The sequence below is a fragment of the Pleuronectes platessa genome, chromosome 23, assembly GCF_947347685.1.
Source record: "Pleuronectes platessa chromosome 23, fPlePla1.1, whole genome shotgun sequence".
NCBI classification, from domain to species: domain Eukaryota; kingdom Metazoa; phylum Chordata; class Actinopteri; order Pleuronectiformes; family Pleuronectidae; genus Pleuronectes; species Pleuronectes platessa.
The window spans coordinates 11,119,006-11,263,184 of NC_070648.1; the positions used below are offsets into that span (position 1 = coordinate 11,119,006).

The window sequence follows — 144,179 nt, forward strand, 5'->3', positions numbered from 1 at the left end:
AATGTTAAAGGTCACAAGGACCTGGAGAAAATGTTTGACTGATCTGCACTGGTTGGTGGAAGGGAACGACCACAGGGCAGAAATTCTTAATGTTGTTGGTGATGTAATGATTTTAATGTTGTGGCTGATCGGTATATATGAGTCTAAAAATACCTGGATGCAAACTGCAGGCTGGAGGCATACAATAGCCAGGTGGTGATCATTCTTTTACAATTTCATTGTTACTCAGCCAACTTGCCATCAGATTGTCCAAAAATACATCCAGCTTTTAGTGTAACATGACAGTTGTTAAGTACCCCAGCAATGAATGGGTTAAGCATGAAGCACTGAAAGCTGCAGCATTTGTCTGCTTTTATTGGAACCACTGGAGCCTTTCCTGTTAGCACAGTTTGAGACTGATGGAGAAACCAATAGTCCTTTGACATACTGGAATTGGGACTAGTTTGAAAATAGCTCTTCACTAAAAACTTCCCTCTAATGGAAATATACGTTAAAAGACCTGTTTTATAGGATTAGGTTTAATCCGTTCACTGTGAAAGCCTAGACCGTCTCCTCTCCAGCTCTACTCTCAGACTGTGTGTGTCTACAGGCATACGAGTTGGATTGTCTTCACGTGCACATCAATATGTGTGTGCGTGCTTGCTGGCCGATGCCCAGTTCGGCAGCATTAGACTGCTGATTTGGGCGTTTTGGATTAAAAAGTAGATTGTATTCCTTGGAACAACCTCAAACTTCCTGCGAGCCAGTGTGGAGATTGGAAGGTCCTCGCTAATTGATACAGTTTCCCCTCTGTCCTCCCGCTAACTGAAGGCCCTGCTGGAGAGATAAAATGCTCTTTATTCTCCTTTTTTCATCACTCTTTTCCTCCTCTTTGCCTAGTTGACCCAATTTATCAGTGGCAGATAAAACCAAACAAATCCGAGGAGTCACAGCTCCAAACTCACTGCCCTTTGGCTGGCGTATGATCCACGCTTCTTCTCTGGCACTGTCTTTTCCCCTCTCTTCTTCGCTTTGATCTTACCATCCGGCATTTCGCCCTCTTTAACAGTCTAACCGATATCAAGTTCTGATGTTCGATTGGCCGTAATTTGCTCCACACATTGCATGCACAAATACTCGGCTCAGACAGAGGAGAGACGAGTTAAATGTGATGCACTTGATGCAACCAAACCCTGCTTGGTTTCTACTTAGAACTCATTCTCACAAATTTTCACATCTTAAAAAATGTCTTTGCTCGCTCACTGACACATACCTCCACATGAAAACATCGCATGGCCTCCTACCAACAAGGTTAGATACCCATGTAATTGGGTGAGAGGAATCATGTTAGTAGCTTTGAACCCCCAGCCATGGCCTGCCGGGTTGGTCGGATGCCCCCGTTCCAGCCACTTAACTGCCCCAGAGGGGATAAACACTCAAGCTCAGGCTCTTACAATCTTTTCCCTGCAAAGTGTTTTGAAGTGCCAATGCTTTACTTCTGACCCACAGTAGCTAGCATTTACCTCTGGACCAGCACAGGCTTGGCTTTAGGATCAGGCCTCTCTCGAGTGCTTCTTTCAGCTGTCAAAACATAACACACTTGACTCCTGTGCTGCGTTTCCCATGGGCCCACAGCCTGGGAACTTTACAACATGGCTAAGTAGCCATAAAGGGATTTAGGGGGCAGCTTTCTTTCATATAAACTGTTCAGAGAGGAGTGCGAGGAAGGCTTTTTAGCACTTGGGAAAATGATGGTGCAGCCAGGCTTAAAATATTATAAGAGTATAATAAGATAATTGTCCGAGTGCTCGTATTTCTTGCCCCATCACACTTCCTTTTAGTGATATTGCTATGTTCCCAGAACTTGGATATTAACTAATAAAACTACAAAAGAGAGGGTATAGAAGCTGATATGAAGGCCTGGCTGGGAATGCGTGTTAAAGTATCATTAGAGTCTTACTCATTGGTCACTGGATGATTTCACTCTCAGTAGTCCCACAGCTCAAACTCGCAAATATATGTCTCTCAAAACAAATCAAGCCAGATATTTTGTAGGCTCACACGCTTGTGGACCTTTTGCTTTCTGTCCTAGTGCATTGAGCTTAAAAAATATATGAGAGCCAACAAAACCTTTCAAGTCATTGCGCCTTGCCACAGTTGTGCTGGCATTTCCACATATCACAACAGATCTAAATATAAAAGTTGATTTGTGAGCTTGATATTTTGGTATCTCTGTCTCATCCTCTAATCCAGGCTTAGTCCAGAAAGTGGATCAGCGGCTCCCAGTTGCCAACGAGTACCTGCTTCTGTCGGGCGGGGCCCGGGAGGGAGTCCTGGACCTCGACCCTGAGCACCTGGGCAACTACGCCAAAGGGGCCGATTTCGACCTGGACTTCACCCTACTGGTGCCTGCCCTGAAGCTCCATGACCGCAATCAGCCTGTCACCCTGGACATGAGACACTCCCCACCCTGCCACTCATGGCTCAGCCTCCGCCTCTGCGACTCCAACGTCTTATCCCGCTGGAGCATCTGCTGCCAGGAAGAGAACGGACTTCCCACCGAGGAGGATGAAGACGACGATGGCGAAATGGGTGAGGAGAAAAAGTGGGCTAATGAATGCAAGGACAGAGGAAGACCAGTGATAGAGAAATTGGTCAGGAGGACAAGGACAAGGGTGGACAAAAGGTGACAGGATTAAGTAAGAACTGAAATAAGAGCTAAAGGGATAGTAAGGGAAGTAAAGGACAAAGTGAAAGGTGGAAGGAGGATAAGGAAATGGTAAAATAGAAAGATGAAGAGATATGTGCAAAGAGGAAAGCGGAGTGGAGCAGACAGCATTGAGGTTACTGCAGCAGTGGAAGGTGGGGAACTGATTCAATTTTGTTCGTGTTTCACTCAGATAATTTGATGCATGATGTTGTGGTGCAATTTCCCCCGGAGCGCTGCAGTGGAGGACCCGCTCCTCAGATGGGGGGGGGGGGGGACACACTGGAACTGAACATTAAAGCATTTTCGAGATGAAGAATCAAAAGTTCACGATTACACGGCAGCTCCGCGACCACACCGCAACATCAATCCACCACATGCTCGCGGGCATGAAACTTGCAAGATGAGAAAAGTAATGACATTTATTGATACTAATCGTTTTAATTTTTAGCAATTGTTAAAATACATTTCCCACAGGATCTTATGTCGCTGTATTTGCGGGGAAGTGGTGGTTTAGTCAAGTTTAGTTGACAAGTGTACATCCAAATGTGATGGAAAGGTTGAAATAAGGGCAGAAATGTTATGAAATACATTTTTTTCCTTACCTCTCTTCAGCATTATTGGTAAACTGTATACTACAGGTGCCCCAATATCTACTTGAGGGCTGCAACCATTACTTTCATTAGTAGGTTGTTAATGATTGATCATTCTGAGCTATTTCTCAGCCGTTCCAAATCCTTTTCTGAGGTCCCTTTTAGCCATAATGTCTAAATATCCTAAATCCACATCCAAAATGGATAATGAGTGCAGATCCCAACAACAGCGGGGGAGTTGTCTGTAGAGTGGGAGCCACACAGCTAGTGTAGCAGGAGAGTGAACCATCAATCTGCACCAGTGCTGCCACATCGTCCAGGTACTATTATACAATCACACCCAGAACCTAGAGCTTAGTTTTCGGCGTAAATAATTGCGTGCCAATGCCAGCACAGGATTTACTCCCAGGTTGACTGCGATAGGCTCTGACCGAAAATCCATGTCACTGTAGCTGTTATTCACAATCTATGCTGTTACCTCCCTCTTCCCTCCCTTACCTCCTCCTGTTAGATAAAGGCTCCATCCCCTCCCTGGGCTCACAGTCTCTGGATGGATCCTACTTCTCTCCGTCCCTGGTGACCGACTGGTTCTGGGGGGTGGTGAGCGAAGCCATCGAGGAGCTCAGACGCAGCCCCCAGAGAGGCATCCCCTCTCCGGACCGACTGGAGAGGAACGGGCCCCTCACCACCATCATCCTCCAGGTACAGATGAACACTGAGAGGATGATAAAAGACCGATGGAGTATTATTGTTGCCAAAAGTTACAATAATTATTAACAATGTTAAAAAAGTTAAGGATGATGATTCAGGGTGTGATATTTCCCCCCCCACCATCTCCTCCCTGCAGGCGGGCTCGAGCCGGGTGCTGTACGACCTGCTGCCTGTGGTGTCGTTCCGGGGCTGGCCTGCTGTTGCCCAGGGCTGGCTGACTGCCAACCACTTCTGGGATGGTAAAATCACAGAGGAGGAGGCCATATCAGGCTTCTACCTGCTGCCCTGCTGCTCCCCGCTGGGTGGGCGGCCTGACAGGGAGTGGAGGCTGGCATTCTCCCGCAGCGAGGTGTGAACCTTCACTTTTTTCCTTGGAATAGCTTTTAAACCATCAGGATGTTTTGTCCATCTGGTTTTGTATGTGTTTTATTTTACAATTTTTTTTAACTCCTGTGAATACTTAACTATTTGGTTGTTTCTCTGTTATGACCAGGTCCAGTTGAAGAAGTGCATCCCCTACCCTATGGCCCAGGCTTACCAAGCAGCCAAGGCAGTACTGTCTCGTATCCTGGCTCGTCCTCGTGCAGGCCTAAGTCTCTACCACCTGCGTACCCTCCTTTTCTGGGCCTGTGACCGACTTCCTGGCGTCTACCTGTCCTGCTCCGATGCCGACACTCCTGCCCGCCTCCTCCTCGGTCTCCTGGACGACCTGGCTCATTGCATCCTTGGTAAAAATTGCCCAAACTACTTCCTGCCCCAGTGCAACATGTTGGAGCACCTGACTGACAGCCAGGCGCTGCTTGTCGCCAGAAAACTGGCGCACGTGCGCTCAGATCCCAGCGATAACCTCCGGGCGGCTCTTGACCAAGCCCAGCAGGCAGGCCAGCTGAAGAAGGACCTGACAGCGAGCACCAACGGGCACGGCTCCCCAGGGCACCACTCAACCAACGGTATCATCTCGCCCTCGGACAACAAGATGGCCCAGCGGCTGCAGCAGCTGGTCACAGAGAACCCTGGGAAATCCATATCCGTCTTCCTGAACCCGGACGATGTCACGCGGCCACACTTCCGCATCGATGACAAGTTCTACTGAGGCGCGCACGCCGCAGAGAAGGCGTGTCACAAAACGTGTGCGTTTGACTCGCAAACACACTCCGAGACGTCCCGTCAGAGGGGCGGGGCCTCGAACTGAGCACACTCCTCCTCCTCCTCACGTCCCCGAGGCCCGACAAAGCCTTGCTGCTCGACTCTTTAAACCAAAAAACAAAAACACACATGTCCTACTACTGACGGATGCTGTCCATCCGAGTGGGCATCGCACAACAGACATTATGTCACCGAGCTGTTGCCACGGAGACGGCCCTCTCCTAGCGAGCTGGCCTTAACAAGACTTATCGGCTGGTGCTACAGAGACGAGGGCCGGCTTGAGACATGTGAATGAAATCCTGAGATCAACACGTACATCAAGAAGACGTGCGAGCATCTGTGTGTGTGCGTGTGTGTGTGCGTGTGTGTATGCGCGTGTCTGTGTGTGTGTGTACATTTCTCATATTAACTTCTAAAGATTGCTGCATCTCTCTTCTTTTTTATTTCAGTTGAGATTGACGATGGCTGAATTAGAAAAGAAAAACCAAGGTGTGGCTGATGTAACTGAATGTAACGTTGTGAGGAGTCTTTGAACAAAGAGTCTTTACTCTTTCGACTACAGTGTAGCTGTTTCTTTGACCCCACGCCTCAATTAATGAGATATCTTTATTTTTTATTTTTCCTTTTTTTTTTGTCTTTCTCAGGTATTTTTAATACTAACCTTTTTTTTACATGTATGATTCAATTTTAAGGTCCTTCACTAGATTGCAATGCCGCATAAATTTCACCGGGAATTTGAATGTACCAAAATTGTATCAAATGTTTGAGCAGTTTTGCGAAGAGAAACGCGTCTTGCGTGATCACAAACCTCTTCATTCGGATTGATCTGTTGAATCATGGCCAGAATGTTAATTAGCCTTTTCGCCTGCAAAAGGCCCGGTCACACCAACTCAGATGAGTCAGGTCCAGTTCATCTTAGTGGTTGATAGACGACATTTGAGGGGGACAGAGAATTCGGTGACACCTTGTTTGCCGTCTTGCACCCTCCAGGTAGAAACCGCTCCACTAAAGCTCTTAAGACCGTCTAACACTAACCCTAATATGTCGATAAAGAAAAATATCATTACTTGCAGCCCACCCGACTACACCCCCAAGCTTCTAGAAACACACGTCCCACATACAGCCGCAGGTTTATGTCACGTTGCTACTTTCTGGTGCGACTGGGCCTTGGAAACAGGTCTTGTCTAAAAACATTTTTAAAAAATGAAAGAATTGCAGATGTAACTGAATAAAACCGGTTAATTATAAGACAACAGAATGATGTGCTGATACTGTACTAAGATGTAAGAGTTTTGTTTTCCTACCTGAGCAGACATTTTGTGTCATGGTGACCCTTTATAAAGGGATTTAGAACATTTCAACGCTTTGTATGGAGACGAGGAATCAAATTAGCGGTAGTGTGTTGTCTGGATTGGGCCACAAGACAGAAGTTAAAGAATATATATATTGAGCCACTGCTTTTTGGTCTATTTATCCATCATAGTCAAAGTTAAAACAACGCAAAGGTCGAGAAAGTCAAACATCTTGTTGGAAACCATGCGGCTATGTCTTGTCTGCTTTCTGTTGAAGTTTGTGTCTGGTTCTGACTGATAATTGTCCCTCATCTCCTCTGCTTGGTTGGTCTGTTTTAATGAGATTTCTCTGTGTGTGTGTTTGTGTGTGGATACACGCCCTTGTCGGCGAGAGACGAACCACGCAGCAGGACGCAGACAAGACGCCCACATGTTGCCCGTGGAATTATCCCCTCAGTGGGTGTGTGTTAGTCACTGGGCCCTATCGTTTCTCAGCAGACGGAGGCGACCCATGGGGGGATGGAGGGATGGATAAAGGGAGACGGGCGCCTCTGTTCTTTTTGAAGACTTTTGAAGTGGTAGACCGGGCCTGGACAGCTGCCTCTCTCGGGGACTGCTGCTGTTCCACTCCCCCTGGTTTCTCTCATTTTCTTTTTTCCGTTCTATTTCTCATAGTTCTTTTCTTCCTTATTTCCCCTCCTCTCATCATATCCACGTTTCACATCACAGGCGTTCTGTCCTTTAGTCGCCACAGAAAGCCTTATGTTTACACTACTAGTAATGATGTAGTGGCGACAACTAGTGTAAACAGACAAGTAGTCATTTTACTTGATGAATTTGAGATGTAAAGTTGTCTAAAAACACTGCGGACAAAATGTTGGGTTAAACTTGGATTTACCGAGCACTGAAACGCTGCTTCCACTATTGGTACTAGCACACAATCACTTAGACTTGAGGTTTACATACGTTTCAAGGGGATCTGGGTTTGTTCAGTTTATTTATTTTGAAGCTACTGGTGTAAGGTTTTTGTATGAATTCCTGTCACTCACAGTCTACAAATGCCCTGCTCTCACTACTGAATGGATTATTCCTGTTTTTTTAGAGCATCTGTCTGTACTGCTGTTCAATGGATGTGTGAGTGAATGGAATCTGAGGAGAAACCAAAGTGTGACGTTTCCAGCAAAGGGTTTCCAGCTGCCGGGTGTCAGAGGATCGAGTAGCATTCTCTGCACTTGTGTTCACAAGTCACAAGTGTTTGTTCGTCAGAGAGTATAGTTGTTAACGTGAAGGTACCTTTCGTGTTTGACTAAGAATGTGTCTCACTTCGTACCTTAACGGGCCTAGTTGGAGATTATTAGACACTGGAAACAATCAATGTTTTTGTCGGAACTGTGGCGAGGATCAAATCCTGTGTCGGTTTATGGATATGCAATCAGAGCCCCCTGTGGAGAGGCCTGTCCCTTGCAACGCCCCCTCCATTCGTGCATCAGTGTTGATTGACTTTAGATGTAATAAGGAGGGGTTGAAAAATCACTCAAGGGGACGGGGGGGTCGCAGGAAACATCAGCTTTCGCAGAGTTTCTAATTATGACATCTTTTCTGTTGTGCTGCAACTTCTGACGAATCGACTGACAGTTCATTGACCTGCTGGGGGGGAAATTTACGGACTAAATCCAATGAATGTACCCACTCCATCTCTAACACTCGTCCTTATCTCCACACAGGAACTCCAAGTGCTAAGATACACATCTGTAACTAAATCACTTTATAATCTGAGAAATCTCTTGTATGACTTGAGGTCCCTTTTTCAAGAAATATATAATTTGCTCTGTATCACTACTGATTTGCTGTATTTGTTACTGTCATGTTACTGAGGGTTTATATTGATCAAGCTTTAGCATGAAATAAATCACTGCATTTCAAATCATGTCGTGTGGTAGTCGTGTCTCTTTTAAATTTTACACTGTCCAAAAAAAGCTCTTGCTCTCTCTCCTGCACTTTCACAGTTGCCAACGGGCTGGATTCAATGTCAAAGTTTGCAAGACATGTTTGAGGCCAACAGAGGGCGCTCCAGGACAGTGTTTGCTGCACGTGAGTCAGCGCTACACTTGTGGGGTTCAGAGAGAAAGAGGAGGCTCCAGGCTGATGTTACACACGCGCTGTCAGTATGAAAATGAAATCTATGATAGTGACTGAACAGGAATTGGCTTGAAAGAGAGAGAGTTACAACAATTGCACAGCTTGTAGATTAGTTAATTCTTGAAATCATAAGATACCTTCTCTCGCTCATGGAAAGGTCATACTGTGTCCAGCTTGAGGACAACTGGAGTGGAGCTGCAGGACAACTCACTCGTCATCACATCGAGTCATCAGGATCCTCACCACAAGCTCCGCCCCTCCATCTCCAAAAGCCAATTGTCTGCTCACCTTTGAGCTCATGCGATGTTTGTTTATCGTATCCACATAATTGTGAATGACCACCATTCGGTGAAATGCATGCTGGGAGAAGCTGGCGCCGTCACTGTGCTCTGGATTGAGCTGCTCCTTACCTCTGGAAGTCTTTTACCATGGCACATCAAAATTAAAGAATCCATTTTATTGACACTTAGTGCAAGAACCCATTAACTTTAGGACCGATCGAGTCAGATAGCACAATTAAAACCAAGCTTACTGGGAAAATAGGCACTTGGATAAACATCAGTGTGATTAGATCTTCCTTAAATGACGATGATAAACTTTGATTTTCTCCAGTTGCCCTCGGGATAGATGCAAAGATGGCTGCCGAGTGCTGAGACTTGCCTAAGTGGACTTTGACCATGGCCATCTTTAAACTCAGCCTTCATTTTCTGTCTATTAAACATCAACTAATCCATAAGCAAAATCATTTTCCCCACTTGATCTTTTGTGACCCGTCATCACACTGTGATATTCTGCAGCATCAACCGGTATTTAGCTGCTGAGGAAGCCTCTCATCCGATCGACATTGTTCATCAGTTGTTTCTTTTAAAGTAGGGCCAGGCGGTCTCTGCTTCCGCATAATGGCTCAAGATGAAACACCAGGCTCATTATTCGGGGAGTTAAATCGCTGATGACGCGTAAACGAGTATAACACAGCCATGAGAAGCAAATATATGAAGTATTCATGCAAACGGGTAATTAGCTTGACCATTCAAAAAGCACAGATATCATTCTCAAGGAAGAAATCTGCACTTTGAAAAACTTGTTTCATCTTCTTCTTCCATGAATTCTTCTGAAGTCTCCACAAAGAGCTGTTGTCTTTTTTCTTTGTCAGAATAAGTGTCGGGGAGACGACGTGGTCCCATTTGGACAGAACTAGAATAATAACTATGACTAATTCCGTCGTGTCCCCGTGCGCGCAATGACATTTAGAAATATTCAGCCATTATCCGCCATTAGTTACGTGATGATGACACAGATGTTTTGTGGTTTCAAACGCACGTCGTATCGTTTCCCATCAATCCGAGCTGCGCGCTGCACGCCGCTGACAGCACCAATCTGTCGACGCCTATTAAGCCAATTATGAAACCAGGATATTTGCCGGATTGTTCGACTTACAGATGTTACGGGGGGCCGCGCTGTGACCTCATGAGCGAGTCACACCATCAAACAACATGTCACCGGAGTGGAGCTGACATTGGGCTTGGGCTAAACAAGTGTCTCCTCCATCTTTGTTCATAGTAAGAGCAGTGGGGCAAAACCCAGATGCTTTTTCAGGATGATTTATTTTTTAACCGCAAAAGGATGAATCCTGTTTACCTGCTGTTTCGAGCCGGACAGCTGTTTAAAAAGCCCAATCACAACAACAAAAGTGACACAACGATCTTAACAGATGGGAGCGACAAAGGACATTGGCGGCGAAACAAGTGGAGTTATTGTGAGAAAATTGGTTTAAATGGTCATTAAAAGTGGATTGCTTGTCTATGTGAGATGTTACAGTACAGGTGTTTTCTTCCTTTTCGGTTGAACCGTGCTAGCTACAAGCTCTTGTTTGTACGGAACTGTATAAAAGTCAGATTAGCATTTAAGACTGGGCTATTTGTTGTTGTGGAAAAAATGCCCCGCAGTGTATACTTTGCTTGTTGATTCCGATTTGTTTACATTTAAGAGAAGATGATTAGATAAATATAAATAACACAATTTTTGGTAACTTCATTGTTATATAAATGGAGTAATACACGTTCATTGTTAATTATAAAAAAAATGAATCTTTAGATCAATCGATAAACGCTAAAAACCAAATTGTTAGGTGCAGCCATCTTACGTTTGTCTCATTGTCCCTAATTCCCCCCCCCTGCATGTTGAGCGTGTCCTCACCATCGTCTCTTGCCTGTGATTGCGACCGAATCTCGATTGTAAATAGGCCACTGTAACCTCAGCCCTCGGGCGGCCTGTTGGTGTGTGTCTGTGGCCACGAAGTTGTGTGTGTGTGTGTGTTGGTGTAAATGAGGCCAGGCTGTAACCCCATAGCAGTGGACTGTCACCGAGAAACTGGGGCTGAACGGTGACATGTGTTCACCTGAGAGACACGCACGTACACGCACACGCACACACACACATACACACACACACACACACACAGTAACAGTATTCAGTGCCAGTGGGTCATTGTAAACTCACCCTGTCTCTTCCTAGTTACATCCTGCAAAGTTAATAGGTTTTGTGTGTGTGTTTGTGCGTCTTCCACTGTGTGTGTGTCCACCCCCCTGACAGTATTGTTAGAAAAACAATTGTCAGTGAAACTATCATAAATCCATAACCTTGACCTGGACATGTTTAAGCAGATGAGCTGGATGCTGCAACCTCTTTACCGCATCACTTAACCAACGGACTTCACACACACATTTGTGTGTGTGTGTGTGTGTGTGTGTGTGTGTGTGTGTGTGTGTGTGTGTGTGTGTGTGTGTGTGAGAGAGCCCTACTAGTTTCTGGTGACTGGTCAGTGCAGCTCTTTCCTGTCACTGAAATCTTTAAATCTTTCCGCTCAGGACAACCCCTCCAAACACACGCTATTGTGTGTGTGTGTGTGCGAGCACATGTTTGTCGAACTTGTTCCAATGCCAGTGTGCATTATTTCCATTACCACGTGTGTTATGGGTGGGGGATAGAGAGAGTGAGAGAGAGACAGAGCCGTGCATCTGTCTCTCTCTCACATTGACGTTGTCCCCCCCAGCTTTCACCCTTGTACCGTACAGTGTGAACCGGCCCCTGTAAAGCACCAACTCCTCCTCACGCCCCCCCTCGTCGCCCTCTTCGCAATGAATTCTGGGATAGGTTTGGTCCGCAAGGATCCACCAGATACTCTTTTAATAGCATAAGCATATTTACACAGTGTTATGACACTTTGAATTGTTTTATTACGAGGCCACAAACAATATAAATGGCTCCAAGCCCCACCGTTCCAGGCTAATGCTACACAAAGAGCACTTCACACAGTTGGACCCGATCACTACCAGGTAGCCACAGCTCCAGGTCCCATCCAAGGTCAGCTCGGCTTTAAGTGCCTCAGACGTTTGGGGCCCCGTCCAATGCTGTGACACATCTGAGTCGCTGCTCCTGATGGAGCGCTGTGAAATATCCGGTGGGTCCCATTTCACTTGACTGTCCGTGCTAAGCTAAAACTAATCGCCTTCATTGCGAGAAGTCGTGAGTGCCTTATCCAAATGAGGCCCCGCCATATGTTTGGCTCTGAGCTGAGGTGGAGACGCCAAAATGATTTTTTGTGCTTATTGATTTTCCACGCTGCTGTCGATACAGTTGACTTTGTGGCTGGGCCAGTGTAACGTAGAGCCAGTGGCCTCAAGTCTTTTCATGTTCACACTCGTGGGGAAAGAATCCCCATCACACACACACACACACACACACACACACACACACACACACACAGAGGTCTTCCTCACAGTGAATGTTCCCTTTAGGGGTTAGTCAGGGCCTGTTATCAAGTTTGCTGGTGTTGAAAGAAAGATCCACTACATCTGTGTGTGTGTGTGTGTGTGTGTGTGTGTGTGTGTGTGTGTGTGTGTGTACAGGCGTCTCTTGCAGAAGGTGCTTGATGACGTCACCGTTGTTTGCGATGCTGGTGGTCATGTCTGTCATTGGACACAATTACCTTTATTGATCAACATCTCTACCTCTACCTCCTCTCCTTCACTCTCCTTCTCTCAACTTTGCAGACGCTGCGGTTGTTGGCATCAGATGCAAAGTGTGTGTGTGTGTGTGTGCGAGAGAGAGAGAGAGAGAGAGAGAGCGAGAGAGAGAGAGAGAGAGAAGGAGATAAAGTCAGAGCATCACCGGGTGAAAACTGTTGCATGAAGCTGCAGGAAATGTCTCATTCCTTTACATACGCTTTAGTGGAGGGGCAGGAAAGACGTAAAATTGCTCAGGAGGGAGAGTGGGCTGACCATTAACCACGAGGTCGATGGTTCGATTCCCGGCTGGGATGACGGATGACAGAATTGTCAGGTTATCATACATTTATGGTCATTTATGGTTATTTTGGTCATCCCGGACAGATCCCTCACTGCTTGTGCAGTTCCAGCAAAGTGTTTTCACATTGTGGTCTCACCTGAACGACAGACCACCTGCAACCACCAACCGGCCTTCTCTTTCCATATCCCTCATTTCCCTCCATCCCTCATTAGCCTTTTGTCAGTGTTGGATTGTCCCGCCTCTTTATTATTCTCCTGAGGCCGCCGGTGCTGACGCAGCACCAAGGAGTTGTCTTGTGCCATCTGTTTTTTTTTATTATTTCCCCCTTTCTCCCCTTGCTTCTGGAGAAAATGGAAAGGAGGAGAGTGAGGGAAGCTATCGTCCCAGAGGGGCCTCGTAGAGAGAGTTAACGGCGGGCTAGCAAAGTCATGTGTGACGGAGAGGACGGCGCGCGGGACACATTCAACTCCCAACGAGGAAAATATTAGAGGGGACAGATGGATAAAGGCGACGACAGCAAAGAGACAGACGTATTACGGACCCCGCCAACGATTATTGGCTCTGACACACATTTGTGATCTCAAATACCCCCCCCCACCTTCCCTCGCTAATCTCCCGTTCTTTTTTTCCCCCGACTACTCCAAGCATACAGTTCAAAGACCCTCCCCGTTCCTCCCTCGCTGTTCCCACATTAATTAAATCCGTGTGTAGTCACTGTCGTTGGGAAGGGAATCTGAGGCGGGCGAAGGGAAATTGGTCACGGCCGCGGTATCTGTGAAGTAAAAATTACTTGTGCAAAGTTTATTGCCGCCGTAATGGCTCCGAGGGAAAAGTGAGGGCTCAAAATCTTAACATGGAAAATGCAAGAGTTTAAACTGAGCCTACCCGGGTTACACACCTGTTGATGGAGACGGCTGAGACGGCAGAGACGAGTGTCGCTGCTTCCGGGACAGGGAGGCACCTCCTCGGTATTCGAGGCTCTACAGTGACTCAAACCATGACTAAGCTGAAAAATTCCACATTGCATTGGACTGATTAGCTTCTGATGGATTGCTGTGACTTTAGCAGTGGATGTCTTGTGGGGACCAAACCACAGAGATTTATCAAAGTTCCATTCCTAGAGGATAACAATAAAATATCGGCTACAGAATGGAACTCGGAGGAGAAACTGGTCCACCAACAATAGTATCTGGCTCATTGCTCAATCCTTTTACTTCTCCTGTATTTGACCGACGGGTTCTGCGGCTGCTCAACTCCGTCATGCCAACACCATTCTCAAAATCACTTCCTCTCAGGTAATTTGCCTTCAAAGTAAAAGCACAACGTTAATTTCATTGCGGTGAAATTAGGCTATATCGTAGAGCTTTTATTTTTTACTGCAGTCTGTAGGATGACTGTCTGTGTCAGTCGTCACTTCACAGACCCCATTCCCTCACTCACAAGGGTCTAATATAAAGTGAACTAATATAAGTGTTGAGATGCTGCCTGCAAGCTTACCTGCTGTGGCCATCCCCTTTTCTTCACCCCCCCCCCCCCCCGGGCCCCTCTCCTCTGACAGGGACCACTCAGGCCAGGGGACAACAGACAACATGAATAATTCTACAACCGGACTGTATTTATTATTGCACTTAGTTTAATAGAAAATGTTGGATAATACCTGTCTGTGTGTGTGTGTGTGTCCATCCAATGGGACCTATGTGACCTGATTGAATAAATAATAAACTCTCTCTCTCTCTCATACACACACACACACACACACACACACACACACACACACACACACACACACACACACACACGAATGAAATACGACACATGGTGAAGTTAAATTGATTTCTAATACGATGTCCTCTCCCTTCACTTTCAGGGAAAGTGTGTGTGTGTGTGATAGAAAGAGAGTAAGATAGAGAATGATTGAATGATGCAGGACTTGGTCTGTGTGTGTGTGTGTGTGTTGTCCCATCATTTATTGACATTGTGCTACAGGAGAAAGATCATTTTTTTTGCATTTTTCAGTGAGGTTTTGCAAGATTGCTTGATTTTATATCCAAAAGTACATGTATCCTCTTTGCCCTTGTGTACATGTACATGTGCGTGTGCATGTACACAAGGGCACAGAGGATCTAAGCACACACAAAATCCCCTGCTCGCACACACACACACACACACACACACATGCACACACAGACAAAAATATTAGATTCAGTGGATTATTCCATTTCATATATACCTTCTTCTTCGTTGCCCTCATCTGTTTTCATTATCTCTCCCTGAACTACTCTACCTCTCCTCTGATCAGCCTGTTTTCACTTCCTTCCCTTCCTCGCTCTGCCCCTCCCTCCTCAAAACCTGCATGCAAAAATTGATTACCTGGCTTTTTAGATTATTTCTGAAACATATTTTTCTTTGTGACCAAATCGAAGCAGGAATGATTATAATAGAAATATGTGTGTGTGTGTGTGGGTATGTACGCACATACATATCTCCTTGTGTATTTTTTTGTTTGTGGGTAATCCATCATTTTAGAATCTTGTACTTACAATATAAAGCATTCCCACAACCTCAACATACACAGAAATTACAGTGTAAAACCGCAACAGCACTGATATAAGAAATTCACGATGTCTTGCACATATGAACACACACACACACACACACACACACACACACACACACACACACACACACACACACACACACACACACACACACACACACACACACACACACACACACACACACACACACACACACACACACACACACACCGTTCCAGTACCGCAGAGTTCAGGCGTCCTAAGTGCAGATCGCTGTTCACACCCACTGTCTTGTACTGTATGTTCTTGGGATTACACACTGAGCATGTGACATACACACTTTTGCGTCGACATTTTACAGAATGTACAAGTGTAGACGAAGAAAAAAACCCGTAGGTCCTTCCACGATTCATAAAAATGACTTTAGTGTGAGGGTTAATTAGAACAAATGGAATAAAATGTTAATCTACATACATTCTTCAAACATTGCGGAACTTTTAAACGTAACTACAACCTTACATTGTGTAAATCACGTATACACACCCACTCCGAAATGTTCGTCGATCAACTCAGATCATTTTGGATTTTTGAATCCGTCAAAAGGGCTCCAGTTGTCGTCCTTTAAACACTTGTGTGCATTTAGTTTCACAATTTAGTCTTTGCATATTCTTAACACAGTCACCTCAGAGCAAAAGGGTTCTTTGTTCATATCCCAGTTCTGCCGTGGACTGTTTGTGTATTTTTCATGTTCTACACATGTTTGTGTGGGGTTTCTCCAGGATTTCTGACATGCAGACTGGGGTTAGGTTAACTGAGACACTGTCGGTGTGAATGGTTTTGTCTCTTAGATTCAGAAGTAGACGCTGCTTTCTACACTCTTGTCTTTGTAGTAAAGCGTGATACATTGTGCGACCGAGTTCATCAAACACAAACATATCGGTGCGGAGATGGAGCTTTCATGCAAAAGAAAATCATACCCCATTATAAATAGAAAGGAACATGTATCCTACAAATTGAATATGAATGAGTGTGGGAGGGCACATGCACTCTTTGAAACCTATTAGACAAGACTGTGTGATATTGAATAATCTTTATTCTTTGACAGACACACACAGTGAACAAAGCAGGAATGTACCATCGCTACTATGTGTTGACTTCCTTTCCATAAAAGGATCTTGCTTAAATGTGGTTCCATTGAAAATATATTATGAATTATATATTCCCTTTATGCCACATTGTACCTTTAAATTATGAACCCATCATATTGTATCACAATGTGCCATTTAAACGTATTATTACAACCTACATCGTGATATGAGTCTAACACAGAAACAATTTAACAAATCAGTAATTTACTACTTTTTTGTGATGCTTCTTGACACAAAGTCATAGTTGAAGTTTTATTGTGGACAATTTCATCCTCCTTATCATTGGGGGATTCTATTAGGGAGATATTGTCTCAGACTGGACCCTGACTCTGGCGTCCGGTCTCCGATACTGTGGCTTCCCGTGATGTGAACAGTGACAGTCAGCTGCGGCGAGGTGACATGAGGCGACTGTCAGACAGCCCGAGCTGCATATATAACATGTGCTCCTTTGTCACAGCCACTTACTCCTCTTGTCCATCAACATCTGCATGTGAGGGAGCCGAGCTATGGAACGGTGCCTCATAGACCGAGGGAAGGGGGGGGGGGGTCGTGGACGGGAGAGCTGGGTAAGGACAGTTCTGGGTTGGTGAACAAAGAGAGCCATTCACGTCCTCTCACACCGTAGATGAGTCATCTCGCTCGGCACTGCGCTGTGAATGAAACGGAATGGGGAGGGACACCTGCAGAGTGTGTGTGTGTGTGTGTGTGTGTGTGTGTGTGTGTGTGTGTGTGTGTGTGTGTGTGTGTGAGAAAGAGAGGGAGAAAGAAAAGTACACACTCACTGAGAAAAAAATAAAAAAAGACCCAACCACATGACGCTTACCTCACGTTCTGTCAATGAAAGTGGGATGGGGGAGAGAGTTGCCGTCACGGGGAGGAGGGAGTGAACAGAACTTGCGTGGCGTCACCGAGGGCCACTCGTGTGCTGACGCAGTCATGCACAGTTGCCAGTTGCGAGGCACTAACACATTGATTGAAATTTACAATGGAAAATACGACTCTGTGAAAAGGGGTAGTGACCAACACACGGATAGCGTTGACTCTCTAAGTTGTGTTTTAGCATCTTTCAGCATCTTTCAGCTCGTTGTTTTGGTGTCTAAAGGCTTTTGTATTAGATAGATAGATAGATAGATAGATAGATAGATACATAGATGGATAGATCAACTTTATTGTCCACATCAGTGCATTTGCTTTTAGCTTTACCCCAAATTCTATCAAATTGAAGACATGACACAAACACCATGTACGATATACAACAGTGCAGCTCATTGACAGGTAGCAGCCGGTTACTTCTGTTAATGTGTGTCTTACACCCTGTTTCATGCTCTGACTCATAATTGATCTATGCATAACGTAATGGCTGTGAATCCTCCGCCTCCCTCCAAAAGCTCCACTACTCCTGGCATTCTGATGACTGTGCATTGTGCCTCACCGATGACGTCAGGCAGATCAGAGCAGGTGGGGGTGAAGAGGAGGGGCCTCAGAAGCTGGGGCCCAATTTTGGGGCCCTATCCTTCGTTGGCTGCATTCGTAGATTGATTGCCTGAAGACTAGACTGTCCCAATTCCAAGGCTCCTCCACATGTTCCAGACAAATGTGTCCTTCCACCCCCGAGCAATGGAGGCTCCACCAGGTGGATCCTTCCCGGCCGAACATACAGTATCCCATGATTCATTGGGCTTCAGTGACAGAAGCCTTTTTCTTTTTCAAGGAGATAATGGCGTCAAACAGCCGGGCAAAAATTTCACACTTTCATCTTGTGCTTTGTTGCTAGGCAGCGACTCACATCTTTACTGGATTCCAATGACCTTTTTCTACCGGTTTGTTTTTTTATGTCAAGGCGCTTAGCCTCCGGGTGTACACCAGTTTTAATTATAGGTTAATGACATGAGGTCAATCAACCCGTCAATCATTTTTTTTAACAAATCACTTCTTAAGTAATTTGTCACAGCTCAGCACCTCTCATTCATCGCAGAGGGGAAGAAAGAGCAAAGGAAAGTCAGATGAAAAAAACGTGGTGCTATTATGCATCCAAATAAATCAAAGCAAAAGTTGTCGATATCAGAATACCAATGGTAGCATCTGTCAGGGGGGGAAAAAGACAAAATCACAAACAATGGAGACGTCAATAGGGGTGATCGGCAGCTATTGCTGAGCCAGTGGTTTGGTTAACGACTTGAAGCTAGATTGAGATCTATGGATTTGATTTCTTTGAAGTTGGACCGACGGGCTGACGGCATTGGAGATTAAGCTTCGTCCAAGATCTGCTCACTCAGCGTTTTGTGACAACCCCTCTTGTGTTGCTGTGTGTCCCGTTCACCTTCGGCCTGATAACCTGGATGCATGATGCCTCCTGTGATAATTCCGGTTCGTGACAAACAGGCCAGACGATCAAACAAGTATTAACCAACCCAGCGGTTTGCGTATGTAAGCAGTTGTTTCATTTGACTTTCAACCAAAAGTCAAGATGTCCTCAATAATCCCTCATTGCTTCGGTAAACTGGGAGAAGGATTTGCCAAAGCTGAATTGCGATGGACTTTATTATTCTTTTTTCGCTTTCAGTCTAGGATCGAGTATTCGGGACTTTAAGAAGATTTCCACAAACTCGATAAAACCCAACCTTTAAGTAAGTAGCTGCAAATGCTGACGTTGGCTATGTAGCGATTTGAAGTTAAAATGAAATAAATTGGATTGAGAATTATGTTGTTTCGGATTTCATTTTAGATGTGAATTCAGGGGAATAGGCTATGGTGCTTACAAGGTCAAGATTTTTAAGGAGTGAGCTGCCAGACCTTGAAGAATATTGCACCGTGTTAGTGACTGAAGGTGTGTGTGTAAGTGTGTATGTGTGTGTGTGTGTGTGTGTGTGTGTGTGCGTGTGTGCGCATCATCTCCATAGTATGTTTGTTTTGTGGATGCACATGCCCCTGCTTTGTTTAATTACCCTGGTGTTAATCACACCATGCTGCCCTGATTAGTTCGGAGCTATAATCCCTGCGGGAACATTAGTACTAACATACATCCTCATACAGATGACTGCATGCAAACGCACACACACACACTCACACCCAGACACACACTCCTCTGCCTCTTCTCCACACGCTGCCTCTCTCTAATATAAAACCATTCATCAGTGAGTTTTTCTGCGTTGATCCTCAGGCAAGCTGGCACAGCTGATGAAGATTTAGGACGTCCTCCCCCAGGTATATATATATATGTGTGTGTGTGGGGGGGGGGGGGGGGGTGCCTCTCCCTGTGCTCTCTGTTGACACTTGCTTTACTGTATCTGTCTTTGTCTATCTCCCCCCACCAGTATAATGGATGGTCACACTGGGAAAGGCAGATGTCACACTCTTATAAAGTTATCTAACATCACGCACACGCCGACTGACCTTGGGGACGCTGGGTTACGTGCAGGCTGCCTCTTAGCCTATCACGCCTCTGCACACATGTACGTGCTCAAAGTGTGTGTGTGTGTGTGTTTGTGTGTGTCAACATGCGCAGGAACTAAAAAGAGGGGGGCAGTTTAATTTTGTGATGAAATTGTCTTTGCATATTTTCTAGTGTATTACTGACTATCTCCAAATGGTGCTTGTGTGTGTGTGTGTGTGTGTGTGTGTGTCCCAAGATGTATCAGAGTGATTGGGTTAGAATTATTACACAGAGGACATGCTCTGCTGTGATTGGCTAGTTTCAGAGGCATACATACAAGCAGGAGGGCGTGCGGTGCATTTTGGTTATCACTCCATTACCCAACACGGGAAGATAACGGGTGTTTTTGGTTTTGTGTGTATGTGTGTGTGTGTGTGTGTGTGTGTGTGTGTGTACTGGTGTTTAACTACCAGTGCATCAGGACATGTGCCCTAAATGTCCCGTGTGTTTTCCATACCGGAGAAGGTCACAGGAGGCATCTGGACCGTTCCTCCAGGTCGGCAGTCAGTCAGAGCAGGGAGCTGCTGATCCACTCCCCTCTGCAGAGGTCATATCTGTGGTCCCCAAAGCCCAGAGGCCTCTGAAGGAACATCAATCACCACAGACCTTGGACACGCCAACACACACCTCTCCTTTAACACTATAGGACTATAATGTGCTATAAGGACCGCCACCTTTCATGGCTAAACACTGCATGTGCTTATATCATGTGCGACGCGCTCCTATCGTTTCATGAGGTGCGCTTGAGCGTAAACACAGTGTCTTCGACGACAGGGCTGTTTGCATGTATGGCCACACATATGAGGTGATGGGCGAGTTATGCCACATTATTGGCGAGGAGAGAAAGTCATAGCATTTGACATGGAGATCAAGGTTTTGGTTTGACGTCCTCATCTGTCACCCTAACCTCTGCACACGCTTTTGTGATTTAAAGCACAATGACACAAAGGGCTTGTCATGATTTGTCATTGTGCATTGCTACTGCTGTCAAAATTAGAGAGGGTATTTATAATTACATTAAGCATATTATCATTATATATATATATATTGCTGTTTCTGAGTGCTGGCAGAAGTATTCATTATTAAGCTGTTCTCTTGTTTAGATCAATAGGCACATGGGGAAGATTTATGAACATCTACAGCCCTAATCTTAGGTTCAAACTTGAGATTATAGGTTTATTTTGAATTAGACAAGTGTTTAGCTGAGCCGAAAAGTCATTAAAAATGTGAAAATATTAAACATGAAAGCATATTATGCAGGGCCAATGGAATTAGGGGTGGGAAGAAAGGCAAAAAAAGTGCACTGAACAAAACAATACAAAATTAAACTTCAATTTCGTTTTATTTTCCACAGTTACATTTTTGCACAGATTTGAAGTAGGAAAATATGAATTCTTCCTTGACCCATACCTCATCCCTCCACTAGGTTTTATGGTCCAGTAGGTTTTGCGTAATCCTGCTAATTTACAGACAGAACAAAAACATACCCCCTCTTTGTGGTGGTAAAGATGGAGAAAAAGCATGCAAGAGAAATTCATTTCCCCAATTTAACTCAAAGGCAATTGGAATATAAATCAAAAGGTAAATACAGGATACACAGTGAGGACAAAACTTCTCTTTGAGGACGGGGCTCCGTGAGCTTTACATTTTTACACCAGTAATAAAAGCTTGGTTCTCTACTGTATAAGTTGTCTCTGTGCCTTTTCAGCTCAGCATCGGCAGTGTGGTTACTTATGCATTGGCTGGTCAGGGCTACACAGATGAGTTTGCCTCAGCTCAGCGGAAGCAGAAGCCATCTTCTCGTGATAAGGGCAAATACTCTTTTTATTATCCTAAAAATATGAAAATCCCCACCCTGACGCACAATCACTGCACTTTGAATGCAAAACCTCTCGGCGATGTGAGGGAAGTGTCCAGCTGAGCCCAAATGTTATTAAAAATATGATAATATTAAACATGAATTAATCTAGTGTCCAATACAACCAGCTGAACGTTGCATCTCATATCCAGCAGAGGCACAGAGAGGAGATGCAAGTGGAATATTATTTAGAAAGATATTTCTGTATTTCATAACATCGCCTCCTGATTCCAAAGCTTCCTCACTTTGAGTTTTTGGAATTAATGTTGGAAATTATGGATTTGATTGTTACCTGTAACTTGTTTCCAGTGTATTCAGTGCAATCATAAGCTTTGCCGAATGGATTCCTTTAAATTCAAATTCACACTTATGAGACTTCAGTAGGTTCTACAGAGGATTTTATTTTTATTAATTAAATTTAATAGTATTTATTTAATGCATTGAAGAACATTATTAAAGACTCAGCAGTCATTAGGTTGCACAAAGTCCACATCGCAGTGGGATTCCTCTGTCCCTTTCATCTCCTGCTGTAGTGCTCCCACCTTCATGCACAAGGTCCCATCGGCCTCCAGTCTGGCCGAGGGATGTGCCCTTAATCAGCATGTAGCAGAGTGCCTGCCTCCTTATCTCTGGAGACCTCTCTGTAGAAGCCCCTGTTCCATCTGAGGAGCTGCAGTGACGGGGATCTTGACCTGGCTGGAGCCTCAGCTCCCGGTGGTCCAGTGTCCTGGACACCAGAGCTTACAGTCGGTCTGTCCGGGACAAAAAAGCTTTCATCATCGTCCATCTGGTGCAAGGACTTGGACCGGCTGACAACACTCAGTTGCTCTACACCAAGCGAAAGACCTGATGCAAAGGCTGAGAGCGACTGAGCCACTTAGCCAAACTCTCCGCAGCCAGATTCGCTCTTCTTCTCCCCCTCCAGCTCTTCCAGGAAGCAGTCGCCACCATGTCTGATACATGCAGCCCATCTATTCGAGCAAAACCAATTCTGTGATTCTGCTAAGAGATATTTTAGAGGTAGTCAAATTAGCCATAATGTTAGTAATTTGGTATATTCCTAATTGACTTTAACGGCCCTCTGCTGGGGGTCTTCCCCACTCTCTCTCCCCATTTTGCACTCTCCCATCACTGACTGTGTTTACGTGCACTCTAATATTCTGATATATGTAGAAGTAACATGTAAACAGCCTTTTCTAAATAATATCCTACTCAGAATAATCAATAATCAAGTTAAGAAGTGTGGAGTATTCTGACCATAGACATGTTATGTAGACATGTATTCGTTTTATAACATCCTGTTTGAGTTATCACTGCAATTTGCGGCATCATCATTTAGCCAACCGCTTGACGACACATGCCCTCAGGGTTAACACGATGGAAAAGGTTTACTCTCAAAAAGCAGAATTATTTTTTAATGCTAAGCCTTAATAATCCTACAGTAGGCTGGCGGGTGTGTCTCGGCTTCGCGGCGCCCCGTCCCTGACACCAGACCAGCGTGAGGGAGCCGATCCCAACCTGTGATCTCCCAGCGCCCACAGACACATTAGCTCTCTTCATGTTAAACAGATGTTCCCCCAATTCCTCAGCGCTCGCTACAGCTGCTGCTCTCCGCCCGACGAATACAGAGCGGATTGGGCTCTCCAGGATATTTATCATTAAGTAATTGCATGGAACCCGAGCGAGGTTCATTACACTGGAAGTGTAAAATAATCCGGGTGAATTGACTCGACCCCTCCACACCTTCTTCAGCCTTTCCAACCGCTTCTCTCTCATCACCAACTCTTTTCCCTCCTCCACCTCTCCTCTCGCCTTCACCTCTCTCTTCCTCCTCCTCCTCTTCCTCCCCCCCCACCCAGAGTGACCAGATGCCAGCAATTTCACGACTGTTGACTTATTTACATTCCTGCAATCATGGGAATGTATGAATATTTATGATGCTGGTCACTTGCTGTGGGGCATCTGCCCATGCAGCCTGCTTATTTGCATGTGTGTGTGTGTGTGTGTGTGTGTTTGCATATTATCCATGATACTTCTTTGAATTGTGTGTTTATTCGCAGTTGGACTCCGTGTGTTCATCAGCCATGCATGTCATGTGTGTTTTTGTCAGAAAGTAGAGGAAATGTAACAGCTGGTCAGTGTGTGCGTGTTTGTGTGTGTGCGTGTGTGTGTGTGTGTGTGTGTGTGTGTGTGTGTGTGTGTGTGTGTGTGTGTGTGGCGTGGTACGGTACCACAGACCCCTCGGCCTCCGGACCAAATTTTTTCCTTCCTCCTCTCGGTGAAGACCCGCGCGGGGGAAAAGAGAAAGTCGATCAATGTTTTATGAGAGTTAAAACCTCCAGGCTCACACACACTTTATCCTCTTCTCTCCCCGAACACTTTTATAAATGGATTACGTTTGGCGAGCGGAAGGTTGTTCGAGGAATGAAATACAGTATGTTCGAGGCAGTGAGCATGTCTGTTTGATAGATGAGGGTGCGCCTGTGTGTGTGTGTGTGTGTGTGTGTGTGTGTGTTGCTATAGTCCTGTGTCATCTGAGCCTCTTTGAAAGTCTTCCAGCAGAGTACCTTGTCCCATGCTGTAATCGTATCAACACTTAGCTTTGGCAAACAAGCTGGATATAGAGGGTGTGTGCTGGAGGTTCGGTGGAAAGTGTAGCAGTGATTCTGAATATCAGGAAGGAGAAAGAACATTTGAAGCTTTGACTGCCTACATGTGATTGGCTGAAGGCGGGCACGTCAGGCTGTGATTGGATGCAAAGAGAAGATAAGCTGATAGGGCTTGTGCATGTTTGGGCACTCACATGTTTGTGAACCCCTAGTAGTGCATGTGACGTATGCAAGAAGACAGTCCTCCTGACTAAGATTTCACGAAATTGTCACTTGGTGATTGGTTTAATTCCCCGGTAGACACAGCCGAGGTGGATCCATGTGATTGGATGAGTCTTAAATTTGTGTAGAGTCTTGTGTGAGTTTTTTTTAATCTCTGCTGACTTGTAATGGACTTTACCGTGATGATTGTAATTTATTACAGCGACTCAATCTTGTCATCACCCTGCTGTTAAAACCTCTCAGTAAAAGGTTAAAGACTGTGTGTGTGTGTGTGCCACATAGTTAGAGACAACTATGCAAATAAAGGTGACAAACGGAAACCATTAATCATATTTATTCTCTCTTTCTTTTCCCTACACCCTTCCCATCAAAACTAAATGCCTATCCTAAAAGTCTTAACTCTAAAACAGTCCAATAGGGAAAGTGAGGACCTGTCAAAATGTCCTCTCTTTGCCAATGTCCTCACTCTGTAGGGTCTGTGCTTAAAATGCTCCTCAATAACATATAAGTACAGACATTTGTACTTTTATCTTTGTCTGGCAAAGCTATAGGGCTGCTTGATTTAAGACTCTGGTCACACCCAGTTGCGTGGATGTGTATTGAGGGCCCGGACACTCCCACTGGGTCACCTGTGTCCTCCCTATACGAAACCTTTGTCCCTGAAGCCCACGAGGGAGTAGCTCGACTGATTGTACCACATTATGGAGATCAAGTGAGTGGTAGTCAGAGAAGATTTGTGGAGACGAGACATCCGTCAGGCCAGACTGATGTGGAGGAAAAGCCTGAGGCGCTTCTAACAGCTGCTCTGTCACATACGATTGTGATATCATTGAGTCAGCCCCTTCTCCAGCGCGCCAGCAACTGTTTTCACACACGTATAAAATGATGTACGTGATAAAAACCCACTCACTGCTTCAGACCCAATCACACACTGACACCGGAGGAGATAACTCAGGGATCGCAGGAGTCGACCGAGGTTGACAGCTTGACCCCGCCCCGTAATCGCCCTGTCCCTAACAAGCAGCAGATTGACAGGGGTCACAGCGGCGCCTCATCTCCGGCCCTTTTATTACCTCCTTAACTGCCAGACATCTCCCAGCCCCTCCCCCAACTGCCGGTGAATTCCCACCACTCAACACAACAACCACAGCCGAGTGATGTCACAGCTTTATTGAACCATCCTCAGTCATGTTCAATAAACTGAGCAAATACGATCAAATCCAAAATGGTTCTATTTTTTTTATAAGAAAATTGATATTATTGGCTGGACTTAATCAGTTCTACGCCAAATAGGCATATAGAGCAATTACAGGCATGGATGGGCCATTATTACATTATTATATTATGATGAAAATGTCCATTTAATTCTTTTTATGTTGGAAATTAATTGTAATTATATCTTTTCACATCTTCAAAGCACTCAGTTATGTCAATTTTCTTTTCCAGTAATTAGTGTGAGTGAACGTGGAGTGACATGGACAGTGATACATTTCGGGGAATCTGCATGAAAAGAACCTTCATCTCAACACACACTGTATCTGTAGTGTGTATTCCTCCATAGACTTCCATTGGTCTTTGGTTGTTTTCCATGGTTACTTGTAGATTATTTATCTTTAACTATTAACTTTGTTTCCCTTTTGTCCGGGTATTTCTCTGATAGATACGCACCTGCCCTGAAAGTCATTATGATTATATATATACAAATATTAAGATTAAGACACATTTATTTATCCCAAATACATATACAAACATGCACAGGCCCACTCATGCAATTGTAGGGAAATTTAACCTCTGCTTTTAACCCATCTGGTGCAGGACACACAGAGCAGTGAGCAACCATGTACAGCGCCTTGGGAGCAGATGTTGGGGGAGTAAGGTGCCTTGCTCAGGGGCACTAGACAGGGTAGGGAGAATCCTCTTGGATTTTTGGACAGATCAATCCAGGTTCGTCTTTTTGTTTTTTCTCCGTGGAGTCGAACCAGAGACCTTTTCTGCCCATAGTCCAAGTTTCTGCCACTAGTCCACCGCCTCTCCGCCCTATATATGTATATGTATATGTACAAATACATAGACACGTATAGATTTAAATAAAATCTATGCATACAGCAAAGAGGCGAACACACTCATTCAGTAAACAGTAAAAACAAAAGCTTTGTATCTTTCTATCCTGCCCTGAATAATCACCACTCTCATCAGCCAGTAAATCAGCTGCAAGTGGCCTCAGGGCGCCGCCCACTCGGCGTGGGCCTTACGTGGCGGAGCTGATGAGCCGTCAGTCATGCCATATAGAGGACTGTCTCCTGGCTGCTGCCATCAGATTTGTAATCCTCTGTGATAATGGCTAATCCAATTTAACCAGTCCCCGCTGTCAGAGACTCCAACTATACAGCGCTCCATACAGTATGGAACATAAATATAGAATACACATAGGATATCACGCTGCGTGGGAAACTGACACACACTCGCAGGGCTAATACCATCAAAGTCCAGTGTGTGTCTCTTCATGTGCCAGGCAGGCTGGAGATCCGTCAAGCACCTCCTATAGGATGGGAGGGGAGCAGAGAGCAAAGAGAAGGAGACAAAAGTAGACGAGGTTTCACACCAGGAGACGTCATAATTGTTGGAATTAGAAAATGAAGACGCGCTGAGCAGCAGGGAGACACTTCCATATTTGCAATTAGGGCTAATTTACCCAGTGGGTCGACTGGGAGGCGTATCGTTATTGTCAAGGTAACGCAGGGGCGAGATTACCCAGACGCAGAGTATGAGGCAAAAGCCCAGAGGAAGACAAAGGACGGGGAGATAAGGAGAACAGGGTATGCTGGAGAGAGAGTTGAGAGAGATAGAGTTAGGAATACGTGCGCCGCAGCGATACAGTGGATATCATCCAACCATTGTGATGTTGGCAGCGCTGGGCCGCAACAAGAGTGTCATTGTGTTTGTGGAGAATGCGGGAAAAAAGAAAGAGAGGAAAAGATCTTTTCTCACGGTGTCTACTTCAGAGGATACCCCTCCGGAACGATGAAAGCCGCTCCACCGCTCTATCTCCCTCTCCCTCCCCATCCCTTGCTCTCCGGCTTGCGTCCCCTCTCTTTTCTCCTCTGTGGATCATGGCGGGCTAATCTCAATCTGTTTCGCCGCGATATCACACAACAGCTCTACAGCTGTGGCCGTGCCAGGCCGTTGGGCTCGCCGGGGCCCCCTGCGCCAGCTCTGGCTGTCTGCTATAGCCGGCACCGGCTCATGAGCCCTGGCACTCCACCCGCACACGCTACATCACAGTTCAGCCCAACGCTCGGCTCCTGCCATTTTTCCACACATTTTTGGTTTCTTTCAAGTGCATCTCAAGCTGAGGTGTCACGCTCCACTTCCCAAGGACAAGCCAGATCAATTAAGCAAAATAAGCAGACGTGTACACACAGGCCTCTGGCGGGAACGCACATTTGCCGGCACCGCACGTGATCAAGCGTCGGTAATGAAGACGCAGGCAGGAGTTGATGTGGTTTGATGGGCCACATTTGGAACGGACACATTTTCAAAATTACACCAGTTTTTTTGAGACAGCTTCAGTCTTTGCAGCTGCTGTTAATTCATCAGCAGTGAACCAGGTCTTGATGGGAGCTCCTCTGTGAACAATTGCCTAAACCCATTTAATTAGATGTTACAGTGTGTGTGTGTGTGTGTGTGTGTGTGTGTGTGTGTGTGTGTGTGTGTCTGTAAAGTGTGAGCACAGTCTGTAAAGCTGCCCCAGATGGATTTCCCACTTGTGCACACTCTTTAATGTTCTTTCAACTGTTGACCACTGCAGACTAATTACATTGAACCTTTGGAAAGGAAGAAATTACAGCTTTTTAAAGATAATTAGAACACGATCACATGATTATGATAAGCTCATTATATTAAAATCCCTTTTAACAACTGCACCAAGATTCTGCAATTTTATAATATTTAAAAGTCTTTGAATTTAAGTTGCATAATGCCACTGTATTGTTCTGTATTTAGAAAATGTTTGGTGCTAAGACAAGGGTTCACTTCCTTTTTTGCTTGTGGCCCTTAAATATTATGTTTACATGAACATTAATATTTACATATTAACCTGATTTATTATTTCTGTCCTGACCCCTGGATGAAGACATTGAAGACTGTAAAGACAATCTTGTTAAATTACATGTCATCCTTTGGTTGTTTCCATTCCCCCCTCACTTTATCTCTATAGTGTCTCGTAAAGTGGAAATTGCTCAGTAATCATGGTCAGGCGAAGGTAATATTATGGGGTGGAACTGTCACGGACTGGCTGGGGGGAGACTCAGTGGAGAAATAAACAGAGGCCTCCTCTCACACATTAAAGTGCATCTGGGCCACAAAGAGGAAGTCACTGTACATTCATTTGAAAGTCTACTAGTGACAAATGAAGAACGGCAAAACTTATTTAAACCAAAGCAGTGGTGCACTGAACACTCTATCGTGATATGCAAATGTTGCATCTATGGTCACTGAGAAAGCTATGAGGGTCAGTTTGATCCTCTTCTTGTGGAACAAATCTCAGAGGTAGATGTCATGGTTTGGTTGGTTTTGGTTTTGTAATAATATAGAGCTTTTATAGGTACAAACAATGGACTAAGCGAGGAATCACCTCCTTCTGTAGGATAATAAAGAACGGAAACCTAAAATCTTTTGAGGATTTGCGTAAATCTTATGAGTTGGGTAAAGAAGATTTTTATCGTTACTTACAGATCCGCCACTTTTTTCTGGAAACAATAAAGACCCCTAATTTAACTGAACCCTCGAAAATAATTCAAATTTTTACAGATGCTTATGATTCCAAAAGTACTAAAGGTATCACTGGAAAACTATACAAAAGCTTTACTTTATTGAATAAAAACTCAACAGATTATATTAGACAACGCTGGGAAAAAGAAGCTAATATAGTAATTCCAGAAGAAACGTGGCTTCAAATCTGGAAAAATCAATCCACTTCCACAAACTCTTATTTCTGGCGAGATTTCTGTTGGAAGAATTTGATGAGATTTTTTATTACCCCTAACCAGACATCAAAATTTAGCGGTACGCAGGTCTCCTGCTGGAGGGAATGTGGTGGGATTTCTGCAGATTGTGTTCATGTCTTTTGGTCTTGTCCTTGTATTCTACCTTTTTGGAGGGAAGGGAGAGAGTTAATTGTGGAAACTCTGGACATAATATTTGACTTTTCTTTTAGCTGTTTATATCTTGGAGAACTCCCTGAAGGTCTCAGTAAAGGAGACACATACCTCATGAAGATTTTCATGGTTGCAAGTAAAAAAGCAATTACTAAATGCTGGCTCCAGAAGAATCCTCCTACCATGAGACTCTTAACAAACATTATAAACTCCATCCAGGCGATGGAGAACTTGACTTTTGTGCTGCGGCTTCAAAAGGATAAAGGAGAGGAATACTGGAAAAAATGGGATCGCTACAAACATAAAGACTCCTGATTCTATCTCACTCCATTCCAATCAAAAGCGAGAAATATTTGTATTTTGTACTGCACCTATGCTTAACTTTTCTATACCTGCTTCCAAATGTGTGCACTGTCGTGTCCTAGCCCTCTTTTGTTTCACTTTTTTGTTGTTTTATGCTCATATATAAAACGAAAAATAAAGTATAAAAAAAAAAAAAAAAAAAATAGAGCTTTTCTAGTCTTGATGACGACTCAAAGCGCTTTACAGTACAGTTCTACATTCACCCATTCACACACACATTCATACAGAGCATCTATTCGCAGCACTTTGTTATTCTATGGGGGGCCATTCAGGATTCAGCATCTTGCCCAAGGACACTTCGGCATGCAGATGGGTCAGACTGGGGATAGAACCGCCGACCTTCAGGTTGGAGGACGACCAGTCTAGCCCTCAGCCACAGCCGCCCTGTCATGAGTTTAAATAGTTAGCTTACGTGCTTAAAACTTTGAGATACGCTTGATGTTTCAGTCTCTGCCTTCAACCAATGATGTTGATCATACACCGACATTATAACGTTGAAATGCTTTATAAGCAAACCAAATTTAAGGGAAGTCGGTTGAGGCGGTTTTCCTTAATCCTGCTGATTAACAACCAAACGGAAAAAAACATAACCCATCTTATTTAGTATTATAAAATAAATGTGAAGACCAAGCAGCCGCATCTGTAGAGAACTTTAGAATCCATTGTGCAAGATGTCTTTTTGTTAAGACAGTGTTTATATACACATCACTGTTGATTGTAAAGCACCTCTGACACACCCACCACACAAGAGGAAACAGTAGCTTGGAGCCCGTTGCAGTTCGGAGCAAACACGTTGCTCAATCCAGAAATCCCCTCTAACCCTGACCCCAGGAAGATGTGGAGAGCAAGAGGAGGAAGTGAGGAATCGGAGGTAAGCAAAGCTAACAACGGGCTTGTTCGATGATGAGACACATGAGCTTGTACCACTCCGCCGTCTATAAGCCTATGAAGTCACTTATAAAGATAAAAATGAGCTTTTCATGAGCAAAGGTGCTGCTGCTAACTGACTGATAGCGACTAGCTAGTTACCTGTCATGTTTTCCCTGTTTCCCTTTGCCTTATTGTAAGTGAAAAAGTGATAAACAGGAAGTCAGCTGAGAGATGGTGGTTGTATCATTCACATGTTTGTAGGCTGAAGGAACCTGGGAGAAGTAGGAAGTGGGAGCCATCATATTACAATTATGTTGCAGCAGCTATGGATAAAGCTGCTGTCGTAGTGATCATAGCAGCTTTTCATAAGGCGCTCCTTACTGGAGGTCAGTAGGTGCCGATTATCTGACCGAATAATCCTGAAGTGTGAAGGTTTTGTAAAACAGTCGGAGCCCCCCCGACCTCAAATCGTAAATATCGGGCATTTTTTTGAATAATTGTCTCAAACAGAAAACCGCAATAGCCAATGAGAGGTTGAGTTCTTGTACAGCCGCGGCTACAGACAACAGTACATTTACAAATCACCTGCAGCTAGCACTGCAAAATGAAAGTCTTTTTTATCCAGAGTTTTTTTTCCTTTTTGTTTTTTTGCTGCAAGACACAACACACGACATGGCTCCTCCTCCATTTGTGTTTTTCTTCGGAAGTCGCGTTCAATCGTGCAAGTTTTCCACACTCCAGTTCAGAGGGTGTCATTACATCACATGTCTGTAGTGTTTTCAGGAAGTGGCATGTTGGGTGTACATTTTGAAGCGAGCGTGGAGATGGGCGGTGTATTATTAATTGTGGTGGTGCTCGTCTACACCCAAATGCCTAGGAATCAAGTAATTGGCCTACTTCAGTTCTGGTGTCTATACTGCGCAGTCCTTCAAAGTAATTACCACACTGCTGTCTAATTTAACCGTGACAGCTTAGAGTAGATCGCTACTGATTTGAGATCAGTTAGCAGGAGTCTTTACACGCAAGTCTCGCTAATCGTCAGCCGTCTCCCCGATCCAGACTCTTACATCCAGGATCCTTTAGTTGCTTTGTCTCTAACAATCTCTCTGTTTATTCATAGCCCCATGAAAACTCTTCTTTAGTGAAGTCTTGTCAAGCTCTAGCACTCTGTAATTCTATTTTATTAATACTGTGGGCTTATTTTCATCCATCACAGTTTCTAAGCAAACTTCCTGGATCTGCTTTGACCTGGTATATTTGCAAGCACTCTGTTTTCTTGGGCAATGAGGTATTAATACCAACAAACAGACATGTTTGATTTTACTGCCAAATGGATAATAAGCTCCTAGATTTGTCGCCGCGTTCCCAAATCTCACTAATACCCAAGTTGTAATAAACCTGAATCATCCCTCAGTGGGAGCTCTACCGACCACAGGAGTTGTCTGTGGTGCTGCAAATATGTGATCCACCTTTTCCCTCAAGGAGACGCACTGTCGCAGAGAGTTTGCCTTTGCCCGTGAAACTCTCCTCATCTCCCCCCTGTATTTAATCTGTTCTCCATCCGTCTTCCCAGCTGTCACTTTATGAAAACACCCCACACATCACTGTGTATTGATAGCATCACCGCAGCTGTGCATCACCCTCCAAATCACCCTGGAGAGAAAACCTCACCAAACCCTGCACCGACACCCGCGATGCACTGGCACTGGCAATGGTGGGAAAGAACAATGTTTTACCAGCTGTGTAGCGTGGGTCTGACTTGTCCCACACCTCTCACAGGAAGCAGAGCAACTCCTAATGAACAGGATGAAGGCTGTGGAGCGGGCGGAGGCCAACAGAGCCGAGTCCCGAGCCGCGCTGCAGAAAGATGGTCCACTCTGCTCGACTGGGTGTTGTCTCTCCACGAGACAATGGGTCAGTTGACTGCCTCTCTCTCTCCGTCTTCTCCTCAGTCCGCCGTGGTTCTTTAAGTATTTAAAGCTGCGAGCCTTTCCCTCCTCTCCCCTCTGCTGTCAGATGGAGCGGGTGGAATGCTCCGTCCCTTGTCAGCTTCCGCCCCGTGCCTTTCTGTTTTGTTCTTTCTCATCTTACATTTTTTCCTCTCATGTCTCCTTCCCTTAAATCAGCACTTTTCTGTCTCTGGGCTTAATCTCGGTGCATCGTCTTGACTGCCCGCTTCTTTGTCCTTTTAGAAAAGATATGTATTTAAAATCTGCGTTGCTTCTTTGGTGTCCTGTCACGTCATGTTTTCATCCTGTCTCCTGAACAGAACTTCCGTGAACCCTTCCCGTTTTTAACCTCTGCTCAGGGGTACAACTTCTCATCTGAATATTCATGGTTGTCATCTGTGGCTGTGCGAGAAAGAAGGAATAACTGCTGATCGGCTAAACTCGATGGACCTCAGCGTTTCCCACTTATTATCTAGAATGTGACTGCTCGCCATACTTTAATATTTCCTGCCACAGTTTCATAAGGAGCCCGAACTTCTTTTTACACTTAGAGATCTCGGACTCCCTGGGTTGTATAGCCGTGTGCAGCGCTACTTGCTGCATGCTTGCTTGTAAATGTAGCAGTGTCGAACCTTTGCATTTGGCTTCAACTCCGGTGATCTTGGACCAGCAATATTTGCTGAAATCTGTGTACCTGTCACTCATAATCTGTTGTTTGCGAGAGCGGCGTTCTTGCACGTGCACCCCTGCTACTGCCATGTATTGAGTACATTCTGTGGGACATATTATTTATACTCACAGCCAGAGACACACACACACACACACACAGAGACACGCAGCAATGCAGATGAGAGGAAAGGGCTGTTCCTTGAACCATGTATTGTTTCAGGAATTACCAGAGAGCCTTCTGAACTGGGTCACTTTCATTTCGCTGTAATGGAGCCGTTTGGTGTAGAAGTGGCTGCCTTAATTGGCTTGATTCTTTAGGTATTGCAGTACTTTTTGGTTCTTAAGTGTGTATTAAAGAGATCCTCAGGCGAGCAAAGATGCAAAGTGCTGTATTTTAGGTAGAAAATGTGTGTAGGTTTCAATATTCACGCGGTTTGGTCTAAGGCAAGCTCATTTACTCTGATCATCTCTGGTCAGTTACCTGTAATCAACAGTTTGCCAGTTTGTCCTTCACACCAAAGGCACGTTTGTGATTTGTGCTTTTCCTAACAACACTTCAGACGGTTGAAGGGCAGTTTGAAATATCAGCGTTTTTTATTTCTTAAATGTATCACAGATGTCTCGTCCCCTATGAAAGGAATTAGTGTCTTGTTCACTTGCAAGGAAGAATAATGATGATCCGGTCTGACCGTAACATGTGGGTACCGCTTGTAGACCCGTGGGTTGGACATGTGCAGGTCAGCTTCCAGGGAAATATTGTGGTTTTGTGGGTAGGGTGGGTTTAAAAGTGACTCGTGGCCTGTAAATTATAAATAACTTACAGTAACATGGCATGTAATAAGCTTTGCATTATGTACTTGAATGCTTGCTATACTATGTTGTCCACCCCCCACAGCCCATCCCCCTCTCTTTATCGTAAACGTTTACTCACCAATGGGTTTTTTACCCCTGATTTGAATCTGTAGCATTTAAAAGGGTCAGTTTAGTGCAGGTAAAAAAAATAAAATAAAAACCGTGACTTGCACAACACTACTGTTTCTTTCCCCCCCCACAAATTCAGTTTAAATTATTTTTCACATTTTGTCAAATATAGGGAAAAAGAGAGGGATGATGCTCCCGTTTCCTTTTTATATTTGATTGTGACTTTTCTACGAAAGTCATTTCCTGTTTAACGTAGCATCGCGTCCTCTTTCACGGAAGGTCCTCTGTCTTCAAATGGCTCCCGTGTCCTATGCTCTGTCCTTTTCCCGACCTTCCGCATTTCATTTCTGCCCGCTGCCTGACTGACCAAATCGCATCGGTAAACATTCACTGCCAACACTCGGTACTTAAGAAAAATTATCTTAAATCACATCACATCGTATCATCATATCTTCACTTTCGCGGCCCCCGATAGCTGATTGGCTGGCCAGGTAACTCCTCGCCACAGGCAGGAAAAAACAACCTTGACCGGGCATGATTACACCTTCCTCTCTCAGTAAATGTATTATGTCACAGAAACGGTCCAAGGTCTGGCTTTGCTAAAACGAATGGTGGCAGAGGGTGGTGCAATATTTATGACACGAAAATAACAGGTGCTGCCAAACCTCGAACCTAATGAACCTGTTAGTAGTACACAATGTTGACCAGAGGCAAAAGGGCTCTGCTGTGAGAATATAGATATTTTATTTAACTCTATCTTATTGTTACAACTGTATTGGCTGTAATATGTGAAATATGAATAACTCTCAAGAGCTTTTATTTTTACACAAATAACCAAAATGTATTTCTGTACTCTCATTAATGGTGAGTTTTGGTTCCAGTCCAGCCAGTATGGCAAAGTATGAGTTTGTTCGTTGTGTCATTCATGCGTTTTTTGTGTGCTTCTGTCTTGTAACCCGTCTTGTACTGCCGACACAGAAATGAGCAGCATATTGCTTTAATGCACCCACATTATAATTTTATGTGCAGAAAACCGAGAAAATGTGCGAGAAAATGTTTGTTTTCTCATCTTTACAAGAAGCAATAAAACTCAAACCACCTGTTGTGTTTCATTCGCCTCCGGAGTAAGGTAGTGTCATCGTGCGAGTGGCCTGACGAGTTTGGATTTTTTGAGAAACTTCCGGCCCTGGCTCTGCTGGGTCGGGCTCCCGTGGGGTGTTTTCAGGGGCAGGCACTTTCACTCTCTGGATGGTGAATTGGCTGACTGCTTGAATAGCTCTGTGATTGGCTGAATTCGCAGTTAATCATAGGGAGTTTTTTTGCAACTTTTCAGAGGATCAGGTGTGAGGATGTTAAATCAGGCTTTTTTTCTAATTAGTTTCCGGTGGTGTGGCTGCAGTTGGAGGAGAAGTTAAAAACTGCTATCGGTTTACTTCTTACCTGAACTGATGAAATGTTTTTCGTCTCTTGGCCTTTGGATCTGCTGCTCTGGGGAACCACAGCTCCCTCGACTGGGCTGTATAACCTGTGGACACTGGGATGAAATTGCGATGGATTGCTTGCTGCATAGATTTTCCTGCAAAGTGGTAGGAAAACTGAATTCAGTGCAGGAATATTGGATCCTGCCACTACCACTTAAACCACAGCTACGCCCGGACCACACTGGATGCCGAGCGGTGTGTGTGTTTCTCACAAAACGTCTTGCTTTTGATTTTGGTGCCCATGTTATCAGGTTGGAGCGGCCACACTGCCATTGAGCTTTGCCCTTTGGCCATATTGGAAAAAAAATAATCAAAATACTATAAAAAAATTACTACAAAATAACTTTTTAGCTTTTGTGCATTCATTTAATGTAATATCTGTATCATCACAATCCCTCCTAAATCTTTTCTAATCGCATTCGTTTTGGAGTGTAGAAAAATCAAGTCTGTAAAAGTGTTAAAACCCCAGGGGGGCGCTGACTGCCAATCTTCACTGGTTCACCAGGAAATATTCAAGTTAATTCAATAAGCCCAACACCAAAGGGGAAAGTATCTAAACCCACGTCCACTTTGTGTCTCGCCAGCTGACATCCGAGAAGTGTGACGGTGAACAGCCAGTAAAACGTGCTAAGCGTACATTAGCATCCTGTTCCGGCTCGGCTCGCTGTCGCCGAGAGGTTTCGTTTGCGGCGTTTATGGAGGCCTGAGCTGCAGACACCTGCATTATGTGTTCATTAAAGTTCCCCACAGAAAGACATCAGTCCCAATTTGGGGCTCATTTGTCCCAGGCTTGTGTCGGTTATCAGGCACCGACTGACACGCAGGGACACTGCATTATTGTGTTATTTGAGGCAGCACAGCGCCGCTGAGGCATCATTTACCAGCCTCTAATCCACAGTTGTATCAGGGGACGTGAAGGTGAGCGGGGGGTGGCGCACAGATGGAGCAGCACGCACACAGACACACACAAACTAACCCCTTCAGGTCGGCACAGTTCATAAAACACACAAATGATAACCATGCACTTTGGTCAGCTTTGACACGGCTTTGTTTGTGGTTTAAAGGATGCACTGTGTGTGTGTGTGTGTGTGTGTGTGTCTTCTGCTTTTATTGAGTATATTTATCTGTGACAGCAGGTCTCACCAGGACATCGGCTGAAATATGAAGTCATAATGTCTCGGCGCCCCACATGCACCAGCTGATGTTGAGATGACAAGTCCTGAGCCGTGTGTTATATAGTCTTGTCTAGCATGCACAGGCATGTTTGTTCTCTGTAGAGAGTGGATCCTCGAATCCGAGGAATGAGAAAGTGTCAGATAAGTGATGTATGGCTGCAACTAAAGATTATTTAAAAAATGGATATATCTGTAGATAATTTTTTCCATTTATTTATTTATCGAATAAAAGGAGAAAGGCTGCATTCGAATGGGCCCTTCTCTATTGGGACTATAATGCTATAATAAACCTTAACAGATAACAGGAAGGAGGAAGGAGGTGGAGATAAGAGATCTAGATATGAAAAAAAAAAACATTAGGGTTTATGAAGCCAAATGCGCCAACCATGCTTTTACATAATGACCCCTAGATTAGACTGAGGGGCTAAACAGGACCAGACACCTCTGCAGTGTCAGAGAGTAAAGTAGAGAGGATTACATGAGGAGAGATGGAGGGAGGTGGAGACAATGTAATGAGTGACGTGAAGAGGAAGAGATGGAGAGAGTCAAAAAAGAAGTTCAGGGCTTTCCGAGATGGAGCAGTGAGGCAGTTGGCACTAAGGTACAGTACACTGGGACAGTCTAACGATGCTATCTATTTTAACTACAAAGTCTGTCTGCCTGACTTAAACATGTAGTTTAGGAAAATTACAACTTTAATATTGAGAATGAATATTCACTTTTTTTCTTAACACAAAGCCGGAGAAAATGACTTAGTGATAAGTTAAGATGTTGAGGAATATATATGTTACTGTGGGAAGTTACATTACATGGTATTTTCTTACCTACCTTAATGTTTTCCTTCCTATTTGTCTTCTTCAGCTGAAGTAACCTAATAAAAAACTGCCTATGAAATATTGTGGAGGGATGGGGCCTGAGCCAAGGAGGAACCCATTAAAATTGAATCACCCTCAGGACTAAAAACAGGCTCCAAAACCTGAGCATTGTTTGAAAACGACCCCCTAAAACCTGAAGGGTTATGAGAAATGCCAACGTTTACAGAAACTTACATTCTTCAGCCTCTCACCCCCTTCCTGATCCCACGTTCACTACTGCACAAGCTCTGTCTCCAAATGTGCAAGATGCCCTACACCCCATTAAACCAGAGTATAACAGTGTGAGTCTGCAGGGAAGCTGCTAGCTTCTCCCCACAGTCCAGTGGACTGTCTGCCTCGGCACTGGACCAAATGTGACTCGAAAGGCAGAGTTGGAGCTGGGGATTGTGGGGTGTTTGGCTTTGTATGGGGGGGGGGTGCCCTTGGGTTGTGTTTGGGAAAGATTGGCCATGGCGCAGTTAGAGGACAGGCGAGGGAGTGGGATAATTACATTATTTAACAGCTCAGGAAACTGCAATACGGTGACGATAGGTGAACCGTTCTGTGTGTGTGTGTGAGTGTGTGTGTGTGTGTGTGTGTGTGTGAGTGTGTGTGTGTGAGTGTGCGTAGAGGAAATCCTGCAGGGGTTTCTCTTCCCATTGCCTGCTAGCCCAGCAAAAATGGAGAGGGGGAGCCCCAGTAGCAGGTCTGCCTGCAATCGCACTATCCCACTGTCATTTTACATTTGCTCTCTCAGGGGAACGCTGAGTGCTGTGGGGCTGAGAGACTGTTACTCTGCTGTCATCACAATTGAATATAAACCTTGTGTCACAAACAGGAAGGGATAACTCTTTATCTTTTGTCTTTTTTAAAGCACTGTGGTCACAGTCCAGTCTGGTTTTGCAAGTGCACTTATTGGGATGAATATCAATTTTGAAGTTTGAATAAACATACTTTGAGAAGATATGGAGATGTAATTTGGAGTTAGAGGCAGTCTGACTGGTTTTCCGCGAGGTCTTAATAGGTTTTATATTTAATAACTCATAAATTGTTTACCTTTACAAATTTTAATTTGGTTCAAATTGTAAGCACTAAATATTGTTTTATGAGAAATATGTTGGCGACATATTTAGTTGTTAATTTTCCCAGCAATAAAACTACAAAAAAACCAAAATTGGAACAGATAGTCACATTCGACTTTTATTGTGGAAAGACTATGAAAACCTGCTGTTGCTGCCCTAATGGCTATTACTCAGACCCGCTTGAAGACCAGCAGTGACCCCATCTTTTTTGTGGAGACCTCCACTCTATTGAACCATCTCCCAGAGGACATATGTCTGTCAAACTCCTTCTCTTCTTTTAATATCTTGTAGACCCATTTTTTATGGGTGTTCTGTGTGACCTTCAAATTGCCTTTAATTGTTAAGACAAGTCTATTGTTATCTTTAATCATTGGAAAGTGTAAGTAGTTCTCCACCTTGACCCTTTTCTGTATATCTGTCTTACTTGACATCGGACTTGAATATAATTCACTTTAGTCTTAGAAAGTCTTAAATTTCACTTGTTGAAACCTGCAGAAATCCTGCACCAGGGAAGGTTTAATTGCAGACTTTGAGACTTGTCTATCAGCTTGAATCAGAGGTCCATGAGTTTGACCACAAATTACCATGTTTCTGTCTCGTTGCGAAATAGGAATCTAAATTGCGTGCAAATTGTCATTTGTCTCAATGTAGCTGCTTTCAGTACATGCACTGAACTCCGGATCATTTCAGGAGATCATCTGGAGAGGTAGCTGCTTGTAAGAACTGAGAAATGTGAGAATACAGCGGATTAACCCGGAAGATTCGCTGTGAGCTAGTGGATGCAATGACAGTTCTTATACGCATCGAATGCTAACGGAAAAAAACGACAACAAGAGAATGCAAATATCTAAGGAGGAAAAAGAGTGGCCATACATGTAGAGGACGCCGACAGGGATGTCAACTTGGAACGACAACGACATTCGAGGGCTTTTGGGGATGAGACCAAAACAAAAGCACGTAATCTCCGCAGCAAAATTGATACATTATGTCCTCCCTCCTCCATGCTGACATTGACCCCCCCCCCCCCCCAGCACCCCTACACCCCTCAAAGGATGAGCGATAGAGATAATGGATGGACGTGTGATCCAAAGTTTGCACGCAATCACGTTTGCCAAACTGCATTCTGACCGTTTCTTTATCCGTTAGACTTGATTGTGTGCTGTACGTGCCGTGTATGTAAAAGTGTGTGTGACCGGCTGCTCTATTAACAGATGCAGGGGGCGATGTGACGGCAGTGACGCAAGGTCCTGACTGACTCAGACTGTGTCACAGCATCTGTACGTCCTTGTTGCTGCCGAAGGAACAGCACTGACAACCTCGCTCAGTTTGTCTCTTTAAGACAACATCACTTCAGAGATGGGGGGGGTGGGAGGGAGGTTGGGGCTTCACCCCAGCCCCGACCCGGCCCAGATCAGCCTTGCCCGGCGGTGCAGCAGGGGGTGATGAAGAGAATGGGGGAGACTGGGGAGGAGGAGACTTTAAACCAAAGACGTTGATGGAGGGATTTGAGTGAGAGAGGGGGAGGGAGAAAGAAGAGCAAAGGGGAGGGTTTAGGGAAATAGACTTGAGAGAAGGAGGGAGAGAGAGTGTGTGTGTGTGTGTTAAAGGGAGAGGGAGAAAGAGTGAGAGAGAGCGTGTGAAGCACACTGCCAGCGCTCACTCCGTAATGCACTGTGAACAGGGACAAGCAAGAGAGTCGCACACACACACACACACTCACATTTACACACACACACATGCTGCCTCTGTGACACACTCTCACACCCATACACCTTCACACTGTGCTGCTCCTTCACACACACGCATGTACACAGTCCCCCACACGTGTGCGCTGAGGCTGAGAGGTGTCTTGTTCCGGGCAGACACACACTTTCCCCTCACACACACACTCACACATGGACGCACACTGTGCCGCTGGACACCACAGAACAAGATCGGACGACTGTCACCCACCGGTGGAGACTCTCACATGAGCGCCGGCAGGACACCATCTACAGTAAGGCATGGCTACCTGCCAGCATCCCCCCCTCCCCTCTCCCCCTTCACCTCACCTCCTCTCCCTCCCTCTCTGTCTCCTTCCATTCATTCATCCCTCGTTCTCCCAACTGCGAGGTGGCATGCCTGGCTGAAGGACACAGCGCTGCGCTCTGCTGTGGTGTAACGCGCTGCCGAGAGAGTTGGAGAGCCGGAGCCGACAGAGGGGATAGATAGACTCACTGCACTCCCTCCCTCTGTCTGTCTTTCAGTGTCCCTGTGTCTCCATTCCTGTGCTCTCTCGTTCATGAATGTCACCTCTATCTCTGGGAAATGCTGGATTTATCAAGCCGACTGTCTGTTTCCCCTTCTTCTCTTAGGGTGTGGGTGAACCCAAGGGTGATGCCAGTGGAGCTTAGAGGGAACGAGCCGCACTCTGTCCAGCAGCATCTGTCCGCAACCCTTTATCCTTGTCCCAGCTTGCGGAGCTGATACCTCAGGTCGGATGGTCCCTACTTGTTCTACTTCTTTCGCCGTGACATTGTTTTGAATGGAGACATTTTTCAGGTGAGAAAGGAAAGGAGCAGCAGTGTGTCCCGACAGTGTCACTCTTGTCATTTTGGAGAGTTGGTAATCGGGCGGTTCTTATCCCCCTGAACCGGATCGGGATCTGATCTCCAGGACTGAATGTGATTTTATTTCATTATTTTTTTGTTTCACAAAAAATGTCAACAACGTGGCACAGGATTGAGTCAAACTTCAGAGGAGCCAGGAGAGGAAGGTAAAGGGAGACTTGGACTGGGACGGAGGCATCGGAGGACAGTGATTGCATCGCACTGGTTTTTTAGTTGATAACGACATGACTTGTCTGAAAAGAGGAACAGCGACGTACCAAGGCTTCACCTGAACCTGACTCCAAACCAGAAAACAAACGCACTTCAATCCTAACATCTGAGAGCGAGAGTTGTCTGTTTTGGCTGGCCCTTTGTGAAATCCACCCCGCTTTCCTCCACCTCCATCTCTTCCTCCCCTTATCTCCCTTTCTCCCTGCCGCTACGGTCCATCCTCCGAAGCCCCCTCCTCCGCTCTGCACCCCTCCCTCAGCGGTGCTCCGTCGCCCTGGGTGAGCGGGAAGGGGGGTGGCCCACGGTACCCCCCGACACCTGGGCGCCACCGAGCCGCCAGAGGCTGGTGAGGCGGCGGCAGGGTCAGCCCTGGGAAGATGGCCGCTCTCGCCAGCTCCCTCATTCGCCAGCGCAGGGAGGTCAAGGACCCCCAGGCAAACCGGCAGATCGCCAGCAAGCGCAAGCCGTGCCCAAAGAGCAACAAGTCGCTCTGCCAGAAGCAAATCCTCATATTAATATCCAAGGTTCGACTATGTGGCAGTCGAGGGAGAAAAATGGAGAAAAGACCAGGTGAGTTTCGAAAGGCTGTTCTCTTAACTTCTCTGGTTTTCCAGTTTCTCCCTTCCTTCCTGCTTGCTGTTCATCTTCTGCTCTTCTTTGCTCCATTTTCTGCCTGCATTGGATAACTGGATTTTGATGGTTGACTTGCCAGACCACAGATTAATCCTCAACTGTAAAGCCTTAATGGAGAACATCCACGACTTGCAATTTGTAGTTCAGGACTTAATCTGAATCTGGGAAACATTCCAGTCCATCTTCCTGGTGGCTGTACACAACATGTCTTGTATTTATGGTAGTACAGGAAATAGACAGAGTGAATTCCTGCTTTATTGCGCATGAATCTGTACCAGAGGCGTGACCTATCCTGAGCTGTGCCTGTGTTGATGACATTGTTGAGGTGCATGTCAACACATCCACACACGAGCAGGTAATCTGTGAGCACACAACAAAGTTGTCTCATACACACGGTGATTTACGGTGATATAAAAATGTCAAGAGGCGTCTCATTTGCAATTCTGGGAGCCATTACTCTCCCTGTGCTTCCCTCAGGGCAAGCGAAACATGGTGTGGCCTAATTTATCTTGTGTGTTTGTCTGTTAAATGTAATTGGAAAATTGTTCATTGGAGCTAAATTAGACAATTACATTTGATTAATGTAGAGTTCGGCTCAAAATGACAATAACCACATGCAGTACAGAAAAAGATACCGTTTGTATTGTGTCGTAACAATAACGTTGTTCCTCAGAAGTTCTGTTGACTCAATTCAACCTTGTGACTTTATTTTGAAATGCATATGTATTTTAAGGTATGATAGGCAGGACTGAGCAGCAAACACAAATACACACATACACACTGACACACAAAAGCATTTGAGTCGGCAGGGCTGAGTGATTGGATTGCACTCATCAATTTTGGATGATCGTATTGCGATTAGCCAAATCACCTTGAGGAGGTCAGGGACACATTGTAGCCACTTTGAACACAAGTGAAAGTGGGATTGCATTGTCAGTCACATTAAACCACCAGATGATTGGACATGAGTATTCATGCACAACTGTTACTCAACAGTGAGGTAGCAAATAGTCAGCTGTCAGCCATTAGCCGGTAAACACATGGAAATAAGGAGATGTGATGCATGTCGCAAAGACGAGATCCTTGTCAAAGACAGGTCATCCCCATCTTTTGATCTTCTTCTTCTGTTTTTCTGACTACACAGGGTGTTGTTTTTCAACCCGTGTGTGTGTGTGTGTGTGTGTGCACAATATAAGAACAACGAATGGATGGATGGATTTTCCCCAGGCTTGGTGGGATTATAATGTTGGGGTTTATCTCCAGTTTAATAACTTTTGGAGCTAATCAATAACATGTGTGTGTGTGTGTGTGTGTGTGTGTGTGTGTGTGTGTGTGTTGGGGGGGGGGGGTATGCATGGTATGCTCTAACAGCAGGACTGGTGTTAAGTCGAGGTCTGCCTGCTACCGAAACCTGTGTGTTTATTAGGCGAACCCACGCAGTGACAGCAGCATCTACCACGTGAGGTGTCTTTATTTGTGTACCTCCTGAATGATCTTGTCCTCACCTCACCATCCTGCAGACACGTGTGCTGCCTTTCCTCACATCTGCCTTTCTGCAAACCCACATACAGTACAACCTCTGTGAATTGGTGTGTGTGTGGCTTTCTATTTTATGCTTCTGTGTGCCAAGTTCATAATGATAATTATGTGGGGAACCTCTAATGTGGGAGGCAACATCTGCCATAGAGGCGGCTGCACTCTATATTGTAATTACGGGTGTAAAATATGTTGGACAGGTCATGGCAGTGCCAGCTCTTTGGAAAAAGGCCACTCGTGCGCCATACCGATAGTTTGAAACCATTTTCATCCCAATGGCCTCAGTGCTCCTCACACTCTTCTGGATTAATTATGGTAATTGTGGCGACGAGGTATGGAATCTGTGGTACGACATGCCAGCTCCCCCATTTCAGGCATTTAACAACACAGGAGTCAAGGAGGAGTTAAGTCTTGCGTGTGACGTTGTGCGTCTTCATCTTTCTCTCAAGCAGTCTCCGTATGTGCATTCACATTATGGAGGGCACTGCTGACCCCTTCCTAAGTGTGTGTGCACGGAAACTGCTGTAGTTGTGTGTACATCCTCATCATGTGTGAGTTTCTCCCTCTCTCTCTGAGCTTCAGCCTGAGGCCACAGTTGACCCCTGGCCGGGAATAAACAACTCAAATATTCCTGAGCCACCACCTCCTCCTCTTCTTCCTCCTCCCCTTCCTCCTCCTCCTGGCAGGGCTTCAGAGTGGCCTCCTTACAGCTTGCCTTCACTTTGCCTCCAGCTTGCCTCCATTGTTTCTACTGGCATTGTTTGGCTTCTATTGGCTTTCTCTGCATCCAATGGCTTACAGTCTCTTGCATTATGTTGTATTTTGGTTGGTTGCCATTGTTTTCAAATGGCCTCCATTCTCCTCTTACTCTGGATCTGGTTACCTTCTGCTGGCTGATGTTGACTCTTGACTAAAATTTCATCACGAAAATTCAGACAGAAATTATATAATTTGGGGACCTATGCATAGTGTTTTACAGCAACTACCAAAAAGTTCCATTTGCTGTTTGGTGCTATCTTCTGCAAGGAGAGACACACTTAATAGCACCAGAGTAATACACTCAATGGAAAGTTTCATACCAGTGGTGAATAGGCAGCCTTCTACGTAAGTGCAATACCAGTACAGGTAGTACTAGTACTAATTGTCTTAGTCTCAGAGCAGGGGCGAAGTTCTACTTTAGAGATGGTGCTTCCATCTTGTTTTGTTTTTTCAACCATCACACACTTTCACCCTTACTGTGTTTGTTTGGTTGAGAATGCTGCGGAGATATTCTGTTGCGTTTTGTATTTTTATGCATAAAGTGTGTGTGACACGTTAATGTATCCCCTAGACGACAGGATGTCACTTATAAAGGCGGTGTGAGGCTAGCCGGGGAGGGAATTGAACCTTAAGACGCTCATGTGTGTGTTGCTAAACATTTGCTACCTACCTCTATGTGTCCCTGCATGACCCACATACCTTTCCATCTTATGTCCTCTCTTACACTCTCATCCCCCATCTCTCACCTCTACACACACACACACACACACACACACACACACACACACACACACACACACACACACACACACACTAACCCTCACCTAACCCATACTAATGATGCCCCAGCATTACAGCCCACTCAGCTTATAACAAGGTCAGCTTGCCCTGCACACACACACACACACAAACTTACTCAAGTTTAGGTATACACACATCTTATGTCTGAATAGAAATGCACTCACACCTGCACAAATACAAACAGAAAAATACACCCACACGTTCATGTTCACAATATCACAACAAAAACAAATAATGAGATTTCATGATAATTTAGGTAGAGAGTGTGGAAGGGAGATAATTTTGTCCCGGCTTTGTGGGTAGCGTGCTCTGTGTGTTGAGGGGGGGGGGGGGGGGGGGTCTGATATGATCTAATGAGGATGTTAAGCCGCCTATTCGATATCAAAGTGAAACCAAAATAGCTTGTGTTGTCCTCTGACTGCCTGCTGGAGCTGCTGTGGAAGCCCTCCTCTCTTCTGTTAACAGGATAGAATAACACTCTGAGTTGTTACTGCAGCACGGGGCCAAGTGTTCATCCAGCTACTGCAAATTGGTTTGTGTGTGTGTGTACGTGTGTGACAGTGTGGAAGAGAATATGTGCACATTTGAGTTGGAGACGAATGACAAATGACAGTGTGACAGTAGTCAGCACACCCATCTCGGCCACAGTCCACAGAGATTGTGTGTGCGTGTGTGTGTGAGAGAGAGAGAGAGTGTGAGGCTCATTGTTGTGCCGTGATTCATCAGGACACATCAGCTCCTCTCATTAACACACACTGATTTATCAATAATGTGTGGCAGCGTTTGGAGAGCACACATTGAACCGGGGCGATTTACTGCCTCATAGACCGGACACTCTGGACAGGCCCCACCAGGGAGGACTATATCTTGTGCTCTCTCTCTCTCTATCTCTCTCTCTCTCTGCTTTCTCCCTCTCTCCTCCCTCCATTCAGTCCGTCCTCTGACCAGCCTTCTCCTCCGCTCCCTATCTCACCTCCCTTTCTCCCGCAGCTTTGATCCACCCGTCCCCCAGCCACCCCACACGCTTCTCTTCTCAAGGACATCTGGCTTTCTTGTAAACGTCTCTCTCCACCTGTGTGTCTGGCCGTCTCTCTCCACTTGCTGTATATCCCCCCCTGTCACTAATCATCTTGTCTTTGGGCCAGTCACTTACTCACTGGATGCTACCATGGCAGAGATACTGTAGCTATTGTTCAACCAGGTTACGTAACGGCCGCTCTATTGTTAATGGCTCAGCAGCTAGCGTGATGCAGGTCTAATGTAATTTGTTTAGTATTCTTCTCATACGTGATGCATCTCCATATTTCTGCCTCTGGATGAGAGCCGCTCTTCTGGTTTAGGAAATAAAATGGAATTTGTTAGCGTGTTATAAACAAATAGCATTGGATGAAATCCTTTCTTTCAACAAATCTGTTGTTTTCTTTAATTGAACACACGACAGAAAAAGTAAATGCTTTGTAAATTTCAGAACTGACAACCTGACAATCAACCGTTGCTTCATTGAGAACCTGATTATGACTTCTCTACTCTGACGAACACGTTTAGCACCACACATGCCTACTGGCTTGTGTAGCTTATTCTGAAAAGGCCAATGTACAGCTATCTAACTGAGGAATAATGATGTGACTGTACCAGGAACCTAAACGTGCTGCGCTGACTCACTCCATGCATTGGGCTGTTCGGTGTTGTCTTCTCTGTAGCACCCAGATAAAAAATGACAGGTTCACGTTTGAACGCACAACAGTTCCTTCCTCCTCTTATGCCCTAGTTGCTGCTTCAGTAGAATTTTTGGGGGTTATCCGTCCGTCCACTTCATGTGACCACGAGCTCTGTAAACACTAGGGCTTGGTACAAACCTTCACTTCAACTCAAAGACGGACTGATGGGATTTGGGGTTCTTTTTGGTGGTTGTAGGTCAGAGATTTCATATCCTTGTGAATGGGATATTTCAGGAACACCCAATTTAATCACATCTAGGACAAACATTCACTGGGATTAGAGGATAACCTGATTAGAATTTGGAGGTCAATGATCAAGGTCACTGCGCCTCAAAAATCTTTTGGTACAAATTTTCACTTTGACAAACAAATCAACTGATTCGATTTTGGTGATCAAACGTCATGGTGGCCTCAGAATTTTTTGGGGGGGGGTTCTTGAACATGATACCTCAAGTCTCCCTTTCTAGAATCTTGATTTCAGTGCTCAGAGATAAAATGCATGCAGACTGAAACTACACCGGTAAGCAGAGGCGTTAACCTCAGGGCCGTAACTCTCGTTCCTTTGACTAGGTGGAAACTTTGTTGTCTAAGTTCCCAATAGAAAATCACCTTTTTCACAAGGACACTGTCAATATTTTGAAGTGTAACAAATAACCGAACCTCCGTTGATGGACCCGACCCATCTCTCTCTTAAAAGAAATATTGCCACGTCCTCACGCTGTGCATTGACAGCCGCTGTTGTTTGTGGCAGGTCTCTGTCTCTGCCAATGCGACAGATGTTGTGTATGAAGTGGTGGCTGGAGTAAATGATTCCGAGGCGCTAACATTTAGCCTGCGATGATCAATGTGGACTTTCAGAGTCGGCCCTCCCAACCGATTGATTTATGGAGCCCACCACTATTTGTTTTGCTGCAGAGCCCTTTTTGGATGGGCATCAATCATCATTATCAGACAGAATAGAATATTTTTGGTGGCAGCGCCTCTGTGTGCGACTGTGTGTGTGTTTCCTGTTGTATTTCGGTGTGAGCGAAAAGTATGTCTTACTAAATAAGTGTCTAAACTGTCTGTGTGCGAGAGAGAGAGAGAGAGCTGGTGGGGACATGGTGTGTTTACGAGCGCTGCAGTGCCCTGGTAGGAATGAGGTTAGCTGCTCGGACTCAATGTGGCGCATTCTTGGCTCGGCACCCCACAGCACGGTGCCGGGAACACCAGAGTGTAACGAGAGCAGGGCAACGACGCCGAAGGGTTTCAGATCTGGAAACGTTGCTCTTCAAATGACCTCCAGCTGACACATGCACACACATGCACACACACACCGGGCTCATGTACACATCCATTTATCCATAACGGCACTTGACATCTTATTTTGCACGAGACAATTTCCACTCTGCTGGGATTTTCTGTCTCGAGAACCCAAGCAACAAACGACTGGCAAGCGTTGAGTCAGCATCTTGCCCCCCCCCCCCCACCGCCCGCCCAACCTTGCCTCCCTCAATGTCACAATTCCCCACAGGAAGAGCGCATTGTCCCTTTAATCAATTCCCCATGTCTAAATCGCAATATTAACATGCTGAGGACAGTGGAGGCTGCATTTTCTTTTAATGCAATCAATTTGTCACATGGTTTGTGTGCGTTGCGAGAGTTGAGCTGGACGTGTGTCACATGTAGATGTTGGTTTGGGGATACAGGACACACACACACACACACACTTGGAGAACACAGATAGCATTAAAGCCTCCTCACTAGATTCCAAACACGATATAGAGGTATGAAACAGCATATATATTCACAACAGCAATAAACAGATAAACACACACACACACACGCACACTTCAAACCTGCTGTCGAGTGATGCTCGAGAATAAAGCGGCCTAATGGGAAAAGCCTGTGTGTGCATGCCTTCCTGCTTGCGTCTGTATCTGATTACGTGTTAATTTACTTTGATCACAGAGACTGTGGCACCCAAGGGTGGTGTCGGATTTACTGACAGGTGTTCCGGACCGACAGCTCCACACACTGGGCCTCAGTCCCCACGTTTGTCTGTTACAGAAAAAGATGCCATGTCTCTTACCTCACCCTGCGACAACGTATGTGTCACATGAACTTTGAAATATTATAATTACGAATACAACTTTGCTGAAATAGAAATTTAGAAACTCTCAACATTTCAAGTATGTGGCTCCAGTTGAATACAAATGCTGTAGCCTTTAGCACGTAGAATAATTGGAGATCATTAGCTGCTGGCGGCTGTAAAAGTGGATGGTTGGTTAACTTTAATGAGTAGAAACTGGCCCCACTTGTTCAGTGACTTACTGAAAAACACCTCATGTAGTTCAGCTAAAGTGTACGTTTTTTGAAGAAGTTCTTATTTTGTCTTTCAAATTTCTTAATGCTTCAACTGCTAAATGTAGGTTTATATACAAAAGTCCTTTTCCTGTGAACACCACAAATAAACTTCCCTTCTTCTCCATTATATTAGAATCTCTCTTTGTATATCAGGCTCTTGTAAATAGGCTGTTTTTACATAATTTGGGTGAACACTTGTCAGGCAACGTGTCCAAATGGCCCAAAAGTTTTTTCGGAACAGATTTTTATTCGTCATATTAACTTTGATTGTAGAGAAAAACAAATTGTCCTTGTTATGGTTCTATTTATGGATTTTGACCCCTGCTGCTTCAGCTTTTATTACCGTTTAAGAAATATATATATATAATGTGAAAGTGCATTCTTTGTTTGCGTCATAGAGGATAATAGTGCGTTAGCGTATGACCATCTTAATGGAGCTGATCTGATGTGATTATTGTGTGCAGCTACACAGAAGGCCAACAGTTTTTGTTGGCTTTTAAAACAAACATACACAGATGCACAATATTTACATTAAATACAACCTCTTCTATATAATATATAGATATTTATTCATGTATTTGAATGGGACCAGGTTATTATGTGTTTGTTTTCATCCTACGTCATGAGATGCCAACTCGCCTTTTTATTATGTCAGCCCATCCCTGGTCATCTCTCTACCATTCTTTTATTTTCCCTCTGTCTTGTTTCCTGTGCAGCCCTCAAACACGCACGCTGCAGTCGCTGTACTTAAAGTGCTGTCACCCAGTCAGAACATGAATAATACTGAATAATGTAACTTGCGTGCATTTATAGACAGACAGCAGAGGCGAGAGTTCCGACCATATAGGGGAAATCCATTAAGTTGCAGTGTGGAGACGGTGCAGACGTAACACATCAGGCGTTCACATAATGCACACAAGCTGCTTAGACAAAGGCCAACTCTTACAGTATCTCTTGTTTGGGAGAGAAATTTGGCAAATCACCGGGACAGGCAAGCAGTTTGCATTTGCAGCGCCTCACTTCCTCACACTGACTGTAAACACACAGTATATAAACACACACATACACACACAGTGATGACATAAGAGCACACAGAGCTGTGATCTATACTGTATCAGCCCCCTCAGGGCATGGGGAGCTTTCAAAAGCAAACGGGTGGAGGTTGAATCAGGACCCGCAGCACATACATGAGTTCTTTGTGTCAGGATTTGTCATGTGTTTGATGCTTTTTGAAAAAGACACGCTGGTACATTTGTGTGTGTGTGTGTGTGTGTGTGTTTGCACGCATGGGGCACCTTGCTGATTCCGTCACCCTGTCTACCTGTGTGTTGTTCCCCTGTGGTACAAAAGCACAGGTGCGTGATGTGTCCTTCAGTTTAATGTGCTATCAATCTGTGAAGTTGGAGACACGCCAGCCTCGCCAGCCCTCTACACATACACACGCCTGACACAGACACACACACACACACAGGGAAAAAGCCACTCACACACTCACAGCTCAATACTTGTACTCTAGAAACGTCTGTCTCAGAAGAGATTTTGCGTGAAGATGAGAGGAGAAGCTCCTTTTTTAAAACTGGGGCTTTACCTCCGCCATTAAATTATCCATCATGCAATTACTCTCCCATTCTGAAGAGAGGGAGGCAGAGGAAGAGAAAGAGAGAGAGACTGAGAGAAACCCCCCTGAGCCATTCGTCAAGTCTGGCTCCAAATCTAACATCTTATTAGTCAAGTACAGTTTGTTGTTGTTAAACCTATTTTACTGTTAGCTTTTGCCTAAACCAAGAGATTATATCATGAAATAATAAGCTACAGTCACATCAGGATAAAGTTTAACGTTTGCCCCCGGTAACAAAGGGGAATTATCACTACCCTGATTGTTGTAGGCTCATCATAAATTAACGTTAGACCAAATAACTGCAGACAGATTTTTCATTTTTACAGTTAAACCTCCGCTAATTAAATAAAACTGCACACAGGGAATAGTCACGCATACCTCATTTTTACAGATATACAGTTTAGCATCTTTAGGCTCAAAGTTTTGTTTTTGTAAATAACTGTTATTCATCTCACTTGTCTCATGAACACCATTTTCACTTCTTGGCAGCTGCAAAACAGTTATGAACTAAGTGATTGCGGACACAGAACCAGAACTTAAAGGGGAATCTTTATGATTTCAGATGAGTGTTTAGGGCTTTTGTTGTCGTATCGACTCGGTTGTGGGGAAGCTAACTAGTTGCCATCTGGTCCGGTATTGTCAGGTCTGGTTAGGCAGATGGACCCTGGTTGCAGAGTTTAAACAAAAGGTGTCCTTTTTAATAGGTGAATGTCCAACAGGAACAAAACAACAAACAAAGGAATCTCAAAATGTCAAAACTGAAAAAAAAATAAAAGCACACAAGGGGAAAACACCAGAAGCCTACAAGGAGGTGCGGGAGTTTCAGGAGACAAGGAACACAAAAAGCACATGAGATCACGACAGGACATGAGACAGGCATTTAGACAAGGAGAAGCACAGAGACTTATATACACACACAGGGAAGGTAGGGGCAATTGGACACAGGTGGAACACATAAGGACTGGTGCAGACAATCACAAAGGCAGGAAGTGAAGAAGGAAAACACAGTAGGAACAGGACCTACAAAATAAAACAGGAAACAGAACACAGGGAGTGGGAAATCAGAGACACAGAAACAACAACACATACAAACATAAACGCAAGGATATACATGAAAGACAAGGAGGTAATAATTAAACAGAAAACACTCTTAATAAAGAGGCGAAAAAATAAACACACTCAGAACACAAAACCATTGCAGGTAGAGGAACTGGTGCCTAATGAAGACATATCGCTTGTTTAGAGCTCTGCAGGAAAGAAGTGGACAACAAAATGAATCATGTTTAAAATTATAAAACTTAGTTTGGTTTTGTTTCAAAAAAGCTTGATGAAAAGTTACGTAGGATAAGAGGTTTCAGATAACTTATTTTCTTTATGACACCAGCAGTTGTCTTCCATGTTACTAATTATACATTTTGTATGTTCACTATATATAGAGTGTATGTGCTATTTAAAAAAATGTCCTAGCTCCTTAAAGCAGCAAGGGGGAACTTAAACATGCTGTATAAATTCCAGCTGTTATTATAATATAGAAGCAAATATTACAATGCAAATACAGTGGCGATCAGAGAGACAGTGCTGCCCATATAGGATTTGATATTATGATAATCTAAAGGATTATTACTTTACGTTTAAAATGATCTTGTGCCTTGAATTCATGTGTGAAGGTATGTGTATTTACTGGTCACTCATTGCACATATTGGGTGAGAGTGGGAGGACTCACTAAATCCTACTTATCTTCAAGATGAAGTCCCGTAAGTTCGGGAGGAGTCAGTTAAAACAATCTCCATCCATTTACTTCTAATTAGAGGACGTCCTGCTCCAAATCTTCGCGAGTTGAGATGTCGCAAGCCCCTTAAGGCCCTTGGGCCGTGAAGGACAGCCATTTACAGATATTTATCATCATTATTTTTAAACCATTCCAGCTTTATTAGACATTTTGAAGTGGTAAGTGACGGGATGGAGCAGCGGTTTTCGTGCTGACATTCACAAAGGTCACAAGACATATTCAAAGCCATGATGCTGTCTCCTGCGGTGACTCATATCCAGAGAACCTCTATAGCTCTCCCCCTTTAGTTCATGTTCAATGCATAAATAGATATATTATCACATGTATTCATGTTCAGTGTGTGTCATGAAATCCATTTAAGGACATGCTGCGACGGAGGGCTGCAGCATTAAATCCTTATAATGACACCAGATGATATGACTTATTCAAGCAGTTCTCATCACAAATTCATGTCACTCTCCTAAATCAAGGCTCAACATTTTGAAAATGGGAGAAGATCAGTTTTTAAACTCAAACCACCACTTTTGTCAGGCCGTACGCAAACTTATAGAGCAGCCTTTGTAAGTCGTCATCTTCCGCAGAGACAAAAGGAATAATCCTACACATTTCTTCTGCGTAATGTGGAGCACAGATCTCTGCTGGAAACACAGAAGTGGACGGATAAACGATGAGCTGACAGAAACGTAGAGCGGCTCGGTGGCTGAAATTAGAAGTGACAGAGAACAAGCCGGACCCAGAGAGCTGAATCCCAATTAGACAGGTCTATCTCAGATTCGTATATGTGCACACGCGTTTCATTTGTGTGACTCTCTTGTGCGTTAAGGACTCGGCTCGCGATTCCCTCGTAAGCTGCCTGCTCCAGACCAGCTGTCCCTCTGCTCTGCCTTCTCTCATCAGGCAGTGGTCGGCCTTGTGGCTGCTCGCCCCATGAGGGACATGGACTATGTGGCTGGATGCCATCTTAGCAACCCTGGCAGAGAGATGGGGCATTTTGGAATTGGGAGACTTGGTATCATGTAACCCGCTGTCTTGATTTTTCATATATTCATCATCAGTACAAACTCCATAGTTAAGTACTTCACGCAGGCAGATTAACCCCTGATTACTGTGAATGCCTTGTTGTGTAATATCAAAGTTCAAGCCCTTTAGGATACAACATCAGTAGATAAGAAGGTAAACTGATCCTTATGTATGTGCAAGATGATTTCATGATACCCAAAATTATATTTCGATGTCTTTCTGTATGGAGTTATCTCACAATAGGTCCCTTTATGCAACATAACCAACAGCACTCTGCCATTAGATACAGTTTTGATCTTAGTGCATGTAAAGGCGTTAAAATGAATCACAATCTATCGGCAAACCAGCAGGTTTTCTGTGAGGAGACCTTAACCATTTTTACCGTTTCCATTCAACTCTGTAACACTCAAACCACACATCCACTGCAGGCCAACGTTTCCTAGTTGCCACAAGTGTGAAAAGGAAACTGCTGAGTTTATTAAAACAAGCGTAGAGAGGTAAATAATTCACATGGCACTTTTTTGAAGACACGCGTGTTGTGAAGCGAAGCATTTGCCTCCACCCCGCTCGAGCCCTCTGGGACTAAAGTGAATTGGGTGATGGTGTGATTAGAGCAGACAAGGACAGACTGAAGTCTGACCTCGAGCCAGAGGTAACCAAGTGAAAAGAGGAGGACGAAGGCGTAGAGGAGGAGGAGGAGGATGGAGAGAGAGATTTGAGTGCGATGCCATAGGTCAGCAGGCCTAAATAATATTGTATCACACTAGATTGTCTTTATAATCTTACATTAACATGACGATTTGGCTGATGGAGGGATTGTTTCCTCCTAACTTCTAGTTTTTGTACGTGTCAGCATCCCCTCACTGGGCATGAACTGGACACACCAGTCTATTTTGGTTGCAGCTTGTGTCATGTCTGAACTTTGCAGGTGTCTCTGTTACAAAGTGGGCGCCTGTGGAGAGTATTGACTTTTTGTCAGCTCTTGTTGAACCACAGAGTTCTGGACGACTTTAACTTTGAATGGCTGTGATATGAGGACACGTCTATTAAGGGGTTTGGAGATGCACAAGCAAAAACAGCAGCAGTGTGTGTGTTCACACTCAAACTGTTACACTGCCATCATGTATTCACCTCCTCTTTTAAAAGAGACTTGGTCTTTAAAAAAATAAAAATCTAATAGAATGATAGCCATTATTCATCTGTGTTAGGTTTTAGCATGGAAGAAACACATCCAAATGTGTGTGTGTGTCTGTGTGTGAGTTGTAGAAAGTGGTGCAGTCAATTTAAATTAATCAACTTTTTGTACAATTATTATTTTAGCCTATTTAAGCCAACAATGTGGACCCTGACAATAATCTAGCCCCATACTGACCATTATGTTTAATTTTCTTGAGTAGAAGGGCTTCAGACAGAAAAATACCACTTAATGTGTCATTAACAATAAAGTATGGATTTGGAAAATTATTAAAAACAAATCTAAAAGCTAATGTTCTTGGCAGACAGGCACAGGAAGAAATAAAGAAAGCTGCTCGTTTTGGGAGGGAGCACAACACATATCTTGGAGAGCCAGAGAGAGATGGACAGATAGGGACGAGGAAGTAAAAGCAGCACTAAAATGGCGAGGAGGAGATGGTGCGATAGAGAGATGGAAGTATAAAGAAGAGAGAGGAGTCGGTCGGTGGCTGGAAGCAAGGAGGGGAGGGAGGTAAGAGGGGTCAGGAGCAACTGGGGTGGGGGGGAGATGGACTGATAGAGAGGGAAGGAAGGAGAGATGGGAGGGAGGAAGGAGGATATAAGATAAGGACGGGCATTGCTCAATTATTTCAAGAACGGGAGATGAAGAGTGAAATGAAGGAATGACTCTCAGAGGAGCCTTCAAAATAGTTAGGTAGTTTGTTAAAATGCAAGCAATTCTGTGTGTGTGTGTATGGTTGCGTGTGTGTGTGTGTGTGCGCTTTCAGCACCAAGAAGAGACACACACACACCATAAGCTGTGTGAGAAAGGTTTTGTGCAAACATGTACATGAGCGTGGGGGCAGCGCCGCGGCTTTGGTCGAAGATAAGCCGACATAATTAAGAGGCCATTAATAAATTTGATAATGAGCACAGCATGTAACGGAGAGAGAGGGAGAGCGAGAGGGATCATGTGCAATTGTGTGCATGTGAGTGTGTGAGGCAGAGAGGGGAGACACACTCGCTCAGTGGGTGTCTCCTATATTCCGTATCGGGCGAATCTGCAGCCTGAGATAAGTTATCATTATAAGATATGTCCTGCCTGTGACACGTACACACTGTCTTCTCTGTTTCTCCCCATTTGCATAAAGAGGGCTTTTAGCGATGCCCTTGTAGCCTCAATGACAGGATCTCTGCATTAGGCAATGTGCGACACACTCACCTCCACACACTCGCATATGCATAATGTATTAATTGCTTAACATAAAGAGTAAAAATTTTATATAAGTGGGAATTTATTTTTTAATGTTTCCAGGGCTAACCCTAATGATATAGCATTAATGAAGGGCTGTGGTCTAACAGACAGAACTGCGCAAGTTAATATCTTAGAATAGAAAATGTAAAAGAAATAGAGGTATTGTGACAACATTTGTAAAATAATTATGTCAATAATACAAGGAAACACATAATATAAGCCGATGCAGTTACATTTTCTATAATGCAACATCAGGTGAATAAAATGAAATCAAATATCAATAAAATAGCATACATTGTAATAGATAATAACAGAACAGTATCTTTAATACAGGAACATAGACAACAATTCTTCACAGCAAAATCACCATTAGACGACATTATTTTACTTGGAAATGGAAATAAAGAAATTAAAACTAGTGAAAATTGCAAGCATTGTTTTGGTGAGCTGAATCTTTTTATTTAATATATCAGAAAATCTGCAGATTGCAATAAAGTAATCTTATTCAGGTTTAAAAGTGAGCGGAAAAAGATCTTGTACATCATTTCAGACATTTAAATTCTGGATCATAATATCAAGCCACTTCAAAAGTATAGCTTATAAACTGGGCATAGCTTATCAATGTAAAGCCCTCCTCCTCCCAGTACATGTCAAGGTAAAGTGAACACTCAAGCCTTAGACACAGCAGCTTCAAATATTAAGAAGCTCAGACACACACACACACACACACACACACACACACACACACACACACGTACGCACACACACACACACACACCCTTGGGGGTGGTATGTGAGGCTTTCAGCGGAAGTATAAATGTTGGATTACTGTCAGTCAGGGAGCTGGGGAGTGCTTATGTCAGCGAGGGATGCGACACAGGAAGTTGAAGTGGGCGAGAATCACAGTTTAGATTGAGCATGTGTGAAGCATGTGTGAAGTTCGGCAAGCGAAAGCACTGGGGCCGAGGTTTGCGTGCAGGGAGTCACCCGTGGAAAACACCGGGCGGTGAAAAAAGAAACGAGAGGAGAACCCCTCTGTGGGGAGGGACGGATCCAAACTGTGCTGTTGAGCTTGTGGCACGTGCACGGAGGAGACGGAACTCGTGCTGCTTTATCGTCTGCTCCTCATCCACCGGCTGCCGTGCTCATGATGTTTTAAAATTAAAATCACCTTCAGCTCTTGTGGACTAAAATGCCATGGAGTCTGCTCAGAAGTGGACACAACATACATGGCTGAAAAAGAAGCGGACATTATGTTTTTGCACAGGGGGTTCTATTCAAATGGGACTGGCATTCAATTTAAGAACACTCACTGGTTATACTTATAGCCTTGGACACTCGAGCGACTGCTTTCTGTGGGCCTGAAGCTGCAGCACCCACACTGTAATCTGTACTGTCATCATGATGTACAGCCTGGAGATCGTTCACCGACAACGACTTTGTGGACTCACACGGTGTTAGCCTGAATATACACCGTCGATCCAAACAGGCTCTCTGCTGTGGTACTCTAATCTCGCCGAAAGCAGAAGTACTTTTTACTGCCCGCGTGCCGTTGCCAGAGTCCTGTCCCGTGCCAGGCAGTCGTGATGAATAAATGCACATGCTTAATGTTTCCTGGCAACCTACCCGGAGAAGTTGATTATGTATAGGACACACATTCACCTATTTATTTGCCTGATTTGTTTTTATGGCATATGATAATGTCCGTAGAGCCGCAGAGATGATTGCTATGACGCTTGGCTTTCTCTGTTCGTTCAGTGTGTTTTTTTATTTCTTATAATATAACAGCCAGAATAGAATTGTCCTTGTCCTATCTTAAATTAGCAAAAGAGCTTTCACTCACACAGCACTTGGTTATTCAATTAAACTTAAGTGATAGGTTGTGGACAACTTAACAGAAAACTAGCAGATACAACTTTATACACATTTTTTGTTGTACGTCAGATTATGCTTTATCGACCATTGATGACATCTCAAAATATAGCCCCATTGCTAAGACAAGGAAACGTGAGCCATTTCAGCCAATTATACTATTTTGGTGTAAATTTGATAATGGTTGACCGTCTGTCCCATTGAGGATGCGTTGTGTTTTTTGTGGCGGAAATACTTCCAGAGTTTGTCGGGGTTTGCGATTTAATTGAAAGCGAGTTTCAACCGCTGACATAAAAGACGTTCCAGACTGTCCCAAACCAGCGTGGTGGCAGCCAGGCAGCTTGCAGCCGGTAAATGAAGGAATAGTTCCCTCCTCAGTCCTCAGCTGTGGACATTACTCAAGACGTTTGTAGATGGAGTGATGACAAGACCAGCTGTCTAAAAAAACTACTTCTAGGAGATGTCTGGTCTTCATCTGAAAAACAACTTTGTGGAAGTGTTAAGTGTTAATGCGCCTGTTTCTGCACAAGCTCCTGAAGAGTTTATGAAATAGAAAGCAGTCTCAAAATAGACATCCTCTTAACCAAGCAGCAGTGTTTCAATTATTTTACCTTCTTGCCATTACAAATCATTTTGTGTACATGCAGGTATTAGCTCAATCTTCACGGCTCACCAGCTGGTTGCTATTTTGACCCGACTTCAAAGCTCTCATTCACCTTTCAAATGTGAGTGTTTAGTATTCCTTCCATCGCCACATTTCTCAGCCTCCCAGCTCCCAGTCCTCGTGCAGCCTGAAGGGGCTGTGACTTAACTGTAATTACAAAAAAAACGACTCCCAGATCCGCCGCAATTAGAGAGGCAAAATGGCTGAGGGTTCCCTCCACCCCTACCCCCTGCTCGCCTTACCTTCCCTCCATTCAACTTGACAACCTGCTACTCTATTGGCCCTCCTCTTTACCCCTTTAGGAGCCATCATTTGTGTACACAGTGAATCTCCCGGGACCTAATAAGGACCCAATTAGTCTTGTTTTGCCTCCCTAATGCCTGACAGTAACGATTGGCCTGACGATAGTCATTATGGCTTTACATGTTGGTCTGGGTCTGTGAGCTTGTTGCCAGATTCTTTGCATACGCCTCCTTAAACAGCAACTGAGCTGTTCCAATGAAGAATCTCTGGCTCTTGAGGATTTTGAAAGATGATCTGAAGTTAAGCTCCCGTTAAGCCACCCGGCATGGAACCATCGACCTTGCCTGTCCTTCAGAAAGGCAGAATGTGGCCACTCCCAGAGTTGCCCTCTGTATCTGACCTTGACCTATGACTTCCCAGAGGAGGAAAGAGATTTCCTGTAAGATTGAGTACTGTGTTAGTTTTGTTGTAGATCTACAAATATGTATTTACTAGAATAGTATGGTACAGTTTATCATCACAGCATATTCAAGATAGTTATACCTATTTGCCACTCATCCATCCATCCATCCAATGAAAGGAGCTGCAATATGGAGGTTTCATCGATGCACTCTCTTGACTGATCACAATCAGTCTCAATTGCTAATTGCGGCATTTCACCCTTTTTAATAGCATTAAATAATTTAATAAAATCCAACCTACAAGAAATGGTCTTTGGTACCTTCCTACACTTCATGGAAATGTTTTTCAAACTGAATATTATTAGAATGTGCAACAGTCAAGCTGTATGTGTAAAAGACAATGTTATATAGTTTATCTCCTGTTTGTGTAGCAAAATGTCACACAAATCAACTGGTGTACTTTTAAATATTTTCTTCCTTTCGGATGTGAGCATTGGCCTTTGTCTAACTGCCTCAGCCAGCGGACACAGACATCCTGTACATGCACGCTGATGGCGAGTCTAGCTGCTTGTCCGATTTCACCAAGTGACAGGAGCAACAAAGTGGGTGTGCATGCGTGATTGCGTTTCAATGTTTTTACTTGTGTGAGTTAGAATTTTATAATCACGTGTATAATTGGACAACTTTCAGCGCACACAGTATGAATGAAGAATGAGGCAACGCATCCTCAGGATTAAGTTTTAATTTGATCCTTGGTTAAATATCACCTGAATGCCTCAGTAACTCCCTCACACATGCACACTAGACTCTTTTCAGCCCGTCACTGAGGAAGGCAGAAGATTTCTCCAAAGCCAATTCAGGCTCTGCGTGCCAAGTTATATCACAGGGTTTTTTGTACCCTCGCAGGCAGCCCAGTTCGGCTGCAGCGTAATGGAGATACACGACAGTAATAAATGAATCACCAGCAGTGAGCCAGGCAAGCTGACCTGCCGACAGAAGAGGAAGAAGAGAGGTACCAAAGGGACGACCGGGAGAAGACAACCGACAGATGAGCAGATGCCAAATGTAAGAGGAAATCACTGAGCCAGCTGAAAATGATTGGGGTTGCCTGGATGGGTTTTAAGGGGAAGACCCATCTCCGAGCGCATAAAGGGAATTATCACCGTCCAGTTCAATAAAACGGCTTGTATAATTACAGTGCAGTTTATTAACTGGAGGGAAATTGAATCCCTCAGAACTGCGGTGAGAACTGTGAGAGGAGGAGCAGGAGGTAGATAAGCAGGTGAACAAAGAGGGAAATTATAAGAAGAGGAAGAGCAGGGGGAAAAAAGAGCGTACTGTAGCCTTCCCTTCTCCTATTATCTCTGTTCAGCAAATTAGCCTCAGAGGCGCAGGGGCTACTGTACAACTGTTTCCTCTTGTTTCCTCTATGATGAGCCGCAGCCCGCTGCTCTGTGAGGATAACCCCATCTCGCTCGGCCCAATTTCAGCTGACAAACGAACTGCGCGCACAATGGCCAGCGACAATTTGCCTACTCCGCCCGCCCCGAGGTGCCATTTCAGGACATTGTGGTTGGCTGATTGTCGTCGAGTCCTCGCTGCCTGGTGTCACCGATCCAAGAGCAATTGCACTAGATGGGGAGCAGCTGCTTCAATGAGATCCGGAAATAATTAGGAGTAACATTTTGTGAACTGCGTGGCATTTCGGTTGATTGCAGAGCTGCCAACGACAACATAGGGGTGTGTTTGTGGGTGATTGAGAGAGAGAGAGAGAGAGAGAGAGAGAGAGAGAGAGAGAGAGAGAGAGAGAGAGAAAGAGAGTGTGTGTTTTGGTACGGGGGCATGAATGAATCGAGGACACACTGGAGGAGAGAGTCTCTGCAAATCAGTTTAATTAAAGAGTACCGATGCATGAGATTAGATCGGGAGCCTATGGTGTAAAGGATATGATTACACAGTGAGAGAGACACAGATTGGAGATGGAGAAAGAGAGAGAAAGACAAAGGGGAGCGAGTGGCTGATGGCGAGAGGTTTGGAAGAAAACCCAACCATATTGCGGGGAGACTCCAGTGGTGGTTGCTGCCTGTGGCGATGCACAGAATGCTGGTCCCTCGGTGCTCCTTTGGCTGCCACAGCAACTACGGTGTTTCCTGTCTAGAGGATGCAGCACCTTTCGTGTGTGTGTGTGTGTGTGTGGGTGTGTGGGTGTAACATCTCAGGCTGTGCCGCCTGTCTGACGATGAGAACCTAATTAGTTGTGTCATACAGAATCTGGTGACAAGATGCACAACTTCAGCAGGTAGAACACCCGCAAAGGCTTTATGTCCCTTGTCCTTGTTGGTGAAAACGATGAGTCCCACATCATATTTTCCCAGAATACAAATTCTCAGATCCCTGGCAAATATTTTAATGTCATGAAAATGAAAAAGCATTTCCTTTAGTTCCATTTGACATTCATTCAGAGCAGGGCCGGGTCTAGGCAGGGGCAAGAGGGGGCCTGGCCCCCTCAAATAAATGTTGTGCCCCCTCAAACTAAATAGGGTTAGGGTTAGGGTTAGGCACAATGCCCCCTCAAGATTTGTGGCTGCCCCCTCATACATGCCTGTCTAGACCCGGCCCTGATTCAGAGTCAATCACATATCTGGTGCTGTGGTTTTGAAACTTGATTCCCTGTTTCCCGTTGTCTTGCATTAACCTGCGTGGAGTTTTCCGACTGAAGTTTTCCAGCAGCCGGTTCACATCAGTGTCAAGAAAGCTGTTAGTAGCAGCAGGATGCATTTAACTGACCTGAAGTCAGACTTGATTATGAGTTTGACTCGTTCCATTCCATGTCTGAAATTGGAAGAGAACTAGGACTTTGAAACTTTGGCCGCTGAGCTACACCAATCAAGGTTGTTGGGCTTTTTTGGGATCCAAGAGTCAATTCGTTTGAAATCAGATTTATTGTATAGAGCATTTTAGCATTGTGACCAGGCATGATTGGGATTTGGCATCATAAAGATTTTATCTTTGCTCTGCGATTCTAAGACAATTTCAGGATATGTATTGGTGATGGACTTCAGGGACATTGTTCTTATCACAAAGCCCATAGAAGGACAGCTACTAAGTATATTTCCCAATATGCATCAGTATTCCTTTGAGGTTTTATAAAAACTGCTGAATGCATTTCCTACACTGTCACTATCTGCTATTCCACCTTCCTACCATAAACCGTCATTTAATGTAGAAACATTTGCAAGATCTACAGTACTATTCATATTTCAGCCAATATACTATGAAGATGGAGGACATGACAACTCCACAAGGTGTAGTCAAAGAATCTTGATGCCCCCCTAGTGGCTGACTGCAGTACAGGTCATAAATCCTGCTTCCTTTTTGTTTGTGGATGGGCCAAGCTAAAAAACTAAAGCTACAAGTCAAATACATTTTGGTTTCTGTCACTTTAAGTAGTTCTTATCACACTGATGGGTGAGCGAGTGTTTATTTTTCCAATCAAATTTAATTAGTTATTTGATGCTAGACAAACAAGGTGAAAAATCACGATGGACAGGTGAGGCTTCAGTTCTCGGTAGTGGAAGGAAGTTGAGGCCTTCTTTATACGCAGTGCAGGCTCCAGCCAAACACAAGCTCAAATTTGTTCTAGATGTTTTTAATCTCATTAGGCAAACACTAGTGGGGCCCCTATGTCTAAACATTGTCATCTATTGCATTAAACTGCTGCGATGATGGACACCGAGGGTCAGTCGAAAGAAATATGAAACAATCCACCTAACCAAGTTGGCCTAATCATCGCCAATGTTCACTGACCTCATTTATTTTCTTCACCAACATATCATTTGACCAACATTTTGATAAGGGATATGACCTGAGGAGAGAAAAAGACAGCATTATAGCTCCATGACTGTTGATTGCCTCATTTGGGAGCTGACGCTGACATAAAACGGATAAAAAAGAGAGAGGGAGAGACATGAGGATGAGGAAAAGTGAGGCACATGAAAGGCAAAGTTTTGTTTCCTTATTACGACTCCTGACACTCGTTAGACAGGGTTCTCTGTCGTGTGTGTGTGTGTGTGTGTGTGTGTGTGTGTGTGTGTGTGTGTCTCCGTGTGGGCGAAGGGGAGAGAGAGGGAGGGAGATGCATGTACAGCGAGAGACCCTGATTAGCATTGTACTCCATGTTCCACTGCCGCCGCATGGAGAGAGGGAGGGAGTTGGAGCGAGGGATGAAGGAGGCAGAAGTGCTCACTCTGCACTGTGCCAAAGGAAGAAGGGGAGAGGAGAGGAGGAGAGTGTCTGTATCTTCAGAGGAGGGAACGGTGTGGAGAAAGACAGGTTTGGAGAAGTTCTCTCTCCTTTAGTCACATCGTCTAAAAGGCCCCAGCGCACTTGTCCCAGATGAAAGTCGACAGTCTCGAGACACACTGCAATCTGTTGTCCTAGATCCCAATGTGCATGAAGGACTTTCCTTCTTACTCATTTGTTTTGAATTAACATTACCTTTGCAAACATAACAGTGGTGCAACATATCATTTTCATTCTATTTACATTGTATTCCCTAGAACCAACATTCATCACACACGCTGACCTGCCCCGAAATGGAGGTTGCACAGTCCAACGTAGATCTGGATGTTTTTTTACGAGACCATCTTGCACCGAGTCGAATGCAGTTGCCCTGTTAAATGTAGGGGCCCTCACACAAACACACACACACACACACACACACACACACAGGCAAACATACACATTTAACTCAACCTCTTTGTAAGACAGCAATAAATGTCCCTGGATATCAAGAGATTTATATACTTAATATCATCTAACATTTTTCTCAGTAATTTGTTTTTATTGAATAATGTCATTATTAAGTCAGCTAATATGAATACTCTGTATTGGCATATCTAGATTGTTTTTTTTTTATTCAGTGAGTGACAGTCTTGCACTGAGCATGTTCTTTTATACTATAACATAGTATCAATTCTTACTGTTAACACACATTAATAGTCACACATTACTACTGTAGTTCGTTTTGACTGCATACATCTGCCTGTTGCCTGCAACACTCATCAGAGCGCCAGATGGTAATCCCCTGTGTGTTCCAGTGTCAAAACAAAGGTCAATGCTCATTATCATTGTAGTAAAGGAACGTGTTGAAGACAAAATCAATGGCATACATATCATGATCATATCAGTTAAGAAGGATTTATTACATTGTAACAAACAATTTTCCGAAACGCCACCCTGATGTTTAAAAGCACCACACATAGAGCTGTGAAGTGTTTCTGATAATAACGTTAAAGCAAATTGATTCGCCCTCTTCCTCTCAGAGACTCTGGGTGGGATCCAAGTGAAGGATTGAACACAAAGTCCTTCTAGGTTGTTTAAATTCGTCCAGTCATTGTCGATTCACCCTTCCCTCCCGCCCGTTACCCATCTGCGCACAAACACACCCAAATCCACTCACACACAAACACACACCTGCACGGTCTCTTTTTGAGGTTGAACCCCCCCGCCCCCCCTGTGTGTGTGTGTACTCAGGGAGACAACAATTGGTCATTAACTAATGCACGGTGGGAGAGAGCGTGTCTGTCGCTGCCGGCCTCACAGAGGTCAGAGGTCACTGACGCAAAAGTGCACCGGTCCCTCGAAGGGCCGGCTCTGCCTCATCCATCTCTGTCAGAGTCTCAGCCGAGAACACACACAAATACACACACACACACACACACACACCATCGCAAGCATAGACAGAAACACACATGCAGGTATTCTCAGGTGGATACGGTAAATATGCGGTTTTCAGATGTGCACACAAACATATACAGGAATTCATTACACGCACAAACCAACATGCACACGGGCACGCACGCACATGGAGTATCCTCAAAGTAGCTGGTGTCACTTCCAAATAAATGTTGTGTTCTTGTTTTTGTTTGTTTACTCTCATGTGAGCCATTTGAGAATGACAGCAGCAAGTGTGATGACCTTTTTTATCATGACCTTCATGTGTGTGTTGTGTGTGTTTGTGTGTATTTGCGGATGGATGTGGACACACATGAATGAGGAGAACCATTACTGTCCTAACAACCCAGATATGTCATACACATCGGGTTATCGTCTTTGTATCTAGCAAACTGGATATGGTCTTAATAGTAGTATATATATAACTTTATATGTGCACCTTCACTTTAATTGCTTATCCCAAATCATACAGTGTTCATATTTTCAATTCACTGACGTTTCTCGACCAAAAGCTTTTTGCAACTAGGTCAGAGTTTTAAACTTTTGAGAATTTGACCAGTCTTTCTCTTGGGGGTATTTCCTTCACATTCTCAAGTGTTTATTTCCTCAACCTGTGTGTCCCTGCGAGTGATGGTATAATATGAGTGTCATTGGGAGAGCCTCTGTAGATGGGGAATTGGCTTGTATTCACCTCTTATGGTTCCTAAGGGAGGGTCCCCATTTATCTCTGTAGAGGCCAGCACTTACCCAGGAAGAGCAGCAATATAGAGCAGTTTTTAAAAAGCTGGAAGATATAAGGTGCCGTTTAGAGAGCAGGAGGAAAAAAGCGATAAACTGAGCGAATATACAGGTAGGAGAAAGTGTGGAGACGGACGGTATTCCCAAGAAAGAGAGATGTTGGTGTTGAAAAGAGAAAAAAAGCGTGGGTGGAAAGTTTGATTATTTGCCATGGACTCTTTTAAGTGGTTCAACACCACGGCCACTGGTAATTGATCTCTCCGTTTTCCTCCCACCCTTCTCTCTCCCTCTGTGATCACCCTCCACTACTCCACCCTCCGTGTTTCCCTGCCTCCTGTTCCCTTCCTCCTTCCTCCCGTCCTCCCCCTCAGGTGATATCGGGTCCTGGCCTTGTTCGGTACCGGGTGGGCGGGGTCTGCAGCTGATTGATGCTGGGTCCCGGGATACTGAAAACCTCTGCACCAGCTGTCTCACACTGACCTGGGTACTCCTGTTTTGATTTAGCCTTTGCAGCATTCCGTTACTTTACAGGGTTTTTAAAGAGAAGACAAGACGCCGGTTCGCCAGCTCATTTCAATCTTTGCTACGTTTCATCTTAAACTTAAAGCTAGGGTTGGTAATCCTGGAAAAGCTAGTGAGAGTCCCATCCCCTCCCATCGGCCCTCTCGTTAAAGCTACGCCCATTTGAACATGCAGTACCTGACAACTGCTACAGGACAACTTTTGGCTTGCTATCGTCTTGTTGTCTTCTTTGCTTCAGTGGTGTATGTCACTTCGGCTGAAGACTCTGGTCACGTGCAGTGAGAGCACAGGCAAGGTGTGCGCAGGTTAGACAGACAGCTACGCCAGCCAATCATTGAATCCGGCCCAAACGTGCCATTTATATTTAGGGCTGGATTATTTGTTTGTTTGTTTTTTTGAATTCTGGATGTAAATTCTGTCCCTCTCCCTTACTTTCTGTCTCTTATCCCCTTTTTTTTTTTTCCCCTCTTTGATATAGGTTAGACCTGTCACCGGTTACTTCACCTTTTCTTTCAGTCGTTCCTTTACTCCTCTTCTCTCATGGTCACATTTCACTCCCGTCACTAACTCCCAAGGGTCACTTTCCCGTCTCTTTCCCGTCTCTTAGCTGAAGTGTCTCCTTCCCTTTGTCTTGGCTCCTGTCTTGATTTATACTCACCATCTCTGGCTCACTCCTTCTCCCTCTCATCCCATTCTCTCCTCTTTTTATCCCTTTTCCTTATCTTCTTCTCCATATCCGCTCCCTCCGTCATTTTCTGAGACAGCTGCTTTTGTTTCTGTCTCGCTCTCATTCACTCTCTCTCTCTGACTAAATCATCAGACCATTCATTTGAGCTTGAAATCATTAAGCTTTTCAGCAAAGGCTGGAAACGTTCACCCGTTGGTTTTCTAATGAATCCACCACTTTACTCCCCCAACCTACAAGTGGGAGCATGTTGTGTCACTTCTCGTTCAAGTGGTCTCTTGTTCCCTTTGAACACTTTTCTCATGTATTCACTGAGTCATGGATGCTTCTTAAAGAACGATCACTTCAACATTGTGAAAATCATCCTTGCTGTGATACTGATGTAGTTTTAGTTTCAGTCACATAATGATTTCAATCCACAGACAATATACTGACATTTAATGCATGACTCTCAGGCCAGAAACCAGAGTTTGTGTCCTGTCACACCAATACATGCTTTTTTTTAATGTTATTTAACCATAGCCACAGTCTTCACATGTTTTTTTTACAGTAGTTACAGAACTTTAATCATGTGGTATTGGATACAAAACTAGGAAAGAAAAAGATAACATTTAATAATGTATTTTAACCTGACACTTTCAAATATGCAATATAAAAGGGGTTATATAATAAAATTGGGTTGAGGGGGTATTTGCCTTTATTTCACAGTCTAAATGGTTAATAGTTGAACTAGCTTTACATAGCATTTTCATGTCTCAATGATCACATAAAACACTGAACTTATGTGTGATAGATTGTGGCTCGGGACGTATTTTTCTGTCAACACCGAGTTGAGAGAAAGTGGGCTGAGGTATTCAGATTTTCAAACGTACCTGTCCCTGGAACACTTGGTTATTGCTTATTTTCCATTAATACAAACATGGGCAGTACAGTAAAATATGAGCAACACAAACATTGAATGGGCAAGTGAGGGGAGGAAAATAGACAAAGGAAAATAAGGTAAGCAAGGTTGTATTTATGTTAAAGGAGCATTTGATAAGTCACAATCTGAAAATGTGGATCATTAGATTAAAAAACCCTTTTAAAGCCAATTTAAACCCTATTGTTTTACAGGATGTTTTTGGGTAGTAATTGTAATCCCATTACATACAGCCTACAGAGCCTCAAGGTTGAAATACACTCGCTGTTCTCAGCTTCTTCTGCGCTCTCAAGCGTTTCTGCAGCTGTTTGTGTGTGTTGACATTGATCTCTCTTCTGGATCACAGACCCTGACACACCGGAATTAGATTTTTACAAACGTCAACTTGATCTTCCCTTACCAAGCGCTTATTTTTCTTCTCCAATTTGGCCAGTTCGAGGGGCTGGGAAATCCCATCTTGCTGTTCAGCCAGTGTTGTCAGCTCCATGCACAAGTGCTCTGTCATTCACATTATTATTTCCATAGCCCAAAATATGACCATGCTTGAAGGCTGGTAAACTTTTAGCAAGGTTGCACTTCATAACTTTCATCACTATTGATTTCCCCAAAAGCTAAAGTTGGACCATGACAAGGGGGGGGACTGATAGGATGGAAAAGCAGTTTGTTTTTAAGGGGTACCGCCCCCTTTTCTCTCTTCATCCTATGAGGGATGAGGCTGCTGGCGGTTTGGAGATGATTGATGGTCCCTGTAAATATGGCCATTACCATGCACGTTCTCCCCGCCTTTGTGCCCATTATTCACTGTCAGCCGGGGCCAATATGAGCCCCCAATTTTATGCAATTTAGCTCTGCACTTAACGTGAAACATGAAAAATATGAGAATGTTTTCAGAAGTAAGAGTGGAAAATATGGAAAAACAACAATCCCTTGCTCTCACTGTGCTGTGTAAAGAGTCCACCTACAGTATCACACTCCTTGTTCTCATATCAATACTGGTATGCGTTATTGCTGTTGTGGCTGCCGCCGAGTGTTTACCATTGGATGCAGTTATTCTGCCGCGAGATGAAATACTAGCAGTTGTAAAATCCATATGTCCATGGATTAATAGCTTCGGGCTCTCACAATAGTGGTGAGAAAGACAATATTTGAGTCAGTGGGGAGTAACAAGCTTATTAACTCAAGAGATAGCTGAGAAGTCTTTCTCGGGCCAGTGTGCAGAGACTTGGCATGTTTAGCAGGAGCAACCGTGCTGGAGTTTACCCACAGTGCTGCAGTTGATAACAGGGAAGTACAGCTACATATGGTCTTAACTGGAGGAGTTTTAAATCGTGTATGCTTACAAATATACGATAATAACAGAGATGAATGCACTGTGAGTTTGCACACATGTCCTCATGCGACACAGTGACAGTAGTAGAGACACAGACGGGAGTCTGTTACTGCTGCTCCGTTGCTCGGCCTCAAGGAGTAATTACTTGAAAAATGCAACTGTGCTGCGATTCCACCTGTCAGGCAGCACAGAGAACAACGTGTCAGCCGGTTGACTGAGAGTTTTGTGTTACATTATATAACCGGTAGGCAATTTGTCGGGGGATGAGGGGGGCGTTGCCATCCCCTCAAAGTCAAAATGCGTTCTCCTTGATAACCTGACAATATCGCAATCTGCTCTCAGCCCTCCAATAACTCTGCCATGGACTATCCCAATTCAATCGTTCACTTCAGACAGTGGTGCACTAACAACTTCTACCGCTTAACATTGACAAGTTTAAGGAACTTCCCACACCCACAATCACTAACAGAGAGTAGAGACTTAAGTAGAGAAGGGCCCGATTCAGTAGGAGCCATAAATCAATTGCCACAGTGAATTGTGACTTGTCTGAACTGGTTTTACGTTCCATGTGATGTTCTGCAGGTTGCCTCTGTCTGGTGGGTTGCCTCAGCAAGAATGTGTCCTTTAGGGTTGATTGCACTGAAATGACTGTGAAAACAAATTTCCCACAGGGGACAGTAAGGTCTTTAATCTTCAGCATAGGACCTCTTTTCTTGTCTCTAGACGCTTTGCTGTGATACATGGTGGAAAGCCTGCATTAGGATGTGCAGTGAGGAAAATACTAGATCTCATTTTCAAAGGCTACTTTTTATTTAGTTGTGTTAAACGGGATTGTACGAGAGAAAGTAGTAATCATTTTGATATTTTATAAGATAGTAGGGCGGCTGACACTTTTGATCACGTTGAAACCCTAAGAGGGATGTCAGAGTTTCTTGACAGTCTCAATGTCCCAATACGACACCTCATACAAATAGTAAAGGTACGGTAATATTTTAATATAGTACATTGTTTTTTCAGGTTTTTATGAAGAAATACACTCGGCTACCAGTTATTAGGCACATGTAGCAAACCTAATGCAATGCAATACATCACTTCTCCAATAAACCCTTCATGGATGTTATAAAGCTTTTGTTGGAATTGGGTCACACACCCTATTTCTTCCGGATGCAATAAATGTAACTGTGGCTGTCGACCTCTGCCAACTGAAAATATGTTTCTAAATATTAAATACAAAATATTTGACCCCTGTAGAACCGATTTACTGCAACAAATACGAACCTTTTGTTATAATGCTTGATACTGCATCATTCAATGTAATTTGCATTATTTATTGTAGTGGAAATGTGCAGTACTCATGTTTAAAACCGTTTGAGGTGCACTCAGTATAGTGCAAGTCTAGTAGGGCGGCTGTGGCTGAGGGGTAGAATGGTCGTTCTCCAACCTGAAGGTTGGTAGTTCGATCCCCAGTCTGACCCATCTGCATGCCGAAGTGTCCTTGGGCAAGATGCTGAACCCCGAATGGCCCCCATAGAATAACAAAGTGCTGCGAATAGATGCACTGTATGAATGTGTGTGTGAATGGGTGAATGTAAAACTGTACTGTAAAGCGCTTTGAGTGGTCATCATCACACTAGAAAAGCGCTATATAAATACAAAACCATTTACCATTTAGAACTTAAAATCGACTCACAATATATCCAGTGTCCCGTTTGTTGTGGATTCATTTTGGGCGCCGTGATGCATGAAGCTGCTGATTCCCTCCAATGAAGTGCTGGAGCTTTAACTCTGCCAAGCGCCGAGACAGTTAGTGAACTACAATGACCACAATTCATCAGTGATGCGTCAGTGCTGTAGCACATCTGGGCTCCCTGGAGTTTTACTCCTGCGTTGGTGCTGACACGGACTGAATGGAGACTGTTTAATATGGCGTCTCGGCGAACAGATGGAAGTGTAATAATCTGCGATTGTCGCAGTGCCTTCAGCCTCAAGTGCTTTGACAGACTTGAGTGACTAAGAACAAAATGAATCACCGTGCTCTCTAAATAGAACATCGATAAGTCGTCTGCGTAACCCAGTGTAGCTGAAGTGATCTGACTACCTGTGGGACACACATATCCATACTTATACAATCATAAATCTTGTCCTCAATAACTCTATCTTGTCTCCTTTTCTTTTATCCCCTTTTTGCCTCCCACTCTTCCCCTGAGTGTCATGTCTGACATTCAGCACAGTTTGTCTTGTTCAGTCATGTTTAATTTGACCCCAGCTACATGCTAGTAGATGGGTTTATTCTTATCGGTGGCATTCTTCTGTCTGTCTGTCACAGAAGTCGCTCGGGCAATTTCTATTCAATTTGGAATAAACGTTCCAAGTGGCTTTACCATGGGGTTGAAAACTTGGTATGCAGTGCAGTGGTTAGCTCTGTCACCTCACAGCTAGAAGGGTCTGATTTGAATCCCAGCTCGGCCTTTGTGTGCACAATTAAATAAATGCTAAATACATATGAAATAAGATTAAGATTAAGATGCATTTAATAGTCCCAAACACATGCACAGACATGCACAGGCACACTCATGCAGGTAGGGAAATTTAACCTCTGCTTTTAACCCATCTGGTGCAGGACACACAGAGCAGTGAGTGACCATGTACGGCGCCGGGGGAGCAGATGTTGGGGGAGTAAGGTGCCTTGCTCAGGGGCACTAGACAGGGCAGGGAGAATCCTCTTGGATTTTTGGACAGATCAATCCAGGTTCGTCTTTTTGTTGGGTTAGGGTTAGTCGAACCAGAGACGATCCAGAGACCTTTTCTGCCCATAGTCCAAGTTTCTGCCACTAGTCCACCGCGTGTTATTGTTACAACGCTGTGTTTTTAACAGAAGTTAACCTGCTGAAGTAAATTTATTTAGCTTTCTAAAACCTGAAACTCACTCATTACTCAACAAGGATCTATTTTGGACGATTGAGCCGCTCCCCTCTGTTGAGGGCCTGCGGAGATAATTACACATGTTCTTGTACAGAATTGATATTACAAGCTACACAACACGCATGCCCACAAAATAAATACATTTAAAAGTGTGGTCATCAGGTCTTACATAAAATACAAAAATGGAATATTTTGACACTTTAACAATATAGCACGTTGAAAATGTACGATTGCATGCAGCATAAGGGTGGCCTCTATTATTTTCTTTCTACAGTACAGCACATCTAATCCCCATCCTGTCCTATTCACCCTTACTTTCTGCATCCCCACATACAACATAGGGAACACTACTTCATCCACTGGTACTGAACATTGGCACTGAACATAAATCTTGACCTCTGCAGTTGTCCAATGTGGACGTTCTTCCCAGGCTGGACTGTAAAAGGTTAGAGGACACTTAAGAGGAGAGCGTCTGAGCTGAACAGGGGGAAGGAGACAAATCTACCATGGGAGTCTGTTATGTGTTTGTGATGACAGACATACAGACATTCTTCTTGGCGGATCATCTGCTTGTTCAGCAAAGCCCATTATGTGGGTGTCCAGCATTCACACACACACACACACACATTAAGACGTGCAGTGAGGAAAGCGGGTGAAATTAACTAACAGTTGTCATCTGCCATGAGGCTTCAGGCAGCTGGAGGGTTCAGGGTGACTTTAATGGTTGGAATTCTCAATTAAAGTAAAATTAATCCTGCTCTTTATTAAGGTCACTCCATAATTAGCGTTGAATGTCTGTGGGATTATGAGCACAAATCCTCCTCACGCATAAACACATGCACACGCAGCCCCTCGCGCTTGTGCTGTAATGAAGTCTGATAAACCTTATGCGTGCTGACGAATGCTATTATATTCCCAGGATACATTCTAATGTGTCTGATCGCAGTCCCCAAGAGCATGAATTTGCTTCAGTCCCCGTGGTCCTAATGCCATTTCAGAGGCTTTTTCTCCCCTTTTCAGAATAAAACTCCAAGGGAAACGCTGAAATGTTGTAATATTCGGAAAATGTGAAAGTGAAAACGGCAGCGTTAATTCCAAATGTCAGTGTGAGCATTTAAAGCTTCCCTCAGCTAAAACAAAGACTGGACTCAGGATTCAACTGATGTTAAAGCCTTCAAAACCCCACCCCCTGAATCAACGATTTCAGGCCCCTCTGAACAAGCGCTGAGTGAAGGGTAAAACTCTTAATGATTCCGGGGGCCGTCCAAGCAACACTCCACTTCAAAGTCAGTTCACACTTCAAAGTAGTACTCGGCTGAGGAGGAACTTTGACTATTACGGAAAAGCCAGCATTGCAAACTTGAGGTGTGGAGGAGAAACATGGGCATTTATCATAGATTCTATACAAAAATGGGTGTAGTGTGCGTTCAGTGCCTGAAACCTGCATTCTCTTAAATGACCAGCAGAGAGCAACACCACTGGTTTAAAAATTATTTTCAATATTACTCTATGAGAAAATTACCCTAACTTATAGTTGATGTATAACGTGAGTAAACGTTTTTCTCAAAGGTTAATGGGCATCATCATCTACTTGGCTACCAGCTGAACGGCATTACTGTAATACCCCAATGTTACTGCCTATTAAACTTAAACTGTATTTCTTGTGTGTGTTTATTAAGGGACGATTAGTTCTCCAAGCGCAATCCATCCTCAGGGAGCAAACCACAGCTCCTCGAGCTCAGCTGTGGCTTGGTGAACAACCTGCAAAGTTAGTGGACTTAATTAAAAACAAGTTACATCACGGAAGCTGCTGATAATACATGCACATACTGGTTGAACGTTTTTCCAAGACATTTCTTTGGGCCGAGGTATCATCACATTTGCTGGATGGATTTCTTTGGAGTTTTATATGAACCGTCATGCTACTCAGAGGATTATTTCTGATGATGCTGATCACTCTTCCTCCCCCCCCCCCCCTCCACACACACACCTTCTATGAGATGCTACCATCAACAAAAATCTTCTTTGGTCAACATTTTGTTCAATGCATTTCACAAACAATGGTTAGTTTTGTTCTGATATTATAAATTAAAAAATTACATATTCATGGTCCTCAGAGGATGAATCCCACTTTGTCTTCGATGGACACTGAGGTTTCCTCCATCGCGAACATTTGACCAGAGAAGGAGCATATCAGAAAATAAGAGGATTCATTTATGCTGTGTTGGCATTTTGTTTATGTATTATAGCCAATGACCATCTTGCCTTGTATTTTCACATCCTGCCTCAGGTATGACTCAAGGCAATTTCTCCTCGGCACTCTGCATGGATCAGTGTGTATATCAGTAACAGTATGAGATGGTGTTTGTGTGTGTGTCGGCTTTGCACTTGCATCCGTAGTCTCCCTTGTCCCTCTGTCCAAGCTGCATTTCCTCTCAATGTTCCGGATCATAGCGTTATTCCCAAACAGAACGGGGGCGGAGTCACGTTAAAGGTCAACATCAGCCTCCCCTGCGTGTGTTTGTTGTTCGGCTCCGCTCCGCTCTGTGGCAGATGTGTTAAGCAGCACATGGCCCGGAGTGTGTCTGAGGCTTAATTTGAGATTAACACTCAGGATATTACAGATTACCACACTCCAAGTTTGACCTTCTGTGTCTAGTCAGCCCGCGTTGGACGGATGAGCTTTTTATCTTTTTGTAGTTACACAAACTCAATCTGGCGGCTGAGGGCCAGCACCTCCAAAGAAAAAAGCTTCCAAACATGTCGGGTCACACTGTCAACATGAAAGGAAGGATTTGCACGCTGGTATTTCTTCGACTTATTCACAGACTTCAAGGCTTAACTCACATCCTAATGAGCCTCAACTTGAGACACTATGCAGAACTGTTTTTGGACTATTATCCCTAGTTGAATATATGTCACTCGCCGATATTGGAAATGTAGGATCCAAAAGCCCACCAGGGTATCTGACATAGCTCTGTTTTTTTTTCCACATATGCTTTATAGGAAAAGCATATATCTAGGAAATAGGCAGCAAGGAGAACCCGGGCTCGTTCAAGGTCCTTCTTAATCCGACCAATCTCACTGTTTCCCAGAATCTACGAATTCTGTTTAACAAACGTTAGCCTTGCAGTCAACCACCTCCAGCCATTTTCTCCACTTCCATTTCTTGCATAATCTTGATGCAAAAGTCCTGATACTCATGATAATGTGTTGCTGATGTTGATTGTGATTTGTGAAACGTGTAGAATAGTACAAGTTAAGGTCCTCCACATTCCTCATTAGAACCCAGGTGAAAGGCTGGAAACATATCTCCCCTCTAAGACGACACCTAGCCTCAAATTATGACTTTTTTCCTCATAATATCACAGACAATCCTGTAAGTCAAATTGCAGTTGTGGTAAAATTAAAAAAAAGTTTGAAAAAACAGTGTTAGGCTTTTAATGAGGTATGAAAAATGTTTTTAAAACTCTATAAAATCAAATTCTGTATCGAGAATTAGACTGTAAGAAAATGCTGAATATCTTGCAGTGTATCTCTGTCTCTCTCCGTCTCTCACTCACAAACACACACACACACACACGCACAGACACACACACACGCATCCCTGCTGTCAAGCGAGGGCCAACTGCCAGCTGCCCCCGTACTTCTCTGTCTTCATCCATATTTGATGCGTCTCATTAAAACTTGATTGTGGAAACACTACAGCATTCTGACATTCCCTCTGATCCACTATTTAGCCTCCCTCAGCACTTCCCAGTGGAAGAGCCCCTCGCGGTCATGCGTGTGCAGCCGGGGAAAAGAGAAACACATTCCAACACAAACACAAGGTTAGAGAAACACACGCCAGCTTAGCTCCGGAGCAGCGTAGGATGAGAACGCCTGATTGGCTCACTGAAACAAATCGTAGTCGGATGCCTCAGAGTGCATTGAGTAAATGACGACAGTTGGTATTTGAGAGTGGGGTAAACAGACGACCGGGGGAAGGTTCATTAAACTTTCAGCATGATGATGAACGTGCTGTTGCTCCTTTCCTGAGCTTTTGCCATCCTGCATCCGAGATATTGAACTTTCTGCTCGACACTGCAAACAAGAAGGTGTCGACATTTTACAAGCATTTTATGTAGCAGCCCAACACTCACTGTCCTGTGTCCAATGCTATGGATTGAGGTCAGACTGAAATAAGAATAAAAAAAAGAAAGTGACACAAGTTTTGTTTAACACCAAATTACCAGACCCCTTTAAACAAACCAAATACAAAAATACTGATATAAATAGTTGGTAAAGTATAAACAAACTATATTATAAAAAAAGCTTCCAATAAAATACAGAATCAGAACGGTTACTCTCACATTTCTTGCTGTAGGGGAGAGCGGGGTAATGTGGAATTTTTTTTACATCTGCTCCCCTCTAGGCGAGCTAAAATGATATATCAGTAAAATTTACACATTTCCCATTAATTCAGGATGTTTTCTAGCAATGGAAATGATCAGAATGTCTTCAGGACAAAGGGCAGTGAAAATATGATTGTTTTAAAAAAAGTGGTCTTGTGTCCCACTTTACCCCGGACTCTTTGCTGTCCGGCTACGGGCTAAAGTGGTCCACTTACTTTTTCCACTTTAAAACTACCATAACAACACATGCTGTAATAGTTAAAATCCTGACAGCTGGATTGACAACCACTAATATCGGACGAGTAACAGAATCATGGGGATTGGTCAATTAAGCACATTTATGATTATTATGATTCATGTGATCTCGTGCACACCCTAGCTTACCTGCACATTGTTTCTCTTTCCAATTGGCAGGGACAGGGATATTGATTTTCTCTGCGTATTCAAATGCCAGTTCACGGCACTTAACTGGAGCAAGGCCATGGAACTGGTCAGCTAGTTGTTTCAAGTGTTTGGCAAGCTCCTCCTCCATCTCATCTGTGAATATTCTCTTTACCTCAGCTACTGCACCCCAGGTTACTGATTTTACTTTCCCTTTCTCTTTTTTCTTTATGAATCTTTTGAGGGTTGTCTTGTCAATATTTCTATCCCTTCCAGCTTTTCTTAAGGACTTCTTTCCTTGCATGACCTCAGCGGCTGCACTCTCCATCTCTGCGAGGGGTGTTTTGCTCCAGGAATTCAGGCAACTGAGAGCAAATACACTTTTAAATCACAGTATAGTTCTCTTTCAGTCCAGGCTGTTTATAGTCACCGGTAACATTGGCTTCCCATGTAATGAAACATGCAACGTACTGCTTGGTCGGTTCTCCTAAGTCCTCTAGCTCTAATACAAGTTGGAATGGCTTGCCTACTTGTGTGATGTGAAGCTGCTGCAAGAACCCACAGACACACAACAAAAATGAACAGCGTGTCACCATCACTTGAATCTGTCTGTGAAAGAGTTTTTTTTTTGCAGACACACAGGGCCCATCAATCCTGCTGAAAGCCACAGTCACACACACACATGCAAGCGCACACTCCTCACTGTTTGACCATTTCACCGTGTAAATATCAAGATCCGCCTGCTGTTTAGTCAACGTGCACGTACGTGGGAAGGTGTGCGCATTGATATATATGCTCGCCAACAAGTGCTAACGTGTGTTTAACCCTGTGTTTGCTCCGCAGAGCCCCAGCTGAAGGGCATCGTCACGCGGCTCTACTGCAGACACGGCTTCTACCTCCAGATGCTGCCGGATGGCACCATGGAAGGCACAAAGGACGAAAGCAGCTCCTTCTGTAAGTGAACAGTCAGACGCACAGAGGTATTGTCACTTAGTTTGATGAAGGTGTGCGTTTCTTGGCTCACATCGCACATGTAACGCTGGGATTTCTTCCCCCCCCATGCATCCAAGCCAAGGGACATGTAAAAGGAGACTTCCTGGCAGGACTGTCATATATCTGAACATCTCAACTGCACATGATTGCACCGCAACACAGCCACGCTTTCTGGTTTTATTCGCACACTCTGATCGGTCAGGCAGAAAATTTATGCACACTTGGCAAAGTGCGCTCGGTGACCGCCAGTTAAATGGGAATTTTTCGCGTGACACAATAAATCACAGCAGATGCATCTTTTCAGACACATGTTTTTAATTGTTTTGCTCACAATCAGTCTGACCTTTAAGGTACAAGCTTCATGTGTCTACGAATAACTCGTCTGTGTGAGTGTATTCAGTGTAGTCGAGGTGTGTGTGTGTCTGTGTGCTCTAAATCCCGCCTGATGTATTTTAGGGGCTGTGTGCTGTAAAGCAGCCAGTGGCAGACGATGTTCCCACCATCCCAGCTTATCTCCGACACTAGATGCAAGTACTACATTGTGATTCCTATAGGATTTTTTAACAGGGTACTAAAATCACTCTAGGTATTATGATAGCGGAGCCAGCTGGTGTCTTCTGCTGCCTTCTGTAATCTCCATGATCCTGGATAAAAGGTCACAGCTGCTGCCGTAAAGTTGCAAAATGGATCTGTTGAATCTAGTACAGTAGTGATATTGCACGTTTAACTGGTAATGGTATCAAATACAATGACCTGGCACAGTCCAATCCCATAGTTGTTGAGATAATGCAGTCTGGGTTAAAGCGGTGGAGTAACTGACATTGCCTTCCATTGAGTCATGCAGCCAGCTAAAGCATGGCTAAAGATGAAGGATGGTGGCTGGTGGGCGTGTCCTGTGCATGCACGGCTTGTTTTCACTGCTGCTCGTGTGGACGGTGGTTGAATTTTTTTTTTTATTAGCTGTACAAACCAGAGAAACGCACCCACCTCACCTTGTTAGGGGTCAGCACCTAGGTGATTACTGACCAAAAACATCCTATCCCATGATACCCCCGTGAGTTCCTGGACTCGGTCCAAACCTCCCAGAGAGATCAATAGTGTATTAGTTTATCCCTGATGTGGCCAGACAGCATTTTTTCTGTCAGAGTCCCAGTTTGGATGGAAAACATGGAGTTAGCACAATTTTGGATGTGCAATCTACAGGAAGAAGGGGGGGGGGGGGGGGGGGGGGGGTTCCCTGTGTAAAGTTAGTTTTCAGCATTTTATAGAGATGTCAGGATACTTGTGGCAGCAAGTATCATGTTAGAATCACCTGGATTTGACCTTGAGATGTTCATAATGAGGTTTTCCCTTTGTATTCATCCTGGAAAGAATATTGAGCAGTGTGTTGTGTGTAACATGGACACTGGATTATCTAAAATTGAACAAACAGGCAACCAGCGCTCTCTAGCAGTAGGTGGCATGAAGGTATGACTACAGTCTGTGGACTCAGATGAATCTTATTCTCTGTCCCAAGATAAAGTACAGTAGCAGTTGGCAACTGGGTCAAATCCCACGTCAAAATGGCTGCAAGATCATTTCGACAATTTTATTATTTTTGTTTCACCATATCGGGCTGACACAGACATTCACATGCCATAGATACTGTTCTCTGTCATGGCAACAACATGAACCTGAACAGTACAGTAAAATTCAGCTTAAATTTATGAACAATATAGATCTTAAAATATATAAATATAAAATATATATATTTATATAGATATAAAATCTTCACTGCACATAAACCAGGTATGATGAACACAAACACTTCAATCTGCACCTTAGACTGTTTATAAGAAGCCATGTACACAACATCCAGCACACAAACAATAAAAAGAGAATAAAAACAACTTTAATTGAGGAGGGCTTTCTAATGAAAAGGAATAACTCTGAACTACCTCTAGAGCATCAACACAGGACAAGAGAACAGCCCATTCCAAACAGGCAGGTTTTAAATTACCACTGCACTCGTGTTCACCAATTGCAAACTCGCAGATGTGTTTGTGCAAAGTGTACATTTAGATTTAGATGAGTAAGCGTTGGGAAAACCTGTGAGAGGAAGCAGGTACATGTCCCCTGGTGTTTTGAATCCACCAGCCACATCTGTTTGGTTCAATCAGGGCCCACAGCAGCGCCATTACCGATCAGACCCGCTCTCCCCTCTCCCGCTTATGTAACAGCACACCTACACTGAGGCAAGCATCGCCACACACTGAACTTTAAACAGTCTCTGGTCCAATTTGAAATATTCATCGCATAATACTTCAGGGCAAATCCGAAGGCGCACAGGGCTCATTTCCAGGCGGATGTTTAGACTCATGTTATGTAGGAGTGTTTCTGGTTTGTCAGGGTATGAATCATCAGTCAGAGTGCGGTCAATCCACAGCATAATTGCGTGGGTCCTGCTTACTGTTGATTTTATTACAACAATAATTCCATCAATGCCATCATGAGGTTTCATGTTATCCTGGGCTCGTTGCTTTTTCAGTGGACAGTGTGAGGGGGAGTTGACAGGCAAGTCCTGTACAACTCATAAATCGAGCACTTTAAAAAAAAAAAAATCGATTTCAAGTATTGTATTCATTCATGCAGGAATTGTCGAGTGATTGACATCATTGTAATTTAGCATCAATCAGCAGCACAATCATCTACCTGGCTGCACAGAATATTGAAAGAGTCAGAATTGCTGTGTGAGCGTGTGTGTTTGTGTGTGTGTGTGTGTGTGTGTGTGTTAGCGTGTTGCAGGCTGTCAGGCTTATCTTCAGTCGTCTCCCCGGTAACCAAAACTTGCTCTATAATGCAAGCTGGCCTGGAACCAGACTGCTTTCAGTTTCACTCAATTTCCATTTCCCCCTAAATCTTTTATTTATTCATTTATACATATTTTTTACAACCAATTAAGATCAAGTTTTTAACTAACTGTACCGACAAAGTAGTTCTGAATGTTGTCAAGAAGTCCAATGACAACTTTAACATGGCTGGACAAACCTCTTAGGGGATGATGGGGCAAAAAAATGTATTTATAAAGCTCGGAATCATAACATATGTTAACTCAGGGCACTTTACATTGTAAAGTCAAGCATCATGCTTAGATCGGCTGGGTTTAAGGAGGGAAATGGGCGAAAGAACAGTAACGAATCATTTGAGTAGAGGGAGAAACCTGCAGAATGAGGACAAGGTGAGAGGACGCTATGTGAGATTGGAAACACAAAGTCAATGGTATGCAGTTGTGTGATAAAAATACATCTTCCTCAGAAGTCTAGGCTTGTAGCAGCAAAACTAAGGGATGGCTCAGGGCTCACCTGAACCAGCCCTTATTACTGTATGAGCGTTATCAGAGAGGAAAGCTTGACGTCTATAACCTTAAATGAAGAGGTGGTGTCTGCCTGGTTCCACGGGAGAGGTACCTAGTAGCTGAAGGCTGGACAAGTGAGCCTGTGATAAAGGAGCAAAGTGATCTGTTGGGATAGTAGATAACGTTTTGTGAAACTGCAAAAGTGCAGTAATTGAGCGGCAGCGGGTAAAGACTGGCTGCGGGCAGGAAGTTAGAGAACTGTGAGTTCATCCTACCTGGTCTATCTGCAATAAAGCCGTGCTTACATTATCAAGTAGATTCTTTTTCTTTTTTTTGCAGCAAGTTTGTATTCAATGTTTTTTTATTAAGATGAAACCGAATGCACTTTGTTACTGTTCATTTCTGTGGAAACTCTGAATGATTTATAGTGTTTTCAAACAGTGCACGATGACTATTTCAGAGGTCTGTTAGGATAATTGACACAATCTGTAGACCCAGCTTTTCAAAGTAACTCTTTTTTTAAATGAGGAAGTGATTCTATGAATTTTGTTGCCATGAAATATATTATATATACATTATCAATATAATCTGGCTGGTCAGTTTTGCCTGCGCGCCGACTGTTGCCCTCACTGCAAAGCTCTGTTTGCCTGCTTATCCAAAGTTTATTGTTATTAAATGCATCACATATCTAAATTGCACCAAATTCAACACTGCATGTCCTTGAGCCTTTAGTAATACGCATTCCAAGTTGTAAGCTGATAAGATGAATGATTATTTAGATACGTGGTCCACATACAGACAAACAGAGATTTGTGGAATTAGGAGATAGATGACTTCCAGGAGGAAGGAGGAAGTATGGATGAAAAAGGGGAACGTTAACATCCCACCTCCTGGTTCTCTCCTGTCAGTAAGGTTGGACACATTGAAGGGCTACGACTGATGCAGGGACAGTGGTTGGAAGGAGGTATGGAAGCCCTGAGGGGATGCAGCAGAACAAAAAGTGAAGAGTGGCTTTTTGTATGGCCTTGCAATACTTTTATCACTTTTTTTTTTTAACCAAGTTCCCTCAGGGCTTCCATAACTATGCGATAGAGGAAGTTGTCAGGAAGCTGGAAGTGACTGAATATTAAAGCAAAAAGCGACAAAGGGGATGAAAACAGAGAGTAAGAGGATCAGAGACAAGAAGAGGAAGAGAAAGAGGGCACGGTGGAACATGCCAGAAAAAAAAGAAACTGAGCCAGCGAGACAAGACGGGTTGGCAGAGGAAGAGAGAGAGAGAGGGAGCAAGCAGAAGAGGAAAAATGTGAGGATGACATAGAAAATAGGGAGAGAGAGGGGCGAGAGGGAGGGAGTGAAGCCAGGAGGAGCAGGTAGCTGACGTGACTCCGCCTTGACAACTGTGTCTCCCCCCTCTGGTGGGAGGTCAGAGGAGCTGCCTGCCCCCTCCTCCCGCCCACATGCTCTTCTCTCCCCCCCTCGGTCCATGGTTTTGGCTCGTCCAGGCCGTTATGTAATGAAGCTGGAAGAGGAACGAAGGAGGGACAGGAGAGTAGGGTGAGGGAGGAGAGACATTATCTATCTAGTGTAGAGGAGGAATTTGTTAAAGGAATGTACTGGTGTTTTTGCAAATTTTTGCCACTTTATTCCGAACTTTATTTGTACGGATAAACTCTCTGTCAGGTTCGATGAAGCAGGTAGACCCATGCAGAGTTTAAATAAAAAGTGTCCTTTTAATAAGTGAATGTCCAACAGGAACGAAACAACAAACAAAGGAATCTCAAAATGTCAAAACAGAAAAAACAAAAAGCACACAGGGGAAAAACACCAGAAGCCTACGAGGAGATGCAGAGGACGGGAGCTCAGGGGACAAGGGATACAACAAGCAGAGGAGATCAGGACAGGACATGAGACAGGCATTTAGACACAAACCGAAAAGGACAAGGGGAAGCACATGGACTTAAATACACACAGGGAAGGCAGGGGCAATTGGACACAGGTGGAACACATGAGGACTGGTGCAGACAATCACAGAGACAGGAAGTGAAGACAACACACTAGGAACAGAGCCTACAAAATAAAAGTAAAAACACAAAACATGCGAAAAAACTCATTAACAAACATTAACACAAGGATGTACAAGAAACACAACAGGAGGTATTAATTAAACAGAAAACACTTTTAATAAAGAGGCGGACAAATAAACACACTCAGAAAACGAAACCATTACACTAATGTCTGTACCAAATTCCATGGCACTGTACTGTATCTAATAAGTGTTGAGATATTTCAGGCTGGATAAAAGTGCACTGCTAAATGAAGTTAGGAGGAAAGTAAATAGGATTAAAGCACCTTCCAATTGGCATACTGTAAGTAGGCTACTTATGAGTAGAAATGTTTTCCATCCTTTTTTCCACATCTAAAACAAAAAGTGAAAAGTGATATTTGATTTCCCTGCTTCCCCCACGTCTTATATTTAAAAAGAGAAAAAAAAGAATAGACATCTGAAAGGTAAAGATATAATAACGTACAATGATTATACAATGACCAGTCAGATTTCCCCTGTTGGAGGATTCACTAGCCCAGGACGGGGAATCACTTCTTAAAAGCCCACTTCTCTATCGCATTATATATTCATGACCATAAGAAAGTCTCAAAGCCAGTTGGTTATTATTTATGAAGAGATTTGATTGGCAGTCCTGGAAACTCTGAACATCTGGTTGCAACGTAGCCGAGCTCCATGAAAGTAAGATCCTTTTCTCCCAACAGAAAAATATGAAAATACTGAAATAGTTTTTTGAACTAACTAGATCATCTTGTGTTCATGTAAAAGCCCGCAGCTCATAGTAAGATAATAGATAATAGAAGGGTTTTTATGATGTTTAAATGCCTTTGTCTGTGAGTGTGTGTTCATGGGAGTTAATTAATCTGTTAATCTGTAGAATGGAATCCAGCCATGAAAAAAAAAGCAGTGAGACAGGTGACTGATTGGAAATCACTAAAAGAAAAGGATTAAGAAATAGAGAAAGAATGCACTGAGCGCAGTGTTGTGTGATGGTCCTACTGGTGTGGTTGTCACTGGATTTAATCTCGCTCTGGATTCATTTTCTCAGAAAAGAGGAGGAGTGGAGAAACCCCAAATGACACAGGGAGAACGACAATTTGACAGACAAAGAGAGGAGGAGAATGAAGAAGGGAGAAGAGAGACGGGGACAGAGAGAGAGATGAAAGCTGTAGATTCAAAATCGGAAAAGCCATGAGGAGGAGTGTGATTTCCCTCACTTCCATCCACTGTAATTACGATCTCCCACTGTCGGAGCCAAATCGGACTTATCTCTCTCTGTGCTCCGGAGCCAGTCGTCTTTTTCTCTCTCTGTTTAACTTTCCCGAGTGCTCAATAACGCTGCTTCACAGAGGGCAGAGGGAGAGAGATTCAAAGACTCGAAAGACAAACGATGAAAACTTTGCGCTGTGTGCGAGCTGCGGCGTTCAAAGAGGAACAAATGTGGAGAGGAAATGCTCTCTCAGCCAAATGAGTAGGACAGAGGTTCGTGATGATGTGAAGAAGAGCATGGGGAATACCAAACGATGGAGAAGTGAGGACGGCGAATACAAAGGAGGGGGGGTAGAGACAAGAAGATTGAGTGACGAAGAGACGGACAGAGAAGGCTGCAGGGCAAAGAGGGACAAAGATGAATGGGCGCGGATGGAGGACTATTGGTTCCATAGGTGTGAGGGAACGACAGCTGGCAACGGGGGAATTGAATGGAAACAAATGAGGAGGAAAAATGGAGAGATGCATTAAAAGAGAGAGTGAGATAAGGAAGGGGTTGTTAATTCACGACAAGGCGGGGAGAAAGCCCAGGCAGCACCAGGGAGAGGGAGGAGAGGAGAGGAGAAGGACGGGAAAGTCAGATGGACTGAAAGGAGGAGCGATAAGGAATGAGAAAAGCCTGAGGGAAGAGGTGGAAGTTAAATAACAGGAGAGTGGGGTTAGTTGTCGTTAGAGTCATCGACCGCCGGGGAAATCAAGCTCAGCTAGAAATCACTAAACCTACTATTGAGTCTTATAAGCTCATGTTTTTGACGGCGTGTTCAATCATCTGTCCGTCTGATTTCAAGAAGTTGGTGTCATTTTAAGTTTGACTTGTAACTGCAAAAATCTGAATGATAAAATATAATATATTTGTGCAAACTAAACCATATACCAGCCATTAACATGAATTCACTATGGGAAACACGATATATTCCATATCTCTATGTATATGGTTTAAATTAACATCCGTCTTTATGTTCATGCCGATATATATACATACATTTCTGCGTTGACGTCCAAAATATGACTTAAGCAAATGTCCACATACCTTCTATAAAGATGGACGATGCGTCTCCACTTACCACCTCTATCCAGAAATGAAGTTAACATACCCCAGATACAAATGCTGCCACTTTGCACCTTGGGAGCTCGATTCTGTGAAGAAGTGGTGATCAGGTCCAGCTAATACACAATGCTGGACCAATCGTGAGTCACGGTGATAGTAACATGAATATTGTTAATACCCAAAGTCATAGTGATAGGAAAGCAGTCTATTTAATATTCTTTACCCTTGTGTGTGTGTGTGTGTGTGTGTGTGTGTGTGTGGGCGCTGCAGTCATGTGTCTCCCTTAGAGAATGTGTGTGTTGTCAGGAGGTGCCAAAGATAACGATAGCTTCTGGGATAAGACCAGACCACAGTTTGTCTGCAAACACCAACTCCCCAGTCTGATAGTGAACCCACCCACATCCGATCAGACAGCTTCAACTTCAAGATGGTTAGAAAACACAGGGTCGTTGTGAGTCTTGTTCAACTCGTTAAATGCTGGTTATTTGTCAATTTGGTGAGAAATGTAGAAGTTAAATCCACTGTTGATGTGTTCCATCACAGTACAGTCTTAGTATTTAGTTTACTGCTCAAAATACACATCTAACTGTGCAGTTTCTTTTCAAGGTTGCAGAGCAGTGAGATGATCTTTGTTGGCATTGGAATAATAAAGCCCTGATTAAGTCTGTGCTATGGAAATTGATAAAAGAAACAGTGGCCGTGAGTTTCAATGTCCAGTATTTTGTCATCTCATCCATCCACCACTAGCTGCAGACATTGTCCCTTTATAATCTGCCTCACCTGACTTCCATTCCCAAAACCTGTGCAGCTATAACATCAAAAAGCTCCTATCCACTGTGTTCCATTCACACGGGAAACTGAATAAAGATTTACCAGTGCCTGACCAGAAGTTAAACTCTGAGTGACTTCCCACCGATGACTGTAATCCCCCTCTCATTCCAGTTGAGACCAACTGTGCTGCACAACACAACACTGCAGAGCAGCAGTGCACTGTGCCCGCCTGCAGATGCCCTCTGCACAGTTTACCTCTGTGTCCTGCTCCCCCCCCCCCCCCCCCCGCCTCCTCTTTTATCCCGCCTCCACTTTCTCCTTGTTTATTTATTGTGTAGATGATCTGGAGTCTCAAATTGACTCGTGGGATTGATTTGGCAACACCCTTCTCCCTCCCCTTCATTTCTCTCCTCCCTACTCCTCTCCCCTCCCTCTGTCGCCCCCCCTCGAAAGACTTTTGATTAATCTAGCAGCCACTTTGAGGAGCGCCGGAGAAGAAGACGAAGTCAAACGGAAGGACAGAGGGAGGGATGAGGAAAACGGGAGGACAAAAAGGAGGGTGGCATGCCTCTGTTATCCCGGCCCAAAGTTATGTGATCTATGTGATAAGCAAAGCTCTTTTTGATTGAGGTCGAGAATGCAAAAGCAAACTTCTTCTTTGAAGGGGAAATACAAAGAGATATATGCGCACAGGGGGAAAAGTACAAAGGAATAGGAAAGTAATTGGTTGCCAAGCCATTTGTGATATAATGCTATACTTATCACACACTACACAGTTGAAAGTGGTAGAAGTGGCAAAAATTGTCATTGAAATATGAATGCTTTTCAGATTTAACTTGGTGTCAGACATTGATGGAAAAAATACATTTCCCAGTCATTGCTTTGTTGGCTGAAATAGCAACAGGGTTTAGCTACTGTTTATCTTTTTGAGCTGAACTGAAAGTTTCAACATTTAATCTTTATAGGTTTTAAAACAAGAACCCTGTAAAAAGGGGCTAAAATGTATATATCACGTTTCAAGGTAGAGGCTACCGATGCATGCCCAAGTTGAATATCCATGTAGAAGACATTTCGATAATGTTTACTGATATGTAAACTCATTTTGGCTGCTATTCAAATATACTTTGAATTTACTCAAAACATGACCTATTGAAACTTGGTGCAGAACTGGTCCAGAGGGCAGATCCAGGATTTTTTTTTCACATTTTATTTAACATTTGGAGAAGTTTTTTCAACATTTTCCTTGATTTCTTAGAGAATAATTCATGGACCTTGATGAAAAAGATCAGACATGCTGAGGGGGCTGATATTAATGAGTGGGTGCAATTTGGGGCAGTTTCAAATACAATTTTGGTTCTAGTGAATTTAAATTGGGTTTCATAAGGGGACTAATGGGCCTTGACGGAGGTATATGCTCGGCTGAGTGCAATTCTAGTTTACCATTTTATAGCTGCTCCTTTTCCGATGATTGTATATGGAAATATTCTTTTCTTTTTTTGGCCCAAAACGTTAAACAAAAGTATCCCTCTTACTACAGCTACATCTGAGAAAACAGCGGAGAAATTTCCATCATATAATCAAGGGCAGTGCAGTGGTTGTTCTTTGTGTGTGCGTGTGTGTGTCTTGGTGTGCAGCAGGTTATGTGGGGTCATCGAAGCTTCTAATGTGTGTGTGTGTGTGTGTGTGTGTGTGTGTGTGTGTGTGTGTGTGTGTGTGTCTGTGTGTGCACGCGTCCTGCTCTATTTGTCATCCCAGCCGTGGTCTTTGGTGACACTTTGTTCATTTGCGAAACCGACTGTTTGAGATGCAGCGATCGATCGAGCAAATAGAAGCAGGGCCCTGAGGATGGAGAGAGAGAGAGAGAGAGAGAGAGAGAGAGAGAGAGGGAGAGAGAGAGATGTGCAGTTTTCATTTCTGACATTTGAACCTTGAAAACTGGACACACATCACTGTCCTGCCTGTTTTATATAATTCACACATGTGTGATTGACAATGGAGATGCTTGTGGTTCACACTGGTGGTGAGAAAAATGAAATGCAAGACTTTCTCCCGCTGCACAGCACAGAGTTAGAAAGTAGAAAGTAGGGAGGAGGATCTGCAACACCGGATCTTTGCTGAGGTTTATCTGTGAAAAACTTTTTGGGAGTTTGTTTTTCTATCTCCAGCTCTGGCTTTTTATCGCCCACTGATAGCCGCACTTCCATCCATTATGTTGGCAGAACTTCTGATTTGAAATTGATTTGTCAGATAGCAACTAATGGCTCCATGAGTCGAAAACATGCTCTCCAGACTGCATTTTTCATCCGTATGAAAGATGTGTCATTTTGACAACCAGGCTGCGACTCTATAATGCGAAGTTAAAATTCCTCCAAGAAAAAAAAGACTTAAACATAAAACATAAAACTAGTGTTTAAGGCATTATGTGCTGATAACAGTGGGATAACAATTGAATTATTTATAGTCTAGTTTAAGAGGAAAACATTAGTTAGAGTTTATAAGATAATAAGTGTACCTTGTTTGTTCTTTCAACAGTTTCCATATTAAATATGTCCTATATTTAATATAGTATTTGGAAATACACTTTCTGCTGAGATCAATTCTGCTTTTTCAATATGAAGCTTGAACGTAGCCTGTTAGTTTAGTGTAACCCAGGTTAGAAGTGAATGCAACTGCTGGTGATTTGTTGTTTATTGTTTTCAAGCCAATCCTAACCAGTATTACAATATAAATATAGTAGGGCCTTGCCTGTCTCCTCTCCGATTGGTTGGTGTGGGGCACAGCAGTTCATTATCTACCATTCACTTCATTCCTGATACTGATTCAGAGTTGAGTTGCAGATATGCTCTGGTTGAAATGTATTCGCACCTATCAGCCTAACCTTGCGCTTAGCATTCAATGCAGAGCTCCTATTGGGAAAATGTCAATTTAAGTAAGTGTGATTGAAGCATAACATCAGCATTACACCTGGAAATATATGTGGAAACCGCGAGCCGGGGTCCATTCAAAATGTTTTCAGCATCACTCAAGTTAGCATGTCACGTCTCATAAAACACAAACCTGAGAGATTTACGAGGAAAAATTATACTTACATAAATACATGGTGGACATGTTACACAGACAAATTCAGAAATGCATATAGACTACACACTCACACACAAACACACATCCACACACACACAAACACATATTGTGTGAGTGCTGCTCCAGTGGCCAGGTTGAACATAGTTTATATGGAGAGCTATGCACATATGAAATCCAAGGTTCCACAGGAGGGAACTCTGCAAAGTCCATTGCAAAGTGCTGTTTACTGTGACGGGACGGAGGCAATGAATTCAAAGCAGGCTCAGGAGATGTCACTTTCTAATGTACTGTATTCTGAAAGCTCTGAGTTAAGCTGTGCTGTCTCTATCTCTCTCTCTCTCTCTCTCCTGCAGGGGGATTCTCCGTACAGTCACTCCCGAGTTCGTCTGCCCTCCAGTGTACCAGCAATCAGACTTTATTCCTCCTAAATCCCCCTTACCTAATCCCTCCCTCCTCCTCTCCCTCTCTTTTTCACCCACTTCCTCTTTCCGTGTCGGACAGATATACTGTACGACGGGGAGGATGAAATAAGAGACGGCTGGAAAGCAATTGTCTTTTCATGGCACGCGGAAGCACAGTGAACATTTAAGCGAAAGAATGATCGCTCTAACGCCACTGTTCCCCTGTCTCCTTTCTTTTTTACAGTGCAGTTCAACTTGATTCCTGTGGGGCTCAGGATCGTGGCCATCCAGAGCACCAAGACAGGGCTCTATGTCGCCATGAACAGCGAGGGCTACCTCTACACTTCGGTACGGTCAGCACATGCAATGAAGTAATGCCTCAATGATGATGGGATTATAAGACACACTGATCCTTCATTTATTTCGTTAAATTAAGTTGTTTAGAAACATCGTTTTTGTGCTAGCAACACTAGCATTTCCCCCAGAATGAATTCAATCTGTTGTGGTAACAGAGGGACTCTCACATGCAACAGATTCTCAGAGACAGGTACACAGGCTAAAGCGTGAAAGATAAGTCCTCTCTATGGAGAAAAGAACTGCACTCCATTCAAATGCTGCAGCTGAAACTATGACTGCGTGAACGGTAAAAACGTTATGGACCAGCATGCATTAGTGGACTAATCGGGACAAATTAGGAAATGCGTTTATAATTAGGTTATAACTGTATAATGTCAGCAATTGAGTCACCTGATAAGCAGCCGCACACACCTAAGCACAGTATGACTTATACACAGCGCAGCATCACTTGAAAAATTGTCTCTTCATCCCGACCTGGTTTCTTTTCCCTCAAACAGTAACAGTGAAAAGCTGAGGATGACATGTAGTGTCTGTCTGTGTGTGTGTGTGTGTGTGTCTGCGTGTGTGTGTGTGTGTGTGTGCATCAAACGGTTTCCTGCTATCGGTCACAGCAGCGCTTGTATGCTACAACTCGGGAAACAGCTCGTATGATGTTTCCCGAGAGTTATTTCGCATTGATGTGCAGAGAGGAGCGGCAGAGCTGCACGTTCGAGAGGCAGATGGAGGACTAGACGGAGACAGAAGCATGGATCAGAGTGCACTCTGTCAGGATGAACAGAAAAGCTCTTTCTTCAGCCCTTTTTTCCTCCTGGAACACGGGCAAATTGTGTGAGATCTTGTTTGAAGTGCATCGGTGCCCTTACTTCAAAGTCCGTCTAATGCCGCCTGCACACATAGCGGAGGAGACGAGGAGAGGCGATACAGGGTTCCTATCGGGTGGAACAATCGAAAATCCGCCTGGAAAGAACCCGCACACTGAAGTCCTCCCCCTGCCTTGTGTGCAGTCTGTGAATCTGTTGAGACACAAACACGCATAATGATTAATGTCTTTCCTGTAGCAGCTTCCCAAACTAGAGAATGCTAATATCCTTCCCTACATAAAGTAGTTGGAAAGTTTAGCTCGGACTGAATTCTCTTTGCCTCCTGAATTCTTTTGTGTCTTGATGTTCCACAAGGGACATTACTCATCAGTGACTATGCAAAAATTCAAATTAGGAATGTAAAATCTATCAGCTGCAGCTCTTAACCTCTACTTGTGATTAAAGTCAACCAGTTCAGTTCAACTTTCACTTAGGTCATACCTAATTGTTAACACTAAACACAAAGCACAACCCTGACAGTGGCCAACACTCAATAGAAATATGCTTGAATTCCAGCTGAGAATATGGACACAACTCGTAAGGTCGAAGGATTCCTGCTTGCCTTAATATATGGTAATGCCTAAATATCAGTCATCTTTCTTGGCTGTGATGATTAGAACAAAACCCAGGTTTAAAAATACAGAAATGTCTCTCTTCATCAGAAAAACTCCAAATGGAAATTGCAAAACAGTTCAAATTCAGCCTCAATCCATATTTCAACCTAAATGCAATCGAACTGTGACTGCAACCCCAAAAGAAACTTTCCCCCTATAATGCGCCCCAGAAAATGGTCCTTGAACATGACTTTTCCAGGGCTTGGAACCCCACTAGACAGTAAAAACCATGCACACACACACACACACACATACACAGATTTAGAGGTTATACTTTCCTAGGCATTCTCTTGACAGAAGAAAGGTGACCCATTTTCACACAGGGAAAGAACCACAGGGGGAGAGGCAGCGAAGGGAAGGAGAGAACCTTTCGAGAGAATCCCTGGGAGATGAGAACGGAGGGAGGACAACGCTTTTTTTTTTTTCCCCCTTTTAATTCAAACTACCTTGTCTCCCATTATAATGTATAAACGTGTGCACCACAGTGAGCGATGGAGAAGATGATGGAAAACAGAAATAGAGAAAGAAGGCATGTTCTGTGTTAGCACGTGCAGGAAACTGGGCCCTTGCATCATTCCCTTACGTGTAAGGGTCAAAGAACCTCAATGTATTATTTCAGAGAGGATTTTGGTACATGTGCCCTTTTGGGTCATGCTTACTGATTGTGTTCTGCTGTCTGAAGTGGAAACTGCTCTGGGGGATGAGGGGGAAAATCTGTCGTTGTTTAATTTCTTATGTGTGCTTTCTTTAAAGTTTTATAATTAGGAGGATGTTTGAGATAAGGGCTGTTAGTTGGCGGGCGGTGGTTCGGTCTGCATTGCAGAGAGGCAGAAAAAAAAGAGCAACAAACTCATGGAGAGTTATTACCTGACTCTGCGGTTCACTTCAGTTCATTTTTGTTTTACGGCCCAAGAACTTTACTGTTGTACTTAAATCTCAATGCTCTCATTGCTCACTTTCCAGACTCAGTAGACTGATGTTTACAAAAAAAAGAACAACAACAGTCTTTTAACCCGCTGTGTATGCGGTTACTACTAGTGGATAATTTAGTGTTTCGATATCTCCTCCAGGATACCTTAGGGTCCTGGCCTATTTTGGGCATATTTGAAAGATTTAGAATGCTTTTATATGTCTAACATAACAAACCTTCACCATGCCATGTTTGGTACCTTTGTTTTCAGCACAACATTCCCTTTATGACTAGATAATTATAATTTTCACTTTTGACATAGTATATCAACATATGGGAACCCAAAATACACAAGAAACATAAAATGGAAAGCATGTAAAAAACAATGGTTTTTTGTACTATAAAAACCACAAATATCGTCAATAACGCATTTTCATAATTGCAAACGTAAATCCAGGCAGTATATGTAAAGACATAATTGAACAATGTATACAACATCCAGCAACATCCACCTTTTTGAAAAAGAAAGTGTAGTCATGGACATTTTGGGGTTTCCTGCCCCTCCCTAGTATATTCAGTCTGTAGAGCAGAATCAGCAAATTTCTTTCCATTTCTCAATGCTTTCAAAAAATGACAAAGATCATGAGTTAAATGAAACGCCTGCACTATCCTATCTGTTATGCTTTTACTTGTGTGTAAATGCATCAAATTTATGCGATAAAATCTCGGTTTATCTCGGCCTGACAACCAGCCTAACAATCTGACTGTGTTACGCCGTGGAATCTCAAATCAGCCATTCGATTTGACTCCGGAGGGGTTTTCAATATTTGGTTAATAAACATTGTAGTTTCAGTGGAATGTTAATAGAAAAAATATTGTCCTTAGTTCGAGTCACTGTTGACTTTTTCAGTATTTAACTTTGATGCTGATCTTTTAACTTACCATAACTGGGAAGGCTTAAATGCTGCTATGGCCTCTATGATGGGATGTAGAGAAACAAATGGACTGTATTGTTAATGAACACTTTTGTAACTATTCAATAGCTAACGATGTTTGTTAATTTATAACATGACACAAGTTGTATTAAGTTTCCTGTAAAACCTTTGTTTTCACTTTTTCAAATCAAAGAGCGGATTCTCCATGAGCAGTGTTGAGGTTCAAATTGTGACCGAGGTGGAAAGGTGTTTCCTAGCTCTTTTTTCGTGGCAATAACAAAAGGCTCACCTCGGCTGCGGCAGTGCTCCAGTGGCTACTCAGCATTAATCTTTCACGGGCCTCCCTCTCCCCTCTGCAACCTCACACACACAAGCAGATAATTACAACACTTATTTAAAGGATTGGAAAATTAAGTGCCTTCTCCCTGCTGTACATTTGCCAGTAATGGCTCTGAGCAAAAGGAAAAGTAGTTTTTCTGCCTCTGCCTTCCTTAGACCCTTCATTTATATTCATTCATCAGTTGCATCGTTCTCACTCGATGTTTTTCTGTTGTAATTTTTTAGTTCTGCAGTTACCTCGGGAGAGTGACGCAAATCTAATTTAATCAGCAAATCTATTTTCATCAAGACACCTTTTATAAACATACAAATATTTGTGGTAGTGGCGGTGGTGGGCCAGCAGACAGAGAGAGAGAATACATGGCGCCCTCCGTCGGCTTATCCATCGATCCATCCATTCTCTATACTGCTCATAAAATGAGGGAATTGAGAGGCTAGAGCCAAATAAAGCTAACATTAGCAACAAACACCATCCACAGCTACGGGGCAGTTTGTAGAGTCCAGAATCAACTCTATCATCTGGGCCACATGGCTGTGTCACTGCTCCTGCAATAACAACAATAGAAACTGTGTTAAAACCTTGTTGTGCGGCAACTAGAACCTGATAACATGACTGCCAAAAGAAAAATAAAGACGTTCTCTCAGTTATTCTAGACACTTGGACTTTAGTGTGCAAGGCAGTTGCATAGTCATGTCTCCCAGTGCCGCTGTTGATAATCTAAATGAGACTTGTAACACAGAAAAGCTTTATTTTCTGAAAGCCATTAATACTAATGGATTTTGAATCAGCAGAAATTGCCCAGTAGACCTGGCATCAAAAAAGAATAGATATGATCAGAGGATGACAAAGTCCCATTAGTAAGTTTTGGTCAAGGTCACCGATGCCCACAGAGAAACTCTGTTTTCCCCTTCTCTGCTCTGAGGAGGTCAAATTTCAGGGGAGCGTTAGTACAGCATTTAATGTAAAAAAAAAAAAAAAAATCACATTAGCTGCATTCATTGTAGTTTTTATTGGGAACAATTCTAATTTTAAAACACTCTAAACATCAACCCACGTGACGTTTGATAGGCTCAGTGGTGTTTACCCCTGCAAACACACACCATGAATAATTGATCGCATGCAAGTGTAGTGAATCCCCAAACTCCCCTCTTTGGTGTTGTCTAACCAGACGACACAACTCAAACCTCCGGAGACATTGCTGCAGTGAAAGTAGCTCCTGCCAGCACGAGATAATAAAACAAAATTAACTCACTTACCTCTAGTGAAGAAGCAGGAATCCAAACATCTCACTTCATGTCTTTAGAGATGTATAAGGACGAGCCAAGTAACACTTGAGGGCTTCTTTTAGCACTCTGAAGATGTACAGAGGGGAGGGGGCACTGGGCTAAATGTGTGTGTTTCCACTAAATAATCTATTGTGTGGGGAAATAACACATTCGTAATGCCGTTAAACTGTTTGTGGATTTGCGAGTGCACAAGCTGGATAAAAGTGTGGGAGTGACAGGCTAAATGATGGAGCCGGCGTCCTTTTGTCCTCACATGAGCCTCTTGTTTCGGGAGGAGAGAACAACATTGATAATAGAGGTGAGGAGGAGAACAGGGGGAGTGAGTCACTGCGAGGCATTGGCGTTTCGGCATTTGCATAAAAGTATGCGGGACAGGGCACGGTTTTCTTTCAAACGAGGCTCCTGCTGACAGCCACACATAGAAAATAGAACAGTTCCAAATGGAATGAAAAGCTGGTGTAGAGATAAAAATGAGATGTAGCAGATCAAACATTTGTTGACCTTCCAGTACACGGAATGTAAATCTTGTATGGCGTGTACCCATACAGTGCACATGCAGATTGGTATTCAAGGCCAGGGCTCGTCGAACTCCTTGAGGGCACGAGCGTGGCGGGGCACTTTGATTGACAGGACACGCTGGATCTTAGCACGAGTAATAACAAACAGAGCTGATTGTTGTCGCTGACTTGAGAGTGGGGGAAGGAGGAAGGGGGGAGAGAGAGAAAGATGGCCTGACAGGCCCAGACTCATACCGAACATAACGTCTCCGCTGGGAGCAACAACCGCCGCCACGCTCGTCTTTCTTTCTCCCCCTCTGTCTCACTTGTACAGCTTTTACTCTCCTGTCAGTCTGTCATGCTCCCTGTCCAGCCATTTGTGTCTCTTGGCCTCTCCTGTGGTTTGCCTTTTTTTCTTTCCGCTCCACCATCGCCGCGTCCCTCCTCCCTTGCTTTCTGTCTCCCCATGAACCCTTTTTATTCAGAATATATATCCCTGTCTTCTTGTGTCCCTTATCTGCTGTATTTGTCCTAGCTCTGTCCTCTACCTCTGTGCTCTCCTTTCCCCTCTCTCCCTTTGTCCTCCGCCTCCTCGTTCTGAAACCTTTCAAAGTCAGCTCTCCCCTCTCACGCTTTCACCCCCCTGCTTTGTGTCACCAATCCTTTCAGTGAACCCTGTCTCACAGAATCATTGCTCAGTAAAATCAGATTTTCTTGTATTTATTCCGAGACCCTTTCTTTCTCACGTTTCAATATAATGTGAGCTCAGTTGGTCAAAAACATACGAGGAGAGTGTTGTATTACAAAAGTAGAGAAGAGTCCTTTATTTCTTCCATGTTGATGCTGACTCAGCAAAATCGCCACCGGGGTAGACGCAGTTAAGCAAGTGTTCAAAACTAATATTTAATATTTTCCAGTGTGAACATGAAGTAAACATTATACTTAAAGCTGCATTAATCCATATTATATATTTGTAGTTGATCAAATGGAAATGTGATTTAAATACATTACTTATAGTGAAAAACCTGTAGAGAAACATCAATAAATGTGCAGTTCAACCCGGCTATATGGAGCATTCAAGCATCTTTCAGTTTGTTTAGTTTTTTTATGATCTGGGTTAGGGTCAGGAGTGATTAACTCTGTATAGTCAGACTAGGGAAACGCAAGTGGGTGAACATAGTGGAGAAATAAGCAGCCGAAGATTTCCCTCAGGAGTTGGTGGTGACCAAAACAGAACTAAAAGGAGAGGTGTCCATTCTTTAGTAGGTCAGACACATTATGCAAGTCATTGTATGTTTGACAAATTCTCAGGTTTGATTTTAACAATGGAATTATAAAGTTAGAACCAGTTCAGTGTTGAGCTACAGCTTGTTGCACTGCTCCCACATGGTCAAAACTAAGTAAATGCAAGTTTAAGTGAAATATATACACACCTCAAAGTAAAAATATCCCATTCAAGGTCATGTAGCCTATTTGAAATTTTACATCAGAAAAAGTTTGTTTGTGAGTGTGAGCATGAAAGCATACCAAAAGCGAAAGCAGCGATTGTTCAGAATATTGCATTGTTACATGTATTACACTATTCTTACTCACCAGCACTTTGTTTCCGTAAAGTGCTGGTTAATGCAAACTTTTTGCTCGTATACAGTTCATCCTAATTTATGGCAGGGAATCAGGTCTTAAATGTTTGGTCTGTTAAATCTTAGTGTCCATTAATAGATCGGCTTGCATGTTTTTTTTGCAGGTGAAATCAAGTTTGCACACGTAAATCAGGCCCTTAAGGTCCTTACTTACTTTACTAACCAAATAACCTTGGAGCCCTGCAGCGTATGATTTAAAATCTTTGAAGTAGGTGCAGCTCTAAATTGCATACTTTTGTTCGCTTACTCAGAGTGTGAGAATAAAAAAACAGGATAGGAAACAAATGCATCTGTCACACCTCCCCACTGTTCAAGTTTCTGAGAGACCTGCATCTAAACATTTGAATATTTCCCTTTGCACAGGAAGAAACTTTTTTCCCTAGCGCGGCCAGAAAGACCAGCTGAACGAGGAAAGAGGCCAGATGGACTGTGTGCATCCATCTGTCTTTACACATCCCCAACATTACACACCTCCTCTTCATCATCCCCCTTTCGCCTTCACCTCTGCAGTACCTTCATTCATCTGGCCACTATACATCTCTCTTTATTCATCTGCCTCTGTTTCCATCACGTGGTAAAGCCCTACAAATCTGAAAACACAGCCACTTGAGAGAGAACTAAAGAGCAAATAACAGGCATGCAGGGGGTCATCAGTTATGTATCTATTTTGTCCTGTCGATTTAAACTAAAATAAATGTGTTTTGGAGGTGTTGATATAAATCCAGGGACTTTGTGCAGGTCCATGCAGGCCTCAGTGGTACCAGGGCGTTAGCGGGGAGCTCAGCAGAGGTTAATGGCAGGGGGAAATTCCTTGTCATGGCTCCATTGTCTGGCGCGCTGGGACCCGCTTACCTGTGGGCACCTCCTGAAAATTGCTTTCTGATAAAAATAGAGCTCAGGCGTGTGGACCTGGCCCACTTTATTATCCGTGTGCTCGGGAAAAGCCTCGCGGGCAGAGAGACAGTCGGTAGCGGCGAGGGAGGGAGGAGTGGTGGTGGGGTGGAGGGGCTCTGCGTGGTGTTGTGATATGTAGACCAAGGCACACACACAAGACGAGCCGGAACACACACACAAACACACACTCCCCTGTGCAATTTGAACACCCTCCACATCCCCACTAACACACATGTTCACCCAGGTATAAACAATTTGACAGAGGCAGGCAGACATAATTGGGCCGGACTCGGATACCCGGGACCATTTCTGGCCAAACTCTCTGCAGCTAACAGGGGGGAAAGTTGGGAAAAGTAAAACTTTACTCCTCCAGATGACATTGTAGGATTTGCTCTTGGAGGATAAACGAACACAGCTCCACCCAGCACTGAGAATCACTGATGGGGACAAGGGAGGCAGAAATAAAACCCATTTTCTCACAAGCAGTTGTAGAGGAGAGACAAAAATAGCTAGCCTGTGAGTTTTCTTTTAATGCATAAGTTGTAACACTTTATATATTAAAGTACCCTGTTGTCAGTCTCTCAGTCTGGGGACCAGGTTGAAAGTGAATTCCACTACATAGCGCAGTGGTCGACAACTTGATTAATCTGGAGGTGAAATCACGACAAGATAGTTTGGATAATCTGATTATTTGTATTTCCCCAGTGACACAGATATTCACAAGAGTCACTGTTGCTGATCTCCATTGTAGCAGCAAACATTTATAGAATCACTTCCTTTTAAGCAAGTGCTACCACACCAAATGTTGACTATAGAATCTGCATTGCTGATAAACCAGGTAGGATTAGTGTTTATTAAAAACTCTGCACAAAACATGGAGCACAAAAACAATAAAAGAGCGACAGTATATTGTGGAACTGTTTTCGGAGGACTCGCTAATGATAAGGAATAATTCTAAAGTAACTCTGGAGCATTAAGAACAGGCAGGTTGAAAACAAGCACAAGTTATTGTCCTGAGCTGCGCTAACATACTTGCTGACAGTTAGCAAGCAGTTGGCAACCTCTGTTAGCCGGTAGAGCTTTTCTCTCCTCTTTAGTGGAGCTTGATTAAATTATGTAATGTGGACTCTTGAGACGGAAACGCCGAGGGCAGTAACTGTCTCAGTGCAGAGAGAATGGGGAGAATACAGAGTTAACAACATATGCACCGTCCTGACTGGATGTAGTTATCTTGCCCACTGTACTAGTTCGCCAACGACCTCTGAGTAATCGAGTCATTACCAAGCTTGCAGAAGATGCTTTCTGTTGTAACCCCCCCCCCCCCCCCCTTCCTGACTGTCCTCTGTTTTTGGCCTCGTCTAAGCGTTCCACTGGGGACTCCTTTAGGGATGCATGGAGGCACCGGCCGCTAAACAGGGAACACCTCTCTTCACATGACCAACTTAGGTGAGATGGGATAGAGGGAAGGAGGAGGAGAGCAAGGGATGTGTGATATTGGGGAGGGATGAGAACGGAAGGGAAGGGAACGGGGTAAAGATAGATGTGGGTTATCAAAGAGGAGGAGCAGGATATAAGACAGGATTTCATATCCACCTAAAAATGACGCAGCTGCATCCAGAGCCAACGCAATAGCCTTGCTGCATTTTGACAAGAGTTACAGCCGTCCCAACGAGCTGAGAGGGCAGAGCCCCGTTCTGCATTCTGATCAGTACAAACAATCCATAAACACACAGCGTCACAGCGCTGCTTATACAGGTGTATGCATAGAGATATTTTAAAAGATATAAATGGGTATAAGAAGTTCAAGTACACAAGCTTCTTACTCAAACTTAATTGCTATGAGTAGAGTTGTTCTTTATGAATTTCATGCGGTGGCATTCTGCTGCCATGTCTTCGCAAAACTACTTAATTGGGATAGATGGTCTTTTGTGGTATAGACCACAAAACATTCATCATCACGCTGTGTTGCATAACAGCAAGCAGGTCCTCTCTCCGTTGAGACAGGTAGAGAGAGGAAGTGTGTGAGAGGGAGAGTCTGTGGGGTGGGTTTCTCCAAGACATGTAGTTCAATGGTGTCTCTGTGGAGAGTAGGTCATATGATGCAGCATGGAGGATGTATACTCCTGTTAATTTATGAGAACAGAAACATCAAAGTCATTTTCCTCAGTGTTAAATAATGAAAGGCAAACTGGATAAGTACCACAGAATGTTTTTTTTTATCAAGTTTTAGCAAAATCTGTTTTATATCTTTGAATTTGTACTTTTACAATGTAAATACCTTGCAGTCTAGTTGTCTTCTGGCAGCCATGAATTCATCTACTAAGCATTACTATTTGAAATACTGTGTACTATGCACTTTTCACCTGATCTTCATATTTAAACTATAGGTACTTTTGTTTGACAGCTGGGGACTTAAATCTGAAAAAGATGATGTTGCGGTTCGAATAAAATTAAAATAGCATCAGATTAATATGGTCATATAAACAAGCTGTTGGGCTCACAGATCATGCGCCACACCCTCCAGATGGCTATTTAATTCCTATGAAAAGCCTCTTGCTATTGATTGAGCTTCTGTCATCATACATCACTAAGATCAAGTTGTTTGAGCACAGGGAGAGAAGTGATTTGACTTTTATTCACCAACACACCCTCTGGTTTATTTTCCACCTCTGCTGGCCCTTACTTGTCACTGCTGAACTTATATGAAGTTGCATGAGAGACCACACAATACATACCACGTTTTTGCCTGGCGTTGCACATTCACATATAAAGCAGTGCCCAGTACTGATAAGGGCGAGAGACAGAAAGAAAGGGTACCTGGGAAAGCTTGTGAACTGCTGCCTGCAGCTGGATCAGCACCTTGGAGATCTCCGCATCACAGAGTCGTGGATAGTATGTAATAAGGACATTTTAATATTTTTAGTTCAGCCAGAGCACTTGAAGCCTTGATTTCATTGGCTCAGTAGTATCAGCTGTCTGAAAAATACTTCACAGCTATTGTCTCATTTCCATTAGCAAGCAAGACTGGTAACAATATAAGGACGAATAGCCTCCAAGTATATTCATGCAGGTGCTGGTTAATATCAGAATATTGGTGTTCAGGTAAACATAGTCACTTTGGCTTTGCTGATACACTAGCCAGTTCATCTTGCTCAGAAAACTGCAACATAAATGGAGAGATTAAGGCTCGAACTAGGGTCAAAAGGTCAAAGAGCTCAAAGCAAAACACCACAACAACAAGGCCAGCAGGGAGTGCCAAACGTGACAACTTAAATAAACGATCTAAATCTAATCAGGAGTTCGTAACAGTGCACTTTCCTCCCACAGCTCCTTCGCTGCCCAAACTCCTCCATATGTGATAGTTCATGATTTTCTTTTAAGTCACATTCATGTTCATATATGTGTTTATTAAGAAGGGATGAGATCTCATATAGGATCCTTGTCCGTGTTCAGATTCATTGAGATCTCCATAAAATAGCAGCTTTTTCCACGAAAAACTCCACCGGGTATCTTCCAGTTCAGTTACATTTACATTCTGCATTTTTCGAATACAACGCAAATAAAAAGGTCAAATTGAAAGCCAACTTAAAAAAAAATTGTGAAAAGTTTATTATGTAGACATAAATCATTAGTCTATATTTTTGTTCACGTGTACTCTACTCTCAATTCAGACTGTTTTCTCATGGAATATAGCGGTGTGTTAAACAAGTCTATAACAGCCACATATAAAAATATATAAGTGTAAAGCTTGTAAGAATAGTATGTGAAAAAGCTATTTTACTACTTACACACACACAAACACTTACACACGGACACACACTCCCCCACACACGCTCACCGCTACAGCTCCTGTCCTCTGACCTTCCTCATCCACCCAGAATCAGAAACTGCTCGTCTCTTTTTCTTTGAGTCAGCACTCTTGTTTCCTTACCTCTGCTTGCCTTTCTTTCTCTCTCACTCTCTGGTCTTTCTCTCCCTCTTTCACACTCTGATTTCCCCCCCCCCACCACGTCTCCTCTGAAGGAAAGTGATAGGAAGGATGGAGGATACTGAAAGGGAAACAGAGGGAGATGAATAGAGAGGGGGGGATGAAGAAAGATGGGTAAAGACGGAGAGATGAAAAAGGTAGTGTAGAGGTGAGGCGGGCCATCTCTGGTTCCCTTTGGAAAAAGCCCAAACGTGCATTGAGGATCTGGCAGAGGCAAGGTGAGAAGCAGAGAACAACCCTCCCTCCCTCTCTGCTTCTTCCCCCTTGTGCTGCCGCCTGCACCCTCTCCAGCTGTTCTCATTACACTGTGTGTGTGTGTGTGTGTGTGCTTCTTCTCCACTCATTTGTCTGCGTGTGTTTGTGTCAAGGGGTTGTTTCATGCGTAAATCTTGTTTATTCATCCTTTTGTGCAGCCAGACATCATGAATGTGTGTTTACCACTCTGTGTTTGTGGATGATGCTTCCCTCGCCTGCCTGTGTGTCAGTTGCCTTTAGGTTTACATGAACGTGTATATGCGTGTGTGTGCTGTGTATTGTGTGTGTGTGCGTGTGTGTGTGCTGTGAGTCCATCAGCCTTGGTCGAGCTCCAGCACTCCTCAGGGCGCCTGTAAATGCCAGAATGTTGGCACAGACGAGGACTCCCTCTCCGCCTCAACTAAAAACTTCTTTCTCCTCTCGGTCGGTCAGCAACTCAGACACTCAGGAGAGTTCACAAGAGCAGTTAGAGTCCAAAAAGTGAAAAGAGGACAGAGGAAGACAGAAAAAAGACCTTTAGGGCCTATGGATGTTAGCTGTTCTTTGATCGTGTCACATGAGGAGTTTGCTCAACTTAGGATATTTAAAATAAAGTTAACTCTGAGCCTATGGGTATAATATATCAATATATTAAGCCTGGTATATTTAACCTTAACATATGATCCAATGAGATGCACGTGAAAAGGGGGTGTTCACAGAGATGCATTCTTACCCCACTGCTCTACAGAGCATTTAAGGGTCTTTAAACTCTTTTTTTGTTTGTGTTAAGACCAGAAACTTAACTGTTTTGGTTGAGTCTTCCTACTGCCAGCACCAGGATGCCACAGTTTCTAGCAAAATCCTACTAACTGCTACCTTCCCATCACCTAACAAATATATATTTATTTCATAACTAGCTTGTCAACACAGTGGAGCAGTTAGCAAAATACCAAAGCATTCCCTCAGGAGTGGTGGAGACCAAAAACAGAGCTAAAAAGGCCCCATGAAGTGACTCCTCATGGATACTAACGTTGCTCTGTAACTTTATATAAACCATTGTTTGTTAAGAAAACGTCTCACTGGGCTATTAGCACAACTTTAGGGGTTCAAATTTTGAAAACCGCAACTGGCTGAACAGAAATGTTAAGAGCTCTTGTACAGTCAAGCCCAAATTATTACTTCAAAGAGAAATCCTCTTAGTATGGTGCGTTTCAAAGTACAGCAGACATCTGTGTCTCAATTCTCTCTGATTCTGAGAAGTTATTGTGAAAATACTCGGCTCGTACTTAACGTCTTAAAGGCGCAGTGCTTTTTATCAATGGGCCACAAAGTTCAATGTATTGCTGCTATCCAATGCTTGTAGAGTTTTGTTTAAATCATTGACTTTGGCAAATGTTGGATAATAAGCAAACTCAAATAGAAGGTCAATCACTTAAATGATAAGGCTTAATAGCACTTCCCATCAGTTGTGGCAAAAGTCAACTAGAAAAAACATTGCTTTTTAAACCCCAGACCACACAGACTATTTTCTGTGGGAGTTGACAAAGTTACTTGAATGTCAGACGTTGTGTTTATTTGTAGAAGTTGATGTTTCCAATGCGGGAGCAGGCCGTCCCTTCCACCAGAGAATACAAAGCACGTTCTGAAGAGTTTTCCTCCCCCCCGAAATGCAGAGTGATCGTTTAGACCGAATTTTCAAAAGAACCTTGCTGATGATAACACTGCAGAGAATGCCAGTGGGGCTACATGTTGTCCATGCATATATTAGTCAATGATAATTACTCCTATCTTTAGACAATTATTTTCCGAGCTCCTGCGATGCTTCCTCAGCTGTTTGTCCTCAATTATAGTTGTTTTCCTGCTCATTTGCTCAGATAATAATCAGCTCTTCTGGTAAACAAGCTCTTGCGAGGCTAACCTTGCCTCACCTAGTGTGCTTTTAGTCCTGATTCTTATCCTTCCGACAGGAGGTGCAGGTAAATATTACATCATTCATTATACAAGAACATAAACTTTATTTCACAAAGCAACATTCACAGCTGTAGCACAACAACGGCTAGATGCTAACCACAGATTCAGCAGATCTGATGGATCGGGAAAGGCTGTCCCGGTGTTTGAGAGCTACAGCCGCAAACGCCTGGTCGCCGCTGGATTTAAAATATGGACGTGGAACAGATAAAAGGCTTTGATCGGATTGTTGAAGGTGGGATGTAAAGGAGTGGTTTGAGCGTGGTGGAAAAAACTCTCAGGGAGACTCAGCGATGAAGGTGAATAAAGGGAATTATTTATTATCCCCTAATAAGGCCGACAAGGCAGAATTAACTAGAAAATTATATAATTAAAAAAAAAAGAGCAAGAAAAAACAAACACTTGCAAATAAAAAAAAATAAAGCGGCACGTGGGCCCAATACAACACAAACACTAATATACTTCTCAGCATAACACTTTCAAGGGGAGCTCTCAAACTTACGTCCTTCTCTTAGCTTCCCCCCTTTGCAGACTGAACCGCCTGGCTTAAATGTCACCTAGCTCCACCCCACAATTGGAAGAGTCCAACATATCATCATACACAGGGGTGTCACAGGTAAGGCCATGCCAGAAGCTTTAATCAGCTTAACCCAAAAATCCTTATGTGTGCAAAACAAATTCACAACATATCTGTCATCCCATTGCTCCCTGCAGGCATAGCCAAATAATAATATCCAGCATTAACAAAATAAAATAGTCCGCGGGTTCACTTCCGGCTAACCCGGAAGTCGAACGCCTATTTACTTCCGCGTCGCGGGCTGCTCGCTTTCAACACAAACGAACAGAGACGCGACGCGGACCACGGTAAAACAACGCTGTGTAATATGCAATTAATGTGACCTTTTAAACTAAATAAACGGAACATTTATAACATAAGACATTGTGTGGAGTGGTGATTTTAACGGAAAACTGACGGGTACAAAGGTGTATAAACTGTAGCGGTGTACTTGGGGCAGTGTATAACTGCCGTGACGGTCGCCGAGCGCACCGTCACACAACCCCCCCCTTAAGAGAGAGCGTCCATGTCATGACGCGAAAGGAAGTCCGCAATAATATTGTCCTTGCCAGCCTTGTACTTCACAGTAAACTTGTAGGGCTGCAACGACAGGTGCCAACGGGTAATCCTTGAATTAAAATCCCTCATGCGATGAAGCCACTGCAGGGCCCTATGGTCTGTCTCAAGGACAAAGTCTTTGCCCACCAAATAGTATTTAAGAGTGTCAATGGCCCACTTAATAGCCAGAGCCTCTTTCTCAACAGTGGAGTAGCGAGTCTCACGAGGGAACAGTTTACGGCTCACGTACTGCACTGGTCTTCTGTCCTCCCCCTCACCCTGCAACAACACTGCCCCCAGGCCAAGGCCTGAGGCGTCTGTCTGTACTGTAAAGGGCAAGGAAAAGTCTGGGCTCTGGAGCACAGGATCCAGACACATGCTTTCCTTCAAGTCTTGGAAAGCTGCTTCACACTCAGCTGTCCAAACCACCTTGTTGGGACTGGTCTTGCGAGTTAGGTCCGTCAAGGGTGCAGCCCGGCTGGAGAAGTCAGGGATGAACCGTCGATACCAACCGACTAACCCCAGGAAAGACCTCACCCCCTTTTTGGTAGAGGGCGGCTGAGAATCGCGGATGGCGTCCACCTTGCCGATTTGCGGTCGGATATTGCCGCCACCCAGGCTGTAGCCCAGGTAACAGACCTCAGACCTGGCGAGCTGGCACTTGCTGGCGTTCACCACCAGCCCTGCTCGATGGATCCGCCGGAAGACATCGCGAAGGTGATGAAGATGCTCCGCCCAGGAGGAACTATGTATAATGACGTCATCAATATAGGCCGCGGCGTAGTCCTCAGCACCCCTCAGCACCTCATCCATGAGACGCTGGAAGCTTGCTGCGGCGCCATGAAGACCAAAGGGCATGACCCGGAACTGGTACAGACCTGATGGAGCTCGGAAGGCGGTCAGCTCCTGTGCTCGGGGGGAGAGTGGCACCTGCCAGTACCCCTTACACAGGTCCAAAGTGCTGAGGAACTTTGCCCTCCCCAACCGCTCCACCATCTCGTCCACACGGGGCATGGGATAGGGGTCAAATGTCGATATGCTGTTCAGCTTTGAAAAGTCAATACAGAAGCGGAGCCCGCCATCCTTTTTTGGAACCAGGACCACTGGACTGCACCACTCACTGCGCGAAGGCTCAATCACCCCCATCTCCAGCATGGCCTGTACCTCCTGCTTCAGCGTAGATATCAGACGCGCTGGAACCCTGGTAGCAGTCTGCCGGATGGGACCTGGAGACGTGAGCTGGATGTCATGGGTGATCACCTCGGTCCGCCCTGGCTGGTCTCGGAACAGGCCTCTGGGGATGATGCTCAGCAGGTCCTCCTGCTGTTCAGGTGCCAGGTGGGTGACGGACGGGTAGGGAGACTCACCACCAGCTGTAGGAAAATACAGCTCCTCTGGTTCTTCCTCCTGCACCACGGTCCGCGCCCACAGCTGGTTTTGGACGGCCGCCGAGCGGTCTGTCCATCTCTTCAGTAGGTTGACATGGTAGAGGTGCTTTGAGCGACGTCTGTCCGGCATGGCAATTTCGTAGGTTACTTCGCTGGCCTTGCGAAGCACTTCATATGGACCTTGCCATTTAGCCAACAGACTGCTCTCGGATGAAGGTAGCAGCAGCAGTACTTTCTCTCCAGGATTAAAAGAGCGGCTGCGTGCAGTCTGGTCATACCATGTCTTTTGTCGTGTCTGCGCCTTGGCTAGGTGGTCATGTGCCATGGAGCTCAGCTGTTCCAGCTTCTCCCGCATCTTTAGGACATAGCTCACGATGTTTACCGGCTGGTGAGGAGCATCCCCCTCCCAGCTCTCACGGAGAATGTCAAGTGGGCCTCTCACCTCCCGGCCATACAAGAGCTCGAAGGGGGAGAACCCGGTGGATGCCTGCGGTACCTCTCTGTAGGAGAAGAGCAGATAGGGGAGCCACTGATCCCAGTCAGCCCCCGAGTCAGACACGAATTTCCTTAGCATAGACTTCAGGGTTTGATTGAATCTCTCAACCAAGCCGTCAGTCTGCGGATGATAGGGTGTGGTTCTGATACCCCGGATCCCTAACATAGAGTACACCTGCTTCAGAGACCTACTAGTGAAGTTGGTGCCCTGGTCTGTCAAGACCTCTTTGGGGATCCCCACACGGGAGAACAGTTGAATTAGGCAGTTGGCTACCTGCCTAGCCTTTGTATTCCTAAGGGGAAAAGCTTCAGGGTAACGTGTTGCATAATCACAGATCACTAGAATATACCGGTGGCCCGCCCTACTCCTTTCTAGGGGACCAACTACATCCATGGCTATGCGACTGAAGGGCACGTCTATAATGGGGAGACTGATGAGAGGCGCTTTCAAGCCTCTGTGTGAGCGAGCAGCTAATTGGCACTCCGGACATGACCTGCAGTATTCTGCTATGTCCCTCTGAAAACCAGGCCAGTAAAACCTGTTGACAATTCTTTTCTCAGACTTTTCTTTGCCTAAGTGTCCTGCCCACGGAATGCTATGCCCAAGATGTAATACTCGGCCTCTCAGAGCCTCTGGAACCACCAACTGTTCCTTATCTGCACTCTCCCTGTACAGTTTCCCATTATGCATTATGAAACAAACCCCTCCCTCATTTATGGCTTCCCTAGCCTCATCTGGGGTTTTCACCGAGGCGAAGCTAGAGCTAAGGGTAGGGTCTTCCTGCTGTAATTTACCAAAATCTGGCACAAGGACTTCACTGCCCTCCAGTGGTGGTAGAGAAAGACTCTCTGGCAACGGTGTACCTGCCACTTTAGCTCTACGCTTCTCTGCCTTGGATTTTCTACATTTGCCACCTTGGCAATTATATGGTAACTCCGCTAAATAATCCGGTTCTGATTTCTTCCTGGCCTGTGCCCTCGTTAACACATAACCAGAAGCTGTGTTAACATTTTGCAACAACTCTGTTAAGATTGGCACATCCTGGCCTAGAATCACAGGATAGGGACACTTATCCAAGAGACCTACAGTAAGCAAAAACTTTTGACCGCTGATTACAATGGGGACCTCGCTAGTCTGATGCACAGACTCATCTCCATGGATGCATCGAACCCTCACGCTACCAACTGGCTGATAATTAGACTTTAAACAAGATCTAAGAACAAAAGATTGACTACTACCAGAGTCAACCAAAGCCTGCAGCGTTTTGCCTCCTATCCTGACGGGGACAGTTACATCAGCCGGAGTGAATGCTATATGTTTACTAGGGCCCGAGGGATAACACAGTCTTGAATCAGTGGCTTGCATCACAGGGCAATGGGGTCTAATGTGGCCCTGCTGACCACAGTGGTGACATATCAGGACCCTAGATGAACTAACTGGAGCGGGCTTAACACTGGGGCTGGGCCTATAGGGGCTGTTAGAGGGGCTGAACACACGACCACTACCACCCACAGACTTACCGACCGGTGTCTTCAGCGGCTCATGCTGGGCTGTCTGCTGAGGTCTTCTCCAGGAGTCGTGTGGGCTCAGCTGGTAGCACCGTCCGGACTGTCTGGCGGCCACGAAGGTCTCCACCAGTTCCGCCGCTTCAGCCGAGGAGTGTGGGGTGCGTTCCCTCACCCACACCTGTAGCTCCTGGTTAAGCATCCCCAGGAACTGCTCCAGGATGATCTGGTCACAGATCTGTTCCTTTGACTTAGTCTCTGGGTCAAGCCATTTACCCAGGAGGTCTTTGAGGCGATCATGGAGCTCCTTCGCCGTCTCTCCCTCCAGGATAGTCTTGGAGCGGAAACGCTGGCGATAGGTCTCTGCGTTGATCTCAAATTTCCTGAGAACGGCTTGCTTCACCTTGACATAGTCACGACTGTCCTCAATGTTCATTGCTACGAAAGCAGCTCTGGCTTTCCCTTTTAATAAGGGCACTAAACACAATGCCCATGTATCTAAGGGCCACTGACTGGCTGCCGCGAGCCTTTCAAATGTCTTTAAATAATGCTCAATGTCTTCGTCCTCTTCATATGGGGACATTTTGGGGTTTGTCCACCCCGGATTGAAGTGTGGAGGTGTGGCTAGGCCGATACCAGTGGAGTCCAGGGAGCTCTGTAGTCCGGACGCTGGACGTGGCTGTTGAGCGGGTACCTCCTGAGGGGAACCTTGGGGATTTATCCCTTGGGTCGAAGATGGGCGGGAGATGGGCGGGTTGTTTTGCTGCAGCTCTATGAGGGACTGTCGCGCCGTCTCCCCTCTCACCAACCTCTGTAGCTGGTGAAATTGATGCTCCATAGCTTTCCACCGCTGATCATGGCGCTGTGCCTCCACGTCCAACTGGTCCTGCTGCCTCTGCTGACAGTCCACCACCGACTTCAAAATATGCTCCAGCCGATCGGTCCGGTCTACGACCACTGGGATGTGCGTCCTGGACGCCGCTGCAGATTTCGGTCTTGCTCCCGGGTCTCCTGCAGAGTCAGCCCCAGGGAGTGCCGTAACTCCACTTCTGGTCTCCATCTATACTCACTGAGAGCCGCTCGCGGTCACTGGATCCCACCACTGCCACCAAATGTTGAAGGTGGGATGTAAAGGAGTGGTTTGAGCGTGGTGGAAAAAACTCTCAGGGAGACTCAGCGATGAAGGTGAATAAAGGGAATTATTTATTATCCCCTAATAAGGCCGACAAGGCAGAATTAACTAGAAAATTATATAATTAAAAAAAAAAGAGCAAGAAAAAACAAACACTTGCAAATAAAAAAAAATAAAGCGGCACGTGGGCCCAATACAACACAAACACTAATATACTTCTCAGCATAACACTTTCAAGGGGAGCTCTCAAACTTACGTCCTTCTCTTAGCTTCCCCCCTTTGCAGACTGAACCGCCTGGCTTAAATGTCACCTAGCTCCACCCCACAATTGGAAGAGTCCAACATATCATCATACACAGGGGTGTCACAGGTAAGGCCATGCCAGAAGCTTTAATCAGCTTAACCCAAAAATCCTTATGTGTGCAAAACAAATTCACAACATATCTGTCATCCCATTGCTCCCTGCAGGCATAGCCAAATAATAATATCCAGCATTAACAAAATAAAATAGTCCGCGGGTTCACTTCCGGCTAACCCGGAAGTCGAACGCCTATTTACTTCCGCGTCGCGGGCTGCTCGCTTTCAACACAAACGAACAGAGACGCGACGCGGACCACGGTAAAACAACGCTGTGTAATATGCAATTAATGTGACCTTTTAAACTAAATAAACGGAACATTTATAACATAAGACATTGTGTGGAGTGGTGATTTTAACGGAAAACTGACGGGTACAAAGGTGTATAAACTGTAGCGGTGTACTTGGGGCAGTGTATAACTGCCGTGACGGTCGCCGAGCGCACCGTCACACGGATGATCAGAGCGGGCAACCCTCAGAGTACGGCTCAACAGCTCTGTTATAGAAGCAAGGGCCAGGCCGTCCAAGGCCTTGTATGTGGTTAATAACCTTTTAAACTAAATTCTGGATGTATCCGGATGCCAGTGAAGGGATGCAAGAATGGGTGTGATGTGTGAGCCACAGCTAGTTTTGGTTAACAGCCTCGCAGCAGCAGTCTGCACCGACAGAAGTTTGGCTTTTGATGGCTGAGTGTGCAAGCGACGGGGGACTTGCAGAAGGGTATGAGAAAATATTAATGTTTGTCCTTTTTGGAAGAAAGAAAACATTTCTCCATTCACGATCACTTCAATATATTTTTATAACACTGGCGATCACATTAAACTTTTTCCCCCTGCGGGATACTTTTATGATAGTTTCCAGAAGAGCTGTTTTATTGAACTGTGAAGTGAAGCGACAGGCAGGACAGAGAGAGGGAGGCTGAAGCCGTGAGGCAGCGGACTGAGTTTGGACATTTTCACATCCTTTTCAAGACATGTGACAGATGAAATGCATCGTGATTTGCTTTGATAGTTGCGGGAATAGATAAATGCATCATGGGAATTGTAGTTTGTTAGCACTCTTATACTGCTGACCAAGGCTAGGTCCGTAAGAGACATGTTCGAGAAGAAGGTGGGAGAAGAGGAGGAATCTCTGTTGTTTTTTAAAATGTTCACGAAGTTTTATAAAACGGCAATGATTTACAATGAATGCTAAATGTTCAAGCTACCACATGTTTCTTATTTCATGTCTCTATCTGCTTTAAAGGCCAAGTCATCAAATGCTGGCAATTTATTCAGCTCTTTGGAAAACACAGGTTTAAAGCGTTGTTTTCTAACCAAACTTCAATTATCATGCTTTATTCCGGCTTATTTGGTCTTAAAGGCGTAAATTCCTCCTTTAAACCTGCTTGAATCAATAGTTTTTATATCAAGCGTGTCGACAAAGGTCATCTGAATTAAACTTGAATCATGAATCGTTTCATAAGTTGTGACTGAAGTTAAAAATCTGCCCCCAGATTCTGATACACTCCAAAAATGTTATGGGTTGTTCCCTTACCCATAATGCATCCTTTCCATAGTTTTTTCATGAAACTGTTAAGTGACAAACAAATGCAACAAATCTCCCCGGTAAAGGTTAACTAAACATCTTCATTGTTTCTATAATTTTTCTACAAGCTTTGTTCATGCTTTATTTTACTGTTTTGTGTTTCTTTTATTTGTAAGATGATACGCACCTTTATTGATCCCCCATTGAGAATATTCAAAGTTGACAAAGCAGCACAAGGAGAAAATAAAAATAAAATAAGAACAATAGAAACCAAATCTAGAATAAATTAGATAAAACTAGAAAAGGCTAGTCTTTAGAGATAAAGGATTCATAATTGTACAGTTGACCCATCATCCAATGTTTTGTAATTTTAGTTTTTATGTATCTTCCCTATTTTAACTGAACAACACTTTGGTCTGTTAAAGTGACTTGATTTACGAAAGCACATTTTGCTTGAATGCAGCCACCCGACCTTCTGTATTGAGCAGTTGTAGTTGCTGACACATGGAGCAGCTAAAAAAAAATCATTCACTGAAAACTGTAAAAACACAGCACATCTAATGTACAGTACACACACACACAGGTTGCCTATCAACACTTCGATATACATTTGTCCCCAGGGACGTGGTCGATAAGTGCCTGGGACTGGAGGCCCCTGAGTTAACCTGTGGTTGTCCGATCACAGCTTGTAAGTCGTTTTAAGTTCTTCACACTCGGTTGAGTTGGCACGTTTCTCGTCCAATCAAAGCCTAATCCAGGTTCTTTTTCTGCCCTAATGCCTATTGACTTTTACCAGAGGTCTTACATGGAATCAATTCCCCAGTTGAGCACATGGGAGGCTCACTGGTTAATGACAGCCATGTGGCCGTGAGCGGGGCTGAATAATGTCTGCGGGTGTCGACGGATGGAAATGAGACGATGGCTCGAGTGTGTGTGTCATAGCTGGGGAATAATCCCCCTGTATTATCTACACGTCTCCTCCTTCAACTCTTGTGTGCTTATCTTCTTCTCCTCTTTTACTCCACCTCTTTCCCTCTCCCTCAATTCATCTCGTCCCCTCTTTCCCCCACCCAACGCTCCCTCTCTTCCCTTCCACACCTCTTTCTCCCCTCTGTGTGTGAGTGATGAGGGAGGCGACCGCTCCATCCGTCACTGTTGATGTTGTGAGCGTGTGTGTGTGTGTGTGTATGTGTGTGTATGAGTGTGTGTGTATATGCATGTCATCTGGCGCCCCGTGGCCTCCCACTGATGTAAGAGGGATCCGTCATGTCTCGCTGTCACAACAGCAGACACGCATGAGTGGATATACACACCCTCACCCCCCACACACACACACACAGGCAGAGAGAGAATACTGTTGTCTCCTCTAAAACTGTGAAACAGAAAGTTGTTGTTTTAGTGTCAAAAAGTGTTTGAATGGATTCTTGGGTGTTTTCAATACCTTTAGGCATGTTGTTTTTTCTGTCTCTATGTCCATATTCTTGCCTCATTGTTTATTTTCAGAGCAGAAGTTGAAGTGGCTGATCGGCCAGAAAGCTTTTACAAATATATGATATTATCGTAAATCACATAATGCAACATTAGAGGACATTTCGGCAAATTTCAATTTCAAACATCTAAAGGAGCATTGAGCCTGGTGCAAAAGAATCCGCACCAAAATACATAATTGTCCGTGTTGATGGCTGTTGTACGATTGGAGTGGCTTTCAGCTTGCAAAACAAGGTCCTTCGGGCACAGCTGAGTATTATGGAGTGGCGAGTGGACACAAGTTAATTTTGGAGCCGCGTCGGCAGCAGTGACAGGAGCCTCGCACTGCCTGTGTGTTTGGAGCAGCCCCTGCTGAACACATGGGGAACTGCATCCCTGACGATGACGACCCCTCTCGTCTTGGAGATGAGACTGATTGGACTCCGGTGACAGACAGATCGGCTGTCTTCATTAGCTGGAGGCTCTACCTGAGTAGCTTGTCGGATGTTTTGGGTGCAGAGGTGCAACAGAGTCAGGCCTCTGCAGTTTATGATAAAGAGGAACCCATCAGTCAGAAATCCGCCTGAAGTGCAGTCAGACTAAACGCTCCGCAGACAGATGTGCATCCGTCCCCCTGCGTGTCTGCGGTGTGAATAATGTGCCTCTGCAAATGGCTGTTTAACAGTGTGTCGTCCTATAAAGCAGCGATGGCGATTGCATCACCGTGACTGAGTATGTACAAGTAAGCGGCTTCTGGCAAAAACAACAGACGTATTTAGTTAGAATCTATTTTTAAAAGCGATAACTCCTCACATATCAGTATAATAATATAGTCTTCTGACATTACACAAATAAATACACAGGACCACATTAACTATACCTGTAATGTGTATTCTCATGCAGTCATTATTCCAAGCTGCAAACAAGTCCCACTGTTTTCCTGCTCGGGGATTCAGTCATTGTAGCAACATTACACCGAGTCAAATTACATGAAATATTAAAGGTGTATTTTATTTACATGATGGAATCATTAATTAAAGACTCGAAGCACAGCAGTTTTGTTCACTCGTGTTTCTTCCTCGTCCAGTCACGTGTGCTGACTGTTAGGTATATTTTATCACCTCCTACAGTGCACGTCTTAAACATACATGTGAAATATGTTTTTAATTTTAGTGTATGACACGGGTATGAAATGAAACCCTGATTCCTCTGGTGGAAACGCAGGTAGATGTCAGGTTCGATCAAGCAAATGGACCCAGGATGCAGACTTAAAAACAAAGTGTTCTTTTAGTAGGTGAATTTCCAACAGGAACGAAACAACCAACAGAGGAATCTCAAAATGTCAAAACACAAAAAACAAAAGCACACGGGGGAAAACACCAGAGGCTTACGAGGAGATACAGAGGACGGGAGCTCAGAAGACAAGGGATACAACAAGCACAGGAGATCACGACAGGACATAAGACAGGCATTTAGACAACGAACCGACAAGGACAAGGGGAAGCACAAAGACTTATATCCACACACAGGGAAGGCAGGGGCAATTGGACACAGGTGGAACACATGAGGACTGGTGCAGACAATCACAGAGACAGGAAGTGAAGAAAGAAAACACACTAGGAACAGAGCCTACAAAATAAAACAGGAAACAGAACACAGGGGAAACATGTGACACTGAAAGCACCCATATACAAACATAAACACAAGGATATACAAAAAACAAAGTGGTAATAATTAAACAGAAAACACTCTTGATAAAGAGGCGGACAAATTAACACAGTCAGAATACAAAAACATTATATTAGTTTCCTACAAAGTTCTGCTGTATATGCATCTTAACGGGTGAAATATTTTTCTTAATATGATAGAATATTAATTTCATATATTTTTTATTGATGGAAAATGGATAATCATGTTTGAGCTCTAAAACTGACATAAACTTTGCTTTACAAGGCAGGCTGTAAACAAACACACACACACATGCACACATACACTCACACACACACACACACATGGACTCACACGCACTGTATCATACTGCCATGCAAACACTGGTAATGATAGCAACACCTTCCCAGAGGATCCAGACCTCTGGATTCCGCTCTGTGTCATTATAGGGCAAAGTTAATAGCTGGGTGAGGAAATGAAAGGCTGCCGAAGTGAATGGATGTGTAACTAAAGAATGGGTGATACAGTCAATGTAATTAGCTTGTTTATTTGTGGTACAATGGATATAGGCAGCCAGCGATGGCCTTGTGCCTGCGGTAGGCAGACGAGCAGCGGGAGGGAGGAGGAGGAGGAGGAGAGATGGGAGCGAAAAGAGAAAGCAAACTCCTTATTCAGGCATTTTCTGCTCACCTGTCATATCAAGGCTCCAAATCAATCCTGCAAATTGGTTTGTTCCTTGACAAGGTTACCAAGTGACGGAGGGATGGAGGGAATGAAGTGGGGAAGCAGAGGCAGAATAGGAGATAGAGAGGGAATATGTCCGAGCTGTAACGAGAGAGAGATGAGCAGGGGTGGGCGGGGGGGGGGTCCTGGTGATGACGTATCGTCTAATGCAGAGCAATGCTGGTTGGCGTGTGTGTATGTGTGTGTGTGTGTGTGTGTGTGTCTTGTGTGTATGTTTGCGGGAGCTGAAGGCCGACTGCGAGGTCGTTACACTATGGAGGGGGGTGAAGGATCCGCTTGATTGTGGTTTGTTATAGGTAAACCGAATCAGCTGAGTTATGGCATACCGACTCATGGAGCACTCTGCCCATGTGGTAAATGGGCGTGTGCACATGTTGGAATGAGTGTGTGTGTTTGTGTGTGTGTGTGTGTGTAAGTGCAGTTTCTTGACACAGCCACAGATGCTCCTGTAACCCTGTCACAATGAAATGTGGGACCCATTTCCACCCATTCCCAGCTGAGCCCGGTGGAATTGGAAAGTAAACATATAAATAATGGAACAGATCATTTAGAAAATGGCAAACACTCCTGATGCGGGTGCTGTTTCTCCGTGTGTGTGTGTTTCAGGTGCACTTCACGCCAGAGTGCAAGTTTAAGGAGTGCGTGTTCGAGAACTACTACGTGACCTACTCGTCCATCCTGTACAGGCAGACCCAGTCGGGCCGAGCGTGGTACATCGGCATCAACCGGGACGGACAGGTGATGAAGGGGAACCGCGTCAAGAAGACCAAGGGAGCTGCACACTTCCTGCCCAAACTCATCGAAGGTACAGCACAGTGAAACTTTTGTCTTTTTGACCTTTGTCTCCATCTCTGGTGCTAAGTTCTCATTGCTGTTGGCTGGAGGTATGATATATCAAGAAGGTTTTTAGGGTTATTCTTCAAATGTATCACAATTTTTGCCTTGGAATCACCTTGTGGGAATATATTTTCATTACTTCTGTTACAAATATTCACTTGGACAAAAAAAGCTCCTGATTAGAAAGTAGAGGTCAAGGTTGAGGTCACAGTCACCTAACGAAATGCTCCCATGGTGGTTGAGGTCAAACGTCAGGGTCACAGTGACCTAACAAACATGAATTTCTCCCCATGAACATGATATCTCAAGTCTACCGTTGGATATTTTTTTTCAAATTTTGACCAGTTTTAGCTTGGACTCAAATATTCACTGATTAAACGTCTGCGGTCAAAGGTCACTCATATGAACCTGGATAAATAAATTTGTGTTGACTGAAACTATACTAGTTGGTAGAGGCATATAACCTCATTGTGGGAATTCTAGTCATATTTCCTCTAGATCAAATAGTGTGTCCAGTACATTGACCTAAAGGCTCAAGGCTCCAGTAGCAGCCAGTCAGAGAGGAAACATGAACGAATGATGAATGATAGTAAATTAAGTTTCCTTGTCTTGTATAATGGTGCTGTGTCCAAATATTCGTTAAACTTTAATTATTTTTCTTTTTGAGGTGCAAACTTGAAGTTGAGTTCAATCAAGCATTTGAATACAGAAGGTCACGCTGGCCTCTCGGCATATAATTAAGCTGAACAAGGATTATTTACTCCACTGTACTCATCAGTGTAACAGGGAAAGAACACAATCTGCAGAGGGTGGTAGGTGGGTGGTTAAAGTCAACAGAGGCCCACTGGCATATGTTTGGCCTTATTTACACTTACAAACATTGCTGAGGAGGTGAGTCATGTTACAACAGGTGAGTTAGTTAATTGAAGTTTGGGTGCATGAAGGCATTTTGCAGCCTGTGCACGAACACATATACAGCAGCCTTTTCTTTCATAGCCAGTCTGTTATTAAGCAGAAACACTGAAACAAATATGATCTATAGATGAAAAGGACAACGTACACCTCAGTGTCACAGTATTTATTATAATAAATAAAACAGTGTCGTCCCGGAGCAGACAACATGTGGATGTCGACCCAAACGCATTAAAAACACAGTGTGTGACCTGCACAGCAGCTGGTGAAATAAATCATGATTAATTCACCTCAGGCAGACATGACCTTTTTTTTATAAACCCATGCTAAAAGATAATGATAATCCAAACCTTAACCACAGCCCATAATGTTGTCATCCTTCGACACTGCTGTATCCCTGTCACAGCCCCTGTGTAGATTTTTATTTCTGTTGCTTGCAGAAACGCAGGTCAGTACCATAGACTGTGTTTAAAGATTGGACGACATGTCTCCACTTAATCCCAATATCGGAGTTAAGCCGCGGTATTAAGGCCCTGCAGGGTGCTCGACTATTCGTGAGCCGGTGTCAGCTGTCAATCATGAAGTCTCACCCTGTTTTTATTGATCAATAGATAATCATTAAAAACAACCCCCCGAAAAAATTCAAACTAAAACACACATCAATTTGATAGAAACTATACCAAATTTTAATTTTCTTAACGTGTATTTTGACTTTTAAGTTCCCATTTCCTATCCACTAACATGGAGGAGGTTGAGTCTATAATATATACTGCACCTAGCCACCAGGGAGCAGTCAAGATCATTTGGCTCCACTTTTGGGGAGCTTTCATGGCATCCTTCTTTATACACAGTCTATGGTTGCACATGATCAGCCACAGCAACTTACTAATGGCACCAAAATCAATCTTGTGCCATAAACAGGTTTTAACCCTTAACTCTTTGAAACAATGAGAACGGCCTCATGTAACTCTGTTCCACCTTCTCTCTCCCCAGTGGCCATGTACAGGGAGCCCTCTCTACACGACGTCGCGGAGCAGAGTCCGCCCAGGAAAACGCCCAAGACCTCCAGTGACTCGCCCGTGCTTAAGAACGGCAAGAAAGACCCTAAATCCAAAACCAAAACGTCCTCCTCCTAGCGCTCAGACTCACGGGAGGTGGTGGTGGGGGGTGGCGGGGGGTCGGGGATGCAAGCGTACAGGGCACTGAGCACCAGCGGAAACCGGGTTGCGAGGGCCACGCCACCCTCCACCACTCCTGCTGCCTGCAACACGGAAACTCTGCATACCACAATGCACCGGAGCGACGTTGAAGAAAAAGGAGCAGGCCCGGGTAGAGTGACGCTGGCCAATGGGAAGCACCCATTTACCCTCACCGACCTCCACCCTCCACTCCCACACCAGCGCGCCACCTTCTCATGTAATAACTTCCATGATGAGCCGAGCCTGGGACACAAAAGCAATAACTCCACAAAGAGGCGGACGGTCGCCGAGCATCGTAAAGAATGTCACCGCGGCGCGTTTAACCAGCTGCGAGGAAATCCCACAACCCCCCCGAGGTGTCATCAGCGACATCCGCCCAGTCAACCAAATATCCAAGTCAAGTCGCCCTGGTTCCACCACGGCGGGTGTGGCGGTCAGATCCGTACCCTCTGCAGCACATACTTTACAAATGGGTTGTGTTTTTATTTTTCCCCGTAGGGCTCCGAGCTAATGTTAGCCTGACGCAGGGCCATGCATACCCTGGGGCTGACACACGGACCCTCACAGACTTTTGCTCTGCAGCCATCTGCTCCGTCCACGTCTTCTGTCTGAGTCAGTGACTTGGCCAGTTGGCCCGAATACTTGTCCGCCTTGTTTGTGGGGGTGCATGTGTGTGCGTGTGTTCCCTTCTTCTTCCATTCATCTTTCGCGCGTTTTGATTAGTTTGTGACATGGAGTCAATTTTCCACTCGGCATAACAATAACCCCCCCCTCTCCCACCCCGTCCTCTTTGGCTCTGTTAATGGAGTCTGGGGCTGATCAGAATCTTACGACCCTTAAACGAGGGGCCAAGAGCTCCCTCGGCACCACATATAACCACAAACACACACACACACACACACACACACACCCTCGTTATTACACTGACATTTACGCCCACACGTGGAGGTAGTCACACACATTTCCGCTCCCTGATATTCTCCAGCGCTAACCGCAAACAAAAATATCTCACAATGATATGCATTAACACACACACACATCCAGAAATGGTAACATGGAGGTGTGTGTGCAGGTTCGGGGAGATGATGGGGACATCAACAGTGAGATGTGGTGCTGATGGAGCCTGACCTGAGAAGCTTGCACTGCGATAGCTTCTCACTGTCGGTGGTCATGCACTGCACAAACACCTGATGCCCCCACAGTATCTGTTACCATCTTTCTCTCTGTGTGGTGTATCTGTTGAAAGTCATAAGCATTTATAGTCATTTTGTGTATATATTAGCCTTTTCTGCAGCCGCATGGCTAACCCCATCACTTTCCCCTGACCGGAAATATTCTGCATACTGTATTCCTCACATGTCCACTCATTTTGAAAAGGGCACACCATATGTCAGTGTCAGGAAACATGCCGTGGGGAGTACTGATCCCCCTGGGAGAACAGTTTTTGCTTAATTTCTTTCGTTGCCGATTCGAAGGCTGATGCAACACACCAGCTATGCTGAAGCTGTGTTCACTAAAACCAGATGATTTTCTACACAAACATATAAATAATATATACACAAAACATCTGTATTTTACCTAAGACATGCTTGACTCTGCAGTGTGCGGTACTCACATAACCCACAATGCTTTGCACGCAGGAAATAGAGTAGCTATCCAACTGTCAAACATTGAAACGCACCATTCTTTGGCAAAACATACTTATGGATGTTTGTAAAGCGTCCAGCCAGGCACGGAATGCACAATGGAGGAAAAGCTGATATTGTCCGTTTGAGTGCGGCCTGGGCCACAATTTGGGAACCTGGAGCACAAGAGAAAACTAAACTGGCCTAACCCCAACCCAACAGGCATACCGATTTTTGTGTTGGAAATAAAGCCTGATGCAGTTAATGTAAGCTGAACTGAGTTTGTGTTACTCTGACCTGATCCGAATAACTTCATCAGAGTCCGTCAAATGACCATGTTACATGACACATGAACATTTGAATATTAACACTCAAGTGGCAAGGTGTGTTTCACAAAGTCTACAAACAGCCTCACCGTTGACCGTTACTTCCACACACCCCTTCTCAGATCCTCTGGTGTCGCGATCCTCTGCTCAGGACGACTTTGCTTAGTCGCATCCACCATTTTTGTCGCAAAACAACATAACCTTGCAGGCTTACTTGACTGGGAGGTCAATAGGACAGGCATTAAGGTCGCCCTCTGCTGGATCAGGATAAAAAACTTCTTCAGACATGAATATGAACTACTCCTTCCACGTTTGAATTAATTTTGTATTATGAGTGACAGCAGTTGCACCCTCCGGTCTTTATTTGCTCATGGATATTTGCAACTCCATGATTCCTGTGCTATCACACTTAACATGCACTCTGCTGTTTCAAGTTCGATTTCTGTGATTTCTGGAGGAAAATAACGAAAAACCAAAGTCTTGTATAGAGAATGAAATTGACAGCTAAAGTACATACCGTGATTCTTAAAAAAGAGAAACAGAAAGTTTGATATTATATATATTTGTTTTTTTATCACATTTTTATCAGTGCTTCTTCTTGTTGAAGAAAGTAAATTTAGAATCTTTTTTAATTTCATATTTCTCTTTCAGGATACCCTGTTTGGGTGTTTACATTTGTTGTTTCCATTCGGTGGGAAAAGTAATCATTTTTCATAGCGAACTTTCACGCTACAAAATGCCAGGCGGGGTAATTGTTTCTGCCTAATGTTTATGTATTGTTGGAAGCGAGGGAGTCTCGTGTGTTGTGGAGGTAGAGACAAGGATAGATTGATGATTAGGACTCGGAGAGAAAGAGAGAGAGAGACGGGACGATGGAAAAAAGGAAACACAAGAGATTTCTACTGTAGGAAAATTTGTGATGATGAGCAGAACAAAGAGCGATTTAACAGAGAATTATGGTAATGAGAACAGCGTCCCCCAAACACACACACACACCCACACACCCACACACACACACACTTTTCCTTCTATGCATAATCCTCGGCGCCCCTGTAACCTGCAGTTGTAAATAATAATAGCTGATAACCGGTGCAGAATGGCGGCGAGCTGCTGAGCAAAGTAATCTGCTTCCTGAGACGATGAAGCAAACTTTACCTCTGATTTCCTGAGGAGAAACAAATTAAGTGAGGAAGGAAGGAGAGAGTGGGAAAGTGATGATGGAGAAATGAAAGAAAGAAAGAAAGAGGGAAGAAGGAGACTTCGACAGTTACTCCCATTGTGTTTTACATTTATCAAAACAAGTTACTATTAAAACCTCACTTCCACACCAAAGACCTTAATTAAGCTGTTAAATAGACCTTCAGGCTGGTGTGTTTGACCAGTCACCCCCTATGGATCACTAAACCCAGAACACAGTGTTTGACTATTATTCGCAAGGTAATTACACAATTGTTTAATTAAATGAGGCTCCCGCCTGCTCGGGTAGATTTAAGAGGGTGTGGGACAAGATGGACAGATACTGTTCGAGGAGAGGAAGAAGTCAGCGACCAGACGTAGCAGCTACGTCTTCACTCACGCCTCCTGCTCTATATTTTAAGGGCTTTGAAAAAAACTGCGTTGCAATATTTTCTCACGTAAGCGTCTTATTTGTTGTCTTCAGAATTCAGGCAGACTATAAATGTAAAGACGAAAAGTGGTTAAGGGCTAAAATAGTTCAAGAGGTTAATGTGTGTTATTAAGATGATGACAAAAGTTTGTGCGCTTTGATGTAGGTAAAGAAAAAGAGACGATGCTGAGTGCATTAAATGCTTGAATACACACAAGGGGAGTTAAAGGGGCATTCCTCAGATTTTAACAAACAGTGCTCAGCTGAAAACTGTTGTAAAATGTTTTCTGAAGAAGCGTTCAAACAGTAAGCAAGGTACTTTTTCCGATCTTTTTTCAAGAGCGTGGTCTTTCAGTTTTAGATCAGGCTTTATTGATTTCATGTCCAGATCTTGTAATGCTCTCACTCAAAGCCCCCTTTCGTTTGCACTCAATTTACCCTGCTTGTGCTTCGATTTCCAGCGCTCCGGCTTCAGCTCCTCTCCACACACTCATGGTTCTTCTGTGCGCTGGTGAAACGTGTGCGCACGGATTTCTCCTTTGCTCTTGTACTTTTTTGTGCAGCAAGTCTGTGAAAATTCCCCAAACAGCAGAATGCCATGTGTAGTGGTGACCAGTGAAGTTGTCCAACCCTCGTTGTGGGTGTGTTAGCTTTATGTCATTGAGATTCCTGTACGGGCGGTTACTTTAACCATGGCTTCCCGTTGGTGTGCTTGAAGAAAAAAGGTACACACCTTAATGGAGCAGGTGTTCAGCAGATCGATGGTCAAGGAAATTCCAACCATGGAGTGTTTCCATGTTGCTAGGAACTATCAAAACAAAATAGACACCGCCCTTTTTCTTTTCCCCTTATATTTCATGGGAACAGCCCCAAAAGTTAATCCGTCAACACTACACTTGGCATTCTATTGGGTGGGCAATTTTGACAGATTTGTTGCACCAAAATATCCAAGAGCAGAAGAAGAAATCAGAGAGCAAACCTTTTGCACAGAATCAGCGTAAGCGCGAGGAGCAGAGCTGAAGCTGGAGCACAGGGAATTTAAGCACAAGCAGAGGCTATTCGAGTGCAAGCGCAAGGGTTTGAGTGAAAGCATTTGAAGATCTAGACGTGAAATCAACGAGTCCTGCTCTTGAATTGAAAGACCGTCAACTCTTGAATAAAGATAGGAAGAAAAACATTTGAATCTGTAAAATCTGGAGCTATGGAATTGAAAAACTAAATAGTTGGAATTCCTCTTTAACCATTAGAATTAATGCAGTGTTATTTTCTGTTGATTCATAAGCCTGTACAGATGCAAAAAAAAGGGTTGCAGTCGTTTCATCACCTGCCTCAAACTCTCGGGTTATTTAACGTAACGAGAGCCACGATTTATTTTAAATCAAGCCATCAGGAGCTCTGTTTGCTTTTAGCGACGGGGCCGTCAGACGACACTGACACCCAGCGAACGATTCTCGATTGAGAAGTTCCCACCGCAGTATGTCTGGCGATTAAATACAATCCATCGCAAATGATCCATATGACACTTTTAATTGCATCAATCACCAGTTTCTCACTTTTCCACTGTAGAATATGCAGATAAATTAGCTTTTTCTATTGCAGCTGGCAGACAGCTTTTTAGTTGAGTCATTTCAATCAACCAGGATTCTGTACTTGTGAAACGTTGCGGCCGACAGTGACCTATGCTTTCAGCCATAATAGAATTACTGTGTGATTTTATCTTTATTTATAAAAGCAATGGACGCAACCTGTTATTCTTGGATATTTTCAAGTGACAGGTTTAAGATAAAAAAAAAAAAAAGGAAAGTGTGTAAATATTGGTGTGCAGTGTTGTCGATTTTGTCATAGAATCATAAAGTCATTCACTGCGTGGAAATTTTGCATGAATACACGAGTGTGTGTATGTGTGTGTGTTTTGTCGCGTTCAAGCTCTACCTCTTTTTCTCTCCCCTCTCTCCGCCTGCGTCCTTTGTGAAGTGGGAGATCAGCCTCTCTGTTCCAGCCCGTCTACTCTCCGGCCTTCAGGCCTCACTTCAAACGCTTCTGCGTGAATTACAGCATGTAGGAGATCGTCGTTTATCTCGGCGGCCCCTCTGTCTGAGCTCGCGTTTGATTAGTGAGACAAGCACCCTTGCCAGTACGCTTCAACTCAAACCCGCTGATGAATGTCTCAGCATTGGGCTCTAAATGTCAAATATCGGCCCTTTGAAGAGCTCAGCATCTCTGTTTCTTTAGATTGTATGAGAAAAGGTGTTTGTGTGTGCCGTGTGAATGTGTTTGTGTGTGTGTGTGTGTGTATATCGAAGGTTAAATAATGTATATCTGATTCGGATGCACACCTCACTCATCACACACACACACTTCTCTCCCCGGGGGACTCCCTTCCTTCCCATTTCTCCCGAGTCAGGGCCCTCCCCGCCTACTGAGCGGATTACAACCGCAGAGAGAGAGGGTCATCTGGGGTGGTGAAGGACTCAGAGAGAGAGAGAGAGAGAGAGAGAGAGAGAGAGAGAGAGAGAGAGAGAGAGAGAGACTGACCTCCCATACTGTACTGTAGCTAACTCGTTCCCTCACAGCCTCCGTTTGAAGTTTCACTTCCTCTCCGCCATTACTTTTGCAACTTCCCTTTAACCCGGAGGCAGAATGTATGTATGTGCTGTACGTGCGTGTGCGGCGAGGTCCCACAGATGCTCCACACTCATCAGCTTTGGTCTTTGTCACTGCGCAAATGCGACCAAATGACATTGTGTGTCCGTTGCGTGTATCCAAGACGAGAAGGATGGAGAGAAAGAGAGAGAGAGAGAAGAAAACAGAGCATAAATCAGAGGCCAAATCAATGAGCATGAGTCCTTGGGCAGAAAGCAATAAACTCTATTAACAAGGTGCAGCCACATTATCTGGGATTGTGTGTGTGTGTGTGTGTGTGTGTGTGTGTGTGTGTGAATGTGTGTGTGTGTGGGTGGGGGGGAAAAGATTAATATGGATATAGAAACCAACTGTTTTATTAGAGCTTTTATTTTTTTAACACCTTTTCCCCTTTTCTGGAGCTGAGTTTGCTCGTGTGTGTGTTTGAGAGTGTGTTACTTTGAGGTGGAGTCCCTTCACCACATCTGCAATGCAGCAGAAAACACAAAAAAGAGAGAGGGAGGAAGAGGGAGGCTCACGTGCTCCCGACAAAAGAGTGACGCTGTCCTCGGACGGATTTTCTCTTCTCTCTCTCCTTCACTTTTTTCCCCCTTTTAAGCTGCTTCATAAAATCAAATCCTGCTCAAATTTTTGAACCAACACATTAACTTCACATATAAAAATCTGGCTGTCTGTTTTTTTGCTTTAAAAGGCGCGCACACCCACAATCCCCGGACACATCTGCATTGCACACAGCGCCCTGCACCACGCCGGCACGGATGTGGCTAAACAGGGAGGGGTTTGGGGGTGGGCGGGTGGGGGGGTGACCTTTGCAATAAAAACATGGAGGGACTTCACCTCTTGCAAGTTAATGCCACTCAAATGTTTTCGTGGGGACTTGCTGTGCTACAACTATGCTGAAAAAAAAAAAAAGTATTGATTTCTTTCTCTTTCAAGTGTACTTTGTTGGAGAGAGAGGGCGGATTGTGTTTTGGGTGTTTCTCGGTGGAAGTGCTGTGACATTGTAATGACATGATGTGAGGAAATCGAATTATGGGTATTCATTGTAACGCCCCTTTATAAACCACTGTTGGTCTGTCCGCGTGTGTTTTTATTGATTTGACGTGTTTATTTCAATGCATATCCGTGTTTGTGTGTTCCTGTTACTTGATGTGTGGGATTTCGGAAAAACAAACAAAAAAGAAAGGACGACAAAGAGCCGCGGGACTGATGGGCCTCAAACTTCTTCCTCATGACCCCCCCCCTGCTACCCAGAACCCCCCCCCCCCCCTCTCGCCAGCCTTCGCCCTCCGATCTCTTAACGGGATTTTAATTGGCTCACCTGCAGCATGTGGACTGCTCATTCGCCGTCCGTCTCTCCCTCAAACACACACACACACCTCTTCTACCTGTGTGTGTGTGTGTGTGTGTGTGTGATTCTGTGATCGATACTTGAAGGATTTATTTTTTCGGGGACTTTTTCTTTCTTTCTACTGCATGGACGATCCGACTTATCGAAAATATTTTAAGGAAATCACCTTAATCTTCCTTCCTGTCTTCCAAATACAACGAGTGCTTCAGTCTTCCAGCTTTCAAAGCCACAATGACACTATTTTTGTATTCAAATGGGGCAAAAAAATATATAATATATCTATATATAAATATATATAAATATATCCATGCAAATGTGGTTGGGGGGGGTGCAATAACTCCCCCTGTTGCTGACTAGGTGGAACAACACGACAGCCAAACGCCATCCGAACCCATGGATCACTTGGAGAAAGGAACTGAGAGGGACTTGCAGTTCGAGACTCCTGGGTTGGATGATAGGTCTCTGATGGGCGGGATTACGAGCATGCATGCGCCAATCATTTACTGGACACCTTCGAAGAAACAGTCATTATCCAATATTTACTCTTTAACCCCTTAACCCCCCCCTTCCCCTCCTTCTTCCCTCCGACACTCTGATTACCCCCAAACCCCTGTCTCTGCATTTGCAATATGATCTGTATTTATTTCTATAATAACTTACACAAAGTCAACAGAGACGTATTATTGGATATAATTGAATAAAAATGAACTAATATATTTGTATGATTGTAACACTGGTCTCCTGAGAGATTTCTTGGCGTGTGTTCTGATTTTGCTCCATCGCCATACAACCTGCTCTGCATGTTTACATTTAGGTGTTTGCAGGTCTCATATTGGCAGTTTAATCGGTACACAGACGACAAACAGACTCACCTTTGATCAATACTCTGCCGTCTATCCTGACTATATCCTGCTCAGGAAGGTTTTGCATGCTAGCATCTTCCATTTTTACTGCAAAACAACGTAACAGTGATCGCCCTCTGCTGGATGAGGACACAACTGCTCCAGATACTCTCATGCGCTTCTAGAACCAGTCAGATTCAATGTGGACTTTTCCTCCACATTCAAATTTCAAATAAAAAGTGGCAGCCCTGTAATGATTCTCATAATCAGTTATTAAGATCACTTTCTTTATACGCAAATGTATGGACATCAAATATATGGATTGTGCTTTGAAAGTCACCCTGACTCTAAAATGTTATGTCTTTGTGTTCAAATTTGACTGAGCTTTGACTCTGAGAAGATTTGCAAAACAATATTATGAATGGGACAAAATTGTGAATGTCCCTTTTATGTTTGAAGGTCCTCTGACACAACTGATGATGTGTTGGGGACACATCATCAGATAAAATCCAAGTTGCCAGATTCAAGAATTGGCACCATTTTTATGTATTTATTTTGGCGATAACTTGTTCAACGATGCCATTTTGCTGTTATGGCCATGTTGCGCGTCTCCAAACTTTTTTGCTGACGTAGCGTTCTTTTAATGACTCTCAGTTAAAGTCTGAAAACATGGTTTTGAACTGGCTTCTAATCTGAGAAGTCAGATAAGGTGACTTTTATCTCTGAGGTCGTTAGCAGAGTCAACAAAAAAGAAAGTTATCACACAGAGTAATTTGACTGTAATTAAAGCAGGAAACAAAGTGGGGACTTTGACTCTGTCCTGGAATAAAGTGTAAAGATAATCTCCCGCATCAAACTAAAATTGCTTGTTACCTGTGTAAACAATCTGTGTAATTTAGGTTGACGACTTGCTCCTGATATTAAACAGTGATCTATAACAGTTGCTCTGGGAGAGATCGTAGAAATTGAGTCACTGCCAACGAGCGCTTTATACACTCCCTCCGGACCATTTTTATGTGCGACTCGACACTGGCCGCTAGCTTTTAATAGTTAGCTTCTATGGTAATTAAATTGGCGACGGGCCAAATGGCAGTGACAGTGGGTCGTAAATTAAAGCGGCGTGGACGTCCGACGAGAGCGGAGTGGCATAAAGAGATGAGAACGCAGGACATAAAGGGGAGGATGGAGATGCTTTACAGCCGGGGCCTTTGGAAAAATACAGCAGCGTTTGGCAATCAAACTTTTTTCAAACTTAGCGTTGAAGTGATTTAAAAAGAGAGTAATGGCCCCTGTATCACCTCTGGATGTCCTGCTAGTACAGTGGTTGCATGTGGAAGACAGCCATGTAAAAGCAAATCTTATATCACAACAAAAATGGACAAGAACACAAGTGGGACGCCAGAAAGTCAAAAGACCCTGCACGCCAGGTTTAGCGGGCACGCTTCTCAGACTCTCACTGACCCCACACCAAGAGGTGTCGGCCCCTTGCAACAGTCCATCAAGGTCATCGCTTGAAGAATACTGTTGCCTTCAGGGTCATGTCACGGTGAGTAGCCAACAGGGTGATACTCTGTAAGGACAACATCTGCTGTGATGTGAGAAATGGCAGAAAAGGGAGGTGTGAGAAGGTTGGACAGAAAGTCAGAGGAAAGTGGGTGAGACCAGGGTGTTTTGTGTGTCCCTGAAAGTATGTTAGAATCATAGACTGTATGTAAAGATGGACGACATGACTGCTCCCCATATAAAAAGGTTTGTATCTGTCAAGGTGGAGACTGCTCGACCCAGACATTGTCATGTTTTGACTTGTGTTGTACTGAACTCAAACTATAACTGCCGCTCTCTGGCTCACACTGTGACGGGTGGGGGTTGGGGGGGAACAGTGACACACACACCCCCTCCCTCCAGGAGGTAATCGGAGCAGACAGCAGTTGGCCAGGCCGGCCTGACTGACAGACAACAACAGTCCAAACCAAAAACTCGCACTGTCCACTTCCACTGGAAAACAGGGAGAGAAGTCGCAGGAGTTGGATTAACCCAGTGAGGATCGGTTTTTGAAGACGGGGGGACATGAAACGCTCCGATCTGCTCCTGCTGACATGTTGCCTGTGCAGCCTGGGCACATTGGGAGGTAAGTGACAGGACGACACAACATAACCAGGTCCTGTAACAGAGCTGTAGCAGTCATGTAACACTTCTGTTTGTAGTAAATGCCACATGTTCACCAGAAACCCACCAGTATGAACCAGTGGAAGCCATCCCCAAAAAATATTGTTGGATTATTGTTGTGTAAGAGGATAAACAGTGACAGTTGACTCAGATTAATCCATAGTGTGTTGCAGTGCAGGTCTGGTCAATTCAGTTTACAGTGGCCTTTTCCCTGCTGTCCCTCTCATACGCTGGTTAGCACCACACAGAGAGGGCAGCTGATCATGATGGGAAACGTCGTAGCAGGTATTTGGTCGGTTCCAGTCGAGATTAGGAGCGGAGGACCGACCAAGCAACAAAGCAGCATTGCCCTCCAAAGCCAAAGCCAAAGCTGCTAGCATGGCAGAAAAAGTCATCCACTAGATTAAAACAATAAGCATATAGGACACATGCCTCCATCAGGGTTAGACTTCACAAACTCTGAGATATCAGTCCGCTGAATGGGCCTTTTTTTTTCCTTTAAGATCCGTGAATTAAGAAAATGTAATGGGTTCTTCCTTGACTTCAACCACAGTCTTTTACAAAGCTTCGTGGAGGGCTGCTGCGATTACTTCCACCTCTGAGACTATTTTGGGAAAAATGGGTAAATAAGCAGAGATCAGACCGACAATGTGACACACAGTTACTCGTTAGGTCAACTAAATATAATCAGAGACACCAAAGCCACACACAACATACACAAACTTCAGAGGAATCACATTCCATGCTATATGATACTACACTACACTTTACTGAACTCTACTACACTGTGCTATACTATACTGCACTGTACTGTACTGAACTGAACTACACTATACCATATCAAACTACACTGTACTGCACTATATGGTACTTGACTCTACTCTATTATGATTTGCCATATTATAATATACTGTCATGCTTTGCTGTACTATACTATAATACACTGTAGTTTGCTCTACTGTACTCCACTTATTATACTATATTGTACTGGACAATACTATACAACATAATACCGCAATGTATTAGACTATATTGTACATTCCTATACTACACTATATTATGCTGCACTTGACCATGCTATACTGTACCATACTTTGCTATACCATTCTATGCTACATTGTATTATTCTGTACTATACCATACTATACTAAAGTAACTATTGCAGCACATTCAGTAGCTCAGAGATAGATGTGTCAAATAATTTATGAGTTTTGTGTTATTATCTCATGTCACCTTAACCATTTCACGAACAACAGAGGATTCTCTGACTTGTGGTTGTTGTGTTGTATTGACAATTTTGAATGAATCTTATCACTGATCGATGAATACAAGTCAACAAGTGGGGCAAGCGGCTGAGATCCCATTTAAGTGCCTTTTCTGGAGGTTTTATAAATTCCTCCCCTGTCCTTTATCAGAGCGACAACAGAAAACCAAAGCTCACAAACGACCATTCAGATTTCCCTCTGTGCAACACGAGCCTTCAACAATGTCCCATCTCATCTGATCGCTCCGGTCTCCTACTCGAGTTTGACTTATTTACCGCGTCAGGACCAGCCAGAGAGAAGAAAATGGTAATTCTTTTATTTTTTTGCTTTCCTCAACCGACTCCCACTCCCGCCCATCAGCAGCCATGCAGCCCCGTGCCTGGCTAATGGGGCTGCCGTGCCGGGTGATCGTTGTCATTTATTCCTGTCAGGTCAGATCGTGCTGGGGCCACGGCGGTGCCAAACGTGATGAATGCGGCGTCGCCGGAGCTGCTGATTATTAATGCCTCTAACCTTTCAGCACCGAGGAGGAGACGGCTGTGAATAAAACAGGAGCTTTTTGCATAAAAATGGAGTAGAAGTACAACTTTGCGGCGATTTCTGTCACCGCTAACAGGCGAGGACACAGATTGACCCGTCCTGACAGTACGCAGGCATAAGGGTTGTTGTTCAGAATGGTAACAATAATAAATACACAGTTGAGGAGATGGAACAGGTACATGAGGGACATTAGGGCACAACAACAACTTGGCTAGCTTCAGGAAAACTCTGAAGCTCCGGTCTGATTATCCACTGTCGACAAATCAAACTGATGAAGTCGTAACCCGAACCTTTCTCCATGTGTCGTCCAGGCGCCTCGGAGATGGAGCAGGTTCTGATGAAGAAGGTCTTCACCAACTACAACCGCATGGTCCGGCCGGCCCCCACCCCGGAACACAGGGTGGTGGTCCGCGTGGGTATGGTCCTGTCCTCCTTCATTGGGCTGGTGAGCGACAGAAATCTCAAAATGTCTAACAACCAGATTGAGTTAAACAGAAGGGACGTTTGGGATGTTTGCTTCGATTTAAGAGAGCCTCGACAACTTAAATTCAGAAAAAACGATCAGAATTTATTATGTTAAATCTCATTCATTCAGAAATAGAGCCCTGTTTTTCTGAATAAATAAAATAATTAAGGTGTTAATTCAAAAGAATAAGCTGATTGGTTTTCTCAAGTAGACGCAATATCTCATATCTCCAGAACCGCTCATCTTATCAGCCTTACACCTGGGATGTGTATTGCACTGCAGGTCTTTTTTACAGTTTAAGAAGGAAAAGCTGTAACCAGCATCACCACAGGCCAAGCAAACAGCCCAGTCTACACAAACACTGCACTATTAATAGAAAACGCTGGTTAATTATTGTGCCTCTTAAAAAAATAGGATTATTTGAAGGGTTTCCTGTTCCAGTAGAAGCACAGAATCTCCCGGGTGCCTGTCTCCCACCCTGCTCTCTTACTCCCTTCACATTTCACTGGGCTCAGCCAGAAAATGTAGTTTTGCCTCAGAGGTAGATCAGTGCTTAAAACTCTGAATCGGATTGACACAAACTAACGCGTCTCTGTGAGGGTTTGGAGCAGAATGCTTGCTCCCCACGCTGAGGACCACATCCTTGTAGTCACGCATGACGGGACCTGCAAATGTTTTTTAAAACATCTGAGCAATATGGTGCTAGATTCAGAGCTTGCTTGCCTGCTGAGTCTGATAGCACATAGAGCCCTGCTCCTGATGGGAAGATCTATATTCCTATTCATCCATGCTTGGAAAATGTGTGTTAGGAGAAGTGTTTCTGCCTGCGTGACTCCGTAAGAGGGTAAAACGCGAGTATGCAATCAAACAGACACACACAATGCGTGCACACTGTGTCACATTAACATGCTCAAGGTCACTCTTACTCTGGAGAGGAAGTCACGTGGGGTCCCTTAAGTTGTCTTGAAAACGGACCCACTTTGACGCTCGGCCCCCCCGTCCGCCCGGAACCCGTCAGCTGGATAACCGCTGCGATATTATTATTAACATTCGCCCAGAGGGAAATTCACACAGTTACAGGAAGTATCAGTGGGCAATAGGCCGGTGATGAGATTTGGTGTTTGTGCGTGTGTGTGTGTGTGTTGTGTGGTGTGGTATGAGTCGTCGTCTCTTGGCCCCCCCGCCCCCTCTCTCTCCCAGCCCCTGTCCCAGCTGTCTCCCTGACATTCCTCCCAGCGTTTTAAATAGCAGCCCCGGTCTCCTTCGAGCTGTTTAGACAATCACCAGCCAGTGTCTCTGCTATCAGCTGTTCTACCTGCGTCTGCATCGTAACCCGCCATGTGCAGGGTGATCTCCACTGGCAGAACATGCTCACATGCGGTTGGACAAAAAGGGACGTGCCAAAGAACAAATGAAAAATGTAATCAATACTTTATATATTTCAGCTTAATTTTGTATACCTCTTTTAAACGTAGGCAAGGAGCAACAGAAGCAACATTTAATCCAACTAGTGCATTGTAATAGGCTCAAATCCAAAGTCTTGAAACTAGAAAATCTTCCCAGTTAAAGGTTCGAGGTGTCGAATTAAGTGACATCTAGTGGTGAAGTTGCATGTTGCACCTCCCCCTCCCCTTCCAAACATGAAAGATAGAAAACCTGTGGAAACCTTCAGTCGTCCTTAAAACTTAAAAGGTTTGTTTTGCCTTGGTTACTGTAAAAAACATGATGGCCTCCGTAGAGAGGACTGCTCCTGATGTAAATATAAAGTGTGTGGATATAAAGGGTAGGGTTACAAAAACAATTCATGCATTTTAGCTTATTTTATTTTTCGATATCTGCCAAATACTTTTGTTTGACAGTTTTGCTGTTCGGGTTCAACATGGTCGCACTGCTTGGAAGATACCAAAGTGTTTTATGAACGAACAATAAATTCAGTCGCAGCTTCAGGTGCCTGCTGTAATTTTAACAGACACTTGTAGCTGCCACTGAATTTATTGTAATGAGAACTTAGCTGTAAGGAAGGTTATTAAATTCACCTCAAAATTATATTTTTTTATGAATTAATGAGATAATGCTTTGTTTTCACAAGGACAATATTCAGCAGGTTTTTTTCTGAACTAAGAAAGTGATCATGTCAATTCAGATTTATTTCTGTGCTGCTGCCACCAGCTCTGATCTAGAAAAGAAGCTTTGATAACACAGATACTTCCCCTTTCCCTCCAGAATATGAAGAATGAAGAAATGAGCACGGTCGTTGTCATGAACCTGGTAAGTCTGTCCACGTCAGCTCCCCTGTCCCAGACCTTGTTGCACCTTTGACCACAAAGTGAAGTTTGCTTTGGACATTTAGCACAATAACAAACGAGAACACAAGCTTGTTGCTGGATGATGGGGGGGGGGGGGGAGCCCTACAGCTCATTAACACTGAATAACCGCCTTCTATTTCTCATCATTTTGACCAACTCAACCGTGACTCCAGCACCAGTGGATATATGAATGTATTAACATCAGACCTGACTCTCCCAGTGCAGCCCAGTGCCCTTACACCACACAAACATACAGGCAGGAACACTGGGAGTAGCCATAACAACATGGATCTAATGTAAAGTTAAACATTAGGCAAATAACATTTCGTTTTGGTCGGATGAATGCAAAGGGGAAATCCCTGCATTTATAAATAATATTTTGTATTCAGGAATGGACAGATCATCGGTTGTCCTGGAAACCAAAGGAGTATGATGGGATTGAGGTTTTGCGTATCCCCGCTCTGAAGGTTTGGCTGCCGGACATCGTCCTCATCAACAAGTAAGAAATCACACTGACATTCATCAATATGAACTCAGAGGAGAAACAATTTGTTTAATCTCCTCTGTTTTAAAAAAAAACGTTCCTTCCTTAAATATAGCATGTTGAGACGTAGGATAGGGTCATTATGAGGAAAGAAATCTCAGATATCGAGAATGCATTTTTAATGTTATGAGAATGATGTCAGATTATGACAATAGAGTCATAATTTAATGTGAAAAAGTCGTGATAGTACTCAAAAGTCATAGATTAATTAGAGAGAGTTGCAATTTTACCAGAATAAGGTCAGAATTCAACGAGGAAAATAATAAGATATAAAAACTAAAAATTGGAAGGGAAAAGTGTTTTTTCCCTCCCATACATTTAAATGTGCCTGTTCCATGTTGAAAAAGTATAATAGGATATTATGCACAATTACATAACGAAAAACATGTTGTGCTGAATATTTTCCTTGTTTCCTTGCACTGACTCTGACTCATTTTTGTTGACGAGTCTGTAAAGATGTATTTGCTGCTTGTTCCACTGCTCCTGATACACAGAGATCCATCCTTGTTCGTCCGCTCTAACTCTCGCCTCTCATCACTTACACCTCTACTCAAGGTCATTATCATAATTTGGACTATTTATTGTTTTGGTTGTGAGAGGAGGTGACGTGGGAGACACGTTTGCACCGTGTTGTAAAAGCGTAGTGAAGATTTTAAGGGCCCATCAACCCCGTCATCCACCGGTCACAGCTACGTCAGCACTTTTCTCCACGACCCGACTTTACATCCAGCTGTATTTTACCAGAACGGCTTGAAGCACTGAGGTGATTCTTTTAGGCACGATGGAGCCTGAACACCACACTGGTCCACTAATGTAAAGACTATATATCACAACTTTAAAGGAAAAATGTAGACACTTAAAATCCTTTTTTTTTCTGATGCTCAGCTTCTTCAGCTCAGGAGGCGACAACATAGACTTACACCAATGCAAACATGGCTATACCCTTTTGTGTGTGTGTGTGTGTGTGTGTGTGTGTGTGTGTGTGTGTGTGTGTGTGTGTGAGACGATCTGAACAACTAGCAAAGTTCTGCTCTGTATCAGCTGCTATAGGTATCCTGCTGTTTGGCGTAGGAGATGTTTCTTGTACCCATGAGTCACTAAGCTGTATTCAACCTCTGAGAAATGTTTGAATCCTTTTTGTACGAATATGATTGGTGGATTCAAATAAATTATTTAAATGTGTGTGTGTGTTTGTGTGTGAGAGCTTGTCACTGAAGCAGCAGCAGCAGCCCCCTTCATAGGCACGAGGGTTTCAGGATGGTCCTGCATGAAGGACACAAGCCTCTCTCAGTTAAATCATCCGGAGCCATAAAAGCCAAACACAACACCCCGACAGACGACTAAATCTGTGTCTAATTGACTCTGTGTCTTTGTTGTGCATTGTGCTGTGAGCGAAAACAGCTTTGTGTGCAGTGGCGCTGCACTCCGAGGTGTCTAGAGTAAATGGATGGAGTTCTTCCCTTTTATCTGCGTCAATTAAAATGTATTAGTGAGGGTCTCTTAGAACGGGACTGCAGCCAAATGTCAATGTCCCTCTTTGGTAAATTCTGCGTCATCGTGCAGAACAAAGGGACGGGAAAGTAGGAGGAAGTGGGGCGACATTAAAACAAAGATTCAAATCCATGATGCTGCTGTTACACGATGGAGTTAGCAGGACGCTACATTAACATGCTAACGATTGCAAAGATCCGTGCAGCCTTTATTACGCTTTTGCGACCTGCAAAATGACTGGTTTAACTGGTTTTGCGGCCAACATACTGACTGAATGGCATTGCTCAAACATGTCTCCACTTCCTCCAACTGTCCAGAAACGAAGCCAAAATATCCCAGGCGCCGCCATCTTGCAGATTTGTAGCTGTCAATCATGATGTTTCAGCTGTTTTTATAACACCCGATCGCCAATTAAAACCCAATTTACTATAGTTTACCAAGTTTTTGGTAAAGGTCAACAAAGGTCGCTTTCCAGATAAAAGCAGTCTGGACATATGTTAATCAATGTGATCAGCTTACAAGTTGTTGCCACTTCATACCACAAGGGGGAGTTTCCCCTAAAGTGGGCACTTCAGTCAGTCATCAATATGACACAACGAAATACTAGACACCACAATATCACATTGAGGATTCTGCATAAGATTCCTACGAGGTGACGGTGCTGCTGGTGAAGGCTTAGTCTCTTGAAATATAATTAACTCCACCGAGGAGATTATGTTTTTGTCAGCGTTTGTTTGTTTGCTTGCAGGATTACGTAAAGTCACCTCATCTGATTTTCATGAAAAGTTGTGGAGGGGCGGGACATGACCCCGGGAAGATTGTTGAATTTTCAATCAGGATTTGCTTTCTCTTTATTTAACATTGCGAGTTGGGGCGTTTATCGACATTTGTGTTAATTTCCCAGAGAATCATTCATGGATCTTGAATCAGGCATGTTTGTGTGTGTCCAATTTGGTGCAGATCTAGATAAATACATCAAGTTTATTAATGTCAGTCGAGCCGTATCTGTGAAACTTTCAGCGAACAGCCCCTTTAGAAACAAGCACGATTAGCATATATTGCAATCAAATGCCTGAGTTTAAATTGTTCAAACAACCCCAACAGTAGGTAAAATAAATGGTGCTTGAAAAGTAACAGTGACTTATTGTGCTCATTTAGAGTTCCGCTGTCTTATTGCCTGAGGGAAGAAGCTGTTGAAAACAGTTTTTGCCTGCATAGAGCAACATCTCCTGCCAGACGGCTACTTCTTCCTGTTCCTTTGATGCAATATTGACGACTGTCCATGTGCCGCACTTGTTGAACACGTGTAGCTTGAGTGAGGTCGAGAGAGGAGCGACGCAAGCGGGAATGCTGCTCTGATTCCAGTGTGTGTGAAGATACACACACAAAACAAATCAATTCATTTCCCTCTAATTTCCCAGTAATGACGGCGTGTTTCATGTGGCCCTGGAAGTCGCCATCCAGGCATACAGTAACGGCAGAATAACCTGGACCCCCCCTGCACTGTACTGCAGCTCCTGTGGAGTTAAGGTGAACATCAGGACACACACACACACACACACACACACACACACACACACACACACACACACACACACACACGCAACCTGCTTTTCATTCAATTCCTCTTAAAAAAAATCTTTAAAGCTGTGCTCATTTATTTTATTAAGGGAATTCTCGAATCTTATTTCATGTACAACTGACTTCTCCTGCAGTGATTGTAACTGTTAGTTGGGTTAGGCTTAACAATAGTATTTTATTGAATCGTCAAAATTAATTGTTTATGACCTTTTTTTTTTTTTCTCAATGTATTAACTCTTCATTGTACCCTCGGCACCATTGTAAATGAGGGTCTTATTCCTCAATGTGTTTTCCGAGGCTTAAATAAATAATCAGTCAAACAATCAATCATCTTGAGATCGTTCCCCTGCTGTGACTCCACTCACGTCCACGTCTGTCCCTCCAGGTGGCATTGTTCCCTTTCGACTGGCAGAACTGCACCATGCAGTTCCGCTCCTACACGTACGACTCGACAGAGATCGACCTGCAGTACGCGCTGGACTCAAAGGGCAAAGAGATACGAGAGATCCTACTGGACGACGGCTACACCGGTGAGAAGATGCGTGGAAAGATTGGATGGTGCAATATAGGGAATAGGGAGCTCTGTTAAATAAAGGGAAAGTGTGGTAAATTAAAGAATAAATTCAACTTTCCGTAGATTGCGACAGTTCTGTGTTTATCATTCTCAGTTTAGAGGAAAAAAGTGGAAATATATGAAGAGTAGTCCTATTTGTATGCACAGTAAACGACAGTAAATGCTGAATCAGTTCTTCCATGTTCTTTATTCTGTATTTCCCCTTGATTTTGCTTGATATCAGTCACCAGAGTGTTTCTCCTCACTTGGAATGTGCCCCCTGTGGTATGCAGATTTGTGGCTTTTTCCAGTAAAAGCGATGGTTTTGAAATGTCCCCCCCCCTTCCAGAGGGCGGCGAGTGGCACATCAAGCACAAGCCCGCGAGGAAGGTGGTGAGTGACGACATGTACGAGGACATGGTCTTCTACCTGATCATCGAGAGGAAGCCTCTGTACTACGTCCTGAACATCATCCTCCCCTGCATCCTCATCACCATCATCGCCATCTTTAACTTCTACCTGCCGCCTGATGCAGGTACGACGACATGTCAAGCCGGTTTGTTAAGAGCCTGAGGTAAAGGTGACTGTCCGGACAGTCATTCCACTGGTTTACTGCTTTCCTAACTGGGCCCGTGTGGTCTGTTTAAATTGGGCAGTCACACACTCGTGCAATCGCTGGAACAGAAGGGATTTCATTTCAGATTAGATAGTTGCTTCCTGGCGCTCAGCTGAATCGATAACCTGGGAAATGAAAACGGTAGAAATCAGCCCACCAACTCCTGAGAGTGATCAGCTCGACACTCTGCCCTGCTCACTGTACCGCCTTGCTTTCAATATGCTTTCTCCAACAAGTTGGTTTCCATTGATTCATCAGGTCATCAGTCTGTAGGTCTGTGCACCTCCCATGGCAGTACAGGTAGTAACATGGATATGTGCCGTTATGTTGGCCCGAGGGAATCAGAGGGGGGGCCTCTAACACCCGACAGAAGCAGAAAATGAAAGAAAACAAATCTCCCAGGATGTAAAAGTCGAGTCACACATGTAGAAGACACCGACAAAGATATCGAGAGAGTTTGTGGTGATAAGAGCTGACGCCTGTGTCCCTTGATTTAAGAGTTAACACGTTACCTCCTTCCTCCTCACTGAGTAACTGTGTATGTTTTATAGATGGCATCATGAAATTCAAAAAATCTGTTGTGGAAATCTCAAAAGCTTCACAGTCACTGGATTGCTGTGCAGTTCACACTACACGACTGTTTGGTGACGGAGGTCAACGCGCTAAACGATCTTTCACCAGGAGAAAACCACCGACTGGTCCCCAAACTACATTCAATCACAAAAACACAGGCGAGAAGAGAAGCTGACTGATCCTCCTGCTCTGCTGTGTCATCCTGCTACAGAATGACACATCATGCTGGAGGAGGTGAAGAATTGACAGTGGCACCTCTTTCTGTCCAAACCTGCCTGAGCCGGAGAGAAAGGCTCATCGAGCTCGATCCAAACCCGACAGACACTCTGCTTTTTCTGTCCAAACCCTGTCCCTCATACGCATGGTGATCGCCTGATTTCCCCGATCACAATGTAAAAAATCTGTGGGGAACCTCTGCACGACTTCTTGCCAGCTCCTAAACTAGATTAAGACTGTGTTGGAACTCTCCTTATGTCAGCCTCATTCGGGTCCTCATCAGTTATCAGCGTTGACACAACCGCCTCTGTTCCAAAGCCTCCTGTCTTCTTTTTTTGGCCCAGTTGTTCTCCTCTTTATATCTTAAGCCATTTGCTGTTGTTTCTGCAACGTTTGACTCGGCCGTGATTTCTCTTTGGAAGGAGAAACACATCATCACGTTGTTCTCCGATATTCTCGGGTTGTGTTTAGCAGCGAATCCCTTATATCACATTGTCCAAAGAAAGAGGTGGTTGTCCTTTTTCTCCCTTACTGGGACCATGTCTTCCTTTAGCTGTGGGGGGCCCTTGTCCCTGCAAAGTCTTCTCCAGCCTCTGTGCTTTTATTCGCCCCATCTTTTCAGGTTTCTGCTTGTGGGACAGCTCAAGGTCTGCTCCCCTGCACTATCTGCAGACACGTGTGCCCGATCATAAAGGATGATCCTCATCCCTGATACACAGACAAGTCAAGGACATTTAAATAGTAATAATCCAATAGTTTTTTTTGGCTTCTGATCAATAATTTTATGCGTTGCACTTTCTTGGATTAAGTTGTCAGCGGAGGAAGAATTCGGACATGTTGAACTTTGTGTTCTCCGACAGAGGGATTTTTCATTGCATTGGCCAGATGCTGCTAAAATACTATCTCAGCCACACAGGGGGAAAACAAACTTTGTCCGGGAGACGCTCTCCTCAACTCCAAATGTTGTTTTGTCCTCACCAGGTGAGAAGATGGGTCTGTCCATCAACGTGCTGCTGACCCTCACCGTCTTCCTGCTGCTGCTGGCTGATAAGATCCCTGAGACGTCCCTGGGCGTCCCCATCATCGTCAACTACATCATGTTCACCATGATCCTCGTCACCTTCTCCGTCATCCTCGGTGTGGTCGTCCTCAACCTGCATCACCGCTCCTCCAACACCCACACGATGCCCATGTGGGTCCGTAAGGTGAGGCCCCATCACAGAGTGGAGTTGACTATTGACAAATTTATGCTGCCTTTACATTCAAAAAGAAATACCTCCGTGATCCGAGTGTGAAGCTGTGGTATCGACCTCTGTGCGACCAATCACGAGTCAGTCTCAGCTGTCAATTGTGACGTGTCTGATAGTATAAAATAACTAATCAAAACCAAACTTACCACAAATATGAACAGGTAACAGAATAGGTCAGTGTGATAAAACATCTTTCAGAAATGATTTATTTAATTGACTTTTTATTTTGATCGGTGCTGGATTGACGGTAACAGAAGCATTATAGGTTCGGCCTCTTATCGCTGCTGCTCTCCAGATGTTCAGCGTCCGTGTGGGAAGGAAAGATTTGTGCACAGAACGCGAGAGTCCATTTGGCGCTTATTAAACCCCTTGTGATGTCATCAAGGTTGAAAGGGGGGGGGGGGGGGGGATGCTGTGCGTAGTTAAGGAAACTCCACACACTGGTGGTGTTGGATGGGATCTAGCGAGTATTAAGTATCTGAATGATAACACACGTTAAAATCTGGATTTAAACGTGATTTCATAAAGAGACTATTGGGCCTTGACTCAGTGCCATTCTAGTTACTTCTGAATTAATAAAGAAAATCACTATACAAGCCACATTTCATTTTTCAGGCCTCTTGTTACATTCCCTATTGCAGCTACAGCGTGTTCCCTGCCAGCGGGATAATATTGATATCTATGTGTCAATACAGGCTAGCCAAGAGTTATTTCAAGAGATGGATATCAAAGCACTTCAAAGTGCAGATAAAGAAGCCATTTTACAGCCTCGTGATATTGATCAAGTCTGATATTTGGCCCAGTTTTATCTTCAAGTCTTGTGAAATCCTTTTGAACGTGTGACATCCAAGGAATTCCAGCTGATGGATTTTATAAAGACAAAATCAGAGTGTTTAAGAAACATTTATTTCAGTTTTAATCACACACATCTCAGAGTACAACTCCCGTCCTTCCGTGAGGAGCTCCACTGGAGCGTCCGGAGTTTATGATCTTTGCTCAAGGACACCTTGAGAGTAGACGTTGAGGAATTGGAGAGCGTTTCCCATTTTGGTTTCCCCGCCCACATCAGTCAGCAGCAACTGTTCTCAAAGGTTATTGCGCTGCTAAATTCCACATTTTGAGTCATTTCTCACCCTTAATAGGCAAATATGAGGCGAGTACATCTCAGCTTTCCCCATAAATCATGAAACGAGGGGCCAAACAAATGGATTTTTAATACCAGGAGAGGCAATGGATTTGGGAGGTCGGTGCGAGCCAACAAGCTATCGACTGAGAGCGGAAAGTACAGTTAAATAACCTTCTGTTTACTAATGTGGTTTATTGTTAAGGAAACACAATACAGTGCGTTTGATGGGTATTTGTTTTGTGCCTTTTTTTTTTGCATAATTGCAGGAAGAAATGCTGAAGAAAAACTGTAAATGGTGGACGTAACTCCTTTGCTCTCCTCCTAGATCTTCATCCACATGCTTCCTCCCTACCTTCGCATGCTGCGGCCCAAAGTGGAGTCCCCCCTGTACCTGGAGAACCTGCCCCGCCGGGAGAAACCCAAGATGGCCATCAGCAAAGTGGCCGATGAATACTTCATCCGCAAACCAGACTCGTCCATCTTGTTCCCTAAGCCCCACAGGTGAGACCAGGCGTCCTCAAGGTGAATGAATTTGTGCTTGTGCATGTGAGTGTGCATGTTAGCCCCAATAATTGAAAGCCTGCAGATGTTTTCGGATGATAAAATTGTGTGTGACTTTATGGTTATGCATTACAGACTCTGCTGACGTTAGCTCAGCCTCTGACTGATCTCAGAGCTGTGATGTGTATATATATCTGTGTGTGTGTGTGTTTGTGTGTGTGTGTACATATGTGTATATTTTTATATGTGCTTTTGTAACTAACATTTGCCTCCTACTGTGTGTTTTGCGTGTCGATGGTGTTCCCATGATAATATTTAATCCATATCTGAAAGGAATAACATCAAAGTGATTAAAAACACATGCAAAGTAAACTGCCAATGTGTTTCTATAGATAGCACTTTAAAGTGAAATATACATAAGTTCATCTTTCATGTCCGGTGTTCAGTATTCATCGAATTTCATGTATAAGTCCGTGTAGCAGGTTATCTTTGAAGTCAGCTGCCCGGGCACCTTCTGTTTTTCCCACAGCTTGCATTTTTCCTGTGAATCGGCAACTCCCTTAAAAAAAGAGAAAAATATCGCCAGGCAGAGCAGTTGCCTCAAATATGGAGAGACAGAATTCTTGCCGTGCATTTATTCCCCTTTTCCTCCCGTACCTGTATCTCACTTCTAATCTGCTGCAGAGTGAGGAGCTGAGCAGACGTGCTCAGGCATCCGAGCAAACACACACAGGCGCATTCCTAAAAGTCACAGTCGAATATTACGCGCCCTGTATGTAAATAACACAGTGTCACTTTTTATTAGCTCCCGGTAAAAGCTGCAGTTGCAAGCCAAGAGCTGATCAGCGAAAAAAGTCACATGAGACATAAAAGCCGGGGGTTCACTTTCTGACCTTTGGTGTTAAATTCAGAGACTGTCCATAAGGATGGCCCCCAAAGTGGAGCTAATGTTCCTTGATAGTCCCCTAGTGGCTGCCAGTGGTATGGGCCATACATCCTGCCTCCTTCATGTTAGCGGATGGGACATGGATCAAACTAGCAAGAGAAACTGATGTTCAAAGGTCATTTCTGCCAGCAAATTTGGTTTTGATACATTACTTGTTGCTCTTAAAATGGACTGAAACATCTTGATTGGCCGCTGAGACTGACTAGCGATTGGTGGAGTGCATGTGTCAGCAAGACCTTGATCGGGTTCACATCCTGATTGTAAAATAATGTAATATAATTATTGTGCCGGCAAGATGTCAGCCATCTACAGTCTATGAACATCATGGATATTTTAGCTTG

The 144,179-nt window shown here is 44.1% G+C and overlaps 3 protein-coding genes across 3 annotated transcripts in view; all 3 read left to right on the forward strand.

Moving 5' to 3' along the window:
- Window positions 1-8,355, forward strand: part of tmem102 (transmembrane protein 102) — a 17,088-nt gene extending 8,733 nt beyond the window's left edge. Inside the window, exons 3-6 of the mRNA XM_053416368.1 lie at window positions 2,233-2,571; window positions 3,791-3,981; window positions 4,127-4,339; window positions 4,484-8,355. Coding sequence (XP_053272343.1) covers window positions 2,233-2,571; window positions 3,791-3,981; window positions 4,127-4,339; window positions 4,484-5,083 — 1,343 coding nt within the window. The 3' untranslated portion in view covers window positions 5,084-8,355. The remainder of the gene's footprint in view (window positions 1-2,232; window positions 2,572-3,790; window positions 3,982-4,126; window positions 4,340-4,483) is intronic.
- A 34,043-nt stretch (window positions 8,356-42,398) lies between these two features.
- fgf11a (fibroblast growth factor 11a) lies at window positions 42,399-119,242 on the forward strand. The gene is made up of 5 exons (XM_053416305.1): window positions 42,399-42,591; window positions 78,321-78,431; window positions 90,681-90,784; window positions 116,964-117,162; window positions 119,100-119,242. The coding sequence occupies exons 1-5, from the start codon at window positions 42,399-42,401 to the stop codon at window positions 119,240-119,242; spliced, it is 750 nt and encodes a 249-aa protein (XP_053272280.1).
- A 10,523-nt stretch (window positions 119,243-129,765) lies between these two features.
- chrnb1 (cholinergic receptor, nicotinic, beta 1 (muscle)) overlaps window positions 129,766-144,179 on the forward strand; it is a 17,821-nt gene continuing 3,407 nt past the window's right edge. Inside the window, exons 1-9 of the mRNA XM_053416728.1 lie at window positions 129,766-129,826; window positions 131,981-132,114; window positions 134,359-134,403; window positions 134,831-134,940; window positions 137,898-138,006; window positions 138,443-138,587; window positions 138,960-139,145; window positions 140,997-141,220; window positions 142,717-142,892. Coding sequence (XP_053272703.1) covers window positions 129,766-129,826; window positions 131,981-132,114; window positions 134,359-134,403; window positions 134,831-134,940; window positions 137,898-138,006; window positions 138,443-138,587; window positions 138,960-139,145; window positions 140,997-141,220; window positions 142,717-142,892 — 1,190 coding nt within the window. The remainder of the gene's footprint in view (window positions 129,827-131,980; window positions 132,115-134,358; window positions 134,404-134,830; window positions 134,941-137,897; window positions 138,007-138,442; window positions 138,588-138,959; window positions 139,146-140,996; window positions 141,221-142,716; window positions 142,893-144,179) is intronic.

What these genes read in the sequence shown, in the direction of transcription:
- fgf11a (XM_053416305.1), top strand. Translation starts at nt 42,399, where the DNA reads ATGGCCGCTCTCGCCAGCTCCCTCATTCGCCAGCGCAGGGAGGTCAAG. An exon ending in GGACGAAAGCAGCTCCTTCT is followed by an intron (nt 78,432 to 90,680) that starts GTAAGTGAACAG and finishes TCTTTTTTACAG; the next exon opens with TGCAGTTCAACTTGATTCCT. An exon ending in CCTGCCCAAACTCATCGAAG is followed by an intron (nt 117,163 to 119,099) that starts GTACAGCACAGT and finishes CTCTCTCCCCAG; the next exon opens with TGGCCATGTACAGGGAGCCC.